General features: G+C 43.8%; 2 protein-coding genes, 2 non-coding genes and 2 pseudogenes across 6 annotated transcripts; 4 read left to right on the forward strand and 2 right to left on the reverse strand.

Moving 5' to 3' along the window:
* Positions 1–7,025: 7,025 nt before the first annotated feature.
* On the reverse strand, positions 7,026–7,196 carry LOC150014431 (U1 spliceosomal RNA). The gene has a single exon (XR_016510393.1). It is a non-coding gene; the product is annotated as a U1 spliceosomal RNA (small nuclear RNA).
* An 11,371-nt stretch (positions 7,197–18,567) lies between these two features.
* On the reverse strand, positions 18,568–27,726 carry LOC150014432 (NADH dehydrogenase [ubiquinone] 1 alpha subcomplex subunit 12-like; annotated as a pseudogene).
* LOC150014433 (U6 spliceosomal RNA) lies at positions 20,476–20,582 on the forward strand. Its single transcript, XR_016510164.1, has one exon. It is a non-coding gene; the product is annotated as a U6 spliceosomal RNA (small nuclear RNA).
* Positions 27,727–29,689: 1,963 nt separating the features above from the next.
* On the forward strand, positions 29,690–92,818 carry WDTC1 (WD and tetratricopeptide repeats 1). Its single transcript, XM_090268878.1, has 16 exons — positions 29,690–30,099; positions 51,938–52,085; positions 53,496–53,579; positions 73,260–73,306; positions 73,734–73,845; positions 76,915–77,102; positions 80,105–80,287; positions 81,031–81,125; positions 81,526–81,641; positions 82,948–83,023; positions 83,648–83,756; positions 84,863–85,036; positions 88,085–88,320; positions 89,741–89,918; positions 90,841–91,033; positions 92,303–92,818. Exons 2-16 carry the CDS (start codon positions 52,038–52,040, stop codon positions 92,498–92,500), a joined length of 2,037 nt encoding a protein of 678 aa, XP_090125004.1. The 5' UTR covers positions 29,690–30,099; positions 51,938–52,037; the 3' UTR covers positions 92,501–92,818.
* On the forward strand, positions 50,174–50,888 carry LOC150014435 (CCR4-NOT transcription complex subunit 7 pseudogene; annotated as a pseudogene).
* Positions 92,819–103,587: 10,769 nt separating the features above from the next.
* TMEM222 (transmembrane protein 222) lies at positions 103,588–112,773 on the forward strand. 3 transcript variants are annotated; one of them, XM_090268881.1, is made up of 8 exons: positions 103,592–103,831; positions 107,318–107,402; positions 108,635–108,666; positions 110,341–110,437; positions 110,523–110,653; positions 110,951–110,956; positions 111,552–111,653; positions 111,767–112,773. In XM_090268881.1, exons 1-8 carry the CDS (start codon positions 103,638–103,640, stop codon positions 111,852–111,854), a joined length of 735 nt encoding a protein of 244 aa, XP_090125007.1. In that variant the 5' UTR covers positions 103,592–103,637; the 3' UTR covers positions 111,855–112,773. The 3 variants fall into 3 exon arrangements, with proteins under 3 accessions (XP_090125006.1, XP_090125005.1, XP_090125007.1); XM_090268880.1 differs by lacking the exons at positions 110,951–110,956; positions 111,552–111,653; positions 111,767–112,773 and adding exons at positions 108,778–108,856; positions 110,165–110,249 and having other exon boundaries at positions 103,588–103,831; positions 110,523–110,645; XM_090268879.1 differs by lacking the exons at positions 110,951–110,956; positions 111,552–111,653; positions 111,767–112,773 and adding an exon at positions 108,778–108,856 and having other exon boundaries at positions 103,589–103,831; positions 110,165–110,437; positions 110,523–110,674.
* The last annotated feature ends 5,036 nt before the right edge of the window (positions 112,774–117,809 follow it).

Consider the following 117,809-nt stretch of genomic DNA (forward strand, 5'->3'; position numbering starts at 1 on the left):
AGAGATCATGGCTGTACACTGGAATCATTAGGAAGTTTTTAAAAACTACCATTGTCTGGCACCCACCTCCAGAGATTTGGATTCAGTTGCTCCAGGGAAGTGCTCAAACATGATGGGCAGTTTTCAAAACTCCCTCAGATAATCCTAATGTACAATTAGGGTTGAGAACTATTGAAATTACTGAAATGCCATCTCTATTTTACAGAAGAGTAAATTAAGGCCAAGAAAGTCAGGATGACTAGCAAAATGATTTCAGAGGATTTCGGTTCAGTTTAGCAAATGTTCACTGGGCCTCTTGACAAGGCTTTGTGCTGGGCTCTGGCAGTACAGAGATAAGACATGGGGAGGAGGGACGTGGAAGTGATTGGGAAGGGGCACAAACTGAGCACCACGATGGCTTCTAGGGTGCTGATAATGTTCTATCTCTTTACTGAGTGGTGGTAACAAAGGTCACACAGATGTAGTTTTGTGATAACTCACCAAACACTCGTGATTTGTGTACTTTTTAAAAGATGTTTTGTCCTTTCATGAAAAGGTATATTAAAATCATAGAGTGATGTGATAATGACCAAAGGTGCCAACATTAAATTGAATTCTCTGTATCTCACATTCTCCTGGCACAGTTCCAGTCACTTGAGATGTGACAGAAGAGCCTGGAGGAACCTTCAGAGAAGGCCAAGGGCTGTGCATCACCTGGGAGCAGGTGACAGGAGAACATCAGTTATACTGGAAATAACCAAAGAGAGGAACAGTATTTATGGCAAGGATCAGAATAATAGCAATAATGCCTCACAATGGTTCAGTCCTTTATAGTTCACAACAAAGTGCCCCAGTTTATCAATGATCCAAGTCCTGGTGCGTAGTAAAGTCTCATGTTCATTTTATGGATTAAAAAAACAGAAGTCAGACTTGAAGTCATTTGGCCAAGGTCACACAGCTATTAGGTAGTATATGTAGAACTTAAGTCAGCTTTCTAATCTCTGAACCAGAATTTTCAAAATAGCACAGGTTCAGTGTTGAAAAAAGAAGAGAAGAAAGGGATGGGGCTCTTAGAAGGACTTTCCACAGATGATCTGGGGCCAGAAGCCAGAGACCTCTGGTCCTTTCCAGTCTTGAGGGCGATGTTCACTGTTGTGCTCCCATCCTCCCTATTCTCTGACACTTCCTCATTTCATCCTCAGTGACTCCCTGAGGGTAGCAGATCTCACAAGGTCCAGCCCTGAGACGCTCCATAGCCTGGAGAACATTATAACATCATGACAGAACCAGGAAAGAGCCCTTGGGACAAACTACCTGGGCCAAGGCTCAGCCCAGACCAGGCAATATAGCATAAAAGTTAAATACAGATACTACCTGATGTGGATAGCCATTTTATCTAGGTTAAAATGCCAGCACTGCCACTCACTAGTTTTAAGACCTTAGATAAATCAATCAGACCCCCTGTTCCACACTTTCTCCCTCCATAATGTGGGGAGCATGCCAATCTCTGGGGCTGTTATGAGAGTATTAGCGAATGCACTTAGAGCAGCCCCCAGCAAGTACCCCATACATTTACCTGATTAACTATCATGAATGTACTGTATGTCAACCTCTATCAATGATGGGACACCTCTATGGTGAGTGTAATGTGTTATTTTGACACTTATAACACCAATGTCTTCACCTCAACTCCCTACCAGTTACTGCCAAAAACTTAAGAGAATTGTCTATAATGTATGCATCATTTCTTTCCTCCCAGTCTTCTAATCTGGTTCAGTTAGGTTTTCACCCCATATACTGTACCTAGTTTGCTCTTGTCAATGTCACTAATTACCTTTGTAGCAGAGGAAGAGTCTCTTCCTCCACCCATCTTAGGTTCTCCATCTGGGGCCCTATAAATTAGAATGGTCAAATATACATCAACAAGAGAAAAACAGATCCTGGCTGTTGTGGCTCAGTGGATTGAGTTGCAGCCTGTGAATTGAAAGTTCCCAGTAGATTCCCAGTCAGGGCACATGCCTGGGTTGTGGGCCAGGTCTCCAGTTGAGGGCAGGTGCGAGAGGCAACCCAGAGGTGGATTTAATGGCGGGCGCACTGGGCATGCACCCTGGGCCCTGACTTCTGAAGGGCCCCGCAAAACCCCAACTTTACACTTTTTTCTAATGACACCAAGTTTGGTTTCATATGTGTAATTTTAATTACGTGCAAGTTTACAATCGGCGATAAAACTTGATAGTATGTTTATATTCGCTTATTTTTTTTATTTCATTACTACTTTGTACTTACAAAGGTTCTCCTGCAGGGCAGACTTATGATATAGGCAAGTACGCAGGGATGTAAATTAGTTTGTGGATAGGTACTTGTTTCATTTATGGTTTTAAAAATAGTTTTCTGTGCGTATAAATAAATATTTTTATTTTCCCTGTCTCTTTCTTTTTTTTAAGGGGCCCAATATTTTCTTCTACACCCACGGCCTCAACCAACCTTAATCAGCCTTTGACAACCTATTGATGTATCTCTCCCACACTGATGTTTCTCTCCCTCTCTCCCACCCTTCCTCTCTCTAAAACTAAAAATAAATAAAATCTTTTTTAAAAAGAGAGAGAAACAGGTTCAGAGATCCAGTCAAAATGGCAGCGTAGGCAGATGTAGCTCGCTCTTCGCACAACCACATCAAAATTGCAACTAAAATATAGAACACCCATCAATCAGAACTGTCAGAAATCGAGTTGAATGGAAGTCCGACAACTACAGAATTAAAGAAACCACATCCATGGAGGCAGGTAGGAGGGGCACAGATCAGAACTGGCTGGTCCCTCACCCATGTGTGGTGGATAAAAATTCAGGAGGGCTAACTCAGGAGCCAGGAGTCCCAGCTCCACACCAGGCCCTCCAGCCCAGGGTTCCAGTGCCAGGAAGGTTAGTCCCCACAGCTTCTGGTTGCAAAAACCAGTGGGAATTGAGTCAGTGGAAGAACCTGCTGGAGTCCCAAGCAGTTCATCTTAAAGAACAAACACACGGACTCACCCACTCAGACTCACTCCCTCGGAGCTCCAGCACCAGGGTAGCAGCTTGGAAGGCACCAGTGACATACGGGGAGAAACTGAAGTGTCTGGCATCAAGGTGAGCAGAGGCCATTGTCTCTTTTCTAAAGCCTCCTCCCCCAGAGCTGGCAAACTGGTGCCACATTTGAGGCTCCATTAACCTGGCTAACACTGTTTGATCTGCCTTGGAGATCTCTGGAAACTCCACCCCACCCTACATACAGGCCTACCCAAGATGCTTTTCCATATAAATGGCTAGTATTGGCTTATGCTTCACAACTTCCTAAATCCTCTCAAACAAGCAACAGCTGGCCTCAGTGAGCTCCAGGCCTGGCACTACCAGCAGACAGCATAGATTCATAGCTTGGCTTCACTTGGGAATCTCCAAGCCCAGCACAAGTAGCAGCCATCTCAGATTGCCTTATAGGTCAGGAAGGGTGCCCCAAGCAAAACACAGGTGGGGGCTGACCTTGGCATGCACCACCTGGGAAACCCCAGGGCTAGCACACCCAGTGGACAGCTACAGACCATGTTGGAGCACCACTGCCCTGCTCCTGCACAGCTTATCCTACTTGGAGTGAAGGGGTTGGTGGTCAGTGGTCACAGCCAGTCCTTGCAGCTGGCTGGCGTGGGTAAATCCCTTCCATTGATCTGTCAATAGCAACCAAGGCTCAACTACAAGAAGAGAGTGTACTCAGCTCTGCAAAGTGTGCACTTCGAGTACCCAGCTTGGGTGATAGGGGAGGCTGTGCCGCTGGACCCTACAGGACACCTACTACATGAGGCCACACTACCAAGACACAGAGTCAAATCAGCTCTCCATAATACACAAAAACAAACACAGGGAGGTTGCCAAATTGAGGAGGCAAAGAAACATGGCCCAAATGAAAGAACACAACAAAACTCCAGAAAAAGAACTAAATGAAATGGAGATAGCCAACTTATCAGATGCAGAGTTCAAAATATTGATGATCAGGATACTCAGAGAAATGATTGAGTACAGCCACAAAATAAAGGAAGAAGTGAACGTTATACAAAGTGAAATAAAGAAAAATATACAGGGAACCAACAGTGATGGGAAGGAAGCTGGGATTCAAATCAACAATTTGGAACAAAAGGAAGAAATAAACATTCACCTGGAACAGGAAGAAGAAATCAGAATTGGAAAAAAACAGAAACAAAAACGAGGAGCAGATTAGGAACCTCTGGAACAACTTTAAACTTACCAACACCCAAACCATAGGGGTGCCAGAAGGAGAAGAGGAAGAGCAAAAAATTGAAAACTTATATGAAAAAATAATGAAAGAAAACCTCCCTAATTTGGTGAAGGTAATAAACATAGAAGTCCAGGAAACACAGAGTCCCAAACAAGTTGGACCCAAAGAGGAACACACCAAACACATCATAATTAAAATGCCAAAGGTTCAAGATAAAGAATCTTAAAAGCAGCAAGAGAAAAGAAGATATTTACCTACAAAGGAATTCCCATAGGACCATCAGCTGACTTCTCAAAAGAAACTTTGCAGGCAAGAAGGGACTGGCAAGAAGTATTCGTAGTGATGAAAAATGAGGACATACAAGCAAGACTACTCTATCCAGCAAAGTTATCATTTAGAATGGAAGGGCAGATAAAGTGCTTCCCAGACAAGGTAAAGCTAAAGGAGCTCATCATCACCAAGCCATTATTATATGAAAGGTTAAAGGGACTTATTTAAGAAAAAAGAGGATCAAAGCTATGAACATTAAAATGACAACAAACTCACAACTATCAACAACTGACTCTAGAATATAAAAACAAAAACAAAAGCAAACTAAGCAAACAACCAGAACAAGAACAGAATCAGAGGTATGGGGATCATTTGGAGGGTTATCAGCTGGGAGAGGAAAGGGAGAGAAATGGGGAAATGATGCGGGGATCAAGAAGCATAACTAGTAGGAACAAAATAGACAGGAGGATGTTAAGGATAGTATTGAAAAGGGTGAAACCAAAGAACTTACATGCATGACCCATGGACATGAACTAAGGGGGGAGAGATTGCTGGAGGAAATGGGGGTACTGGGTGGTGGGGGGCAAAGGGGAAAAAATTGGGACAACTATAACAGCATAATCAATAAAATCTACTTTAAAAAAGAAAAGAAAAAGAAAAACAGAAGTTCATAAACATGTACATCGCGTACCCAGAGATGAGTGACTCAAAGGTTTAATTAGAACTTGGGCTTATATAGCATCTTAGCAAAGCAGCAATAAATTTTTAGAGAAATGACAAGACAAAGGAAAAGTACCTGTACCTAAGGGTGGCAAGTTGTGGGAAACTCGGTGGAAAAAGGCTAGTTAGTAAAGTTTGTTCTATAGACTCCTCTGGTTCTGTCTCTAGGTAAATAAGGGTCTAAAATTATCTCTTGTGATTAACTCGTTTTTCCTGGCAGAGAGGAGAGGAGGGACACCAGGCAATATGTGTCCTGTTTTTATGCAAATAGGAGCGAGACAGAGTTCTCAGATCTTCTTCTCCACTGCCTTCAGCTCAAAATAATCCTTTTGCCAAAGCGGCATGTTTTACAGTGGCATATTCTGCCACCCTACACTTTCATGTTGCTCAATCAAATAGTCCTGTCTAAGTCCTTATCTTTCTTTACCTATCAGCAGCCTCAACACATTTGATCACCTTCTCCTCCTTGAAACACTTTCCTCAGCTAATGAGACCCCACTGACTATTGTTTTGTTTTGTTTTTTCCCTCCCACCACACTGGTTGTTCCTGGGGAGTCTCCTGTTGCTGAAGCCTCCCTTTCTCCTCTTTCTGCTCCTCAGTGACAGCCTCTGAATGTTAGGACCCCAGGGATGAGTTCTCACCTTTTCATATTCTATATCTATATTCATTTCTCTAATGATTTCATCATTTCTTGTGGTTTCAAATAACATCTATATGCAGATATCTGTATGCTCTAATCCTCAGACTACCACATCCAGCTGACCACTCAACATGTCCACCTAGTTGTCCAAAGGAAATCGCAGACTCCACGTGTCCAAAACAGAACTGCAGCCCTTCCCACTCACTCCTCAAACCTGCTTCTCCCACTGTCTTCCCTGCCCAGGAAATAGTCACTTCGTCTTCCATTTACTCATATCAAAAATCTGAGTCATCTTTGACTTTCTTCCTTCCTTCCTTCCTCCCTTCCCCCCCGTCCTTCCCTTCCTTCCTTCCTTTTTTAATATCTTTCAGGTGTATGACATTATAATTTGACATCTGTACACCCTATACAAAGTGATCATCCCCAAAAGTATAGTTACCATCCAATACTATACAATAACCCTCTTTATCCCTTCCACTCATCCCCAACCCTCTTCTCCTCTGGTAACCCCCATCTGTTCCCTCTATGATTTGTTTTGTTTTTATTTTGTCTGTTTGCTTACTGTTTGTTTTAGATTCCACATATGAGTATATGGTATTTGTCTTTCTCCTTCTGACTTATTTCACTTAGCATTATACCCTCAAGTTCCATCCATGTTGTCATAAAATATATAAAATATATATAGTATTTCACTCTTTTTATGGCTGAGTAGTAAGTAGTTCATTGCATATAGGCACCACATGTTCTCTATCCATTTATTTATTGATGGACACTTAGATTGTTTCCATATCTTAACTGTTATAAATAATGCTGCTATGAACACAGGGGTACATATATTTTAGAATTAGTGTTTTTGTATTCTTCGGATAAACGCCCAGAAGTGGATCATATGGTAGTTCTATTCTTAATTTGTTGAGGAATCTCCATACTGTTTTTCATAGTAGATGCACTAATTTACAATCCTTGCAATAGTGTTCAAGAGTTCCTTTTTCTCCACATTCTCTCCAACACTTGTAGTTTCCTAATAATTGGTGACATTGAACATCTTTTCACATGCCTGTGGGCCATCTGTATGTCTTCTTTGGAAAAATGTCTATGCAGATTCCCTGCCCATTTTATTTTTTAAATTTTATTTATTTATTTATTGTTCTTGTCAGGGGAGAGCACGAAATCAGTCCCCCTCTACCACAAATTATGCAGTCGAGTTTCCCAGATGGGGGGCGGGGGGGGATTGCAGGGGTCAACACATCTGGAGTGCAATGGATAAGCCTCAGCCTGTGAAAACCAACTTTGTGATCACAGTATCTCCCCTGCTAGGTAAGTATCTCTGCCCATTTTAAAATCAGGTTGCTTGTTTTTTGTTTTGTTTCGTTTTGTTCGTTTGTTTTGATTTTATTGAGTTGTATGAATTCTTTATATATTTTATGTATTAACCCCTTATTGGATGTATAATTGGCAAATATCTTCTCCCATTCAGTAGGTTGCCTTTCCGTGTTGATGATGGTTTCATGCATTGCACAGAAGTTTTTTAGTTTGATATAATCCAACTTGTCTGCCTTGCCTTTGAGTGACTTCTTTCTTTTTTTTCATGTTAGTTCTCAGCAAATACTGTTAATTCAATATTTGAAATATATCCAGAATCCAACCACTGCTTACCACCTCCACTGCTACCACTCTGCTCCAAGCCACCATTTCTTGCCCAGATTATTACAATATCCTCTGAGCAGTCTCATCTCAACAAAGCAGCCAGAGGCATCTCTAAAGCCTGTCAAATGCTGTCACCCCCTGCTCATACCCCTCCAAGGTCCTTATTATGACTTATAAGGCCCCACCCAATCTAGCCCTCACATTGCTCTGGCCTCATGTTGGACTCTTTTCCCATTATTCCTTCTGCTTTAGCGACTCTGGCTTCCTTGCTATTTATATTTCAGACACTCGGGGTTTAGTGCTTCTTCAGAGCCGTTAATCTTGCTGTTCCCTCTGCCTGGAATGCAGTTACCCCTAAGATATCTGCATGGTTTCCTCCTTCACTTCCTTAGGGTTTCTGCTCAGATATTGTCTCAGTGAGGCCTTCCCTGACCCCCAAGCCCTTCTATTGAATGTGATACCCCTACTCCACATTTCCTTTTTCTTTTCCTTCTTTATGTTTCTCCATAGCTCTTTCACTGCCTGATATACTACATCTTTTTATGGCCTGTCTGGCTCTCACTAGAATGTAAGCTCCACGACAGCAGGTGTTCAAGGCAGAGAGCACAGCAGTTGGTAGGACAGACCTGGGGCCAGGCTGCCTGGATCTGAATGCTGTCTCTGCCACTGCCTAGCCATGTGACCCTAAGCAAGGTTCTTAACTTCACTGCACCTCAGTGTCTTCATCTATAAGATGAGGGTAATAATAGAACCTATGTCCTAAGGTTACTATGAGGATTAAATAAGTTATTGCATATAAAGGGCTTAAAATTACCCCCGCTATTGAGTAAATGTTTCATATGCTTGCTATTATTGTTACGACAGAATGCTGGGCTCATAATAAGTCCTAAACAATTGTTAGCTTTTATTGTTCTGTATCCTGAACATATATCTGCTGTATCCTCCGAACTAAGTATAACACTTGGCACATAATAAGTCATTCAAGATTGATCTGTTAGATCAGTGAACTAGGATATATATAGTATTTTTGAGTATCTTTTAAATTTATATCAATGCCATCATAGCATATGTATCCTTCTTCATCTTTACTTTTTCACCCAGTATTATACTTTTACATCTAGTCATGTTGGTATATACGGTTCTCATTTTTCCTCTGAAATGCTCTATAGTAAATATTCCATCATATTAATATATTTCAATTTTAAAATCTCTTTCCTGCCCTGGCTGTTATGACTCAGTGAATTGAGCACTGGCCTTCAAACCAAAAGATCGCTGGTTCGATTCCCTGTCAGGGCACATGCCTGGGTTGCGGGCCAGGTCCCGAGTTGGGGGCATGCGAGAGGCAACCAGCTGATGTTTCCCTTGCATGTCAATGTTTCTGTCCCTTTATTTCTCTCTTCCCCTCTCTCTGGAAATAAGTAAATAAAATATTTTTTAAAAATAAATAAAATATCTTTCCCTATTGATAGACACTTGAATTGTTTCAATTCTATGTCATTGTAAACAATGCTGTATCAAATGCACTTATACATATGTCTTGGTGCATGTGTGCAAGAATTTCTTTCCCTCTATACTTGAAAATTGAATTTCTGGAGTGTAGGGTTTGTACATTCTCTGCTTTCCTAGACTAAATTGTTTTCCTGAAATACCTTTTGCCCTTCTACCTGCAAGTATGAGGAAACCATTTTACCCATATTCCCCTTAATACTTGTTTGAGCCAGACTTTTTATTCTTGTTAATTTAATGGGTAGAAAATAGTATCTCACCACTTTTTAAAATAAACTTTTTACTTTGGACTCTCTTTAGATCTACAGAAAAGTTACAGTAGTCAAGAGAGTTTCTATATACCCCTCACTCAATTTCTCCTAATGTTAACATTTTACATTACCATGGTAGAGTTGTCAAAACTAAGAAGCCAATGTTGGTTTGTTACTCTTAAGTAAACTCCAGACTATTCAGAATTCACTAATTTCATTTTTCCAAGATACTACACCACACTCAGTCCTCATGTCTCTTTAGTCACTTCTGGTCTGGGACAGCTTCTCAGTATTTCCTTGTTCCTACGACTTTGATAATCTTAAGGAGCATTAGTCGGGAATTTTGCAAGCTGTCCCTCACTTTGAGCTTATCTGATATTTTCCTCATGACTAGACTGGAGTTATGGGTTTAGAGGAAGAACCGCACAGACTTGAAGTGCCCTTCTCGTCACATCCTATTGTGCACTTGGTTCATGTGGTGTTTCCAGGTTTTCTCCACCGTAAAGTTACCATTTTTACTCTTTCCCTACTCTATTCTTTGGAAGTGGTAGCTAATCATTTTAACATGCATTTCCCTGCTGTTAAGAGTTCCTCTTATGAGAACTGACTGTGTCTTTTGCTTAAGTTTCAACCTGTTTGCTTATCTTTAGTTCTCACTGACTTCTAGGTGTTATTTATATATAAATTACAATTACCTTCTCCCAGGGAGTCATTTAGTATTTTGATCTTATTTATAATGACTTTTGCCATATACAAGTTTTTAATTTTAATTTAATCATACTTATATATGATTTCCTTTATTCTTGGTCCATTTTGAACCACCCTTGAGTGCCCAGCCATGACTCAGCAATCCCCTAATAACCATTGGTTCTAGTGACTATTCACATTACCCCTTGGCCTGAATACCTTTCCTCCTTTTCCCTTCCAGGCAAGCGTTTACTTATCTTTAATGCCATAAACCAAATGAAGCCCTCCCTAATTCCACAGGTACAATTAGGTGGTTGCTCTTTTCGTAGTACTCCCACACGTATTGACCCTATCTTTATTACGGCACATATCACATGCTATTATTTTGCCCTTTGCTTAACTGTGTGTGTGTGTGTGTGTGTGTGTGTGTGTGTGTCTTCTGTCCGACTAGATTGTTATTACTTGAGGAGAAGGACACCATGTAATTCATCTCTGTGACCAAACACTGGGCATGATGCTATGATGCTGTCAATGTTGTTTTTGTTTTTTTAAGATTTTATTTATTTATTTTTAGAGAGAGGAGAAGGGAGGGAGGAAGAGAAGGAGAGAAATGTCACTGTGTGGTTGCCTCTCACACAACCCCCACCTGGGGACCTGGCCCGCAACCCGGGCTTGTGCCCTGACTGGGAATCGAACCAGTGACCCTTTGGTTCTCAGGCTGGCACTCAATTCACTGAACCACATCAGCCAGAGCTATGCTGTCAATATTTATCAGATTAATGGGTGAGGCTATAGTCTGCATCAGCAGTCTTCAGACTTTTTGCTCTTGTGCCCCCTTTAAGATTTTATTAAAACTCTGCACCCGTTCTGTATTTGTGAAGATTTCAGCAGGAGACAAATGGCACACTCAAGATAATTCAAGAAAGTTATATATGAAAGGGGTAATTTAGAAGGTGTGGTCAAGGTGTAGGAAAATTACAAGGTATTATGCAGAAAGGAGCCAGGTTGTTACTACACTATTACTTTGCCTTAAGAAATGCACTAACTTTCTTTCCAGGGACGGAGCTAGACTGACTAGAGTTGGGAATCAGGGGAATAGAGATGCTAACCCTAACTTTCTTCCCTCCCTCCGGCTCTGCCAAGATTCCCCATTGGCCAAACCCAAGCCAAAGCCAGAAGACACATCCAAGTCAGCCAATCAGGGGAGAGTCAGAAAGAAGGAAGGCAGAGACTGAATCTGCAGGTCCACATATTGGATATCTGGCATATTTTTATTTTATTTGTATATTTTTTTTAATTTAAAAATATGTATTTTTAAAAATTGTGGTAAAATACATATAACATAAAATTTACCATTTAAACTGTTTAAATATCCAGTGACATTAAGTACATTCATGTCATTGTGCAGCCTATGTGGCATATTTATTTTTGTTTTGTTTCTAAAGACTTTACTTATTTATTTTTAGAGAGAGAGGATGGGAGAGAGAGAGAGAGGGAGAGAAATATTTATGTGTGAAAGCAACAGCAATCAGTTGCCCCTCATATGCCCCCAACTGAAGATCTGGCCCACAACCCAGGCATGTGCCCTGACTGGGAACTTACCTGGACTTTTTTGTTCATGGCCTGGCACTCAACCTGCTAAGCTGCACCAGCTAGGGCTCTATGTGGCTTATTTTTAAATTGACAAATAAAATGTATATCATTACAAAGGCTATACTTCCTAGGATGTTGTAAATACTAATATTTTAAATAAAGCTGTTCCTTCATCAACTGAAGGTAAGTATCACTGTAGTTTGATATTCTCATTAATTTTAAGAAAATACTGGAACATGCTCTACTTTAACTTGAATGTATAGTTACATTTTGCTTCCTCTCACAGAATGTTACCCTAGGATAATATATTTTATTCTTGAAAGTCCGTTATGGATTACCTAATTCATGCTTCAGAAATTTATATATATGTATATAATTGAAATTTAATTTTTTTAAATTTAAAAGCTTTTAAATTTTGATTGACTTTCAAACTCTATGTCTTTAAAATTTCTTCTGTACTGAAGTATCACCAGTATTATTATTATATTAGTACACAGTTGATCAAAGCAGCATAACATATATCTTTTGTTAAATAATTATTAAAGAGTTAAATGATTGGAAATGCATCTCTTGCTGAAATATATATTTTGTAATTAGTATACATATTTATGGATAAGTATTACTGCTGTAATGAGGCTGAATTCAGCATCAATTTTATATCTATTTTTTATTTTTATAAATAGAATCACTGAGAAACCATGTTCACATAAATAAGTAGATGAGAATGGAGGAAGTTTTGTTACAGTAAATAATGTCAATTATTTAAATTCCTTTTGAGTTACAGGCCATAAAATCACAAAGTGACCTAGCATTAAGTTATTTTTAAAGACAACAAAATTAGAATCTTCTTCAACTTTATTGAAAGCAAATAACTAGCAACTGCCAACTTGCAAAATGCTTTATTGTTCAGTCATTAAGGTCCTTCACCTTTGGTTGAACTTGGAGGTTTCTACTGCTGGGGTAATGCTGTGGGTAAAAGCCTGAGTTGGAGAAGCTTTTGTCAAGTGTGAGCAGAGGAGGTAGAAAAGGAGAAGACGGACCTGGACTTCAGCATGTATTCTCCAAAAATGGGGTCTTAGGAAAGAGCACATGTACAGTTTGAAGATCTGGACATCAGTTAAAGAAGTTAGCAAATTGCCAATCTACAGAATGTACTGAAGGATTGGTTGGTGAGTAGTGCTGGAGGCATTCAGAGTTTACTTTCCAGCTGTGTGGGGCCAGGAAAGGCTTCAACAATGAGGAGGCATGTGAGTTGCTCTTCAAGTTCTGTAGAATTTTGACAAAAGAGATAATAAAGAGGTCATTCCAAATAAGAAACCAAAGGGCAAGTTTGAGGAATAATACTGTGGTAGAAGCAGAGTGGAGGTGTGGACAAAGAGAGGGAGAAACGGCTGGAGACAGAATCATAAACTCACAAAGCTAAAATCTACCTTACAGATCACCTAATCCAACCTCCGCTGCTACCATCACCACTCCACCAAAATCCACTCGGTACTCAAATACACCTGGTCATGGGGAGCTAATCTGTATAGAATACCTCTGTCCAATAGAAATACAATGTGAGCCACACATATATAATTTAAAATTTTCTGACCATTACAAAAAAAAAAAAAGAGAGAGAAACAGGTGAAATTAATTTTAATGTTTTAATCAATTCTACACGTTCAAAATACTATCCTTTAGACATGTAATCAATATAAAAACTGTTGAGCCCTGGCTGGTGTGGCTCAGTGGATTGAGCACCGGCTTGTGAACCAAACGGTTGTCGGTTCGATTCCCAGTCAGGGCACATGCCTGGGTTGTGGGCCAGGTCCCCAGCTGGGGACACGCGAGAAACAACCACACGTTGATATTTCTTTCCCTCTCTTTCTCCCTCCCTTCCCCTCTCTCTAAAAATAAAGAAAATCTTAAAACAAAAACTGTTGAGATATTTTACATTATTTTTTGTACCAAATCATTCCACTTCAGACCAGCCGCATTTCATGTGCTCAATGGCTCCAGGGGGCCAGTGAAAGCACAGACCTAGAAGGAACCCATTACATCCTCAGACCACTCTGGCAGTTAGAAAGTTTTCCCTTGGGTGATAGAAATGCTGGCTTAATTCTCATTTAAACGTCTGCATTTTCCAATTTGTTTACCATAGACATATATTAATATAGAATCAGGATAGGAATAAGTACTAGATGCTGTGAGTGCTCATATGAGGAGCACCCAATGCTGGCTTTGCAGGTCAGGGGAAGGTTTTAGGAGGAAGATACAAAGGAATGAACATAATGCTAAAACCAGATTTAATTATGTTCAGTTTATAATTATTCTTTAGACTGTATTTCTATGTTTCATGTACTCTTCTGGATATATTATATGTTTCATGGTTTAAGAAAAACATAGGTTTACTCCCCAGTAGCAATGAGCAATGATCCAACATCCAGATTTTGATTTCTAAAAGCTGTTATCCTATAAAAAGAATCAGAGATCTTTGAAGAACTGGCTGATTCTGAGGCTGGGGAAGAGAAAAGACGAGATGAGCCCAGAGGATCTTGTAGTGCCAGAAAGTAAGGAAGTGCTCAGAAAACAAAAGAGTGGATACATGGCAAAGGGACATAGGAGTCAACCTGAAAGAGCTCCCAATGAGTGGTCAAAACTGGGACAATTTGAGCAACACAATATATAACATAGTATTGGATTGTAATGGGGTGCAGAGCTGGGGTCCCTGAAAATAGCAGAGAACATGCCCCACACACCTGGATTGCAGGAGAGGAGAGCAGATGATACCGCTTAAAATTCTTTGCATAACAAATGGCAAGTTGACAAATGGCAAGTTGATCCTTGTGCTGCTGCCTGGGGCAAAAGGAGTACGTGACTCTGAGAGCATTCAGTGACTTCTGACATAGCCAGGGAGGTGGATGTCTGAGGGTCACTGAGAACTCCTGCCCCGACTAAAGATGGCAGCTGAAAGAGGGTAAAAGATACAGGGCAACTGGCAAAAGTAGCGCATTGTAGAAGGGGTCAGATAGGAGGTCATGTAGGAAGTTCCAGGCCAGCACTGGAAAATAAGGGCGGGCTGAGCAAGAAGGGGATTCAGCCATGAGTTCTGAGAGAGGAAGCAGCAAGCAACTATGCAGTTTGTAGTCAGGAACTGGTCATGAGGGCTGGTTTGTAAAGCAGAAGCCATGCCGTCTGGGAGTCAGGATTCTGCCATGCGGCTGGGTGTAATAAGCAAGAGGCAGCCATGTGGGCCGTAATGTAGAAGCAGCAGCCATGAGGGCTGCGGAAAGGATGGAAGGAGAGGGCCGATGGAGCTGTGCAGGTGTGAGGTACTGATAAAAGTGACACTCAAACTGGTAAGAAATGATTAGCAGCAAAAGAGAATGTGGTAAGCAGGTTAAGAAAACTTTCAAGAGGGACTAAGACACAGATTGTCAGAGCTAAGGAATATTTATCACCTGGGAAATTGTGGCAGGAGACATGAGACTGGAGACATAAACAGTCAGAGTTAACCCAGAGTGTAAGGGGCACCCATCAGGGAATATTTATCACCTGGGAATTATACATGGTCAGAGAGTTAATGAAACTTATTCATGAGCTAATTGCTACCCTTAGTTGATTTAGTCAATCGAGTTAGATTATAACTCCGGAGTATCCAGTAGGGAAAAATGGAGAGGAAGGGGAGGGGGAGGAAAGAGGGGTTAATTGCGTTTAGGATAAAAAGCGGCCTGCTTTAAGCCCTGGCATGGGCGCCCTTTTGTTAGGCTGCACCCAGACTTGCAAATCTGTGAATAAACAACTGCCTCGTTTACTGCTTAAGTCCTGTGTCCCAGTGTTTTATTGTGGACATTTCTCCCAGCAGGGGACCCGGCAAAGCCGATGGAGCTGTGTGGGAGCCTGCCTCGCCACCCGGATTCATGGGAGATGCTTGAACTCAACTGTGATCAGGAATGCTGAGACTGTAGACTTGGGCTTCTCTGAAGCACGCGCATAGAAGTCACTCTCTTGGGACGTGTGCCTCCTTGGACTCCACCATGACCCAGTGTGACACAGCGCATGTTTTTCCCGATTACATGGAGGCTTAGGACAACATACCCCAAATCCTGAATGAGAGAGCTGCTGTGAGAGGATGGGGACTGAAACCCACCAGTGTACCTTCCAAGGGGATGGAGAACTGTTTGTGCAGCTGGCTGAGGAACAGATGAGGCGGTGGGGGACTTCTGGGCATCGTGTTGGCTTATAGGCTGGTGGGGGCAAGGGAAGTGCTGGATCTCATGGAAGAACAGGGCTCCAAGCAGGAGTGCTCTCAGCACCCCCAAATTTGAAATCCTGTAAACAAACACCTCTGTTCAACACTAATTGTTGGGTCATGCATCAAGGCCACATGGATGGGACCCTGTTTTCTCAGTTACAGGATTATAACCCCCCAAATAAAATATATGTATGTATATGAGTCCATATTGATATAAATAAATAAATGGGGGAGAAGAGACAAATCTTTTTTAAATTCAAAATAATTTATGTAGATGCTCTCCCTTCTAGAAGGTGGAGCTTAATCCCACTCCCTACTCCTTGAGTGTGGGATGGGCTTGGTGACTTGTTTTAAGAATAGAGTGTGGAAAGGACAGAGGGGGAGAGGAAGAATGTAGGGAGTGAGAGTGGGTGGAAATAACTTTTCAGTGGAGAAACCTGGCAAATATCACTAAGTGATAGAAATTAACATCACCAGTAATAAGTCATGTGGGTAGCATGTGCCCCTGATAGAATCTGTGCTATTCTTCCCCTTAACCTGTAACTCTAGTCTAGCCAGAGGAAAACATCAGACAAATCCAAATTAGAGACTTTCTGTGAAATACCTGACCAGTGCTCCTCAAGACTATCAAGGTAAAAAAAAAAAAAAAAAAAAAAAGACAATCAAGGTCATAGAAACAAGTGGAGAAACTGTCCCAGACCAGAGTTGACAAAAAGACATGAGGACTAAGTGAAATGTAGTATCCTGGATAGAATCCTGGAACAGAAAAAGAAATCAGTGAAAAACCTAGTGAAATCTGAATTAATCTGGAGTGTAGCTGATGATAACATACCAACATGGGTTTCTTAGTTTTGACAAATGTGAAAGGACAAAGCCAGTGCCATTTGCTATCACGGTGCCATTTGCTCAGCAGGCCTATGACCTTGTTAAACATGACTGCCATTTTCCTCTTCTGAGCTTATTCCCAGGACTGGAAATTACTGGAAACCAAGAACAGAACATGACTAACTGTTCCCTACAGCCATAGGCAGAAGATGACAGTGGAATAAACTGCAGCCTCATGTTACAATGCCCCCAGGGCCTTACAACAGCACCCCCACCTCTTTTATAATCCAATCATACAATAAAGCTCAAAGCCCCCACCCCTCAATGCTGGTGTATCTCTCCACACCATGCCCCTCTCCTTTCTCGGAGAATGAATAAAAACTTTACTCTCTATACTTACTTCTCTTTGTGAATTCCCTCACAGTCCGTATGAGAGAGGCAACCGATTGATATTTCTCTTGCACATGGTTATTTCTCTCCCTCTCTTTCTCCCTCCTTTCCCCTCTCTCTAAAAATGAATAAATACATTGTAAAAAAAAAAAGAGAGAGAGAGAGAAAGAGAGAGACATCATCAATGTGAGAGAGAAACATCAATTGGTTGCCTCCTGTGCCTCAGCTGAGGACTAAACCCACAGCCCAGGCATGTGCCCTGACCAGGAATGCAACCAACAACCTTTCGGTTTGAAGGACATTGCCCAACCCACTGAGCCACACCAGCCAGGACAAAAGCTTGTTTTTTATATATCCTCTGTGTGTGTGTGTGTCTGTGTGTGTATTTTCAACATAAAAAATGTTCAAACTTGTAGAGAATTTTTGTGAGTTTATTTGAGCCAATCTTCCAGGGAGCAAGATTTCAAGTGCTCCAGAGAATAACAGTTTTGCAGCTTCTTCTATGCATTTCAAATGAAGGAATATTGGAGAAAGCATGGTGGGGTTGGATTACTGGATAGTTAATATGATTATATGCCCTCTTGAGGATTAATACCCACTTCAAGGTTTTTTGGGGGGTTTTATTGTTGTTTTTTCACTTCTTTTGTGTTTGAGGGGTATTTCTTCTGGTATTTCAAAGGTATGTTGACCTAGGTGCGCAAGAACAATGGACAGGGCTTATTTAAGACAAGGTAAGCCTTCTACTTAAAGAAGTTGTGTGCCTGGGGCATGACTCACCACCATGACCGGCCAATTAGGAATTTACGATCAGACCACCCTGTGACGTTTCTTCCCATAGAACCCCTTTTTCTTGTCCACAATATATATGAAACCCAGGGGAGAAAGACAGCAAAAAAGAAAGGAGGTCTTGCTAGTCCAAGCTGAGGCCTCTGCTGAGGCTGCGTTGCTGGAAGCTTGAGCAAGGGGTGGAGTAGAGTAGCAGACCCAACTGAAATTGTAAGGTTAGGGCCAGGTTAAGCCTAGGGGACTTTATTCAGTGGCAGTAGCCTTTGAAGGCTATTAAGCAAGGGTGTGGCTGCTTACACAGTGATTCAGCCAAGGTCACACAGTTTAGCTTCCAGAGGCTCCCTACCCCACAGCCCTTTCCTTCCACGAGCTCTTCCTTCTTTGCCTGTAGCAGCTGAGCTCTAGCATGAATCTAAACCACCAGCATACAGATGATCACCTACACTGCCCACCATGCCACCCACGCCCCATCCTATTTCGGTGGTCTTCAGAGGCTCAATATTTAGAATCACAACATGTAACATCTGGTAAGGGCTGCAGCGGCCCACCCAGCACAGATACCCCATAGCAGGGAGTTAAATGGTAGAGCTTATGTGAAAAATCAACCTACTCTAGGCTGAGTCATTTTTTCCACCACACTCCCTCTCCTCGTTCCTTCCTCCCATCATGAAATGTAAGCAGTCCATTGGTGGGGGAAGAGGACTTGGAAGTAGAAGAAGAGGGAGCTTCAAGACTGAACCTAGGATATCATGACTCCAGGAAAATCGTCCATTATCAATCTCTCTTCAGCAGGTCTGCTTGGAACACAAACATGTCCAGGTCGGGAGCTGGGGAAAGGAAAAGAGGAGAAAGAAAAGGAGGTGAAGGAATGTATAGTGCACACTTTTCCTACTAGCAGTCTAGTAATGAGTGCAAATGCTAGAATATATCGGATTCTCACACCTCAATTACGCCCGTTTTCTCCATTCTGTATCTTTCCTCCTTCCATGGGGAAAGGAAAAGGCTAACACTATTGAGCAGTCTCTCAACAGCAACTCTGTATAATATACCCATTTTATAGATGAGAACACTGAGCCTCAGAGAAAGTAAGTGCCATGCCAAAGGTTATGCCGCTGGTAAGTGGCAGAGCTGGGAGAGAACGAGGCCAGTTCAGGCCTTTAGAAGCTTGGACTCAAAAAACAATTTCGGGGGAATTTCACCTTTTAGAGGAAGAGGAAATGGTTGTATGGTAAAATCCAAGTTTTTTACTGGGTATCCAGCTCTCATTTTTTTCTTCTTTTTTTTTTCCAGCTCCCATTTCTGACCTTACCCCCTCATGGCTAGAGTGGCACAGCATGCAGAGAGAACCTCTCACCTTAAAGACTTGCCCCCCCCCTTTTTTTGCCAAAGTGGGGTGTCCCCCCACATTACTCCCTCACTTCATTTGGGTCTCTGCTTACAAATCAGAGAAGCCTTCCCTGATCACCCCATATCCAAACCTACATCCCTTTACTCTGTCTCACTTGTCTTCATAACACCCACCACATCTTGACATATTTATACGTACTTGACCCTTGAACAACACGGGTTTGAACCCCGTGGGTCCACTGATACACAGATTTAAACTGTACTTATTTCTCTGCTTATTGTCTGTCTCCACTTACTAGACCTTAAACTCTAGGAGGACAAGGACCTGGTCTGTTTGGTTCACTGCTGTAATCTTAGCGTCTGACACATAGTATGTCCCTAATGTGTTGAATGAATAAAAAGGGGAAACTCTACTTTCTTCCACAAAGAGTACTTCGCCCCCTAATCCCCATCAGCGGCTAAATCCCTCTCACCCTTAGAAGCCTCACTCCTTTGCTCTCCCTTCAGAGACTGTTTCTCCCTCATCTTCCCCAGCTCAAGGATTGACACAGCCACCCACACAGCTACTCCAGCCAGAAGCCAGAAGTCAACCTCAACTCCTTTCTTTCTGGAAAGAAACAAACCCCCCGTTTCCAATTAATCATCTCTAATCCATTTCTGCCTCTTAAATTGTCTCCCAAATCTGCTGTGTTTCCCAATCTTTGCTGTGTTTCCTCTACCAGGCAGCTCTCCTTTCTTGCCTGGGTTGCAGCGTCAGCATTGTCACCAGTCTTTGCCTCCAGTTTGGCCCCTGCCATTCAGTCTCCACATTGCAATCAGAGTGATTGCTCTAAAGCTCAAATTGTCTGGGTAAACACCCCATTGAGTCTTCAGTGGCCTGACATTAAATCTAAGATCTTAATGTGGCTTACAAGGCCCTTCTCTATCCGGCCACGATCTCACTTTTAACCACACTCTGCTCCTGCCTGATTGAATTGTGCTCATGTCTTCAAATGAACTCATGATATTTCTTTTGCCCGAGAGCTCTGGCCAACCGCTCATCATTCTGGTCTTAAACTAGATACCACCTTCTCCAGGGAGCCCTCTAACCTCATTCATCCCACCAGGCTGGGTTAGGAATGCTTAGTGTATAGAATCAGGACATTCTCCCCACTCAGAGGAATCCCAGTGGCCACCTGGTCTAATTTTCCATCCTTTTTCATTGCGTCCCTGATGGATATCATTGCTTGAAAAGCCTCTGTTGCTTCTCCAATACCTCTCGCCCTTCAAGACCCATCTCAAATCCAGACTCATCCAGAAAACTTTCTGGGGAGTGAAAATAAAAAGGCCACCTCTGTGCTTGCTTCAGCGGCATATATACTGAAATTGGAACAATACAGAGAAGATTAGCATGGCCCTGGTACAAGGATGACATGCAAATCTGTGAAGCGTTCCATATTAAAAAAATAATAATAATAAGGCCACCTCTGTGTCAGGATGCCCCTACCGCAAGTCCCACCTTTGCTACTTCCTAGTGCAACCTTGGGCTTGTCACTTCACCTTTGAGAGCCTCAGTTCCCTCTGTAAAATTGAGATGATAACATTAATGTTCACCTCAGGGTTGTTGTAAGTAAAATTATAGATGTTAATGGACATTGTAAACACTGAAGTGTTATGTAAACGTGAGGATGGTTATTATCTTTCCTGGCACTGTGCTCCTGCAGCACTTACAGGCCATGACCCCCACATTTTGAACTTAATTATAACCTGCCTCCAATTATCTGCTCTTGCTCCGTGTGGTAGCCTGCTGTTTACAGCTGATATTATGTTTTCTACAGCTCTTCTGCATCCTCTAGAGTTTAGAAATCATTCCCGAGCAAATAGAAGGTATATGTTATTACTGGGATTATAACCAACTACCATTTATTAATTACCGATTATATACTAAGTACTTTACATATTATTTCTAATTCTCAAAACTATCCAAAAGATAGGTATTTTTTAAAAAGATTTTATTAATTTATTTTTAGAGAGAGGGGAAGGGAGGAAGAAAGATGTGTGAGAGAAACATTGATCAGTTGCCTCTCTCATGTGCCCCGACCTGGGACCTGTAACCCAGGCATGTGCCCTGACTGGGAATGGAACCAACAACCTTTCAGTTCACAGGCCAGCACTCAATCCACTGGGCCACACCATCCAGGGTGGGACAGGATACTTTTGACATAGAAAGTAAGCACAACTCCACCAAGAGCACCGTCCTAAACCATTGGTCCTATAGATGCAAAAAGGTGAGAGATAATCAGGAAGAACCCTGGGACATCTAGCAGTGTCAGCACTGAACTGCTTCCTACATCTATATGAAGACAGTAGATAGGAGTGGGATCTGATGGCCAAATCACTCACAGTAAGGCAGTGGTCAACTCACAAGAGTTTCCATTCTCCATGGCTAAGAATTTGATCCAGGAGGAGGAGATGTAGGCTTCACAGTTTACCACTAGATGGCACTATACAAGGAGGCACACAAATCACCCACATATGGCTTTTTATTTATTATTTATTATTTTTACTTATTGATTTTGGAGAGAGAGAGAGATTTGTTGTTTCACTTATTTATGCACCCATTGGTTGATTCTTGTATGTGCCCCCTGACCGGGAATCAAACCCACAACCTTGGTGTACCAGGACAATGCTCTAACCAACTAAGTTACCCAGCCAGAGCCTTAACTAAAAGATAAAATTTAATTCTCTGTTACACTAGACACATTTCAAGTGCTCAATACGTAGTTGTGAATAGGACCTATCATATTGGACAGCAGAGATATAGAACATATCCATTATCACAGGTAGTTCTAATAGTCAGTATTGTCTAGTTCTTCTAGATTTAACATTCTACAGATATTCTGTGAGAGCATTGGAAGGTGTAGGATTAAATGCATGAAATTTCCCAGCTCTCAGTCTGAGTTTTTAACCATATACAAGCAGAAGAAAATAAGATGGAAAAAAAGTCCTCCCTGCATGGAGTTGACATTCTAATGGGCCTATGGTGTGAAGGAAGTCCAAAAACCGCAGCTTCTGTAATCAATGTACCTTAGAACAGTGTGTCTTAAACTTTAATGTATATACATACCCAGCTTAAATGCAGTTGCTGATTACATCTGTGGTGAAGCCTATGAAACTACATTTCTAACAAGCTCTTTGCTGATACTAATGTTGCTGGTCCTATAGCTCATTTTAAGTAGCAAGGGTTTGGAGAATTTTGTGAAAAGACAAAATTGGTACATTTGAGTCAACAAAAATAATGTGTTTGTATTGTGGATCTTCCTGGGAGGCCTTGGTTCAAATCTCACTCTTGGGTAACCCTTTCTTCATGCCTCAAAACTAGGTTAGAAAGGCTCTTATGGGCCACTATTATTCCTCATACTTCCCCTAGCCTGGGCTACTCATGCTACTTTGCCTTTCCTTTTAAAATCTTTGCCATAGTCTTCCCCATGGGACCACAGCCTGTGTCAGTCTCATTCACTACTACACCCCCGGCACCTAACACAGTGTCTGGCAATTTGGGTTTTCAGAGTTATTTATACATATCCTTTATATGTTTTCAATAAAAGTGCTTTATCAGATATGTGATTAGCAAATATTTTCTCTATTTGGAACTTGTCTATTCATGTCACAGTACCTTTTAAGAACAGAAGTTCTTAATTTTTATGAAGTCCAATTTATCATGGTTTCATTATGGATCATGCTTTTGTTGCCATATCTAAGAAATCATTGCCTAACTCAAAGCCATAAAACTTTCCTCTTTCATTTTCTCCTAGAAGTTTGTAATTATAGGCATTACATTTAAATTTATGATCCATTTTGGGTTAATTCTTATATACGGTAAAAAGGTGTAGATTACGATTCGTATTTTTGGATATTATATTCAGTTGTTCCAGCTCTATTTGTTGAAAAGACTATCCTTTCTCCATTGAATAGTCTTTACTCCTTTGTAAATGATATTGAAATATAGCCAGCTGACTATATATGTGTGGCTGTTTCTGGGTTCTCTATTCTGTTCCATTGAGCTGTTTGTCTATTTCACCAGTACCACATTGGCTTGATTATTGTAGCTTTAAAGTAAAAGTCTTGAAGTTTCATAGTGTCAGTCCTCTGATTTGTTGGTTTTGGATTTTTAATTTCATAATTTCAATGTGTCCCACATGCATACTGCTGATTTCTACTTATAACTCTTGTCAAGTAGATAGTGGCATATGGTATACTCTATTGACAGAGTTATGAAGAGGCTAAATAACCTGCTCATCTCAACAGGTCACAGAATCTTGGCTTTTCAGTGCCTGAATGCGCTAACCTACTCCCTGGGAAAGGAACTTTGTTCTATTGCCTACAAGGATAACATTACACATTAAAACACTGGGATTCTATTTGATCTGTTTTTTGTGAGCTTGATTAACAGAAGTCATCTCCCTGATTTTGAATGATACTGGGAACTCTGGGACCACTGAGAATCTAACCATATAAAGCTGGGTTTGGCCCCTGGACTCTGAGTTCTCCTAAAAAACTATCTACAGAAGATTACTCCTGCTTGGCTAATCCAATAAATATTCATTGATCTCTTTTCCTTTGCTTCCCTTGGCAATACAGAGGCTGGAAATGCTAAATAATCACTTTTCAGATCTTTCCAGACCTACCTGTAGGTCGTTATAAGACATAGTTCTGGCTGGTGGTATATAAGCAGAAATCTGTTGAGGAGCTTCTCAAAAGCCTTTACTTTCTTGGTAAAAGGCAGCTAGTGCTGTTTCCCCCTCCCTATTCTTTATGCCTTGAACATAGATTTGATGCTTGGTGCTGCAGAAACCATTTTGTTACTACAGAGAAAAACTAAGGGATGCTGGAGCAGAGAAATATAGAAATGAATTATGTTACAACAATCACCCACCTCAGGACTTCTTGTTATGTGAGAAAACTCAACCTCATGTGTTAAAGCCACTACTGGTCAGGTTATATATTACTTGCAACCAAAAATAGTCTCAACTTATCTGCTAACTATTCTAGTGGGGCCATCATTACACAGACATTTTCAAAATGCTTCTTGTGAAAATGCCATAGGATTCCTTGACATAATGTCTTGAATATTCCCGCTAGTGGCAATCTTTGCCCCTCTTCTGGCATGACTGAAAGGAAATGGAGACCTTTCATTTAGGAAAGAGAAGACAGACACAGTGGGGATATAAGAGCTATACTCATTGTCGGAAGTTTTTTAAGGGCAAAAGGGATCATTATGACTACCACTCCTGCTACATCTCACCAAATTGGCTCAGACTTTTATTTTACAGTTCACACAAATACCACCTCATTTAATACACAAATCTATGTTGCCACAGAGAACAGAGTTGAGACAAATAAGTGTAAGATCTTTATTATTCAGAACTGCCTAATGATGAGTAGTGCAAATAAGAAAACGTGTTACCCTGTGAGACAGAGAACTTGTTTTCCTGGGAAGGGCTGAACAGAAAACTGAGGGTGCTGAGCAGGGTGCGGATTAGGGTCCATTTGACTCTAAATTTCAGACCCAGGGTTGAGGAATGTGATTGGCTAATTCTTTCTTAGTCTAGCTAAATCAGGTTTTAGAGAAGGAACAGAAGATCAGTAAGATAAATGGGAATAAGAGAGTGATTCCAAGTGGAGGTAACAGCTGCACACAGGTGCTGTGTGTTTAAAATGAATTTGGATACTCTTGATGGACCAGTTGGACTGGATGGAGAAGTGGGCCCCTAGCAATTTGTGACTTTAGACAAGTCACCAAATTGTTCTAGGCCACAGTTTTCTCCGTGGTAAAACGAAGAGACTAACTGAATTCAGTGGGTCTCAACCTTTTCTAACAGCGACCTGGACCATACTCCCAAAGGCTTTGCAACCACAAATTCTAAAGGAAATAAAAGGAGGAGTTATTTGTTTTTTGTTTGTTTTAACAATGAGATTCTTATATGTTAATATTTACCACAGTACAGGTATGGACCTTTAACTTTTAGATAGGCTTGTGTCAAGATGGATTTTTGTCCCCTTATTTAACCTTTAAGAAATTTAAAACCATTTAACTGTAAACTACTTAAAAAATTCAGGAAAGTACATATAATACTTTTAAATCTCTTTTAAAGATTTTATTTATTTATTTTTAGAGAGAGGTGAAGGGAAGGAGAAACATCGATTTGTTGTTCCACTTATTTATGTATTCATTGGTTGATACCTGTATGTGCCCTGACTGGAGATTGAACCTGCTTCTAAAAGCCAAATCAGAGAATATTGGAATTGTTCACTTAATTAAATATCTACACAATGCAACAATTGCTTCTATAGTGTCATAGACAGATGATTGTACATCCTATGCCTGAATACGACTGAAGACAGAGAGCTCACACCTTCCAAAGTAATCCAGCTCTACTGGTTAAAAGTTCTCTCTTAAGTTGATCTGAAAACACCTATGACTGGAAGGGGTCTCTGATTCTGAACTTAACCTTACTGTGAGTCTCTGTGAGAATAATACCTAACTCATAAGGCAATTGTGAGGATCAAATAAATTACTGTGTGTGAATGTATATGTACAGTGTATGCACACACATATATACATATGTCATATATGCATAATTTATTCATATATGTAGAAAGGAGAAAGAGAGTTTGTGAAAGAGCAAGTGAATTCTGGTAGAAAATAATCAATAAATAGTAGCTGCAGCTATTATTAATATTCTTCCTCTTCCTGTCATCCACTCCCTACCAAAAAAATTCATTCTGACAAGTATTTACTGTGTCTGTTCTATGCCAAAGAGTATGCCAGGAGTCACAGTAACTTCAACCACACTTCTTTGTTGATATATCTAAGATCCTCTGATAATGCCAGCATAGAATGAAGGTTTAAAATGGAGGCTGTGGATTAAAATCTGGGATTTTTATCCCACTGTACCACTTCCTAGCCATGTGATTTGTAAGAATATTACTCAATTCACTGATAAGCACTTACCATCCATTCAATAAATGTTAGCTAGTATTCAGTTTAATTGACCCAGTAACTACAACCAGGGTTTCAGACTGAACCTAGGGAGCTGTGGATAGGTGATCTCAAAGCTTTCTTCTAGTTCCAAAGTTTATTATTTGTTATATTCAGTGGGATATATGTGGGGGAGAGATCAGGAGAAATGACCCACAACACTTTCAGGAAAAAGGCATTTCACAAAGCTAATTTCATAAGGGTAGGTTCTGACTCCTCCAAATAGGGAGAAATTACCTTTTGGGAGCTACAGACCAATTCTTAATCTTCTTTTTAATCAAATAAAATTTTAATTAAGTTAACAGTAAGTAGTAAAAATGCAATTACATGACAAGCCACATGCTTTATGTGTCTAAATTGTTCTTTATTGTCTTTACTGGTAAGATGTTGAAAGGGGACCCACTCCTGAACACTCTTTCTAGTGGTGGGATAAGGTACATATTATTCTGGAATGCCACCCATGTTGAATTTATGGTTTGTCCAGATGAATTTCTGAGCAGTAGGTGGTTTTGTTGTTAGAGGATCATCAGTCATACAGTGAAGCCAACAATACCATTCATTGGGCACCATGCTTCCACCCACATCATAGAATGCGTTTTCGCCATTCATTTCAGTAGTATATATGACCCATCCATGAAGACCCAAAAAACTGCTTGTTGTCTTCATTGTATTTGTTTCCATATTTGTCTTCCTGCGCTAATGTACCAACCCTTACATCATTTGCCCTGAAGAGAATTCACAGATAGCCTCGAAGCCACTGGGGCCCTGACCTGCTGCAGTCCTCGCTTCAGGACCTGCAGAACTCCACCTTGTCCTGTAGGCCTGACTCCTGGCTCTGCTGTTCAGAATTCACTGAGAGGAAGTGAAAACTCAGCTGAAGAGAGACAGAAGAAAAAAAAGCAACTCATGGAATAATAAACGTGGGGCAAACACGGTAAATACTAAATATGTACAGCCATGAGCCACATAACGATGGTTTGGCCAACAATGGATCCTATACACGACGGTGGTCCCATAAGATTTTAATGGAGCTAAAAAATTCCTATTGCCTAGTGAGGTCTTAGCTGGAAGTAACTTTGCAGCACGGTGCATTACTGACGAGTTCCTGGTGGTGCTGATGTAAGCAAACCTACTGCACTTCTGGTAATATAAAACTATAGCACATACAGTTTTATGTATAGTGCATAACACTTGATAATAGTAAACTGTCACATGGTTATGTATTTACTATACTATATTTTTTATTATTATTTAAGAGTGTACTCTTTCTAGTTATAAAATAAGGTTCTCCAGCCCTGGGTGGTGTGGCTCAGTGGATTGAGCGCCGGCCTGTGAACCAAAGGGTCACCAGTTTAATTCCCAGTCAGGGCACAGGCCTGGGTTGCAGGCCAGGTCCCCGGTTGGGGGCACAAGTGAGAGGCAACCACACAGTGATGTTTCTCTCCCTCTCTTTCTCCTTCCCTTCCCCTCTCCCTAAAAATAAATAAATAAAAAAAATTTTTTTTAAGTTATCTGTAAAACCGTATATCATGTTGCTCTGGTAGTAGCAGCCTCATACACCTCATGTTTACCATGTCTCTTGATTGAATTATTTTCTCTTGTGCTTGATTTAATCTTATATTGTTTTGTATAATAACATGCTGTACAGGCTTGTAGCCTAGGAGCAAGAGGCTATACCATATAGCCTAGGTGTGTAGGCTATACCAACTAGGTTTGTGGTGTTTGAACAACGACAAAATCAGCTAATGATACATTTCTCAGTATGTATCTCTATCATTAAGTATCGCTTGACTGTATGTTCAGTTCTTCCTGAGGGTGGGTGCTGCTTAGTTCTCACTTGAGGGACAGGTAGTGTTCAAAAGCTTGGACTCAGGGTTGTGTAGAGTACTAAATGGTAATGGAAAAAAAATAGAATAAAAAAGATTAAAAAAAAAAGAAAAACAGAAGCTAGGACTCTGGAGTCATGCAGATCTGGGTTTGAATGTCTACTCCGTTCCTTATCAGTTATGTGACCCCAGGCATGTGGTTTTTAACATCTTTATGCCTCTGTTTTATCTTCTGCAAAACACAGACAGTAATAGTACCTATCTAAGAAACTGTACTCAATACAGTGCTGACATAGGAAGTGCTCAATAAAAGCGAAGTATTGTTATGATGTGACAAATTGCACCCTATAGGTTAAGTGACAAGTTTCCATTCTCAGAAGATAGCATTGTCTTCCTTTTCTGACTGGAGGCTCTTCATGGGTGGGGCCTGGTCTCTGCCTTCAGAAGTTAAGTCCCCTCTGTCACCTTGGGAACTTACTTAGAAAGGAGGTAAAAAGGCTGGAACTGCTTCTTTTCATCAGAAGTGGGAACACCAGTGCCACCACCAGTCTCAGTGTCTTGTCTCTTCCATCAGCCTGAGGGCTCCCAGAGTGAGAGTGCTGGCTCCCCTCTAGACCTCCTCGACGTCGGCAGCCGTCCGTCTCGAGAGACGATGGTGTAGCTTCTTAAGAGTCTATCTGCACTGCCGAGAATGGCTGTGCAGTCCGACTCGGGAGTGACACGGTATCTGTCTCCTCCCGTGTTGAATCGACATCTTGCGATGACGCTGGAGTGTCCTCTCCAGTGAAGCTGAAGCTACAGAGCCTGGGCAGGGTGATATGGAGGGTCTGCTGTTGCCCAAGCAGCAGACCCCCCCTCTCTTCGCAGCTGAAGGATCCAAGGGAAAGACGGAGTCAATACAGCTTGGCTTCAGGTGCGCCGCAGGAGTTGCCGGTGTTGACTACAACGTCAAACCGCCTTAGGGACTCCGGCTCCGGATTTTCTGTCGGGGTTTACTCCCTTAGCCTTTCCCCTGAAGAGGTATGCCGCAAGGCAGCGGAGGTTTTTTGGAGTCAGAGTTTTCCTTCTCTGATGTGCCCTGACTGGAAGATCGAACCAGCGACACTTAGCTCGCAGGCCGACGCTCAATCCACTGAGCCAAACCAGCCAGGGCTACCCCTCTAGACCACTCCATGTAGAATTGACTCCTTTTAATTCTCTTCCTTCAGGCCCAGGAGACCAGAGTAAGGAATGAACGTGCAAGCCTCCCACAGCAGGAAGGAGTATGCTGAGCCTGGCTCTGGGGAACCCTGGGGCCCTAGCCTGAGGGTCCCGCAATTCTGGGGCTCTGAGGAAGTCATGAGGAGGCTCTTGGGAGATTGGGTCGGACTCTGGGAAGCCAGCGGTGAGTGTTAGGTTCGTCACAGAAGCGACGTGAGGGAGCGTTTTATATGGATGCAGGGTGGGAGGTGCGTCTGGGTAACTAATGGCAACTGGGTGGGGTGGGCCCACTCTCCAAGAACTCGCCCACAGAGAAAAACTACGACTCCCAGAATGCCCCAGGGCTTAGTCTTGCTTTCCCGCCCACTGGCTGCCGGTCCGGCGAGCGGCAAAGTGGATTGGCCGCGGCGGTGCGGGGCTCCCCCACTAGCATGTTAGTGGGCGCCGCCGGCAGCAGACGTTGACCGGGCGCGAGCGGCGGGGTAACCCGGCTCGCCATTCTGGAAACGGCCGGGCGCTCTCTCCGTAGCGTAGGGGCCAGCTGGGAGGTGCGGGGCGGGGGCGGAGACTGCGTGGCGCAAGCGCGGTGCCGGGCTTCTCCTGGGTCCCCAGACAGCTGGAGGAGATAAACAGAGCAGGAGGAGCGAGGGGAGTGCGTGTGTGAGAGCGCGCGAGGGAGTGTGAGTGTGTGTGAGCGCAGGTGTGAGAACGGTGCGCAGGGGCGGACGGAGGCGCTGTCCGGCCCCGACGAGGCGCCGGGCGGAGAGCATGGGAAGGGGCTAGAGCTGCCTGAGACCGCCAGCCCCCTCCCCGGGATCTGCGCCCCCCGCTCCCGGGAGAGGGGCCGGGCCCCCCGACGGACATGGGCTCCTGAAGTTACGCTGCCGGCGGTCCTAGGAAGAGGCCTGACAGGTACGTAGCCTTGGCCCCTTCCCTCCGCGACCGTGGACTCGAGGACTGGCTCCCGGAGCTCCGGCACACGGGCCGCTCCCTCTGGGCCGGCCCCAGCCCTGTCGGCCCGGCGGCCTGAGCTCGCCCACCTCGGGGGCTCTGGGGTGTCCCGAACCGGGTTCAGGCCTCTCTGGGGGCGGAGAGCAGAGTGGGTCGGGGATGGGGTGGTCACGGAGGGCTGGCCGGGACGACCAGGGGAAGGCTCTGGGAGTCCGGAGAGCCTCTGCCGTGGGAGAGGTGGAAGTTGTCCCATCCCGGGACTTTTTTGCGGAGTTTTTGTTTGACACCTGATCTGGCGCGCGTCTCAGGAAAAATGGAGCAGGTGAAGGTGCCGGGAGGGCAACATTTACCTGATCTCTTCTCTTCTCTTCTCTTCTCTTCTCTTCTTTTCTCTTCTCTTCTCTTCTCTTCTCTTCTCTTCTCTTCTCTTCTCTTCTCTTCTTTTCTCTCAGTCTCTCTCTCCCCCACTCTCCCTGCCTTCTTTCTCTCTCTCGCCCCCTTTTCTCTCTGCCTCGTGTCCGTGTCCAGGCTTCTGGCAGCCGCACACGCCTTCCGTAACCCATCCTGGCACCAAACTGAACTCTGCCAAGGTATTTCCACCAGGCAACTGTATCGCCGGTACAAAGGGCCTTTACTTGGGACGGGGCTATTCAGTAGTCACTTAAAAGAGTAAATAGGAAGTGTGTGGAGTAGGAGAGAGTTTGCGAACTTGCAGGATCCAATTCTTGTTGCTGAAAGCTCAGTGGGATGCCCCCCTGTCAACCAGGCTGAATTTGCTTAGCGGCCTTGGCTCTCCCCTGCAGATGTACTAAACAGGGTCTGTAGAGAAGAGAGGTATGGGGACTTATGACCAAATGTCTAACAGCCTCATTTGAATATTTCCCCGAAGTCCTTTTCTTCTGTGACTTTCTTTACCTTCCTGGGGTTGTGGCGAAGCAACTTTAAAGTTTTCCTCTCAAGTTTGTGAGTTTAGATGCCTGGCAGGGCTTCCCAAGGATGGGGTAGATGATCAGGGTAAAGTGACAGTTAAGTTTCCTTTTAACAAAGCCTGAAACAGTTTTGAGAAGAAAACTATTCTGAGGGCACGTCTTGACTAGGAGCATTATGAAAACTCCACCTAGGGTACAGGTGTTCCCAGTGGCCTGCACTAAGCTTTTCTGTACCTTACAGTTCTTCTTGAGTGGTCTGTCTCTGTTCACTAGGTGAAGGAACTACTTAAGGCTATTTCTGGTTTGAGTTCTGGCTGCTTCTTCCTTGTAATTCTCATATATATATGTTTAAAAGGGGTTCTTTGGGGTTTTTTTTTAAGGGTTTTATTTATTTATTTTCAGAGAGAGGGGAAGGACAGGAGAGAAACATCAATGTGAGAGAGCATCATCAATTGGTTGCCTCTCCTACACACCCCAACCGGGACTGATCCTGCAACCCAGGCACGTGCCCTGACCGGGAATCCAGTGACCTTTCGCTTGTGGGAACATGCCCAACCAACTGAACCACACCGGTCAGGGCATAATTCTTATATTTTTAAAGAGATTGAATTGAATCTTGGCTGTTGACACATCCTCTATGACAGACCAAGGAGTAACTATTAGGGCTCCTTTGGGCTGAGTTTGAGACTAACGATGGAATCCTTCATTGCAGATTGTTGTATTTCATTGGCAGGTGGGAAATGACCTTTTTCTGCCATAGTTTGTGATCATGCTGCTTTAATTCTGGAGTCTTGTTGTCCTTCCTTCTTTTGGTCTATTTGGGGGCACTTATGCTCAAGATACATCTCAATTTGGGCCAATGCTGCAGAATAATTGAACAAGTATCCTTATTTCTGCCTGGGACTCCTTCTCTTGGGATTACTGAAGGGAAGGGGATATATGTAGATTATGATGATGGTATTAATGTTTACGATTTTGCCAGTTTGGAGTTTTAGAGTTGTCACATAGCTGACAATTTTTCTAGCTGAAAGGAGCTCAGTACTGATTCATAGGACCTCCTATGTAAGGTATTTTCACCCTTCTGAACTTCAGGATCTTGAAAGATGCAACTGAAGAACCTCAATAAACATCTGTGGATCTTGAGGGGCCAACTATTAGGAAGACCCAGAACTTTAATTATTTTTATTTTTTCTCTCCCTTTTGAATTAGGAAATGTGGCCCACATGTGGAGTTCTGGGTCTCAGAGAAGAAGTAATAGACAGTATGTAATGTGATAATTACCTTTTCTTTTGGGTCACTGGTTTAATGACATGTCCCGTTTTCTTTCTTCTTTCATTCTCAACTTTCCAGATTCTCCACTGCATCGTTGAGTTGCCATTGCAGACGGCCCACATATCTCCTAGGCTGTGCTTCCTTTTCAGACAGCTCTTCAAAAACTCAAGCCCGGGCAATTGCCATCAGAACCCAGTCCCTTGGTGTTATGTTTAATTCTGACTGTTTTACGTTGAGAGATATATACTAATTGGCATACAACCTAAAAAGTGACTGCTGTATCTTCAGCTCTGTCCTAAGTAGTGCTCTTACTTTATCTGATTTAACCCTCATGACTGACCATTGAGGTGAAAATCATTTTTCATATTATACATATGAAGATACAGGTTCAGAGATGTTAAATAACTTGCCTAAGGTCACACAGCTAGTAAGGAAAAGGATCAGATATCAAACCCAGGTCTTTCTCTTCTGGGACTATGATACATGAGGAAGCGCTGAAGGGACCAAAGCTAAAAGCCCCAGGGTAACATGATACCTGCCTTCAAATACTTGAAGAACTGTCATGTGGAAAGGGAACTGGACTGTCTCTGTGTGATTTTGGAAGGCAGCACTAGGATCAAAGGATGGAAATTCCAAGAGGGTAGACAGCTTGATAGGAGAGAATTTGGCTTTCTTAGAACAAAATGGGCTGCCTAGTGAGGGAGAGTAAGTTACCTATTATTGGGTTATTCAGCAGAGCCTTTGCCACTTCTTATCAAGGATGTAGTAGAGGAGTTCGTGTAAGTAATTGGACTAAGTGATCTTTTAGTATTTTTAAATTCTGTTATGTGAAGATTATATCAAAATCCTGTCATTTTGATCTGTAAAAAACTTAACATGCATTTAATACAATACTTACTTTTGGTGCCAGGCACTTGCTAGACACTTTCCCTATAATATCTCATTTAATTCTTATAAGTCCCCTAGGAGGTAGGTAATATCGTTATCCCCATTTCATAAATGAAGAAACAGAGGTTCCAGAAAATTTAAAAATATGTTGGAGGTTACACAGCTAGTAGTAGTAGAGTGATATTTGAGCCTTTGTTTGCACTTTCTTAGCTGTATGACCTAGGGTAAATCACCTATCCTCTCCGAGCTACAGTTTTCTGTGAAATGTGAGTTTTGACAGCATCCACTTTAACAATGGTTTTATGAGGACTAAATGATGCAATGTATGTTTTTCACTAGACCTCACTGGTTGCCCTCAAGAGTCAGGGCTTGAGGGTAAAGGAATACCACTTTGGTTTCTTCAGGGTGAGTTCAGACCTGACTGAAACCCTAAGAGCTCTGGGATTCATTCTTTGTGCTATTAGTAACAGCTGCTGACTCCTCGAAGGGCTTTGGGGCATTACTGACTAATATCTTAAAAACTTGAGACCTGAATAAGAGGAGGACTCAGCCAACAGGTTGTAATATAGGAGGCAGTGCCAGAGGCCTTGCAGAAAGAAAATTCTCACCCTACTGTAGAGTCAGATTCAGGGATTGCTGTTTGCATTTTTATATTTAATGTCTTATTTTAGGATGGACAAGGTCACAATTGCTAGAGCCGTGACAGAGCTAGAGGCCAAGAATAATAACCCTTAATCTTCCCTGTAGGCATCTGGGGAGGTATTAACCCCATTTATTGGGGTTGGGGAAGCAGAACAGGATCAGACCTTGCCTAGTTAGCTTTATAAGGGCTCTCTGAAAGCACTGTATTAAGATCGGGACCTTGGTAGAATTTGGCCTTGTTCATACAAAAAGCATAAAACTATGCTTATCCCAGAGCCTTTTGGAGAGCCTTTCCCAGAATGGGAGTCAGACATTTCTGGTCAGGTAACTTCATCAGCTGAAGCCTGAATATTTGGATGCTGATGACTTCCTGTTCCTTCTTGAGTCAGACATCTGTATGTAACACTGTTGCAAATGAGTTAGAAGGAAGCGCTTCCAAATTGATTGGCTTAGTTTTCTTTGACCTTTTTGCTAGGAGTAAAGTTAAAGGGTGAAACTTCAAAGGCTTCCTTATGAGAGGAAGTGCTTTGAGTCCTTGCGGTATTCGGAAAGATGCAAGCTAAAGGTAAAGTCCAAGACAGCAGATGTTCTTAAATACAGTGAGAGAGGACAGCATTATCAAAATACGCTCCCTCTCTTTTCTCTCTTTTTTTTTCCCCCTTCCACTATCATAAGTTAATTGTGGCCCTAGGAGAAGGCAGGTAAATTAACTACGATCACTGAAAAGCAAACTTCTGAAAACATTAAGGAAATTAATTTCACAAAGCTCTAATGGCAAAACAGAACCTGTTCAGGCAGAGAGGGCATCAAATTTAGTTTTCATTCAGAGTCTCCCACAAAGTAAAGGATTTCTTAGGATGGACTTTCACAGAGAAAGCTTCAGTCAGCCCTATATGGACTCATTTGAGCCTGTAGTCTCAGAGACAGCAAAGAACTTTTCCAAAGATGCTTTGCTGATGGGTCTGTCTTACTAAACACACCTTTTCCAGATGCTGTCCTTGTGCCAGCTTAGTCCATGACACTGAAATGCACTCTTTAAATTTGTGCTTGAGACCAGCAGAGTTAAGGTGATTGTGATTCCTTAGCTTAACCCTAATGAATGGCAAAATTTGTTTTACGCGAGACTGCTCATTACAGATAGTAATAGAAATTTTTATTTTTTTAAAAAGATATTATTTGTGTATTTTTAGAGAGAGAGGAAGGAGGGAGAAAGAGAGGGAGAGAAACATCGATGTGTGAAAGAAACATCAACCAACCAGGTTGTCTCTCCTATGCTCCCAACCAGGGACCTGGCCTACAACCCAGGCATGTACTCTGACTGGGAACTAAACCGGCGACCTTTCAGTTCACAGGCCAGTGCCCCGTCCACTGAGCTACACCAGCCAGGGCCAGTAACTATTTTTTAATGGCCAACAGAATGTGTCCTGCAATTAAACTATCTAGTTTCACTCTCCATTTTGGGCAAATGAACTTCTCTTTGCCTCAGATTCTTCATCTGTAAAATGAGCATAATAATAGTATTTGTCTTATAGGGTTGTTATGAGTAGTTGTAAAATAACACTTGTAAAATGCTTAGAATGTTCTATAAATATTTACTGGGTTCAGTAGCAGATATTTTACATGTATGGCTCTTCCATTCCTCATGACTCTGCAAAGGTAGGCATTATTATCCCTGTTTTACAGATCAGGAAGCCAAGGTTTAGAGATGCTGTCACACAGAAAATAGGTAGCAGAACTGGGATTTGAACCTTAAGTCTGTCAGACTCCACAGCCCAACTCTTTATTTTATTATGCTAGCTCCAATGACCTTTATGCATTGAAAGTCTTTTTTTTTCTTTACCATAGGAATGCTCCAATAGGAAAACCACCACAAATAGAGTGAAAGGAAACTTGCATACATCTTTTGCATAATTCAGAATGTTGAAAAGGGGTCAGTTGTCACTCCTGCTGGGGGCAACTCCCTGCAGTGGGAGGCAGAATGTGTAGGGGAAAGAGATACAGATGACTTGGATTCCACTTCCACTCTACTGCTACGTAGCAGTGTGTCCTTAGAATTATAGGATAGTGGCATTGAAGGGGGTTTTGTAGCTCATCTCAGCATCTATCTCTCGTTTTACAGATGGGGAAATAGGCTACAGAGTGAAATGCCTCAATGAGGGTTGATCATACAACCAGTTGGAGGCAGAGCCTGGCATGGAGCACGAGACTGGAGATCCCAGCCTAATACTTCTTCCTTAGTACCACACAGCATTGTGCTTCAGCTCTCCCTTGTTAAATGGGGGTGATAATAGCTTTCAGACTCCTCACAAGATTGTTGTAAAGTTCAAATTAAAAGCATGAACAAAAGTACTCTGATAGGTATAAAACACGGTATATATGTAAGGTAGTCGTGCTATTATTCATTCAGTGAGTATTTATTGGCACCTGTTAGGCCCACATCACTCCTTGGAAACCTAGGAGGGTCAGTAGATGAATCAGATGAAGAACTGGCCCTCAGGATCCTTTTAGCCTTTTAAGAAAGAGAAGCACATAAATAACTACAGTTCGAGGTAGGAGACAGACAAAGAAAGGAAAGGGTGAGGACTAAATTTTCATAAAGCTATGATTTTGAGGTAGAGAAAAGAAGAAAGGGTTTGGAAACTTCTTTATAATTGACATATAATTCAGATACCATAAAATCTAGCCTTTTACTATGTATAATTCTGCAGTTTTTAATATATTTACAAAGTTGTGTAACCATCACCACTCTCTAATTCCAGAATGTTTTCATCAACTGCCCTGCAAAAAACCCATACCCTTTAGCTATCACCGTCCATCCCAATTACTCACATCTTCTCTCTCAACCCTAGGCAGCTACTCATCTACTTCTGTCTCTATACCTTTCCTATTCTTGACATTTACTATAAAAGGATTCATACAATATATTTCTTTCGTGACAGGTTTCTTTCACTTAACATAATGTTTTCCAGTTTCATCCATGTTGTAACATGAATCAGGACTTCATTCCTTTTTATGGCTGAATAATATTCCACTATATGGATATACCACATTTTATTTATTCATTGATGGACATTTGGGTTTTTCTACTTTTGGGCTATTATAAAAAATCTTGCTATGAACATTCATATGCATATTTACATGTGGACATATGTTTCATTTTTTTCAGGTATATAGGAGTGGAATTTCTGGGTCATGTGGTAACTAAGTCTATGTTTAACTTTCTGAGAAAAGGCTTTCTTAAACAATTCTTTTCTTATTGGAAATAATAGTCACTCACAGTTAGTAAATTATCCAGTTATCCCATGTAATTCTCACAACAGCAGTAAGGTAGGTACTGTTATCTTTATGTAACAGTGAAGAAACAGCCAGTGTTTGTTGAGCACTTACCACATGTCGGTTTGTACTAAGTACTTTACACAATGTATTATTTCATTAATGTTCTCAATAACCCTGTGAGTTAGATATCATTACATACCTACATGTCAGGTTAAAAAACAAACAAACAAAAATACCGGAGATCAAAGCTAAATAGTTTTTCCCAAGATCACACAACCTAGTATGTAGTAGAGCCAGATTCAAACTCAGGCTTTTTTCAGTCCAAAGCTGGTTCCTAATAGCTATTTCTATATTATTATAAAGCAGTAAATGTTTACAATAGAATACTTGGGGACTTCTGGCTAAGATGGAGGTGTAGGTAGACACACTGGAATAAAACTACCTCAAATCTGGAGACAACCAGAAATTCCAGGATATCGAGCTGCATGGAAATCCAACAGACGAAAAAATACTCATCCAGACAGGAGGGTCGAAGCTGGGGTGGAGAAGACATGCAGTGGAGGCAGTGGAAGGGGCAGCAGGGGCAGCAAGAGCAGCTGTGGCCGGCTGGTGGAAAACACAGTCATACATTAAAAAATGTAGGGAGGGACACCTGGCACCACACCGGACCACGCAGCTCACGGTTCCAGCACCGGGTAAAATAAAGCTTCATAGCTTCTGAATGTGAAAACCAGTGCCGGTTGGGACGGAGGAAGAAACTGCCGGTTTCTCAGCAGAGTCTGATTGTTTAGAGGGCCCCCATGATCCTAGAACGTCCACAGACCTACCTACTCTTGGAACGACGGCCAGGGCATCAGCTAGAGAGGCGCCAGTCCCATACGGGAAGTGGGACAAGTGCCTGGAAAAGCGGCAAGTGCTGAGCAAGCAGCATTGTTCCTCCTCAGTCCCCTCCCCCACAATACAGCACCACAAGGTGGTGAAATGGGTCACCCAGCACAGAGGAATACCTAAGGCTCTGCCCCTTACAGCATAACAGGTGCAACAGCTCTACCTAAGACACAGAGGCAAACACAGGAGGCTGTCAAGTTGAGACAAGAGAAGTATGGCCCAAAAGAGGCAATGGATCAAGGTTCCATTGGGAGAACTAAATGACGAGGAGATACCCAACCTCTCGGATGCAGAGTTCAAAACACTGGTAATAAGGATGCTTACAGACTAGACAGATATGCTTGAGTATGGCAAACGCAGAAGGGAAGAAGTAAAGGCTATGCTAAGTGAAATGAAGGAGAATCCACACAAAACCAATAATGAAGGGAAGTAAACAATTTGGAACATAAGGAAGAAATAAACAGTCAACCAATACAGAATGAAGAAACAAGAATTGGAAAAAACAAAGAGAGGTATAGGGACCTCTGGGACAACTTTAAACGTGCCAACATCCGAATCAGAGGGGTTCCAGAAGAAGAAGAGGTAAAGCAAGAAATTGAAAGCTATGTGAAAAAATAATGAAGGAAAACTTCCCAAATTTGGTGAAGGAAATAGACATACAAGTCCAGGAAGCACAAAGAGTCCCAAACAAGCTAGACCCATAGAGGACCACACCAAGACACATTATAATTAAAATGCCAAAGGTTAAAGATAAAAAGAGAATCTTAAAAGCAGCAAGAGAAAAGCAGAGAGTTACCTACAAAGGAGTCCCTGTAAGACTGTCAGCTGATTTCTCAAAAGAAATTTTGCAGGCAAGAAGTATTTAATGCGATGAAAAGCAAGGACCCACAACCAAGATTACTCTATCCAGCAAAACTATCATTTAGAACAGAAGGGCAGATAAAGTGCTTCCCAGACAAGGTAAAGCTAAAGGAGTTCATCATCACCAAACTCTTATTATATGAAATATTAAAGGGACTTATTTAAGAAAAAGAGGATCAAAACTATGAACAATAAAGTGACAACAAACACAACTATCAACAACAGAACCTAAAAAAAAAAAAAAAAAAAAACCTAAGCAAACAACCAGAGTAGAAACAGAATCATAGGTCTGGGGATCATCTGGGAAGGGAAAGAAATGGGGAAATAGTGCAGGGATTAAGAAGCCTAATTGATAGGTACAACATAGACAGGAAGATGTTAATAATATAGGAAAGGGTGAAGCCAAAGAACTTATATGCACAACCCATGGACATGAACTAAGGGGGTGGGGTAGCTGGAGGGGAGCAAGGGGAGAAGAAATTGGGACAACTATAACAGTGTAATCAATAAAACACACACACACACACACGAAACAAAACAACTTGGAAAATACAGAGGAACAGAGAGAAGAAAATTACCTGTTGTCCTACCAGAGTGCTAACAGTTTTTGTGCATCTCTTTTTCATTATAGGTATGTATACATTTTGGTTTGTCTCTTTTTTCCACGAGGGCTGGATTGGCCTTATATATGTCTTGAACCTGATTTTTCAACTATATACAATTAATGGTTGTCAGTTTCATTAATCAGTCTTCCATGCTTTGAATACAATAGGAAAGAAAGATTTTTAAAATGGCTTTATTAGAGAGGTTCCAAATATATACAAAGTAAGCAGAATAGAACAGAAAAATGAACCTCTGTGCACCCATAATCTTATTTCAATAACTGTTAATTAATATTCTGCCATTCTTATTTCCTCTATACCTCCCCTGCTTTCTACCCATCCCTTTCCATTTTTTTAAGTAAAATTCCCAAACATTAAAATGTACTAATCCAGATTGTACAATTTTGATAAATGGATATACCCATGTAACCATACTCTCATCAATATATAGCACCTTTCTGTTATTCTAGGAAGTTCTCAGGTGTCCTTTCCTTATCAAGCTCCATGCCCCCAGGTAATGCTTCTGGTTTATTTTTACTACAGTTTTGCCAGTTCTATAACTTCATAAAATGGAATCATATAGGATGTACTTTTTTATGTCTGGCTTCTGTTGCTCAGCATCTGTGAGATTCATCTATATTTTTGCTTATGTCAGTAGTTCCTTTTTTAATATAATAACTCTATTGGTATAAAATTCACATATCATAGAATTTACCTGTTTAAAGTGTATATTTCAGTGGTTTTTAGTATACTCACAGACATGTGCAACAATTAACAGTCAATTTTAATGTTTTTTTAATCCGTAAGAATGTATTTCATTGATTTTAGAGAGAGGATGAGGCAGGGGGCAGGTGAAGAGAGAGAGACATCAATTGGTTGCCTCCCTTACGCATCCCAATTGACCAGGGATCAAACCTGCAACCTTTTTCTCCTTTTTTTTTCAGTGTATGGGATGATGCTCTAACCAACTGAGCTACCCGGCCAGGGCACCACAGTCAATTTTAGAACATATTTATCACCTCAAAAAGAAACCTCAAACCACAATGAAATACCACTTAATACTCACTAGGATGGCTGTAATTAAAAAAAAAAAAAAGTGCTGGTGAGGATATGGCAAAATTAGAACCCTTGTACATTGCTGGTGAGATTGTAAAATGGTGCAGCTGCTATGAAAGTCAGTTTGGCCATTTCTCAAGAAGTTAAGCATAAAATTGTCATATGACCAGCAATTACACTCCTAAGTATATATCCAAAAGAATTGAAAACAGGTATTCAGACAGATATTTGTACACGAATATTCATAGCAGAACTAGTCACAACAGCCAACACTTCTTGAAACTCCATGAACGTGCTTGTGGATGTTGATGGCGTACTCTCTTGTCACTACCTCGTTGATGGCAGAATGGCCCTTCTTCTCGACACCCTTCTTTGTGGGAGCCATTATACCAGGCCCAAGTTGGAAAGAAAGAGCATGAAGTATTGTGGCAGAGGGAAGGCAGGATCTCAATCTTTTTAAAAAAATCCTTACCCGTGGATATGTTTATTGATTTTAGGTGGAGAGACAGAACAACATTGATGTGAGAAACATCTATCGGTTGTCTCTCATGTGCACCCCACCTGGGATCGAACACACAGTTTGGGTATGGGCCCTGACCTGGGGCCAAACCTGCAGCTTTTTTGGTGCAGGGGACAACTCTCCAACAAACTGAGCCACCAGCCAGGGCTCACTTCAAATTTTTTTTTAAAAAGGAAACATACATTCAATAGCTATAACCCTTCTATCCCTCAGCCCCTCCAGCCCCAAGAAACTGGAGATCTACTTCTATCTTTATAGATTTGCCTATTCTGAATATTTCATATAAATGGAATTATATGATAATGTGGACTTCTTCACTTAGTATAATGTCATCAAGGTTCATCCATGATATAATATATATTTGTACTTCATTCCTTTCTATGGCCGAATAACATTCTGTTGTATGGATATACCATATTTTGTTTATCCATTCATCAGTTGATGGACATTTGGGTTTTTTCCACCTTTAACTATTATGGATATAGTTTATGCATATTTTTGTATGGAGTTCCTTTGTTTTCAACAAAGTCACCTTTTTTCCCTCCTGATCTTGCATGCCAAAGCTAGCAGGGGAATAAAGACATCCTACTATGCCCCACCATCCTACAATGGAATCCCCAATGTCAGCTTTGTTTCTCTGGTAGGGAAGGAAGTAAGGGAGAAATGTTAGAACCATGCTACTGAACATAGATAACAGGAGTTATCTGTCTGTGTCAGCTTTTAGCAGAATTCAGATTTAGCTAACATCTGTTGAGCACCTACTAATGATCCAGCTACTATTTTGTACTTTTATATGTATTTCATCATTTATTCCTCAAAACAACCTGTTGAAGTAGATTAGCATCCCCATTTTACAAATGAGAAAATTGAAACTCAGAAGGGTTAAGTAACTTGTCTGAGAACATACTAATTGGCACGATGAGGGGGCTGGAATTCAGGCTTAAGTATTTTAAGTCTATTTCTCTTTCTGCCATATTATCCAGAGCCCAAAAGAAGGACATGGCACACCTGAAATAGGTGGTTCCTGATGTTTGTTTGGATATTACCATTCAGTCTCTGGTTCCAGATGAGTATTCTTTGCCAAGTGTACTTTTTTCTAAGTCTGGTTGACCTCAGACTATTATATTACTGGTGCCCTTTGCATTATGAAGTAGATTAATTCCTCCAAATTGAGCTGTTAATTGAATTTTGTTTTCTTATTCGTTTCCTTTATGACAGCAGAGATATGTCCATGGAAGAAAGTTTCTCAGTAGCATAAATTAAAAGTTTGTGGAAGGGATGAGGTTAATTGGTGACATGCTAGGCAGTAACAGAATACCTTTTGGGAGGTATAGCATCTGCATTGCAGCTCATATGTTCTTTATAACATTATGTCATATGTTTTCCTTTGTGCCTTAGGTGTTTTTATATTTTTCATATTCCCAGCTCCCAGAAGCTGCCTTCCTTCTTTCTCCTTTTCACTGAGTATCATCTAGAGCTGGCCTGCAATATCCTAAATTATAGCAGATGCCATTCTTAAACCATTGTACTTTAGCTAGAGGCAGTTTTTATTGAGCTTTCATGTTCTGGAAAAAAATTAGCCATCAATGTTATTAGAGCTTTAAGTGTTTAAATAAGGGTATATTCAATTAACTGTGCTATTCTTAGAATGAAGAGTATACATTAAAATTTGCTTGAGGTCTGTTAAAGTCCTCATTTTTCATTATTGATTTCCAGGTTTTCTTACACTACTGTCATATGTTTCGTTTGTTTCCCCCGTGGTCATTTTTTGTGCTTTTTTCTAAGATGTATGAATATAAAGCAGTATAAACAAGATTTATTATTCCATGTTGTTACTTCTGAATTTACTGCTCTGGTTATTAATTTTGGTCATTCAGTTAAGTTAGCCTTTTTCAGTCCCTCTATGGAGCTCTGATTATAATAGCCTTGGTGCCATTGATATTCAATTAATGACAACTGTATTGTGTAGTCTTGAAAAGAAGGGTTTGTGTTTGGCTAATTCTTTGCCATATTTTCAAAGTCTAGTACAGTACCCGGCATAGTAGACATTGAAAAGTTTATTTTTTGGATACTTAAAGTCACATATTTCAGTCTTTTTGCCTCTTCGCAGAACTGAACATTATGTACTTTGCTGCACCAGAGATTGAAATCCCCCTGATGTAGTCCTTTTTAGTGTTTAATCATATATATAAAACTTCCTTTTGTCAATTCCAAATCATTCATTCATATCATTCCATGTCCATGAGTTCTTCACGATGTAGAATTGACTGTTTCAGAGACTTAAAATAATGCTTTTAAAATTGAGCCATGGTTAAATATTCTCATATTCATATAACCATTAGCCCTGGCTGGTTTGGCTCAGTGGATTGAGCGTCGGCCTGCGAGCTAAGTGTCGCTGGTTCGATCTTCCAAACAGGGCACATCAGAGAAGGAAAACTCTGACTCCAAAAAATCTCCGCTGCCTTGCGGCATACCTCTTCAGGGGAAAGGCTAAGGGAGTAAACCCCGACAGAAAATCCGGAGCCGGAGTCCCTAAGGCGGTTTGACGTTGTAGTCAACGCCGGCAACTCCTGCGGCGCACCTGAAGCCAAGCTGTATTGACTCCGTCTTTCCCTTGGACCCTTCAGCTGCGAAGAGAGGGAGGGTCTGCTGCATGGGCAACAGCAGACCCTCCATATCACCCTGCCCAGGCTCTGTAGCTTCAGCTTCACTGGAGAGGACACTCCAGCGTCATCACAAGATGTCGATTCAACACGGGAGGAGACAGATACCGTGTCACTCCCAAGTTGGACTGCACAGCCATTCTCGGCGGTGCAGATAGACTCTTAAGAAGCTACACCATCGTCTCTCGAGACGGACGGCTGCCGCCGCCGCCGCCGCCGACGACATATAACCATTTATTGATATGATTATTTGTTAACCTTTTAAATAATCCCTACTTAGAAGAATTTCCATTTCTGCTTGCCTGCCTATAAAAGTTTGTGGAAAGCCACTGGATTCTTGTTTCTTTGAGTGAGGAGGTGGGCTTTGCCCCAGAATGAGCCATTTCTTCTTAGGATGGGAACAGAAATGTTCACCAAAATGCCAACTGAGTTATTACATTTTATGTTTGTTTTTTAAAAGTATTTTTTAAATTTATTTTTAGGGAGAGGATAAGGGAGGGAGAAAGGGAGAGAAACATTGATATGAGAGAGAAACATCGATCAGTTGCCTCTTGTATGTGCCCTGACAAGGGACTGAACCTGCAATCCAGGCAGGTGCCCTGAGCGGGAATTGATAAGCAATCTTTCGCTTTGCGGGACAACACCCAACCAAAGGAGCCACACTGGTCAGGGCTTGATGTTTGGGTTTTGAAACCTCTGCATATTAGTCTGATATTATTTTTAAAATTCCAGTTTCCATTTTATCATTTACTTATTATAGTGTTTTTTTGTTTGTTTTTTGTTTTGTTTGTTTTGCTTGTCCGGTTTCACTGCTTTTTCCTCCTGTTGTTCCTTTTATATTTTAATCCTCACTGGAGGATATGTTTGTTTGTTTGTTTTAATTGATTTTAGTGAGGAAAGAGGGTTAGAGAAAGAGAAAGAAACAGCTATGTGAGAGAGAAACATCAATTGGTTGCCTATCGTAAGCACCCCAACCAGGGATCGAACCCTCAACCGAGGTATGTGCCCTTAGTGGGAACTGAACCCACAGCCTTTTGGTGTACGGGACAATGATGCTTCAACTAACTGAGCTACCCAGCCAGGGCTCCTCCTGTTGTTCCTTTTAGTATTTTCAAGCCACACACCAATCTTAGCTAGAGCCCCTTGCCTTTGACTCTTTGCTGTCTTAGTTATATGTACTATGTCTTTCATCTCAGTATTCCCGCATGTCTAGCACAGTGCTTGATACTTGGTAAATTCTCAGTTAATGTTTCAAGAAAATTAATGAATGACTAATGACAATTCAGTTGGTTCTTTTGGTGGATTCTCATAGCGATCATTACTCTAGGAAATTACATATCATAGTGGTTAAGAGTGTGCATACAATTCTGGGTTTGAGTTCCTACTCGAGCTCCAGTTTATTAGCTGTGTAACATTGTGAAAATTGTCTCATGTCTATTACTCTATTTCATCATCTGTAAAATGATAGTAATAGTATCTTCCCTACAAGCTTTTTGGGCCAGTCTTCCTCTATGGCCTTAGCACTAGTTCTCTCTACTCGGAAGGGTCCTTTCCTAGTTCTTTGTGTCTTCTTGTCATTCATATTTTAGCTTAAATGTCATATTTTCACAGAGCCTCCTGTATTGGGCAGGATTTCTAGTTGTATGCAAAAGAAACCAACTCTGGCTAATTATTGAAAGGATATTAGGAATACTCACAAAACATCATGGAAGGCTACAAAGCCAAGCTTGAAGAATGGGCTAGAACAAGGGAAACTGGGTAGCAGCCAGGATCCACAGCCAAAATCATTCACAGAAGCAGTCTATGAGGTCACTGCTACCTCTTATATAGCTTATACCACTACCACCAGCTGACTGCACCTTCATGGCCATTATAGACGCCCCTTGGTGCCAGCATATACTCTCTATATCCTCCCACTCTTTGATACCACCTGGGGCTGGTGTGACAGGTTGGTATAGCCAGGGCCATGTTCATACACTATACAAGGGGGAACCTCCCCCCAAAAAACAAGTCATCTTCTGGAGGGTGGGCCCCTTGAATACAGGCTTCCCTGCTCGGTGAGTGTTCTAGGAACCCATTTGTATCAGTGTACCAGCTGGCTTTGTTTTGAGAGGCTGCCTTTGGCTTCAGTGAATGTTTTTTGAAGACTCTTTCAGTGCATTTGCCCATTTCATGATGGGTGATTTATGAGCACACCTGCCCACACCGCACTGAGTGTTCAGCAGTTTTTGACCAAAAATGGCATGACCCCTGTACCCCACTCTGTATTTACCAAATCTTACCCCCGACCGACTTCTCTTTGTTTCCCTGGATAAAAAATGTCCTCAAAGGGAAATGATTTGCCAACATGGGAGAGGTGAAACAAAAAACAGCAGAAGCACTAGAAGGCATCAAAATTGACTAGTTCAAAAACTAGTCAAGATGTAGGCGAAGACAGACAGGCTGCATCTCCCTCCACAACTAAGAAGGACTACAACTACGTACCTCGAAACTAGAGACAACCAGAAGTTCCAGAAAATCAAGCTGCATGCAAGTCCAACAAACAAAGATATAAAGAAGAAATACTCATCCAGACAGGTAAGAGGGCAGAGCTGGAGCGGAGAGGACTCAGTGTGGTAGCGGAAGCAGCGGCAGGCCGGTGGAAAGTGCAGTCACACATTTTGAAAAGTAGGGAGGGACACCTGGGGAGCACTCCCAGTACCACATAAGACCAGACTGCATAGCTTACGGTTCCAACACCAGAGAAGATAAAGCCTCATTGCTTCTGACTGTGCAAACCAATGGTAGTTGGGGCAGAGAAAGAAACCAACAGTCTCTCAGGAGAGTCCTCTTGTTTAAAGGGCCCCCACAGTCCTGGAACATCTGCAGACCCACCCACTCTGGGGAAGACTGCCAGGGTGACAGCTAGAGAGGTGCCAGCCCTATACGGAAGTGAGAGAAGTGCCTAGAAAAGGGGCAAGTGCTGAGCAAGAGCCATGGTTCCCTCTCAGAACCCTCCTCGACATACAGTGCCACAAGGTGGCGAAATGGGTCGTCCAGCACTGATCAATACCTAAGGCTCTGCCCCTTACAATGTAACAGGTGCAACAACTCTACCTAAGACACAGAAGCAAACACAGGAGGCTGTCAAGTTGAGGAGACAGAGGAGTATGGCCCAAAAGAGGGAACAGATTAAGGTTCCAGTGGGAGAACTAAGCAACAAGGAGATAGCCAACCTAAGACGAGGAGATAGCCAATGTAACAGACTTAAGAGTTCAAAACACTGGTGATAAAGATGCTCCCAGACTTGACAGATATGCTTAAGTATGGCAAATCCATAAGGGAAGAAGTAAAGGCTATGCTAAATGAAATGAAGGGAAATCCACACAAAACCAATGGTGAAGGGAAGGAAACCAGGGTTCAGATCCGTGATTTGAGACATAAGAAAGAAAAAAAAACAGTCAACCAGTACAGAATGAGGAAACAAGAATTGAAAAAAAATGAGGAGAGCCTTAGGAACCTCTGGGACAACTTTAAATGTGCCAACATCCGAACCATAGGGGTGCCAGGAGAAGAGAAACAGCAAAATTGAAAGCTTACGTGAAAAAATAATGAAGGAAAACTTCCCAAATTTGGTGAAGGAAATAGACATACAAGTCCAGGAAGCACAAAGAGTCCCAAACAAGCTAGACTCAAAGAAGACCACACCAAGACACATCATAATTAAAATGCCAAAGGTGAAAGATAAAGACAGAATCTTAAAAGCAGCAAGAGAAAAGCAGAGAGTTGCCTACAAAGGGGTGCCTGTTAGACTATCAGCTGATTTCTCAAAAGAAACTTTGCAGGTAAGAAGGGACTGGCAAGAAGTATTCAAGGTGATAAAAAGCAAGGACTTACAACCAAGATTACTCTATCCAGCAAAGCTATTAATTAGGATGGAAGGGCAGATAAAGTGCTTCCCAGACAAGGTAAAGCTAAAGGAGTTCATCATCACCAAGCTATTATGATGTGAAATGTCAAAGGGACTTACTTAAGAAAAAAAAGATCAAAATTATGAACATTAAAATGACAACAAACTCACAACTATCAACAACTGAATCTAAAAAATAAAAACAAAGTCCAACTAAGTAAACCAGAATAGCAATAGAACCATAGGTATGGGGATCATTTGGAGGATTATCAGCTGGGAGGGGGAAGTTAGGAATAATATAGGAAAGGGTGAAGCCAAAGAATTTATACGCACAAAAATTGGGGTAGTTGTAACAAATCAATAAAATATACTTAAACTGTTTTGAGCCATGGGAAAAACATTTTGATAGGTGTATTGCATCAAATGGAGAGTACTTTGAAGGTGACTGAAGTTTAAACATGCAAGGATAAATACACAGGGTGTTTTGGGTTCCCCTTTGTAGTTTCAAAGGGAGCCTCTGAATGAGAATTTTAGTTTCTACCATTTTCCCTTCACAGTGGGAGGATACTCTGCCTCCCACCAGAGTCATTAGATTGGGAATTACCAAATATAGGAAGGGGTTCAAGTGCTGAGCAGCCAGAAAACTCCATAAATGTGCACTGCATCTTCTTTGACCTCAAGTCTAAAAGTAGCACATCAGTCACTCTCATATCAATTTGTCTGTTTTCACCACAGCAATTTTCACTACTGGATACATTCTTATTTTATTTGCATTATTGTTTATTATCTCTCCCTTCCTGATAGAATGTAAGTACCATGAGAGTAAGGCACTTGCCTGTTTTAGTCACTGCTGTATTCACTGGGCCTGGAATAGTAGCTGGATATAACAGAAGCTTCTTGTACTAATTTCTTGAATGAATAAATATAAAGCACTTAGCAAAATTCCTAGTATAGTAAGTGCATAATATTAACTATTGCATTATTTTCCATATGAACAACTGTAAACCTACATTTGCTCACTCTAATTTCCTTTTGAAGGATAACTGTCATCACAAAAAGAGAGGCAAAGGATGGTATATAACTGCTGATGGGATGTAATAGAAAGTACACAGAATCAACTATGAGTATTCTTGCCAAAAAACTGAACCTGCGTCCTGCCATCCCAGTTTACAGGAAATACAGGGGATAGAGAAACATGTTAAAGAAATCCACAGAGATGCTATTGGGTGGATCCAGAATGTGGGAAATTCTCCAGACCAAGTGACATGATTTCTCCAGGAAATAAGAGACAGGAAAAACAAAAATGAAGATGAAGGAAAACTTGTTATGGAGTGCAAGGGATTTAAGAGACAAACAGTGTGTGGACATTATTTGGGTCCTAATTCAAACATAACCACTGTAAAAAGACATTTTTGAGCAAGTGGGGAAATGTGAACATTGATTAACTATTTAATGTTACCAAGGGATTATTGTCAATTATTTAGGTGTGATAATGACATTATGGTTACTTTTTAAAAACTGTCCTTGACTGCATCACAACATGACTGAATACAACAAGGATGCCATCCTGTTAAACCAAGCATGCCATTGTCCAGGGACAGCCAACTGACCTGGAGTCTGCACGATCCTTCCCCATGTGGGAAGGCCACCCTCCCCTCCAGATCCCCACTCTTATTAGGGATTTCTTGACCCAAGGGTAGGTAGGACGACGACCATGTCCAGCTTGAAGCAGCTAGAGGAGCACGAGACCTTCGCCCGTTGTCCTTTATGAGATTATAAAGGGTCTTAAGTCTGAGAGGGGTCCCCCCCCCAAAAAAAATAAATTAATTAATTAATTTTTTAAAAACTGTGCTTATTTTGTAGAGATATACATAGATGCAATGTGCTTGAAAATTGATTTAAAATAATCCTTCTGGGGGATCTGTGGATGGAGTATAGGTAAACATGGTCAGCTAGATGTTTATAATTACCAAAGCTGGTGATGGGCATTTGGCAAGTCGTTATACTTGTTATTCTAGTTTAGTTTGTTTATGCTTGAAATTTTCCATATAAAAAAGTTTATAAGAGAGAGAGATGGCAACAACAACAACAAAAAAGAGATAACGGATAATATTATTTATTGAAAGAGCATCATGTTATATAAACATTTAATGTAATATAAGCATTTTTCTTTTATAGGTAGCACTTCTGATGCAGCATAATATAATATGGCTATACACTATTGAACCCTTAATCAATTAGAAACTTGGAAAATTTTACAAAATATTTGCAAAATGTTTTTTGCTTTTACAAAATCTGTGATGAATATGTTTGGGTATGGAACTTTTTATTTCTTAAATTTTGAGTTTTCTTACGGTGAATTATGAGAAATGAGATTACTAGGTCTTTCTAGCCATCAGAGTTGTAAAACAGGAAAAGGTAGATTCAGGAGGTCATAAGATTGAGCTCAGGCTCCCCTTCCCCCCTTGCTGGGCGAGAGGTGTCTATGGGGCATCCGCTGCAGCCTCTGCTGCTGCCGCTGGGTGCTGTCTCTATGGCGAGGAGGAGGAAGAGAAGCGCGAGCTCAGTGATACAAGTACACAAATAAAGGATAAAGTATTTTATGAAACAGATCTTCAATCAAGTATAACATTTTGATGCTTGGCAGCTAGACTCCTTGTGCCCTCACTATGCCGGCAGCAATGGTAGATCATAGCCAAAGAATTTGTGAAGTTTGGGCTTGCAAACTGGATGAAGAGATGAAGAAAATTCATCAGGTTATTAGAAAATATAATTACGTTGCTATGGACACTGAGTTTCCAGGTGTGGTTGCAAGACCTATTGGAGAATTCAGGAGTAATGCTGACTGTCAGTACCAACTGTTGCAGTGTAATGTAGACTTGTTAAAGATAATTCAGGTAGGACTGACATTTATGAATGAGCAAGGAAAATACCTTCCAGGAACTTCAAACTTCAACTTGGCAGTTTAATTTTAAATTTAATTTGACAGAAGACATGTATGCCCAAGACTGTAGAGCTACTAACAACATCTGGTATCCAGTTTAAAAAACATGAAGAGGAAGGAATTGAGACCCAGTACGTCACAGAACTTCTTATGACATCAGGAGTGGTCCTCTGTGAAGGGGTCAAATGGTTATCATTTCATAGGGTGGTTTACAGGAAGTTGCTGAACAGTTAGAGCTGGAACGGATAGGACCACAGCACCAGGCAGGATCTGATTCATTGCTCACAGGAATGGCCTTTTTCAAAATGAGAGAAGTATGAAGACATCAGTACCTTTTATTTTCTTGGTTATTAGGTTGAGAACATCAAGAAGTTTGGGCGCAATATGTTCTTAGTAAAGAAATTAGAGGTTCTTTGTATAGGTCATATTTACCACACTTGAATGAAAGTATTTAAAAATAAGTCATCTTGAAATGTAGTTCAGAAGGACATGAAAAAATAAGTTCTTTGGAGACTAAAATACTTAAAAATTTAAAGTACCTTAGAAATAAATCATGTATGTCCAACCATATTATTCTTAGGTGAGAAAACTGACTCCAGAGGCTAGTAAGTTTTATCCAAGGTCATGTACATTACTAATGGGAGAACTCCAGAATTCTAGCATAGACCATATTAATGCTACTTCTGTGAATTCATGGAATGTATTCATATGTTAAGTTTCCTCTGGCTGTGTATTACTGTAGGTATTAAACTGCTGGTAAAAATGGGGGGAAAAAAGAGGTCATAAGATTGAAAGCATGCCTATCAGGATATTGAAGAGGGAATTTCTTTATCAGATTGGATCTTGGACATGGTCCCATTACATCTTCTGTCTACTCTTTGATTCTGTGAATCTGTTAGAAGGTTGTGTGTTCTGTCTGTGATACTGATTTGGTTTTCATGAGAGCCAAGCTGAGTGTCAGGGATTTGAAGCATAATTGAAAGTTTTAGACTAGTTGCCACAGATGCATACAAGCAAGTCAAACTTGACTCTTCTCTTGCTGTATACCTCATTCTTTTTTTCAGGTTATGCTTCTATCTACCTTCATACTCATATCCAACCCCCCCCCCCATTTTCTGGTGAAACATATATGACATATTCATTGTTTGTTCCAATACTTTCTGTGGCTGTGAGTCATCGTCTCCCTCCTGCCCTATGCCTTTCACCCTCCACAGATTCTTCAGCACTATGGAGCAGGGCCAGCTCACCATGTCATAAATCATAGGCAATAGTTCACTGGGTAGGTTGGTGCGCTGTTTTACAGGTGAATTCAAGGTGCCAAAGCCGCCTTATTTCATCCCCCATGGTTTGATGATTTTTTTCTCTCCAGGTAATTAAATGTGTGTCTCGTGGACCTGGCCTTTGCTGGAATGTTCAAGGGTCCTGAAGATCTTTATATAGCTTCCTTCTGTTGAATCCATTAAGAGAAGATGGCAAAAGTCAACATAACTAGAGACCTCATCCACAGGCAGATCAAGGTAAGCAACCCAGACCTCTGAACCAGAGCATGAGGTCTTTTCTTCCCCATAGGTTTAGTTTACAGCCAAAGAAACTGAGGTCTAGAGTTGATGACTTGCCTAAAGTCACATGGCTAATTAGTGACAGACTCTGGACTAGAATCAATGTCTTTTGACTCCTATATTCTTTTACTCAAGAACATGAAATTGATGGAGACTCCTCCATCTAAGTGCTTGTACCTGGGCTGCTGAGATTAATGGAGGATGGTAGGAGAGGGGAGCCATAAGTATGTTGTGTACGTGTGCACATTCATGTGTGTGTGTGTGCTTAGGCATGTCTGTGCGTATGTGGGGGGGCGGTTGCAGCAGGAGTAAATGTAGCTTCTTCATGTTGCTCCAGCTGCTAAGTTGAACATGTAACAGAACCTGGAACTCTTCTTCAAGGTTATCCTGTACCAAAGCCTATACCTGTCCTGTGCAGGATGTACATAGAAGACACTCCAGTACGAATTCACTTAGCAAAGTAGCCCAGGCTTCATCAGAGAAACCCTCAGTGAAGGAGCACAGAGGTTTAATGGAAGAGATTCAATCAAGACATCATACGCTTCTCTAGTAAGAACCCTAAACTGGAGTCAGGAGCTCAATCTTACCACTGCCCTAATTATCTACGTGGAAGACTAGTCATTTTACCTCCCTGTGCCTCAGTTTTCTGTCATTAAATGAAAATATCTCTCTACCTGCAGGCTGGCTGATTGTGAGAATGAAACCCAAAAGAACATGAGAATGTTCTTTGAAAAGGTTAACTACTTAAAAAATTTTTAATTAAAAACCTTTTAAAAAATAAGTGGCATATAGCCTAAGCTGTGGTTACCATCCAGAGCAATTGAGTGTATGCCTCTACATGAGCCATGTACTTTGTACACGTTAGTCTGTGTTTCATAATTTTTTTCTCTGCATCCCTGAATATTTTTGGAACTTTGCCCATTTTGAGGGGCAGGGGGTTGTGCTTTCATTAGACTGATGGCCCTCAAGGGCAAGGACTATTTCCTGGAGGCACAGAATCATAGAGTTGAAGGGACCATGCAAGTTATTTTTCCTTCACATATCTCATACAGTACATGTCCTAAGGAGGATGCCCACCCTCTCCAAACTAATATGGAAACATTCCCTATTTGTTGTTCCCAATTTTTTCTTCACACTTTTTCCTTTTTTTCCCTTTTTTTTGTAACCCAGCAAGCACAATTTAGTACTTATATACTCTCTTCTATTCTCTAATCCCTGCCCAGATGTAGTTCAAGCTCCCACAAGTTGATTTCTTACCATCTTTCTTAACTCCTGTGGTGCCCAGCACAGTGCTGGATATATAATAGGCACATAGTAAACCAGGTTGAGTTAAATCAATGAAACTGTGCATTTGCTTCTGACCCCCAGGAGCGGGGTGCCCTGAGCTTTGAGCGGCGCTACCATGTCACTGACCCCTTTATCAGACGACTGGGCCTGGAAGCAGAGTTGCAGGTAAGAGATCCAGTTTTCTTCCCTAGATGCAGATGGCTGGCTTACCTTTCTTTGCCTGCAGAGAATCCTCTTGCCATAAATAAGTTTTTCTCTACAGGTCATATCTAAAGATTATCTCTCCTTCCCAGCAGTTTTATTAGGTAGGTAAATCTGAATCAAGATTAATTATTTACACAGTCACACAGAAATTCTTTGCTTTGTGCTGGGAAAATTTTGTTGAATTGAATAGTACGACTGTTTTTACTGTTGGCTTAGGACAATAATGATTCTTACCTTTATGCAGGAATTTAGCATTTACAAAATATTCTCCTACACACATACACACGTTTTCTCATTTTAGCTTCAAAGAAATACCTTGGGGAGGTAGGTGGGGAATAGGTATTACTAAAACAAAAATGTTTAGAAAGGTCAAGCACCTTGTCTCATGTTGTCCTGTCCAGTCGATGGAGAGCCAGACTTTCAGTCCAGAAGTTCTGCTTTTTTATTGTGTCCAACATATGCATTCCATAATGTTAGTTCCATTCCCTTTTCTTCCTCAAGATCATGTTTTGAATGCCACTTTTAACTGTGCTATACAACTTAGTGTTATTTGCAAGTTGAGTAAGAATTCTCTTTGGTTCCTTTAGGTTAGTGATCATGTTAGTCTTAGAAAAAGTCTAGAAAGAAATTTATTGAATGTTAACAATGTTATCTCAAAGTAGTGAGAATGTAGAGATTGTTATTGCTTTCTTTTCATTATAAATTTTTATCCATTATAAAATATAACTACATTAATAGTAATATGGAAAAGATAAGTAAAAATTACTTCTTAGTCCTTCTCCATAATACAATTACTATTAGCATTTCATATACTTTGTTTTATCTCCTGCATATTTTTACATAATTGTAATCATACTTTACATTGAACTTTCTAAAAGATTTTTTTTTTTTTTTTTTAGGGAGCAGGAGGGAGGGAGATAGGGAGAGAAACATCGATCGGTTGCGTCTCTCTCATCCCCAGCTGGGGACCTGGCCTGCAACTCAGGCACATGCCCTGACTGGGAATTGAACTGGTAACCTTTTGGTTCACAAGCTGGTGCTCAATCCACTGAGCCACACCAGCCAGGGCTACATTGAATTTTTTAAGTTAACATATAATAATTCTTTTCTCCATGTTACCAAGTAGTCTTCAGAACTTTTACTTAACATTTTTTTCTGATTATAGAAGTAATAAATATCATAGTAGAAAATATAGAATAGCCAGAAAGACGTGGAGAAGAAAGCAAAATCACTTTTAACTTTACCAACTAGAGATAAACGTTGTTAACGTTTGGTGTACTACCTTTCTGTGTTATGAAGCAGGATACCATTTAATAGATGGGCATTGGAGCTTCATAAATTTAGTTTCAAGACCTATCTTCTCCACAGTTCTATAGCCATGTGCAAGTTACCCTTAGTTTCCTGATCGGTAAAATAGAGCAATAATTGAGAATTGTTGTGATGATTAAATTAGAAGATTTGTGGGAAGCGCTTAACACAGTGCCTGGATCATAACACAGTAGGCTAATTCAATAAAATAACAATCACAATTTATAAACCTTCCAGTTTTTGTCCATGTATATGTAATTTTTTTCCTACAAAATGGGGCTTGTACAATTTACACAGTTTGATAAGCCCTTTTATACTTTTATATTACGGTAGTTTTCCCATATCTCTATAAAAATTATTTGAAAACATTTTTGATGTATTTTACTTTATATTATTTTATTTACTTTTATTTATTTATTTATTTATTTATTTATTTATTTATTTATTTTTTAGAGAGAAGGGACGGGAGGGAGAAAGAAAGGCAGAGAAACATCAATTCGTTGCCTTTTAGCACAGCCTGGTCCGCAACCCAGGCATGTGCCCTGGTGGGGAATCGAATCAGCAACCTTTTGGTTTACATGCTAGTGCTCAATCCACTGAGCCACACCAGCTGGGGTGCATTTTATTTTATTACTTTTTTAAAGTTTCTCTCCATGTTTCCTTCAGAACATAACTCAAAATACATCCCTGTAGTGCAGTTGGGGGTGCAACATGGAAGATTTTACCTCCAAGGGGACATTTAACAGTGTCCAGAAACAATTTTGGTTGTCAAAACCAGAAGGGTACTGCTGGCATCTAGTGGGTAAAGGCTCAAGATGCTGCTGAACAGCCTACAGTGCACAGGGTAACAAAGTCCCACAAAGAATTATGCAGCCTCAAGTGCCAATAATGCTGAGGATGAGAAACCCTGCTCTGGGGGACACTAAATAGACAGTGACCCCTGGCTGATTGGGCTTCTCCTTTCAGCTGTGTCTCACCCAACCCATTTTATCTTTACCATCTCTTCCTCGTTTGATAACTTTGTCCAGAATAGACTTGGAAACTTCTGTGACTATAAAACAGGATTCCATCTATTGTTTCCCAAGGTTTGCAACACAAAAACGAATATGTTAAGGTGAACTGTTTCACTTTGCACTTGCCTGAAGGCCACCTTGTCCAGGGTCTGTAGGAGCAGTGCATAGTATGAGGGAAAGTACAGAGGTTTAAGTGTAGAAACAAACACACACATACACCCCGCCACCGCCACCGCCACCACCACCACCCCCGCTGCCGCCGCCCACCCCCTTCTTGAAATCTCAGCTTTGCCTCTTATGAGACTTAGAGAAATGAGAGCAGTTGGAAAGAAGACTGGGAAAGAAAAATAGGTTTGGGGGAGTATCAGGGCTTGGACGTGTTAAGTTGGAAGCCTGTTGTTGGATAACTTTGTTGAGATGTCAGGTAGGCAGTACTAAATGGGAGAGAGCTCGACTCTAGGGAGAAATCTGAAGACTTCAAATGTCCATGGAGATTTAGAGAATGGGGTCCAAGGCCTAGCTCTGAGGCATTCCAGCTTTCGGAAGTTCATTACAAGCTAAGGAGATTAAAAAAAAAAACAAAAAAAACTAAGAGTAGTGAGTGAAGTAGAAAGGAAACAAAACCAGGAGTGTGTAAAGGCCAAGTAATGAAAGTATTTTGAGAAAGGAGTGTTCACTTGTACTCGGTGCTTCTGGAGGCTGAGTAAGGTGGGGACACAACAGTGGCTGTGGTCTTGACTGGAGCAGTTTTATTGGAGTGTTGGGACTAACGCTAGACTGGGGCTTGAAGAGTGAATTGGAAGTGAAAAAACAACAAGTGTAGACAATTCTCTTTTCTTTTTCTTGTTTTAGAGAGTAATGGAACTTTGATTATTTATTTATAACAAACCTTTTTCCAAGATGAAAGGAATGATAGGATGTAAGCAGTACAAAGAGTAAGCTTTAAAAGTTATCTTCTCTTGCCACTGTACATCTACTTTTCATTTTTCTTCAGCTCACTACCTGGGCAGCTGACTTGCGCAGATATATCAATATTCTCTCCTGTCCTTTGTCTTCTGGTTGGCTTTAACCAAGGGGGGTCATTTCAGGATATGAGAGGAAGAACAACATCTTTTTTATTCCCCTTGCTTCCACCCTTCAAAGTCATTTTCCCCCCAGCTTTATTGACTTATGTAGACAACTCTTGAACAACTTTGTTTACAAAAGGAAGCAGAGAAATGGAGCAGTAGCTGGAAGAGTCAATGGGATCCCTTAAAGGAGGGACTTGTTAAGAATGAGAAGAAATGCTAGAGCATGTTTGTATGTTGATGAGAGAGGAAGGGATTGGTGATACAGGAAAAGGACAGAATAAGTGAAGGAGCAAAGTCCTGGGGAAGACTGATACAGTTGGGATTCAGAGTTTAAGCAGGGGGCTTGACCTTCGATGCGAGCAAAGATGTCTGTCTTTGTTACAGGGTACAGGAGGTCTGGGATCAGGAGACAGACAATGGCTGGAATAAAAATGGAGGATTGTTGACATATAGATAGTTTATAATAGCAGTTCTTAAAGTATTTGTCTGCAGACCCCTGGGGAATCCCCATGACTCCTCCAAAGGAATCCATGGGCTCAAACTGCCATCATAGTAATACTAAGATATAGCATCAAACTGTCATTGAATTCTTCATGCACATGAAGTAACAAAAACAACAAAAGCAAGTTTTACTTAAAATGTTCTTGATGTGAAGCAGTAAAAGTTACTAATTTTATTAAACTTCAACCCTTAAGTACATATCTCTTTAGTATTCTGTATTATGGGATGGGATGTACCCATAAAGTAATGCTGCTGCATGTTGAACTATGATGGTTGTCTTGAGGAAAAGTGCTTGTGCAATTTTTTGAGTTGCAAGCTCAACTAGCCACCTGAAAGAATGAGTAGTAGATGAAGAAAAGTATGGTTATTCAAATGTGAGTATTTGACAGACATTTTCTTAAGACTGAATGAAATGAGCTGTCACTTCAATAAAAAGCAACTGACTATATTTGTTGCCAAGGATAATATTTGAGCTTTTAAGTGTAAAAAGAAAAGAATATAGGAAAACGTGTATCTGCCACCATAAGCTTCTCAGTATTTAAAAGACTTTCTTGATGAGAGCTGTGGTAATATTAACAAATGTCAACAATATTGTGTAATGCATGTTAGTATTTGGAGTGAGTCATTGTTTTTTTTTGTTTTTCGAATCGTAGGGAAAGTTTATTTAGAAAGTCACAGAGATAAATTAAGTGAGCCAGCTGGGATTCATGGGCTCAGGAAACAAATTACAGAGGCAAAAGATGGGCACTTGAAGCTCAGAAGAAAGAGAGTAAAAGTACGCTCCTGGAAGAAGGGAAAATAGCACGGGTGTACTCCAGAGAGAGCAAGAGTGGGCCATGCATCAGTGTTTCGAAGATAACCAGTGTATGATCTAAAAAAAAGCACACATGCATGAAGGACCCTTACATAATCAAAACAGACCAATGTGTTTTAATGCAGCAAGGTAACAATAGTTCATTTATGTGGTTTCAGAGTCCACATTGTAACTTTAAGAAACTATTACTTGTGGAGTTTTGGTATAGTATTAAAGAAAGATATTTACAACTATCTGAAAAGGGTATTGAAATACTCTTCCCTATTCCAACTACTTACCTGTGTGAGCCTGGCTTTTCTTTGTATACTTCAACAAAAATAACATAATGCAATAGACTGAATACAAAAGTAGATATGAGAACCCAGTTTTCTAACACTAAACTAGACATTGAAGAGTTTTGCAAAATGTACAGCAATTCCAGTCCTTTCATTAAATTCTTTTGTCTTGGAAAATATAGTTACTTTTAATTTAAAATGTGTTACCTTATCATTTTATTAGTGTTTTTAAGTGAAATTAATAGTATGAAATATTTCAGTTTTCATTTCTAATATGGTAAATGTCTATAGCTAGCCATATAAATAAAAGTTTTGGAGGGGATCTTCAGTAATTTTTTTAAGTGGAAAGGGATTTTTAAAAATAAAAAACCCTCACACTAGGATATGCTCACTGATCCCAGAGAGAGAGGAAAGGAGAAAGAGAAAAATATCTATATGAGAAAGAAACATTGATTGGCCACCTCCAGCAAGGATCCCGACTGGGGATTGGACCCATAACCCAAACATGTGCCCTGACCAGGGATCAAAACTGCAACCCTCCAGTGCACGGGACGATGCTCCCAACGGAACTACCTGGCCAGGGCCTCAGTAACTTTTAATAGTGTAAAAGGGTCTTGAGACCAAAAAGTTTGGGAACCACTGGCCTACAGAGCCATGAAATGGAATGACTGGATAATATTACTTGAGGAGAAAGTAGGAAGAGAGAGAAGAGGGTCCAGGACCAAGAACCAAGGTGACTGAACATTTAAAGAGATTACCTATTTTACCTGTTTCTTCTCTTTCTCAGCCCACAGGAGACAGAAAGAATAGGCATAGAGGTGGGAGAACTTGAGGGACACATGGTATGGAAACCAAAGAAGAGGGAAATCTCAACTGTACTGATTTTTACAATCTTAATTCTCAAAAGGCTAATTTATTTCCCTCTCTCCTAGTTTGAGGGTCAAGAGGATACCTTTTTGTGACTCCCTCCAAATAGTAATAAAAATGCCATTTTAAGTCCTTTTAACTTCTATCACCCATTTTCTTATCTCTAAAATTATGTATTATATTTGTATCCTGTTTATCTTTTAGGTTTATGAGGAGGAATAAATAAGTTAATTTATGTAAAGTACTTAGCACAATGCCTAGCATATTGTAAAATTTATGGTATCTAGCACTCAAGTTTTAGCTGCTATTATTCTTGTTATTTATAGAAAGCTTTTGAAGTTTCCTAAGATCGTAGTCCTCCGATGCTGATTTGATGGCATCTAGCATTTTAAAACACTTTATGGCTGTTTTATTCCCTTGTTTTATTTTCCACCCAATGTCATACATGGACCCCATGTTGCTTAAAAACAGTTGTTTTTTGGCATTACGAAGAGGTGATTAACAGAGGCTGGGTATGGGAATAGGAGAGCTAAAGTCAATAATAAAAGCTCCTGCCTTTTTGTAGTTATTGATTATAATTTTTTTTCTTTATTATATGGAGGAAACTTTTTTCCTAGATTTCCTAATTTACTACTATGTATGCTTTTGAAAAATGCTAAAGGAAACTTTAAGAGAACTCATGGGATATAGTACTGAACATTTAGTAGGTGCTCACTAAAAACCTATTAGTTTGACATTTTTAGAGGAATTTTTAAATTTTTTATTTTAAAGATTTTATTTACTTTTTAATTTTTTTTAAGATTTTGTTTACTTAATTTTAGAGAGCGAGGAAGGGAGGGAGAAAGAGAGGGAGAGAAACATCAATGTGTGGTTGCCTCTTGCATACCCCTAACTGGGGACCTGGCCCACAAACCAGGCATGTGCCCCAACTGGGAATAGAACTAGCGACCTTTGGGTTCACAGGCTGACACTTAATCCACTGAGCCACACTAGCCAGGGTTATTTACTTTTTTAGAGAGAAGGAGAGGGAGCAAGAAGGAGAGGGAGAGAAAGGTCAATGTATGAGAGATACAATGATTGGTTGCCTCTTGCACATCCCCAAATGGGGACCTGGCCGCAACCCAGGCATATACCCTAACTGGGAATCAAACCCACGACTTTTCAGTTCACAGTCTTGTGCTCAGTCCATTGTGCCACACCAGCCAGAGCTGATTGGCTTTTTTGACTTCTTATGTGAGAGTTAGCTTTCTTAACCTTATCCCTTTTCAGTACTATTTCTCTACCTTCCATCTTAATAATCTCTCACGATTTTTACTTTTTGACTTTCTGGTATCTATTTTGAGTTACTTTAAAATTCAGAGTTTAGCCAGTCTCTGGTATCTTATTACCTTCTCTGTATATTGGTAGAATTTGTACCCATAGAGCCTACATTTAAATAGGCACAGAGGTGTTTATTTAAAGTGTATCCAAGTTAATTTGGAAAACTTTGTTTTTTTATATATGTTTTCCATTGTATTCATCCTACCAGTTACCTAGGCCTCTGAAAAACTACTTTTCCTGAACTAATGTTCTTTAATTTTCATACTTCTTTCCTTAAAGTTGCTCTCTTCTGGTTTTCTATCTACCAGTTTTCATCTGACCAGTTTCCATTCACCTTTAGGTCTTTAATTATTTGGTTCCTAGCTCCTTCTTCCTAAGGAAGCCTCTGAATCAAGAAGTACATCAGTCCCATGCATTCTTTTTTATATTAGGAAATTGTCCTTGGCATTTTGAAGTCTTGGCAATTTACATATTTAAACTAAATCATGATCTAAAAGTGCTCATTGTACCTGAATCAAGAATACTTTGTATCCTCTCTTCTTTGACCTGGGTGTTTGGATGGATGACATGAGTGATACCTCTTAAACATTTTTTTCTTTAACTTGGTTATTTACTGTTGAGCCCATTCTTTTTTTATTTACTTACTTTTGATTATGTAAACATTCATATGGTTCTAATTTTTTAAATATTTATTTATTTTTGAGAGGGAGAGAAACATCAGTGTGAGAGAGAAACATCTATCAGGGTTGCCTCTCACACACGCTCCAACAGCGGATCAAACCACAACCCAGGCATGTGCCCTGACCAGGAATCTAACTGAGGACCTTTCGCCTTCTGGGACGATGCTCAACCAACTGAGCAACACCAGCGAGGGCTCATATGGTTCTAATTTTTAAAGTTTAAAAGGTCATCTCCTTCCCACTCCCAGCCACCTAACTTCCTTTCCTGTAATCAGTTTTAGTACCCTTCCAGTGAACTTTTATGCATAAAATTCTCACCTTTCCTCACAGATTTGAGCCTAACATATGTATTGCTTTCTACATTATTTTTGAATTTAAAAATATGCTTTCATGATTTTACCATATAAGTTTATAAAGATACTTCTTATATCTAATTCTGTTGTGTGAACACACCATAATTTATTTAAACTGCCCCTGGTGATGGACATGTAGATTACTTACAATATTTTTTATGTACAGCATTATTCCTTGCAACATCATTTGGCACATATGGGTGTATATCTATAAGATAAATATAAGTGGAATTAGTAGGTCAGAGGGCATACGGATCTATGATTTTGGTAAATATTGCCCAAATAGCCTTTCATAGAGTTTGTACCAATTTATACTCCTATCACACTCCTTTACTCTTATATCAAACATAATGTTTAACAAATTTTTATTGTCTCCCCAATCCCAATCTCTTCTCCTCCATGTGTCCATCAAATATCTGAAATTTCACAAATGAATGAAACATGATATGTGGGAGAGATCTTAGCTCAACTTCTGAAGACAGATGTAGTTTATGTGGATACCTGAAAGATGGATGGGAGGAGCTAGCTGGATATGGGCACGGGCATAGAGAAGAAATTGCAGGTTGGGAACGCAGCATCTGAGTGATGCAAGAGAGGATAGCGGTTACTCGGTTTAAAAGAACAGGTGGTCACAGAATACAAGTGGAAGAAGGATGGCAGACGAAGTTAGTGAAGTGAGTATGTGTGGGATGCTCATAATAAAGGATGTTGTAAGCTATGTTTAAGACTACAGACTTTATCCTAAGGGCAGCGGAGAGCCATTGGATGGTTTTTTACCATGGGAGCAATATGCTCAGAGTTAAGCTTTAGAAAAAATAAATAAAAAATAAAATTAAAGCCCTGGCTGCTGTGGCTCAGTGGATTGAGCGTTGGCCTGCGAGCCAAGTGTCGCTGGTTCGATTCCCAGTCAGGGCACATGACTAGATTGCTCGTCAGGTCCCCAGTTGGGGGCGTGAGTGAGAGGCAACCACACAGTGATGTTTCTCTCCCTCTCTTTCTCCTTTCCTCTCTCTCTAAAAATAAGTAAATAAACAAATAAATAAATTATTTTAAAAAAAATTAATCTTGGCTTTAAAATGAAGATTGCCGAAATCTAAACTGGGGCCAACCAGATCAATTAAGAGATGGTGGCAGTGATTCAGGAAGAGATGATGGGTTGCCTGAGCTAAAATAATGGTAATTTGGATGGAGAGAAGTCAGTAAATTTGAAAGACATTTAAGAGGTAGGATTAACAGAATTCTTGGTGACTGAATATAGAAAGTTAGGAAAAGAGTCAAGATGAAGGTCAAGTTTCTGGCTTGAGTGTCAGGGAAAGTGGTAGTATCATTTGCTGAGTTAGGGAGCACTGGAGAAGGAATAGGTGTGAGGGGAAATATTATGAGCTTGATTATGGATGTTTTGGAGCTGTAGGCTGTGTGCTGTCTAGCATTGCCATGACAGGTAGTTGGAATACTTGGGTCTGAGCTTAGGATAGAGATACACATTGAAGATGATGGTTTGAGAAGAGTGAGCAGCATATAGATTGGGACAATGAAAGTGAGTTGTGATTGCTTTTGGGAAGTGTGTCGAGTGCCAAGAAATCCCACAAGTAAAAGAAATAGAATGAATCAAAGTGTGATCAGGACTTTAAGGTAGATTTGAAAGATCCTAGTGATGCAACCAAAAATGAAAGAAAGTATCCCCCCAAAAGCTGAGGACTGCAGGCCCCAAACTGGAACTCGAGGATATTTGGCTCCTGTCCAGTTATAACAATAAAACTCAGTGAGATAGCCCTGGCTCATGTGGCTCAGTGGATTGAGCTCTGGCCTGCAAAGTGAAAGGTTGCTGGTTCAAATCCCAGTCAGGGCACATGCCTCGGTTGTGGGCCAGGTCTCAAGGTGGGGTTGTGCAAGAGGCAACTGATCAACATTTCTCTCGCACATCAATATTTCTCTCCTTCCCTCCACCTCTCTAAAAATAAAAAAAAAAAAATTTTCTTTTAAACTTACTGAGACAAAGCAAGCTAACACATATTACTAAAGGGGGGATGTGGAACTCTCAGCAAAGATGTCCAAGAAATACAGAGAACTAGTTTGGTCTACATACCAGAACATCTTAGAATTAATCCTAATTAATATTAAATTTCAGTCCTCTAATCTTGACTCCCTCTGGCTCTTTTACTCAATTGCTGCCACTATAACAGTTCTTTATATTTTCTTAATGAATATGTTTAACTTTCTACTTTGAAACAATTTCAAACATAAAAGAAATGTGCAAGAATAGTACAAAAGCACCCATATAAACCTTTCCCCAAATTTATTATAGTTAACATTGCCACATTTGCCCCCTCCCTCTCTCCCCTGAAATACACACACAAATGCCCTTTTTTCCTGAACCATTTGAGAATAAGTTACAGACTTGAGGACCCCGTACATACTTAACTACTCCAGTATGTATTTCTAAGAACAAGGTCATGCTTTTATTTTTTTATTTAACCAGAACACTTTTATCAAAATCAGAAAATTTGACACTCATACAATGCTGATTTAATACACCGTCCATATTCAAATTTCATCAACTGTTCCAATAATATCCCTTCAACTTTCTTAATTCAGGATTTAATCCAGGATCACACACTGCATTTAGTTGTCATTTTCTTTTTAGACTCCTTTAATCTGGAACAGTTCTCAGCCCTTTGTTTTTTTATGACATTGACATTTTTGAAGACTGTATTCGCTGTTGTGGAGAAATGTCTCTCAGTTTAGATTTGTCTGATTATTTCCTCATGTTTAGTTTCAGGTAATGCATTTTGACAGAAATACTGCCTAAGTGATCTTGTGTCTTCCTCAGTGCACAGTATCAGGTGGCATATGATGTCTGTTTGTCTTGATTAAGGTGATATCTACCAGATATATCCACTATAATGCTGTTATTTTTCCCTTTTTCTGTGAGGAAATACTTCTACATTGTGCAATTATCCTGTCCATCAAATTTCCACCCATGGTTTAACTCACTCATTGATTATTCATTTTTTAAATATTTTATTTATTTATTCTTAGAGAGAGGGGATGGGAGGGAGAAAGGGAGAGAGAGAAACATCGCTTGGTTGCTTTCGTATGCTCCTCATCCAGGGACCAAACCCACAACCCAAGCATGTGCCCTGACTGGGAATTGAACCTGCAACCTTTCACTTTGCAGGATGACACCCAACCAACTGAGAACTGAGCCACACTGGTCAGGGCACTCATTCTTGTCTGTATCAATTACTGGTATGATGTGGTATAATGGTTATAATAAAGTGGTGATTTTCCAACTCTATCATTTCTTCATTTAGTGATTAGCAGTCTACTAGAATGAAGTGCTTTTCTCCCCACCTCCACCCCAAGGCAATCTCTGATATTTTTCCTTTAGTGGATTTTAATTTGTTATCATCCTAATGCCTTTTAAGCTGACTCCTGTGTCCTTATGATATGTTCATATCTTTTTATTTTGTATATTTCTGTTTATCTTATGCACAAGATGTAGGCTAGTTTGTGTTTTGTTTTTTTAAAGATTTTATTTATTTATTTAGAGAGAAAGAAAGGGAGAGAGAAAAAGAGGGAGAGAAAATTGATGTGTGAGAGAAACAGCAATTGGTTGCCTCTTGCACGCCCCCAACCGGGAAGCTGGCCTGCAGCCTAGGCATGTGCCCTGCCCTGGAATTGAGCTGGTGATCTTTGGGTTCACAGGCCGGTGCTCAATCCACTGAGCCACACAAGCCAGGGCCCTCTTCCATATTTTAATTTTCCTTCTTCTACATTGATATATCTATTATATCAATATTATAAATATTATATTTATTATATGTTAACATTGATATATTTATCCCAACAACACTGATACAGTTACTCATTTGCTCAATTTTACAAATACACACAATAGTTACAGAATTGCTGGAACAATATCACTACTAATGACAGATCTACTAACTAGAGTTCAATCAAGATTTCCTTAAAGTTTATTTTGTCTTTAAAATATACATGGTTGAAGAATATATACATATAGTCAAAATACTGTGTTTAAAACTTATGTGGGTTAGTTAGCATCCCCTCCCCACCTTTGTTGATTTAATTTTACTTTTTGCATGTGCAAAACCTCAACTTTGTTCTGAAAGTAAAAGCTCTACAAAAAGGTTCAGAGAATGATTACTCCCCTTTCTCTACCCTTCACTCTATGCCCTCCACCCCATAGAGGTAACCAACTTCATTAGTTTCTACTTATCCTTTTTGTGCTTATGTTTGTAAAAATATGCAGGTACATATATAAATTCTTATTTTCCCTCCTTTGTTACACCAGAATTGACAAAAATTATATTAAAATAGCCTGTAAACATATGGAAAAAATACTCAATTTCACTCATAAGAGAACTGTAACTGAAAACTATGTTGAGATGCCATTTTTCATTCATCAGAATGATTAAAAAATTCAAAAGCTTAATTACCCACTCTGTTGGTGAGTTGTGGAGAAACAGACACTCTCTTATATTGCTACTGGGAAGGCAAAATGGTGTAACCCCCATGGACGGAAATTTGGCAATATCTAACAAAACCACGTATGCATTTACTCTTTGGCCAGCACTCCTACTTCTAGGTTTTACCCTGAAGATACATCTTCACCAATAATAAAACACATGTGCACTAAGTTATTCATTCTGGTATTGCTATAGTCACAGACTATTAGAAACAAATCTTAAGAATCCATACATGGGAAATTCATTGAATAAATCTTGGTTCATCTACCCAATAAAGTGCTATGCAGCTGTGAAAAAGAGCTCTATGAACTGATATGAGTGATTTCCAAGATATATTGGTAAGTGAATAAAGATGGCCCTGGCTGGTGTGGCTCAGTGGATTGAGTGCCAGCCTGTGAACCAAAAGGTCACTAGTTCGATTCCCAGTTGGGTTGTGGGCCAGGTCCCCAGTTGGGAACGTGCAAGAGGCAACCAATCGATGTTTCTCCCCCTCTCTTTCTCCCTCCCTTCTCCTCTTTCTGAAAATAAATAAATAAAATATTTTTTAAAAGAAATGTTAAAGAGTACATATATATATAAAATGTCTCAATGATTCTTTGTCCTCAACAAATCCTCCAACCTAGTCATCCCCTCTATTCTCTCCTTACATGCTACCTCATGTCTTTACTACCTTTCCTGTCTGCCTAAGACTCCATGATTCATTACCAGTCATTGTCTTGCAACATTCAGCTGACAAAACCCCAACCCCAGATGATCTTTCAGCTTTCCTGTATCTTTAACTTTCCCTTTCTCTCCTGATTCTTTCCCCTTAGGATTAAACATGCTCAAGCCTCTCTAATCTAAGAATGTCCTTCCTTGATGCCAAATCCACATCCAGCTACAGCCTTCCATTTCTCTACCCCTTCATAGCCATACTGAAAGAGTAGTCTGTACTCAGTATTTTCACTTCCTCACTTCCCAGTACAGTCATGCACAGCCTCACAACAAGGATACATTCTGAGAAATGCATCATTAGGTGGTTTTGTCATTAGAGTGTGCTTAATCAAACCTAGATGGTACAGCCTGCTACACACCTATGCTGTATGGTATATCGCTGTTGTATATGTGGTTCATCATTGACAGAAACATCACTATGTGGCATATGGCTGGAATTCCTCAACCCACTTTTTTATCTACACCTCACACCACAAAAATGGCTCTAGCCCTAAATCAGTGGACACTTCTTAGTCCTTATCTTGCTTGACCCAACAATATTTGGTAGTACTGGGCACTTCCTCAATGAAACTTCTTCATCTGAGTTCAGAGGCATCACCCTGTTTCCTTCCTACTCCTCTTGTTAATTTCTTTTTTTTTTAAGTATATTTTATTGATTATGTTGTTACAGTAGTTCCAATTGTTTTTCCCCTTTGCTCCCCTCTGCCCAGTACCCCCACTTTCTCCAGCAATCCCACCCCCCCTTAGTTCATGTCCATGGGTTGTGCATGTAAGTTCTTTGGATTCACCCTTTCCTATGTTATTCTTAACTTCCCCCTGTCTATTTTGTACCAACTGATTATGCTTCTTAGTCCCTGCACCATTTCCCCATTTCTCCCCTTCCCTCTCCCAGCTGATAACCCTCCAAATGATCTCCATACTTATGATTCTGTTCTTATTCTGGTTTACTTAGTTGGATTTTGTTTTTATTTTTTAGATTCAGTTGTTGATAGTTGTGAATTTGTTGTCATCTTAGTGTTCATAGTTCTGATCTTCTTTTTCTTAAGTAAGTCCCTTTAACCTTTCATATAATAATGGCTTGGTGATGATGAACTCCTTTAGCTTTACCTTGTCTGGAAAGCACTTCATCTGCCCTTCCATTCCAAATGATAGCTTTGCTGGATAGAGTAATCTTGGTTGTACGTCCTTGCTTTTCATCACATTGAATACTTGTTGCCAGTCCCTTCTTGTCTGCAAAGTTTCTTTCGAGAAATCAGCTGACAGTCTTATAGGCACCCCTTTGTCTGTCTCCATAGATTAATTTTATCTGTTATGCTTTGTATAAATAGAATTCTGTAGTATATATTTTTATGTGTTTGACTTTTGCTTAGCATATTTTTTAAGTTTCCTCCATGTTGTTGCATGTATCTCTAGTTTGTTCCTTTGTATTGATGAGTAGTGATATGCTGTATGGATGTACTACATTTTGTTTATCCAGTCTCCTGTTAATGACCATTTGAGTTACTTCCAGTTTGGGCCTTTTTAAAATAAGGCATCTAAGGGTATTCTTAAACCGGTTTTTATGTGGGCAAATGTTCATTTTCCTCTAGTACTGTTCTCTAAGGTGATGGTAGCAGTGAGATCTCTCTTTAATACAGGTGGGAGTAGGGTGACATTTGATGTAGTCCAACATAGCCAAAGACTTTGGGGCCATATTGACCTGGGTTCCCATCTGGGCTCTGATATTTACCATATATGTGACCTTGGACAGGTTATTTATTATCTGAGACTTGGTTTTACTTGTAAAAAGGGAGCAATAATGAGATCGTATATATTAATATCTAGTATTCTACGTAGCAGTGGAATATTAAGGTGGGGACAGTGCCGACTATACTGCGGAACATAGTCTGTAAAGAGTTTAAAAGTAGTAATAAAACCACCTCAAAGTCCATTTGTTTTTTATCATTATTATGCACCTGCAATGATAAAATGCTTCTCTTTGCCTCATTCTTCCCTCATACACCATGCTACTAGCAGAGTATAGGAACTTATAATACATAGTAATTATAATGAACATTTAATAAAGTTAAGCAGGACCTAAGAGTTCATTTGGAATTTGGAACTTAAATGAGATTTGGAGCTTTTATTGCAGGATCTTTCTCTGTGCACTTGTTTCATCCAGGTCCCTGATGTGTAAGGCTCACTCTAAGTGCAAACATTTCTGGGGTCCCAGGGAGGCACACAGAAGTCTATTCCTTTCTAGGAGCCATCTCTGAACATTCCCTCCTCTCAAGTCCTTAAAAATTTCAAGTTTTATCCCCTTCTTTTTACCCACTTATTAATTCTGATATGTCACAGGCATATTTTTTTCCATTGTATCCTTGAACATAATTATAAATTGTGTACTTACATTTTACCCAGCCTACTTATCAAGGCCAAAGTAACTTCTCTTAAACACCGTTTCTTGTAAAGTAGCTTCCCAAACACGTGTTCTAACTTATAAAGCCCTTTATTAATATTTTTGTCAATACAGTTGACCCTTGAACAACACAAGGGGTTAAGGGCGCCAACCCCTCACACAGTTGAAAATCCATGTTTAACTTTTGACTCTCCAAAAATTTTACTATCGGTGTCTGCAAGGGATTTGTTTCAGGACCCCCACAGGTACAGAAATGCATAGATGCTCGGGTCCCCTATATAAAATGGCGTAGATCAGTGCCATACAGCCCACCCTCCGCATCCACAGACTTCCAACCACAGATCAAAACCAGCACAGGTACTTACTGATTTTCCTAGTAAGTTACCATTTTATTATAAAAGGATATAATTCAAGAACAGCCACATAGAAGAGATGCGCAGGGCAAGGTGTGTGAGAAGGAGCACAGAGCTTCCATGCCCTCTCTGAGCATGCCAGTCTCCCCAAATTTCCGTGGGTTTATCAACTCAGAAGCTCTCTAAACCCTGTCCTTTTGGGTTTTTATAGAGGATTCATTACATAGACACGATTGATTAAATCAGTGGCTATTGGTGATCTGTTCAACCACCCTGGAGGTCAAGGGGATAGAGCTGAAAGCTCCAACCCTCCAATTGTGTGGTTGGTTCCCTTAGCACCCACATTCCCATCCTTTGGTGCTTTCCAAAAATCAATTTATTAGTAAACTCGGGTGTGGTTGAAAGGAGTTTGTTATGAACATCAAAAAACTTTTATTACTCTTATTACTTAGGAAATTCCAAGGGTTTTAGGAGCTTTGTGCCAGTAATGGGGATGGAAAACCCAATATATATTTCTTATTATAAATCAGAATATCACAGCAGGTTACCTAACCTCTCTGAACATTGTTTTTCTTATCCATGAAATGAGTAATGGTAGCTGTTTCTTAAACAAGATAATGGATGTAGAGTGCAATATTAGTTTCCTATTGTTGCCATAACGAATTACTACAAACATAATGGCTTGAAATCAACACAGATTTATTATCTTATAGTTCTATAGATCAGAAGTCTAACAGAGGTCTCACCAAGCTGAAAGCAAGGTCCTGACAGGGCTATGTTGCAGTTCCCAGATTCTAGAGGCTGCTGCATTTCTAGGCTCATGACCCCCTTTCCCATCTTCAAAACCAGCAGGTCATGTCCCTTTCACACCTACATCTCTATTCTCTACAGCCAAGAAAACTCTGATTTTAAGGACCTATATAATTATTTGGGGCCCACTTGAATAATCTGGGACAGTCAATCTCAAGGACCTTAACCTTAATCATATCTGCAAAGTCCCTTTTGGCCACCTAACATAGCATATTTGTAGGTTCCAGAGGATCAGGACATGGCTATCTGTAGGGGCCATTGTTCTGCCTACCACAACTGCCTGACCCTGTGCCAAGCGCTTTGTAAGCCCTCATTTAGCAGCAATCTCTCAAGGCCCTCAGTACGCTGGGAAATTGCAAACCGAAGGTTTGACCCCCAGGCTCAAGTAGTTTACAGCCTTGTCAAAAAATGAGAGGGTTGAGGACAGAAATGATTCTGACCCAGAAAGAGTGACCAATGCCATGGGTGGGGTTTCAACCAAGTGCCATGGAAAAGTGAGAGGCCTCATGTCAGCGAGTGCTCTGACAAGTCCGAACAGAGTAAGTGTGTCTGTAATGTATGTTAAATGCGGAATCTGGAAAGAAATGAGGTTTAACCCAGATGAACAAAGGGTAAGAGAGAAGGAGGAGGCAGAGGAAAGGCCTTTTCCGACTGATAATTAGATATGTTTGTATCTCTTCATTATTTCCATTAGTCCCCCTGGACTCATTTGTTCATTTATGCAACAGATATGTGCCAGGGACTGTACCTGGTCTTGGATGTGCAGTGAACCCCGCACATAAAAGCCTGCTCTCTCAGGGCTCGGTCCGATGAAGCAACCACCACATCAGCACAGTGTGGCAGTGGGAGCCCGCAGGAAGGCTGTGCGTCCCTCCCAAATTGACACAACAGGAAAAGGATCTTGAAGGAACTCCCTGTAAACTGAAACCTGAAGAATGAGTTGGAGTTTTTCAGTTAGGACGCTTTGGGCCACAAGTAATAACCCAACTCAAAAGGCCTTAAACAGTAATGACTGATTGGCTTACTTAAGTGGAGGTCCGAGAGTAGAGTAGGCATCTGGGTTGGTGACTGTGGTCACTCGGACTCCATTTTTCTATGATTTCCTGGGCTGGGCTTTCCTCTCTGTCACTTTTACTCTCAGGCTGGCTTCCCTCGTGGTTGCAGTTCCAGGTGTCACATCAGTACTCGAACGTCCAGATGAAAAAAGGCATCTCTTTCATAGCCTCTCTCCTGAGAATGAGAAAACTCCCTTCCCAAAAGCTCCCAACAGCTGTCCCCTTGCATCCGATTGGGGTCACAGGCTCCTTTCTGGACCAATTCCTGTGCCCAAGTGAATGCCATGTCCAATTTGGCGTAGGCCTAAGTTTCTGAACCTGTCATTGTGGAAAGAACAATGGATTTACCCTTCCTGGAACACATAGTCTGATTTGGGCAGGGAGATAATTAAATGAAAATCAAGATACCGTAAGGAAAGAGAAAGGATAAGGGAACAGAAAGAACAGTAGATAGGAATGCCTAGTGACTTGTTTTCTCCTTCTCTCATGTAACACTTGTTTCTGCCACTTCATACCTTCTGCTCTTCATGGATTCTGTTCCCTCGTAATTCTGGCTTTGCCATGATTTCTCTCTCTGCATGCTTTCAACTTTGGCATCTGTTAACTGCCTCACTCTCTCCGTGTTTCTTAATTCAAATCCCCAAGCTCAAGACACCGGCCTAATGTACCTTACTATATACAAGGCTCCACCTACTGGAAGCAAGCTCCAAAAGATCAGAGACTTTTGATTTGTACACTGCTGTACCCCCAGCATCTGAACAGTACCTGGCACTTAGTGAGTGCTCAGTAAATGAAGTATATGCCGAATGAATGAAAGATCAGCCTTCTAGGTAACTGACTTCCCTTGGATCAGATGCTTTTCCAGGCAAATTTTCTGTGGTCCTGTCCCTTGAAGGGACTGCTGACATGTCCCTTCTAGTGACAGGAGCAGAAATTTGTTTGGATCTCACTTCTATTACTTACTATTATCTGAACTTCGTTTTACTTCTCTGCAAAATGGTATCAATGAAACCTGCCCTTTATGACTCAGGGGTGTTCAGTATCAAATACAATCATGAAAATAAAAGTACAGTATTCCCTCACTTATCGCAGTATTATGTTCTAGACACCCCCACGATAGGTGAAAATCAGCGAAGTAGGAACTTTACATTTATTTTAGTATTTATATATATTTTAGGGCTTTATAAACCCTTCCCACACACGTATAAACCTTTCCCAGTCCCTTATTAACCTTTTCCACACTTTTATAAACACTACTTATGTTCTTAAACATATTCTACACTCTTAAACCTACGTACTTTAACAACATATGTATACAGTACCACAAAATCCTGCGATACAGCGAAAAATCTGTGATAAATAATTAAATATAATATTTTTAAAAATCCCGCGATACAGTGAGGCCGCGATAAATGAACCGCAATATAGAGAGGGACTACTGTACTTTATATATTGTAAGATGAAGGTAGTTTAACTCATTTCTGGTCACTCACATGCACCTGGAAAACATAGATGGCGGAAAGGTTAGTTTACCTGTTGAATTCCACTTCTTGGTAATGAGTTCCCCATGAGAACCTCTAACTGGCTCTCTTCTTGTCCCTTTTCCATTTGCTCCCCCAGGGTCACTCAGGATGTGTCAACTGTCTGGAGTGGAATGAAAAAGGAGAGTAAGTATGAGCTAGAGCACGTAGTGGGTGCTAGAGAAAGGGAGTGGGGAGGCTGGGAGATTCTCTTCCTAAATCTAAGGGAAAGGATGGCCCCCAGTGAACAGAGACTGCTGCTCTCTGCCGCCTACTGTGATTTAGTGCATCATTGTCAACACACGGTTCAACAGTGAAGCCCAGATAGGTGGAAGGTTTGATGGCCATCCAAATCCTGGTTTTTTGATAAGCTAGTGCACAGTTTAAGGAATAACAACAAATTCTCAGGACAAATAGAAGAGAATCAACCAATGTTTACGAGATAGCCTTAAATTCTATGACGTACTGTTATTTAAGTTCTGTGTGGTTAACTCCTTATTATCTGGGAATGTGGCATAGGGAGGAATTGCCCCCAAACTTGCGGAGAGGTCAGAACCCCTCATTCTGCTTACAGCTTACTGGCCTCTGGCTCCGATGACCAGCACACGATTGTGTGGGACCCGCTGCACCACAAAAAGCTGCTCTCCATGCACACGGGACACACTGCAAATATATTCTCTGTCAAGGTGAGGAGGATAAGCCACAGAGCAAGTGAACGGGGTGACTGGGCTGTGCACATGGTTGCGTTTGCATGTGTGTGTGTCCCAGGTACCCCTTGGGGTCACATATACCTTTGTGATCTGAACACCTGATGGTAATTCCTGAAATCCTATCTCTTTTCCATATTCTGCTTCCTCTCTTTGAGCCAAGAGGCAAGCTCCAGATCAGTGGATTCTCAACCTTCCTAGTGCAGCGACCCTTTAATACGTTCCTAATGTTGTGGTGACCCCCAACCATAGAATTATTTTCGTTGCTACTTCATAACTGTAATTTTGCTACTGTTATGAATCATAATGTAAATATCTGATATGCAGGATGTATTTTCATTGTTACAAATTGAACATAATTAAAGCATAGTGATTAATCACAAAAACAATATGTAATTATATATGTGTTTTCCGATGGTCTTAGGCGACCCCTGTGAAAGGGTTGTTCGACCCCCAAAGGTGTCGCGACCCACAGGTTGAGAACGGCTGCTCTAGATGAATTTATGTGAGGGGTAATGGTGGGAGGTATCGTTCTGAGCATGTTCTCTGCTTCCTGGAGGCTGTTTGAACTAGGCAAATCACCTAACTACTCTGGGCCTGTTTGCTCATCTGTAAAAAGCTAGCAGCTAAGCAAAACCCCTCAGATTTGTAAATAAATGAGTGAATAAATCATTTAATTTTTAATGTTACCTGGCACGGGTGCTTTTAGCTGTTCTCCCTTTCATAGAAAATGGGTCTGCTGATTGTTGGTGGAGGGGAGTTGAGCTGAGGAGAGTGGGAAAGAGATTTGTAAGTGTCTTCAGACCTCTGAATACCTATTATGTGGAAATGACATGAAACTTGTCCCTTTTGATCCCAGAGAACAAACCTAGGACACATGGCTTTAAGTCCGCAGAAGCAAATGCAGGCCTGATGAAGGAAAGAATTGTCTAATGTTTAGGGCAATTTGAAAAAGTAGAATGAGCCCTCCGAGGATGTAGCAAATGTACTTAGCACTGAGGTATTCTGCTTGCTGGGAACTTCATTTGCCAGGTGTAAGGTTGGAGGAAATGACCTTTAAGGATCTTTCCAGCTCTGAAATTCTATAATGGATATATGTGAGAATGAGGCTGTCCTTTGGAAAGCCTCACTAATCCAAGAAGTATTTTCCTGATTAATATCCAGAGGAATTACAAGATACCTGAAGAAGGCAGATTCAAGAGCTCAAAACCTACTTATTTCCCTAAACCCTATCTCTTTCCCAAGTTGTGATTCTCAGCTTCTGTCCCAGGAGCCAATCCTAGATGAACTTCTGCTATTTTAGAGACAGAACTATGCTCATTCACCTCTTGCATAGCAAACAGATTGCTTTCTGCCACCTGTAAAGTGTTACATCCAGTTTGAGTCTGCGGGGCCAGATCTTTGGAAGAGACCTAAGCCATCATTTTGGATTCATAGAGCATAAAACGTTGAGTTCAGACGCCAGAATTTAACAATGGCCTTGATGCTCACTAATAGTAAGACCTTGAACAAGGCGAATTATATTCACAAACCTTCAGTCTCCTCTTCTGTTTAAAAAAAAAAGCGTGGAAAAGGATTTTTCTCTCTCTTCTGGTGGGAAAAAATAGGTTTACAGAGTTCATATGGAAAATAATACAATAGTTAATAAATAATAATACAAGAATAAACTTTCACATACAACTGTAAACCTACGTTGGCCCACCCTGTGTTTAATCCACGAGCTCCCCCTGGTGGCAGCTCCAATGTGTAACAAGTGTGGCAGCCCGTCAAGTTCTTCCCAAGGGCTCTGTTTTTTCAGTACATGGAATATATGCCGTTTCCAGACAGGATTAGAGACCATTAGTTGTCCCTAAAAGTAACTAAATTCCATCTAGTTCATCTAGTCCTTGTCCTAGTGAGCCATTAGAAAAGTATACATAGGAAAAGTGAATTGTTGCTTTTGTGTGAACATTTAAGTCAGGTGGGACTTTAGTTATTTAAAATGCCGAGTAATGCCCTCCCCCCAGCACCCATTCAGCCTTGTTGTGGGTTGCAAGAAACTATTCAATTTAGAAAAAAAGATAATGTAATCTTTTGAACTCAAGAGAGAAGAGAAGAACTCAATTAATACCATACCCGTATATTTTTCTTCCTCAAAACTAGGTGGTAGAACAGCATACTTTTTAAAAATTATTATTCAGATTATGTTTGCAGCTGTTTTGTCACCTGGCGTATTTTGTTCTCGACCTCATCAGAATGGTGGGGTTCTCATGCTTTTTCATGGCTGCTTGGTGCTCAGCCCTTCCCCAGGGTCTGACGTTTGAGCTGTTTCCAGCATTTGTCATTATAACAAGTGCTACTCCAAGCATTTCTGTACAGGTCGTTTTTTTGTTTTAGAATTATTTCTCAGAAGTAGAAAGATGTTTTGGGTCAAAAGATAGAAATAGTTTTTACCTTTGCTACCTGTTGCCAGACTGTTCTCCAGAAATACTTGCACTGATTTAGAACAAACAGTGACTCCCTTAAAACACTGAAAGTCCTTTTCATTCCAAGACTAATTTATTACTAAGCCCCCAGGCTCTTCAACAGCGGTCATGAAGCAGTACAGCATACAGGAATCAGAGAGACTTGAGTTTGAACACATTCCTGCTGAATGTCAGTGCTGGGCCTCCGTTTTTAATGGGGTTATTTTAACAGTCAATGAGCTAAATTACCTGCCCTGTTGTCTAACACATGGTAAACGCTTAGTAAATGCTAACAGCTATGATTATCATTCACTCAGCTCTTACCTGGGGAAGAATCAGAGGAAGGTGTTTCCTTAGGCAGTCCAACTTAGCCTAGGTCAGGACTATTCTGGCAAAGTAAAGGTATATGCCCCGATGTTGACTTTTAGGTGTGAGGGCTACTGTTCAATGTCCAAAGTTTTCTTGGTGGGTTGTCCTGGATGGGCTCATTTTCTTACCGGAAATGGCAAGGGAAAGAGGGAACTCACATCCAGGCTGGTCTCTTTCTGTGGCTAACCCTTACCTCCACAACCTGCCAATCTCTTCCTCAATCTTTCCGGAGCAGTTCCTGCCTCACGCTGGGGACCGCATCTTGATCACGGGGGCAGCCGACTCCAAGGTGCATGTCCACGACCTGACAGTAAAGGAAACGATCCACATGTTCGGAGATCACACAAATCGGGTGAAACGCATTGCCACGGCTCCCATGTGGCCCAACACATTCTGGAGTGCTGCTGAGGATGGGCTTATCCGGTAAGGGCCTGAGGCATTGCTGGGGCCTGCACCTCCCACTGCGTGTGGGTTGCCCCCTCCCACCTGCCCATACCGCTTTCCTCCACAGACCTAACTCCTTCCCTCCAGCAGAGTCCCAGCCTCATTAGACTGCCCGGAGCAGTTGTCTGTGGACAGCTCAGCTGGGAACATTCTCTTCCCCTCCTCTCACGTCCCCCACACTTTTCCCTCTCCTGTGCTACATGCAGGCCTTCTGGCCTCCCACCACCTCAGAGGCAGAGCCTGCCTCTTCGGGGCTTTCACACTGTTGTTCCTTCTACCAGTTCTTTTGGTGTGTGGCTCTTTCTTACTTTAAGGAGTCTGTTTAAGAGCCACCTCCTCAGAAGCACCTTCTCTGACCATCCTAAAGTAGACTCCTTCCCTGTTATTCTTTGTCTCAGTGCCCTGTTGTATCCTCTGTAACCCTAGTCATCGTCTGTAGTTATTTTCTTTACTTGTTCATTCCTTTTTCCTGTATCCCTCAATGAATAGTAAACTCTCTCTGAATAGCTCCATGTCTGTCTTGTCCTTGGGTTGTGTCCCTAGAGCCCAGCACAGTGCCTGAAACATAGAGGCACTTGATACATTTCTCTGGAACAGTTGGCTGGTGGGCATATGCCTGTAAGGGAGAGAATCATCCAGAAATGGTAAAGTGGACTGTCCCCTTTCCCAGTGGCCGGTATTGTCACACCTTTGCCTCTGCTTCCCTTCATCCTAAAATGGTCTCATTGCCCTTTTTTAACTCCTGTCCTCAGATATGACATTAGAACTTTTTCCTTATCTCCCCAACCTACCTTAACTGCCTCCCTTAAAATCCTATAGGAAAGGGATTTAAGTCATGTATAAACTATAACATAGCAATTAGAAGCAGGGCACTGAAGTCAGAGAGACGTGGGGTTAAGTCTTACCTCTGTCACTCAGTGTTTGACTGAGGCAGGTTATTTCACCCCTGAACCTCCATTTCCTCATCTCTGAAATGTGAATTACCATAGTATCTCCCTTGTTGGCCTGAGCATTGAAATTGAGATAGGGCCAGTAAAACCTTGGCACAGCATAGTGAGTCCTCACTTAACGTCATCAGTAGGTTCTATGACTATAAGTGAAACAATATATAACAAAACCAATTTTACCATTGGCTAATTGATAGAAACGAATTATCACACATCTCATTAACGTTATAATGAAGCAATATTGAATGATGGAAAGATGTTTTCCGAGGACTTGCTGTACTCAGAAGACAGAAAGCACTTGGTTAATGGCAAGTCTAACCATGTTGCGCTTGTTGACTTTGACCAGACTGTGTCAGGGCAGCAGGTAGAAGCTGGGCATCAAGGGCCTTGGGCAGAAGCCTAAGCACTTAGGGGCAGGCACAGTCACGGAAGGTGTTCTAGTAGAAGGTAAACATAAACTGGCCTTCCAGAATAGACAGGATTTGGATGGGCAAGGTAAAACCGAGTGGACTCCCTGCTTGAGCAGAGTTTGTGAAGGAGGGGTAAATGTGGCATGTACAGGACAAAGAGTTCTGTAGTTGTAATTGACCCACGTTTAGAAAACTGAGGAACAAGGTTGGAGAGGGATGTGAAATCAGGTCTTGAAAACCAGACTATGGAGTTCCGTAAAAGTAAACTAAAAGTACAGTCATGCTAAAAATACTAAGGGATTGCTGCAATTTGAGCTGGAAAGTGAGCTTAAAAAGATTCAGCGAGCCCTGACCGGTGTGGCTCAGTTAGGTGTTGTGCTGCAAAGAGAAAGGTTGCAGGTTCGATTCCCGGTCAGGGCACATGCCTGGGTTGCTGGTTTGGTCCCAGTCAAGGCGTGGCAACTGATCAATATTTCTCTCCCTCTCTTTCTCCCTTCCCCTCTTAAAAAAGAAAAAGAAAGAAAGATAAAGCAAACAGTGAAGAGATCATTACAAAACTCCAGGCAACAGGTAGATGAGCACTGGGTGATGTCCCTCCCACTCTCTGCATGGGCCTGTGTATCGGCAGCAAAAACGCCTCCCAGGCTGCAGCAAAGGGCATGTGGCATGACCTCTGCCACCTGGAAGGGACTCTTGGGCTTCTCTTGGCACTTGGTGTTTCTAGGTAGCTCTTAGATGATCTCCAGATTCTCTTTTTTGTCACCTCTATACTTCCTTTGTTTCCTACAGGAAACTAGATTTATAATAAGAATTAGAATTAAGGAGCAGAATAAAACTCAAAAAGATATATTAAAAAAAAAAAACTAGGTTAGGAAGGCTTTTCTGGGCCACTATCAATAAATAAATACATTAAATGATAAAATAAAGAATTAAGGAGCCAGGCAGTCTTAGGAAGCTATCCCAGCTCTGTACTTACTAGCAGTGTTGTCCCAGGATGGTGCGAGGGCTTAATTAGATAATATGTGTGCAACACATAGGGACAATCCTGGACACAATGCCATTTCCAACCAAGTGTTAGTAATCAGTAGTAATAGTACTTAGTAGCAGTAATATTAACATCTGTTGTGTTTTTTTTTAAAAGATACAGTGGTATTTACCCTAAGGAGTTATGTTAGAATAAAACACCGTGTGAAAAGCCTGCTACAGGGGCCTGGCACAGTGGACACTCAAGAAATGAGAGTGGTTTTAACTTTTTTTTTTAAGATTTTATTTATTTTTTTCTAGAGAGACGGAAAGGGAGGGAGAAGGGGAGAGAGAGAGAGAGAGAGAGAGAGAGATACTGATGTGTGAGAGATGCAGCGATTGGTTGCCTCTTTCATGGCCCCAACTGGATGCCTAACCCACAACCCAGGCATGTGTCCTGACTGGGAATCAAACTGGCGACCCTTTGGTTCACAGCCCGGTGCTCCATTTACTGAGCAAGACCAGCCAGGGCTTGACATTCTTATTTACAAACAGGTTCAGAGCCTCCCCCGATCACCTTGTATAACAAGGTCTTGGCTTCTTTTCTGCCTTCCACACAGGGACCCAGCCCCCAGTTCCCTAACTCTGTCCTCTCTCACAGCCAGTATGACCTTCGGGAAAACAGCAAACACTCAGAAGTGCTGATTGACCTGACAGAGTACTGTGGCCAGCTGGTGGAGGCCAAGTGCCTCACTGTCAACCCCCAGGACAACAACTGTCTGGCGGTAGGGGCCAGTGGGCCCTTCGTGAGGCTCTATGACATTCGCATGATCCATAACCACAGGTATGAACAGCTCAGCCTCCTGCAGGCAAGTCCCTGGGAATCTGCTGCCCCTTTCCCTCATTGGCATGCCCTCTTTGTTTTGAGGTGGTTTTTAAAATTTTGGTGATTTTTGAAAAACTTTAATTTATGCATGTTTTGGAAATATGAAAAGTATAATTTAAAAGTTACCCATAATCCATTGCCTGAAAGAAATCACTGTGTATAATGTTTTTGGTTTGTTCTTTTACTATGAGTGTTTGTACAGAATCACAGTAATCTTGTACATAAATTTCTTTTTGTACATGTAATTTTATTTTGTTCTTTTTTACAAAAACAAAAATAGGATATATTAGAACCTCCACAGAGGTCCCAGACGTGAGTGGCTCTAGGTTTTAATGGACTCTTGGGACAGGTGTATGAATGTCTGGCCTGCTTACTTTCATTCATGGGTTTGGGCGACCACTGTTGCTCCTCACACACTACATGACTTGGGTTAGGCCTTGCGCCTTAGCTTCCTCAACTGTAAAATGAGGTTAATGGGGTGGTCATGAGGACCCAGACAGTTGGCAAGACCTACTTGTTAAGTAGCGTATGTGTCTGCAGCTATCTAGTTGGTGGGCCTTTGGGGTTGCTGAGGTAAAGAAGAAAGGTACCTTCTGTATCTCTCAGGGAAACAAACTTCGATTTTCCTCTAGGGAATGTGGGATGTTCTAGCCAGGGGGAGTGCTGGGCGTTGTAACCTATATGGTTTGCCTTTCCACCAGAAAGAGCATGAAGCAGAGCCCTTCAGCAGGTGTGCACACCTTCTGTGATCGGCAGAAGCCCCTCCCGGATGGTGCAGCCCAATATTACGTAGCAGGTAGGGCTCAGCCCAGCTCTGGCACCAAACTCTTGGCTGGGTGCTGACGTTGTCCGGGGCAGTGCAGGGAGGCGGTGTGGCACAGTCGTCACGAGCAAGGGTTTTAGAGTCAGACATACCGGGGCTTCAATCCTGACTGCCATTAACCAGCCATCATGTGACCTTTGGCAAATTACTAACCCTTGATGAGTCTTATTTTTTTTTCTATAAAATGGGGTAGTAATAACTAAATGAAATAAAGCATGTAAAGCATTTGGCCCAGCACATACTGTAAGGGTTCAACGCTTGTAGCTGTATTATGGTGAACATGATCGCAATCATCATTGATATGGCTGACTTCCTGCCCTTTTGGGGGCGTCCTGGGAGCCTCATACTAGGATTACTGGGCTGTTCCCTGCAGGTCATCTGCCAGTGAAGCTGCCTGACTACAACAACCGTCTGAGAGTGCTGGTTGCCACCTATGTGACCTTCAGCCCCAATGGCACAGAGCTGCTTGTCAACATGGGAGGGGAGCAGGTAAGTATGATTGACCAAGTGGGCTCTTCCCCAGCACCACCCCGAATCTAGCAGCCAGGGCTGTGTACCTCATGTCCACTGCCATGATGCAGATGAGAAGCCTTCTTTTAAGTGACATTACAGTGAAATGTGGGAGTGACGTGGCATCACTGGAACCCCCAGAGAGGTGCCCTGGCCTGGTCTTTTTCTTGAGCATAACTTTTAGAACTGACAGACCTATCTTCAAATGCCAACCTTCTGTTTACTAGCTGTGTACTGTGACTTTGAACAAGACTGTTCATTTTTCTGAACCTTGGTTTCCTCATCCGCTTTTTCCTAGGAGGAGACCCTGGGGTTCAGGCATGGAGCCAGGCTCTGGTTTAGGGCCAGCTTTGGGAAGTGTTCTCTGATAATGGCAGGTTGCTAAACCTTCTGTTTGCATGTTCTCAGTCAGGATATTTATTTAGCTTTGCGTACATTCATTTATTCTACAAATACTCACTGAGCATGTACTCTGGGACTAGTGTTATAAACGTAGGGGAGACAGATGTGAAATATAATTCATCCTAGGCTAACAGGGGGGACACAGCAAATGAAACAGCTGATGACATTACAAGGTAAGGTGTGAGTTTGCACAGAAGAAGTAGGATGGGAACTAGGTGAGCACCTGAGTTGAGAAAAGGGCTCTGGCTTCAGATTGCTGAGCCATCGCCTAGCTTAGAGGCAGATAAGGGTGAGCGGAGAGAAAGTCTGGCAGAGCGGTTCAGAGCGAGACAGGCTTGGTGTAGGGTCCTGGCTGTGTCACATGCTGCTTTTATGGCCCTGGATAAGTTAAGCTCTGAGCCTGCCTTCACTTGTAAAGGAGATGATGAAAATACAACAGTGCCTCTTCATGGGATGATTTGTAGGACGAAATGAGATAAGTCATATAAAACACTAAACAGAGTACCTGGAGCAAAGTTGGAATGCAATAAATGTTAAGTAATAATAGATAATATTTACTGAGGGAAGTAACTGGCAGTGTTATTTTAGGTAAATTGCTTCTCTTCTTTGAGGCTTCAGTTTTCCCATCTGTAAAATGAGGCATTTTACTTTGTGGCCTCTGAGGACTGTTTCAGCTTAAGCATGTGATTCTAATTAATGTTAGTATCTCCAGCAGGAACTGGAAAGATTTTCCTGCCTGAGGTTTGCTCCATAGAAACCCCTCCAGGCCTCATTTGATGGTTCCCTTCTCAGCACTCACTGTGTTCCTGAGAGCCACACAGGCACTTGCTCAGCCCCATGCTTACCTCCCATCCTCCATCTCTTCTCGATCCCTTCACTCTAGGTCTACCTGTTTGACCTGACATACAAGCAGCGGCCGTACACCTTCCTCTTGCCTAGAAAATGCCACTCCTCGGGAGGTAAGTTCTCCCTTAAGGTATCCTTTAGGGTGTCTCTACTGGGCATCTTGAGTGAGTGCCACCTTTGCTGAGAAGCCTGCCCCTTACCTTGGACTGTGGCTGTGATCCTCCAAAAGGAGTCGATCCTCTGAAATATGCTATCTGTACAATAAAAAAAGAAGGTAACTATAGGTCACAGAGATCTGTCAAAGGGGTTTGCGCCACAGTCCTTTTCACTTCCCTCGGAAAAAGCAGTTTATTTCCATAGGTTGGCTCTTGAGGACCTGCAGTAGTTGCCCTTCCTTTATTGTCCTTGATCATTCTCCTCATTGACTTCTTACTGGGGCCTAAAGTTCATTTAGACACCATCTCATTTCCCCACTCCCCCCCACCCCCACCCCCAACCCCCAACTCAGCTAAGAGTAATGCCGAGTGAAGCTATGTCCGTCTCAGCCAGCAGAGGGTGCACAGGCTTTTCCTTATGCCCTTGCCTGCCCTGTCAGCCAGAACTTGCTTTCTGTGAGGCCTGGGAGGATGGCCTCACAATGGGACATCAGACCCTGTGGTGGAAGCTGGAGGGCTGCGAGGAGGTATGAGGACCTCTTCCTGAGTTGTTACTGTTCCTTTCTCCCCATCCCTTGCCAGAAGTTCAGAATGGCAAGATGTCTACCAATGGCGTGTCCAATGGCGTGTCCAATGGCCTGCACCTTCACAGCAATGGCTTCCGGCTGCCAGAGAGTAGGGGACATGTCAGGTGAGGCCAGCCTCATGTGTTCAACCCTACCAGCCCCAATTATATCATATGGACTAGAGAGAGGGGCATGTCTTATAAACCTTCCTCCTGACCCCTCACCCAGACATATGCACCAGAGTCAGAGGACTGGGGCAAAGAGTTTTCTGGAAAGCGATTAGTGGTCCCAATGCCACACCTACCTGGTAGGACTCCAGTCATGCTCAGAGTGAAGCTCTGATCCCTCAGACCAAAAGCTGTGGTCAGAACCCAAAGGCTAAGTGCCTCTTATCACTGAGCTCCCTCCTAAATGAGTTCCAGCTCTGGCTGGTGTGGCTCAGTTAGTTGGAGCGTTGTCCGGTACACCAAAAGGTCTCAGGTTTGATTGCCCAGTCAGGGCCCGTGCCTAGGTTGTGGGTTTGATCCCTGATTGGGGCGCATGCGAGAGGCAGGCAATCAATGTTTTTCTCTCACATCAATGTTTCTCTCTCTCTCTCTCTCTCTCTCTCTCTCTCTCTCTCTCTCTCTCTCTCTCTCTCTCTCTCTCTCTCTCTTTCTCTCTCTCTTTCTCTCTCTCTCTCCCCCTCCCTTTCCTTCTCAAAAGTCAATGGACATATCCTTGGGTTAGGATTTTTTTTTTAAATTAAAGGAGGCTCACGCAGATGGGCCTCTCCCACTATATTTTTTTTCATCCCACAGCATCTTTTGGCCTCTGTTCTCTGCCAGGCCCTGTGCTGGGCTTTGAATACAAAGGTATTCAAATCCTCTCACCCTTGAGAGAAACAGAATTCTCTCTAGAGAGATCCATGGGAGGAACTTGGGTGGTCACAAGGTTCAGCTCAGCATGGAGGCAGGTGGTGTCAGCTACTGCCATGCCCAGGAGTTTGGTTAAGAATTGCTTTAACCCTGTCTAGGCCAACTTCATTCATTTCTGCCTCTCTTTGGTTTTTTACTGGCTCAGAGTATCTGAATTGAATCCATTACCTATCGTGGTAACTTAGGCCAAGGATAGGAGTGGTCCCCTCTTCTAGATGACAGTGCAGATTTTGACCCTCAAACAAGGCTACAGACTTCCTGGGGTTGCTCTAACCTTCTTTGGCTGGCCTGACTTGGCTCTGCTTCCCCCATAGTCCCCAGGTAGAGCTGCCCCCATACCTGGAGCATGTGAAACAACAAGCCAATGAGGCTTTTGCCTGCCAGCAGTGGACCCAGGCCATTCAGCTTTACAGCAAGGCTGTGCAGAGGGCCCCTCACAATGCCATGCTCTACGGGAACCGAGCTGCTGCCTACATGAAGCGCAAGTGGTGAGTGGGTTTGGGCCAGGGCGAGAGATGAAAGCAATGGGCATGATGGAGCCATGTTGCTGAAGTATCCAGAGAAGGTGACAGTAACATCCTGCAGCCTCTTAGGGCTTCTTAGGCCAGGCCTCCCCTCCCCACCTCTAGGCTGGTGGCGGGCAGGCACCTGATCCATTAGTCAGGAAGTCTCAGGCACCAGGGAAGCTCACAGTGAAGTGGAATGTATGCACGAGTAGCTTCAACGTGGTGCTTTGTTATAACTGCTGTGGCCACTGGAGAAGTAGGAATTGAGAGAATGGTTAATCACAACTATTGGAGAGTTGGGCCTTGAATTGGACTTTGAGGGAGCAGTGGAATTTTGCTAGATGAAAATGAGGCATTTGGTGAATTCAGTTAGTATTTGTTTGAAATGATTCTGCGGCTTCTTGACCTTGGAGAGTGCTTTCCTGTGCTCTTAGACCCTTTGGACCAAGCACAAACAAGATCCCACATAATCTGAATTTGACTGAGGGTTGTGCTGGGTTGTAGTGACTAGTGGTAAAGGAGGAGGTCCATATCCTGAAGAACTCCTTATCTTTGGGGAACCCAGGGCCCCCAGCCCTTCTGCCGTTAGCACCAGCAGGCAAGCAGACAGGCAGACCCCCCCATCCCCCAGCCAGGACCAGGACTAGAGATGGATAGAGCTGGGCCCACAGCCATTTCTGCTCCGTCTGGCATCCGTCGGCTCTGCCCAGACAGACAGGCCAGCTGGTGTGCCATCGTCTGGTTGCAAGTAGGCAGGCCAGAGAGGGAAGCTTAAGAAACCCACCCAAGTCAGCAGGGTGGTAGATGGGGGTTTGGAAAGATGCTACCCCCACAGGCCTTAGCTCAGGCATCAGGAGTTTGCCAAAGGCTCAGATGGCATCCAAACCCAGGAGATGGTGATTTGAGGGTTGTCCTGAGGTGTTTCACCTCTGTCCCAGCAGCTAGGTGTCCTCATCCAGCCTCTAGCTTGAGAGCTGTTTTACTCCTCCAGTCTTGTTAAAAGGTGCTAATAAATTCCCAACCCATGAATTCCCCCAGCATATTCTCTGATATCCTACTATGTGCTAGGCACTAGGGACACAAAATTCTGTCACACTCTGAGTTCTTGTGCTCCAGAGTTCCCAGCCTCTGGACAGGGGACAAAGACATGGATATGATCCATCATCAAAGAGGCAGGAAGCGTAGGTCTTTTTGAATGGTCAGGTGAAGTGCTGACCATTCAAAGAAAAGTTGGGTTGCTTTAGCTTGGGATCAGTCAGGACAGCATCAGGAAGATGTGCTAAATAGGCTTTAGGTGTGGGCAGGCTTAGACAAGGAGATGAAAAGGAGGAGGGGACTGTGGGGGAAGGACATTCCCAGGGAGATGAAATGGTATGAACAAAGGCATGGGGGTGGGGGACTGACTGAAGAGCTTGTTTGCAGAACAACAAATCCATTTGGCTGGAGCAGAGGGTTCGGGAAGGGACTGGCAGGAGATGAGTCTGTGAGGTAGCCTGGGGCCGGCCTGGGAAGGACTTGGAATGCAGAGCGGTGGCGGAGGTTTGGCCTTGATTCAGTGGATGATGGGCAGCTACTGAAGAGTTTTGAGCAGGAGAGGGATGTGCTGAGGGCTGTCCTTTCAGGGAGATTGATCTGGCAGTAAGTCTGGATGGGTGAGCCCTGGGGCCAGTCTGCTCTCTCCTCATTCCCACATGCCTGCCAGTGACCCCTAGAATGTCACATTCTGTCCCAAGTCAGTCTCCCCAGGGCTGCCATCTGCTCCTGGATGCAGTGGGAGTTGTCACCCTCTGGCTCCTGGCTGGTCTCTGATCTGGCTCTCCCCGGGAGCTCCGAGGGGCACCTTGCAGGAGGTAATTGGGTTTCCAAACAGCGCCTGCTCCCTCGTCACAGCCACTCGTTCTGGCACTGACCATGCCGTGAAAGCGCTGTCTCCTGCCTGCCCCCACACTGGCTAAGCTGCTTGTTCTTGGTCTGAGCATGGCTGCTGCACAGGCCAGATGCTCCATCTGAGTGCTGTAGGAGAGCTGGGTCAGGAGGACGTGTCTGGCCTCCTTTAGCCCAGTGCAGGAGGGTTGTGAGCTGTGCCTTGGTGGAGAGGGCACCAACCTGGCATAGTCGGGTCTTAGGCCCAAAAGGGGGAAAAAAACAGCTCCCAAAGGAGAAGTGGCTCCTGTGACCGCTCTGACTCTCCCAATGAGAAATGGGAACTAGTATATGGGTGCTGGGGGAGTGTGCATCTTATATTCTGGGGAGGTAGGGGCTTCTCCTCTGACCCCTCCCCACGTACTTCCCCACAAAGAACATTCCGCTTCTCTTCCTCTATGCTTCAGGAGGCTGCAGGAGTGAGTGGGGAAGATTTAGAGCTCCTGGTGTGCGTGCTGCCCCCGCCCCCCTCGCCATCAGCTTCCAGAGAGCTGACTCTGCCAGTCTGTCAGGCCCCATCCTCTAGCCCCAGGAGGTAGAGGCCACAGCTGCTGTGGGTCCGTCAGCCAGGACGGGGGGAGCTGGCTGAGGGCTTGCTGCCTGTGGGTCAGACCCTGAGTCACCAGCCTGGCACCTCTGGCTTCCCCGGACCACAGAACCGTCCTGAGGGCCCCCTACCTCAGACGTGGCTTTGAAGGCTAGTCAGGGGGATTTGAGGAGGTGAATGGAGGAAGAGAGAAGGAGGGCTTGGGGAGCCCGAGACGGGCAAGATGCCAGGCCTTCTGCTGCAGAGCTGCGGGTGCCTGGGGTGAGCGGGCATGCAGTTGCACGCTATGTCCAGCAGAGGGAAGCCTAGCACTGGGTTCTGCCACCCACTCACCTCCCACGCCCTCCCCAGGACCTCGGGGCTCCCGGCTTACCTCCTTTAACATAGTCTATCTCTTGGGAAGCAAAACCTGGCTAAGCCACCACTCTCTTCATCCCCAAAGACCCTTGCTCTGAAGTCTGTCAGAGGTGGGCTGGGTTGGCCACAGAAAGTAGGGACTGAGTGGGGATGACTGTATGTCATGTGACCCCACCTCCAAGCCACACGCTTACCTTATCCAGGGATGGTGACCACTACGATGCCCTGAGGGACTGCCTCAAGGCCATCTCCCTAAATCCATGCCATCTGAAGGCACACTTCCGCCTGGCCCGCTGCCTCTTCGAGCTCAAGTACGTGGCTGAGGCCCTGGAGTGCCTGGACGACTTCAAAGGGAAGTTCCCGGAGCAGGCCCACAGCAGCGCTTGTGATGCATTGGGCCGTGACATCACGGCCGCCCTCTTCTCCAAAAATGATAGTGGTGAGTGGGCACTGAAGAGGGGCTGCTGTTACTTTCTGTTTGAGGTGCTATGTGACATTCAGGAGAAGACATGGTTCTGGGATTAGAGAGGCCTGGGTTCAGATGCTGAGTCAGAAGCCATCTGAACTTGAGACAGTCACTTGGTTTCTCTGAGACTCAGTTTCCTGATCTGAAAAGGAGGAAGGATAGCACCTCCCATTCAATTTCTATGGAGGATTAGCAAATAGCCTGTTTAGAGCACCTGGTATAGTGCCCGGGACTCAGGATAAGAGTTAGCTGAGCCCAGGCAGGCCAGGTGGCTTACAGGGCACTTCTCACGCCCTCACAGACAGGGCCTCGGGCACCTGAGAGGCGGCGGCAGCCGGCGGTTGTGCTTGTCCCCATGGCACCCTGGCACCAGAAGGAGCAACAGCGGGCACTAGGAGTGCCTCGGGTGCAGGGTGTGGAGCCTCAGGTGCCAGTCTCAGCTCTGCCATGTGGTGACCTTGAGCAAAGTACAGCCTCTGTGAACCTGCTGCCTCACCTGCACAGAGAGCATGCCAGTGATCCGTTTGTTTGAAGTTATCAAGCATCTACTGCGGACCAGGCATTGTGCTGGGCCCTGGGACTACCGCTAGAACGAGTCAGAAAGGACTTCTGTATTCATGGAGTTTACAGCCTAGCGAAGGAACCAAGTGATGAAGGAGAAACAGAGTGTGATGAGTGTCATGGGGACATGATATATTACAGTACAGGTGTGATGAGTGTCATGGGGACATGATATATTACAGTACAGGTATATGGGGCAGGGCTTGACGGCAGTCTGGGGTTCTCAAGGGAGACGTTTAAGCTGAGGTCTCAAGGATGAGGAGGAAGAGGAGTTACAAAGTGTAGCTGTAGGAGGTGAATAGTTCCTGACAGAGGCACCAGCACATGCAAAGGCCCTGAAGCAGGCAGAAACAAGGCACTTCTAAGGCACTGGAAAAACTGGTGTGATTTTACCCAAGGCCCTTAACCTTACATCGGTGTCTCAGTTGGGATCCTTGATAGCTTGTCTTCTGAAGAGGAAGGGCTTGGACCTCACTGCCTTCAGAGATGTGGGTCTGTTTAGAAAAATCACCCCCTCAAGCTTTGTTGGTAGTGCTTCATCCACCCTTCCCTGCCTCTCATTTCCACAGAAACAGACCTTGGGTCTGTGCATCCTGGGGCTTCCAGACATTATTCAGGGACCTGAGCCAAGGCCCTCCTGGTATCAGAGATCTCTTCTTAAACATCCTCAGATGCTTCTCTTCCACAGTCATCCCTAGTTCCCCAGGGAAGGGGTGGAGGCAGGTAGCCTACATTGCTAGTACTTGCGCTGAGCACAGGACTAAGGGTGGGGGAAGGTCAGGGAGGGAAGAGAGGGACTGGACTCTCAGCTTCCCTTGCTCTCTGCCCCCAGAGGAGAAGAAGGGAGCTGGTGGTGGCGGCGGCCCAGTCCGCCTCCGCAGCACAAGCCGCAAGGACTCCATCTCAGAGGACGAGATGGTGCTGCGGGAGCGAAGCTACGACTATCAGTTCCGCTACTGTGGCCACTGCAACACCACCACGGATATCAAGGAGGCCAATTTCTTCGGCAGGTCCGCGCCCTTGAAGAGGAGTAGGGCACAGTCTGGTTGGGCAGCAGGAGGTTGTGGGGCGAGAACATAATTTTCCTAGAAAACTCTCACATTGCAGCTCTGCCTCGGCACCCTTGGGCAAATGGCTTCACCTCTGTGGGCGTCACTTTTTTCATCCATAAAATGAAACCAGCCACCCCCACTCATGGAGCCATAATAAGGACTAATGAGGTCATTCATAAGAGCACCCAGTGCGGTACCTGGACTGTTCCTCCATCCCCTACTTTCTCCTCTCTCTGTCTCCATGAGCAGAGTTTGGTTTCTTTATCTGGGTGCTTAGAGCCTCCCTCCGCTGGGGGTATGGGGCGAGGGCCCTCAGAGGCAGGCACTCTTGGCACAACTGTCGTGCGCAGAACAGTGCCCCAAGCAGTGAGGGACAGAGCCCGCATCCCAGACACCATGACCCCCAGCCCTCCTTTATAGATGTTGCACTTTCTTTAGTAGGCAAGACACATGAACATGGATGGAGAATCTCTACCTGTTCCCCCCTTAATGTCCACGGTGTGTGAGGGCAGATGCACTGTAGGATTTGGGGGTCTCAATCCAGGAAGACTAGGACTACTAAAGGAAGGCTTAGACAAGGGTGTTCCCAGAGACTCAAGATCCGACCCCGGCACCCTAGGAGCTTAGGACGTACTTCAGGGGTAGTATCTTGGAGGGGCTGAGGCAGTCCCTGGCCCTGAGTGTAAGAGAATAGTTCAACAGTGAGTAGAGGTCTGCAGTGTAGAGAGGACGACCATGTGCAGTCAAGTGAAGACTTTGGAGTTTGGGGGGCTGAGCAGTTATAGAATTCCCTACTCCCCATTGCCCTAAACCACACAGCCTCTATTTGAGGCTGTAGGGCAGTACCCCAGCTGACTCCCTGCCCTTTGCCCCCTGCCAGCAATGCTCAGTACATCGTCAGTGGCTCTGACGATGGCTCCTTCTTCATCTGGGAAAAGGAGACCACCAACCTAGTCCGCGTGCTCCAGGGGGACGAGTCCATCGTCAACTGCCTGCAGCCACACCCCAGCTACTGCTTCCTGGCCACTAGCGGCATTGACCCTGTGGTACGGCTCTGGAATCCACGGCCTGAGGTGAGGCCATAGGCAACATGGCTGAAGCCAGATGGGGAGGGGAGGGGTGGGCCCTGTGCAGGGCCTCCAGCTGAGCCTTTGAGGGTTGGGAAGGGAAATGAGTCACATGGAGGGTAAAAGCTGCCAGGGCAAGTGAGCTCTCACTCGGGGCCCAAGGCTCTGTGAAGGTGGGAGCCCTCAAGTTCTTACAGTTCCAGATGTAGCGGGCGGTTCAGGACAAGAGTTGGCTCCTGCCTTGGAGAACCATATCTTTGAGCAAACTATGAAGATATGTCTCACATACAGGACACAGTAACCAAGGGCAGGGCAGGGAGGGAACCAGATCATCACGCGTCATGAGAACAGGACCTCGCTCAGTTCCATGGAAATAGTCAGGCTCAGGAGGGCTTAAGGTTGGATCCTGGTCCCTTCACTCACTGCCTGAGGGGCTTCACCACCTCTGACCAGGTTTTATCATTTCCACACTGGAAGGAATGACAGCATCACCTCAAAAAGTTGCTTTAAGGATTAAAGGAGTGACACCTGTGAAGTGTCACTTAGAACAATGTGGTCCCTTCCACTCCCAGGGTGGGTAGCCAGGTGGGCTAGCCCGAAGCTTCCATTGCCCTCTGCTCCACCTGCTTCCTCTTCCCAGCTGGCGAAAGAGAAGACACGTGGTGTATCTAACTCCAAAGTCAGTTTGCTGCAGATTTTAAAGAGGGAGCCTACAGGGTCCTCCCTTGAGGGGAGAGGAAAAGGATAAAGGAAGGGGCTGTTGGGAGTGGCAACATCCAAGAGTTGGGTGAGGGGAGTTGTGTCTGCACCCCCAACCCCGGTTACTTAGGTGGGCTCAACATATGCTGGTATGTGTGCTCCCTCAGATGGGCCCATGTATGGGTCCCTGTGTACAGGCCCTGGTGTGCTGTGTCCCCATAATTTTGTGTGTATGTTCCCTCCAATATCTATCCCAGCATGTGCATCCCCCACATATATCCCAGTGCATTGTGTTCCCTCCCACATGAGTCCCCCCCATATATACAACCCCTGTGGTATGTGGTGTCCTTACATACATCCTGGTATATGTGTGGGGGCAGGGGGACGACCTGTGCATATCCCAGCGTGTATGTTTCCTCTACCCATGAACACATATGGACAACCAGTATGAACCTAGAGACATTTGGTGTGCACATCTCCCTCCCTGTGCAGAGCAGTTTGGGCGTGCGTCACCCACACGTGTATCCCAGGTGTACACGCGCCGCCCCCATCTACCCTGGTGTCCCCTCCCCCCAGAGTGAAGACCTCACGGGCAGAGTCGTGGAAGACATGGAGGGCGCTTCCCAGGCCAACCAGCGGCGCATGAACGCAGACCCCTTGGAAGTGATGCTGCTCAACATGGGCTACCGGATCACAGGCCTGAGCAGTGGGGGTGCTGGGGCGTCGGATGACGAGGACAGCTCTGAGGGCCAGGTGCAGTGCCGGCCCAGCTAGACCCTCCTAGCCCTGGTCCCGAGCCCCTGCTACCAGCTGGACCCTCTGCCCTGGGCAGGAAGTCAGGGGGTTCTGTTTTGGTTTGTCTTCCCCCCACCCCATTTTTTTACTTCCCCCATTTTGTTTGTTAGTTTGGCATTGGGGGTGGGGGTTGCTACAACTTGCTGGCTTTCAGACTTTTGGGCAGATTGCCCTTGACTGACCCCAGCCCTGAGAAAAAGAGCAGGAGGGGAAGCCCCTCCATGTGCCCCCCACCTCCCCGCTTCCAGGTCCCTGGAGGCCCTGGCCTGCCTCAGGTGTGGAGGGAGGCTGAAGCTGTTGTCCAGGACTGCCCTGCCCTTCAGTTGGAGCAGGAAAGGGGGTGGGGTTCCCCGTCTATAAGGGCTAGCCTTGACCTGTAGCCACTTCCGCTCCCTGACTGGCAAGGCTAGCTCCCCGGTGGTCTTCAGGGAAGGTTCTGAAAAAAGATGAGAGCCCTGGAATGGGCAAAGCCAGGCCACTGCGCCTGCTCTCACTGTCCACCTCTGGGGGCTCAGCCTTCCCTGAGGACCCTGACAAGGGTGGGACACTGTCCCCTGCCCACCCATGCCAGGCCTTCCACACTACGGCCACTCTCCTTTCTCAGGCGCTCCTGGCCTCACTGTGACCTTTCTGCCAGAGCTCCCCGCCAGGCCTACTCTCGCTGAGGTGGGCTCCCCGCTAAGGGCCCTTCGTGCCCTTTCTGCCCTCCCTCCCACCCCACATGCAGAGCCGCCACAAAGACCAAAGAAGTGATGGCTTTTCTTTGTCCCCTGCTGCTGTGGGGGAAGGAGGGTGAGTCTCCTGAGCCACTCAGATGGGAAAGCCCCTAACTCAGCCCCCTCCCTCCTCAGCAGCCCCGAGCTTTACACTGGATGCAGCGGTCACCCCACCACTCACCAGGCTTCCCTCTCTCTGCCTCCTTGGCTCTCAGCTCAGGAGCTGCTCCTGGTAGTTGGTTCATCCTCCCTCCCCTCTCCCTCCTCCCTCCCCTCAGTGCTTACTTGGCTCCAGCCCTCCAGCTGCAGCCTCTGGGGAGAAGCAGCTGCCCTTCTTCTTTCTCTGCCTTCCTCCTTCTGCCCCTGTCTCTGCCAGGTGCCTCCCCTCAGTCAGGCCTCAGAGCAGCCCTGGAGACGGGAGGGCCACGTTAAAAGCTTTTTCACAGGTTTAAGAAGACACGAGGGGAGGGGGGCGAGGATGGGGGGGGGGTCTGGCACCATCTCATCATTGCTTTAATCCCAGCAACACAGGTGGCAGCTTCTCTCCCTTCCTCTCCACCCCAGGCCCTCTTCCCACCCCTCTCCTAGCTCGGTAATGAAGTATATTTATTGGCGAAGGAAACAGCTGCTGCTGCTTCTCCTGCTGCTGGGACTTACTCCCCTGTTTCTTCTCCATGACCTTTCTCTAGCCAGGGAGGGGAGAGTCGGGAGTATTGGGGCTGGGCCCTGGGGCCCATGGACCAGCAGGGCCCCTTTGCTTTCCTGTGTTCCAACTGCCCACCACTTCCTGTCTCCCTGCTTCCCATTCTCCCTCCCTGTGCCCTGCCTGTCAGCCCTGGCCCTGCAGTGTGGAGAGACACATAAGCCTTACTGTCCTCTGGGGGCAGGAGCCGAGCCTTTTGTTGCTCTGCTCCCAGGAGAGTGAGGGTGACACAATTGATTAAAACCGTTTTGTTCTACGTGTGGCTGGTGGCATTTGTGGGGTACAAATGGGTCTTGAGACCAAAGTGAGGATACCTGATCCCTCACTTCTGTAGCTCTGTGACTTTGAGTAATCACACCTCTACCAGGCAGGTGAGGCCTGCCTTGGGAGGGCCCCTGTGAGCGGTGGCCGCCCATCCCAGCAGAGCTGAGTCCAGAGCCTGGCACTGGTGGCTGTGACTTGCAATCAGCTCTCACCCTCTGGGATGTTTCCTCATCTGTAAAATAAGGAGGCTGGGGTCTTAATAGTTTTTAAAAGTTTTTTCAAGTATTTTATTTTCAGAGAGAGGGGAAGGGAGGGGGAAAGAGGGAGAGAAACATCATCTGGTTGCCTCTTGTACGCCCCCAGCCAGGGGCCTGGCCTGAACCCAGACATTTGCCTTGACTGGGAATCAAACCAGACACCTTTTGGTTTGTGGGACGACCCACTGAGTGTCCAACCCACCGAGCCACACCAATCAGGGCCAGACTTTTAAATTAGAACCCAAACAAGAAATAGACATTTTACGTTGTGACCCAAGATATTTATGCTTATTTGTACATATATAATGAACATAACTTTTACACAATAATAGCCTTGCTACAGGCAATGAGCTCTATTTGCCATTCTATTTTATTAAGGATAAAAATGCTGGTTTTAACCCACTAAATTGATTTCACAGCCTGAAGGGTTTGTTTGTTTGTTTTTTAATTTATTTTTTAGAGGGGGAAGGGAGGGAGAAAGAGAAATATTGTGTGCGAGAGATACATGGATCAGTGGCCTCTGATACACCCCCAACTGAGGACCTGGCCCGCAACACAGGCACGTGCCCTGACTGGGAATCAAACTGGCAACCTTTTGGTTCGCAGGCCAGTGCTCAATCCTCTGAGCCACACCAGGCATGGCATGTAGGGTTTTTGTTTGTTTCTTAGACAAGAGGGGTTCCCCGACTTTCTCAGCTCACAACACTCACCCCCACCATTAGTGTCTCAGTACTTATATTCGTAGAGCCCCTAACCCAAAAGAAATCTCACAGTTTGATTTATTAATTAATCTCAGTAAGAATACATGTGTTACCATGTCAGTCATCATTTTAAAAATAATACGTATAAATGAGAAGAAACAATATCATTTGTTTCTTAAATAACTATAGTAACTAGTGGGATCAGTGTACTTGTTGGGCACTGAAAAACATGTCAAACTTTGTAAATCAGATTGGAAACCACCACCCTCGTTTCCTGTTGCACATTGACTTTTATTTGCTTTTTAACACAGCAACCAGTAAAAACCCAACTTTTCAAAAGATGACAGTCAAAGGCACATAGCACAGCCAACGGGTGTTGAGTATCTCAAATGTAAAAACCCTGTTGTGCCCCCTGTGCATTTGATGTGGCACCCTGAGGTGCCTTGATGCACAGTTTGGGAACTGTGGTTCAGTGCTGTGGGAACACTAGTTTCACTGCCGAAATCTTGTTATTCTTCTGTTTGCACATTTGAGAAGAACCAGGCTGGGGCCAGCAGGGTATGCTCAGCTCAGTGCAGGGGACTGACAGGAAAGCGGGCCTGCCAGAAGCACAGTAGGTGGTGCTAGGAAGCAGGTGCTGTGGGCCGGTGTCACTCCTCTGTGTTCCCAAACCGGCATCTGTAGAAGCTTTTTTTTTTTTTTTTTTTTTTTTTTAGGTTTTATTTATTTATTTTCAGAGACGGGGAAGGAAGGGAGAAAGAGAAGGAGAGAAACATCGATGTGTGGTGGCTGCTCGCACGCCCCCCAACTGGGGACCTGGCCCGAAACCCAGGCATGTACCCTGACTGGGAATCAAACCAGTGACTTTGGTTCGCAGGCCAGCTCTCAATCCACTGAGCCCCACCAGTCAGGGCTATAGAAGCTTTTTCAAAATATTTGCAGACTAGGTAAGGGGGAAGACAATGTTCCAGGCCAAGAGACTATAGTGCAAAGTCCCAGAATCCCTCCCAGAACCTGAGTGATTCAGTTCAGCTGCATAGCAGAGGGTGGGGTAGGCCATGGACTGAAGGGGCAGTCAAATTGTGGAGGATGCCCTGTCCTTGGTGAGAGACTGTAGGCTTAATCCTGTAAGTAAGGAGGAGCCATTGGAAGACTTCACTGGGGGCGCCCTTTCATTTGGAGTTGGCACTCCTTTTTCTTTTTTAATAGAATTTACTTTTTAGAGCAGTTTTAGGCATACAGAAAACTGAGCAGATAGTACAGACAGTCCCAGATACCTCCTTTCTCCCTGGCTCAGTTTCCCCTATTAACATCTTACATTAGTATGGTACATTTATTACAGTTAATGAACCAATATTGATACATTATTATTAACTAAAGTCTATAATTTACAATAGGATTGGCCCTTTGTATTGTACAGTTCTGTGGGGTTTGACAAGTACATGATGTCAGGTATCCACCATTACATTGTCATACAGAATCATTCACTGCTCCACCTATACAGCCCTCATCGGCACCACCACCCCCATTTAAAAAAAGTACTTAGGAATAAATCTGACAAAATATGCACAAGATCTAATATAAGGAAAACTACAAAACTGATGAAAGAGATCAAGAAAAGGAAATAAATGAATAGATATATTCCATGCTCATACATAGGAAGGCTTAATATTATTAAGATACCATTCTTCCCAACTTGGTCTATGGCTTCAGTGAAATCCCAACCCAAATTCCACCAAGTTATTTTGTGAATATTGACAAAATGATTTTTAAGTTTATAGGGAGAGGCAAAAGACCCAGAATAGCCAACACAAAGAACAAAGTTGGAGGATTGATGTTACCCAACCTCAAGACTTGGAAGCTACATTAATCAAGATAGTGTGGTGGTCCTGGCAAAGGAATAAACAAGTAAATCACTGGAATGAATAGAGATCCCAGCAATAGATTCACGCAAATATAGTCAACTGATCTTTAACAAAGGAGAAAGTTTAATGTAGAAAGGGTAGACTTTTCAACAAGTAGTGCTGGAACAACTTAGTATCTACATGCAAAAGAAAAGGATCTAAACCCTGACTTCATACCATTCACAAAAATTTACTCAAAATGGATCATAGACCTAAATGTAAAAAAAGTATAAAACTTATAGAAGATAAAGAGAAAATCTAGGTGGCCTTGGGTTTGGCACTGAGTTTCTAGATACAACAAAAAAAGCACAATCCATGAAAGAAAAAAATTGTTACATTGGACTTTAAAAACAGCTCTAGGAAATCACTGTTAAGAGAATGCAAAAGACAAGGGCAGAAAATATTTACAAAATCCTTCGGATAAAGGACTTGTATCCAAAACATACAAAGAACTCAATTATATGAAAACAACCACTTTTAAAAATGGGCAAAAGATCTGAACGGAAACCATCACAGAGGATATACAGGTGATTAATAAGCACATGAAGAGAGATTCAGCATTACGTCATTAGAGAATTACCAATTAAATCAATGAAATACTGCTGCATACCTTTAGGATAGCTAGAGTCCAAAAAACTGACACCACCAAATGCTAGCAAGGATGTAGAGCAACAGGAACTCTGATTCATTGCTGGTGTTGAAGGAAAATGACACAGCTACTTTGGAAGACAGTTTGACAGTTTCTTACAAAGAAATATAGCTTTACACACGATCCAGTAATCACTCTCCTTAGTATTTACCCAAGTGAGCTGAAGACTTAGGTCCACACAAAAACCTACATGAATGTTTACAGCAGCTTTATTTGTAATTGCTGAAACGTGGAAGCAACTAGTAAGTCCAAAAGGTAAATGGATAAACTGGGACAGCCATACAAGGGGATATTATTCAATGATAAGAAGAAATGAGCTCTCAAGCCACAGAGATATAGAGAAACCTTAAGTGCACATTGCTCAGTGAAAGAAGCAGTCTGAAAGCCACAATGCAGGATTCCAGCTATATGACATTCTGGAAAAGGCAGAACTAGAGACAGTAAGTAAAAAGATCTGTGGTGCTCCATTTTTAATGTGCTTCCACGTGTGTGACTCATCCAAAGCTCTCACCAGCCCTGCTGATAGCCTGGGGCTCAGATAAGCCCACACAGTGAGTGTATAGCAAAACAAAAACATTCGAGTTGGGACCCCTGTGTTTGTGGTGGGCAGGTGTAGCCCCAGAGGCCTGCTGCCAGTCTTTGTGCTTAGGAGCATTCTGAAATGTAGTTGCAGAACTTAAAGGGCAGTAACAGATCATCTAGCTCAGAGGATCTTAGCTCTGACTATACATTAGAATCACTGGGGATACGTTAAAAACTACCAATGCCCCCACCCAAAATTCTGTTTTAATTGGTCTGAGGTGGGGCTCAGGCATCCATCCCTAATTTTAAGAACCTAATTACCACCAGAGCTGAAAAACACTGATCTAGCCCAATCCCCACCATTATGCAAATTGGGACAATGAGTTTCAAGAGGGGCAGGAATAAGGAATGGGCTGCCTAAGGACCCCAGTGATTAGAAGCAAACTCGGGTCTGAATCCCTAATCTCTTGATTCCTGGTCCATTCTTTAAAATTCATTTTCTTAATGTCATGATAATTTTTGAGCTCCTCCTATGTGCCTGGCATTGGCTTAATGAAAATGCACACAACAAACTAGTTCTTGCCCTCCTGGAGCCTCCACAGTATCTGGAAGATGAAGAATAGCAAATATGGGGGTTGTGTAAGATCCCAGCATGTTGCATCCCACTGGAAACTGAGTCCTTCCCCAACATCTGCCATCTGCCGTGTGCCAGGCTCTCTGTCTGGCAGGGGAGGCAGGCAGGAGGAAGACATTTCAATGGACACGATGGCACTTTTAGTCTCGTTCTGCTTCCTGTTCCCAAGACATTTCATTTTTGGTATAGAAAACAGGTCCTGGTCTGGGGGAGGGAAGTATAAGGGGACTAAATGGTAATGGAAAATAATACAATAAAGATTAAATTTTTTTAAAAAGAAAAGAAAATAGGCCCTGGCCAGGTGGCTAAGTTGGTTGGAACATCACCTCATACACCAAAGGGTCATGGGTTTGATTCCTGGTCAGGGCACATGCCTAAGTTGCAGGTTCAATCCCCAACGGGGCACATACAGGGGTCAGCCAATCAGTGTTTCTCCCTTTCTCTCTCTCAGATCAATAAACGAACATGTCCTCAGGTGAGGATTAAAAATAAAGTAGGTTCTGGTCTTCAGCCATAGTTTGCACCTATGCTATGGTGATTTACAAAATCTCAGGTTGGCCTCATCCATTCATTAATGGCCCTAAAAGAAGTCACCAGCAAAGACAGCCCTGATTTGAGGTTCAGAACCCCACCTCTGTCTAATGTATGTTTGGACCTCAGGAAAGTTCCTGAACCTCTCTGAATTCATTTTCTTCCTCAGTAAAATGGGTGTTATGATACTGCTCTAATTGTTCCACCACATTGTAAGGAGGCTCCAAATCATAGTGAGATTATGCACATTGAAGTTCTTTTTAAGTGGTTAAGAGCCCTACAGTGACGATGTGTGGTTTTAACTGCTATAATAGCTAACACTGAGTGTTTGTTTTGGGCCAGGAACTGCTCAGATGTAGCCTATGAAACCTTACAAGAACCCTACACGATGTGAACTATCATTTCCCATTTTAGAGATGAGCCTTGATAGGTTCGGTTACTTTCCTAAGGTGTGATGACCACCGACAGAGGTTCCAACGCTGGGCTTGCTGGCTGACTCGCGAGTTCACTTGCTTCCGGTCCTACCTATGCTTTCCATAATCGTGGGTAAGTCGGTCCACTTATAAAATGGAATGGAAAAGACAGTTGTAAACTCTGACGTCTAAAGGGTCAGAAGGTCTGTTCTCAAATGGTCCTCTTCTCCCCACGGAAAGGTTTGGAGACATCCTGGAAGACAGTCTTGGGCTCCGTGGGGAGAATCCCAGTCTCCAGGAACCAGGGAAGGTAATGAATGGAACAGAAGCAGAAAGGCTGCAGAAGAGGACACTGCCCTCCCACACACAGCACACACACTGCATGATGCCTAGCAGCTCCTCCGACCTGCAGCCGCAATCGCCCCTGGCTCAGCCCTGCTTCTCTGGGTTATTGATTGAGGTGATTCTTCCCCAGAGCCTATTGTCAACAAATAGCTCCAGTGACATTCCCTGAGCACTTCCTATCTGCTGGTTGCTGTGCTGAATACAGGAATAAATAGATCCAGTCAGTCCCCTTCTCAAGGAGTTCACAGTCTCTTGGGGGAGACAGACATGTAAACAGCTAATGCTAATGCAAGCATACATGAATATTCAATAGGTAGAAACAGCCTCCGTGCTCTGGGAGCAAAGAGGGAACATTTGCCAGAAACCTTGAAAGTGGTGTGGTAGACTAGGGGAAGGGCATTCTGCTGAAGGAACAGTGTGAGCAAAGACATGAGGTATGCCGTGCAGGTCTCTGTTCCCCGGCGGGCAGACATCCCAGTGAGGTTAACTCCAAGCAAGGTCCAAGGAAGACAGAGATGAGACTAGAAAAGAAGGTTGGGGGTTTGGCGCCAGACCATGAATGCCAGGGTGAGGAGTGCAATGGCCTGATGGAGGTAGTATGTGAGCCCTGGGGACTCAAACGTGGGGCCAATTGAGGGCTGTCCTGACTTCCACCAAGAGAGGACGTGCCCTGAGTTCACCCTTCAGACGAGCAACATCTTACCCTTCAAGCTTTCCCAGCTCCACAGTTCCAGTTCTGCCCTCCTTCCCTCCCCCAGCCTGCCCTATAAGTGGATCCAGATGGTCATTCCTATTTTAGGTTGGGGTATGTGTTGGGGGGATGGGTAGCTAAGAGCCCTATCAATCCTTTCCTGAGCTCTCTGCTAGAGGAGCTTCTTTCGGGACCCTGCTGCTATCCTGAGCCTGGAAGGAAGTGTTCGTCTTTGATGGAGATTTCCCATCTGTCTGTGGGTGATAGGGGTGGCAGCAGCAGGAGAGGCAAAGGCATAAGCCAGGGAGGTTTTTACAGTGGGTGAGAGAAACAAGGTGATGTGTATGTGTGAGAGGGGGCCTTGTTGGGTGGGCTGTGGTGAGGAACAAGCCTGGGGTCAGGGCAGGAAAGGAGTCAAAGGAGGAGCTGGCTTCTTCCTCTAGGTACCTGGCCTTCCTGGTGCCCGCTTCTGCAGCTACCTATGCCAAGGGTAGGATGGTGCAGGCCTTGGGGAAGGGAGCTAGTGCTTTCTGATCAGACCCTATACCTGAGCATTGTGCCTAACAACCTCCATGGGCCTCTTTAGAAAGCTTGGGGCACCGGGAGGTTGCAGGTGACAAGCTAGGTTCGTGTCCGTAGACTGTCTGTAGCTGGCACGTGACACCAAGCTTATAAGTATTTGCCACTCATTCAATTTAGCAAATATTTATGAAGCAAATGCTATGTGCTACACACTACTAGGCACTGGGTTTACAGAAGTGAACAGGGAGTCTCTGCCCCTGAGGAGTTTCCAGCTTAGTGGGGGAGTCCAACAGTACACAGCTACAAATGTGCTGTGAGGAAAAAGAACAGGTTGTTCCAAGGGAGATTGCCAGGGCCTTTCTAATTTAGATTGGGTGACCAGGGAAGGGCTCTCTGAGAAAGTGACATTTAATATGAGATGAATGGAAGTTAGCCAGTTTAAGTGTTGGGGGTCAGGGGGGATTTCAGTCAGAGGAGAACAGTGTGTGCCAAGTTCCTGGGTATGAAAGAGCATGGCACACGAGAGGAGCTGAAAAAGGCCAGGGTAGCTATAGTACAGTGAACAAATAAGGGCACAGTCCAGGCACAGGGCCTTGTAAACCATGGTAAGGTATTTGTGTTTATCAGAAGTGCAGCAGGAAGCCACTGAAGGCTGTCAGATTAAATGTAGTACTTGTGTTAGTACTTCCCAATTTGTGGCAGGTCCTAAGACTTAGGTTGTTTATTCATCCATACATACAATAAGTGTGTAAAGGGTACCCACAAGCCCTGTGCTAGAAATATGTATTAACAGTGATGGTAAAGGAATGTCTAAGGCATAGATCTTCCTCAGAGCCTGTGATTCAGAAGAGATTAGGTAGCTATAGTGATTGAATTGAGAAATAATGTAATTTATTCATTCAACAAACACATGCTGCACATCTAATCTATTCCAAACCCTGTGCTAGATGCTGGTTGCTGCCATTCAAGGATCACACACTACACATGGGTCACAGGAGAGGCACAAACATAGAATTTTGAGTGGGTTAGAATCATTTTCAGTTGTCATATCTATGAGGCTTTTATAAAACGCCCAATCATTCAATAAACCAATAAACATCTAGTGGGCATCCACTCTGCACTAGGAACTATGCTACCTAGTAAAATCAAGGACCTTTAAGTTCCATAAGAAACAGACATACCCCTCAAAATGCATTAAAATATTAGGTGTTAGGACAGCAGCTTTTGTGTAGATCAGCGTTGAAGGATGGTGATTCAATGCAAAAAAGACCTTCCCCAAAAGGCATAACTCCCACCGTCCTTAGTAGACTTGTCCATACCTCCCTCTGGCCTGGTTTTTAGTTGTTGTCTTCTTCCTTGTTCCCCCATTGCCCTTTGCCACCCAAACAGATTCTATTTTGTATAGCTTGGTATCCTTAAAAAGCCCCCCCCCCAAAAAAATCCAAGAGTTAAGCCTGGCTTTACATGCTTGTGTGTGATCTCCAACAATTACATTAACTTCCTAAGCCTCAGTTTTCCCATTTGTCCAATGGAGGGATCGGATCGCATCTACAGCTCATGATTTACTCCAGCCAAGGTGATATTCACACTTCTGCACACTGCCCTGCAAGTCCTTTCTTGCACGGCTGCACGGCTGCATGCATCCCTCCACCCCCACCCTCCTGCCACCTGGCAAACATCAAGACTCAGCTCAAAGATCTTCAGGCAAGTCTCCCCTACTTCTACACACACACGCACACCACACACAATATTTTAGTTTGTCCTTTGTGCTACCACTGCCTCGTGATCTCTCACAGAATGAAAAGTACAAGGGAGACAGACTTGGGTTTAAGTCGTGGGCACTTACCACCCCTTGAGCCTCAATTGCTCACTTGTAACCTGGGGGAAATACGTAAATTCGCATGTCTAACCAATTTATGGAGATTAAAAACAATGTCTGTCAAGTGCTTGGTACCTAAGAAGTGCTCAGCAAATAGCGACTGTATCACAGCGTTAGTGAGCAAGCCCTCAGCTTACTGAATTCGAGTTCCCGGTCGGTCTTCCGCGCTAGACTGCGCGTTGCCTGAGGGCACCACTTCCGCAGCCGCAAGCCCGTGGGGCTGGCGGGCGCCGAGGGCGGGGAAAGGGGGGCAGGCAGCCCGGGCCCAGAGGAACGCGACTCCAATTCCCGGGAGGAAAGCCAAGCCGGGCGGACCCCACCTCCGGGAAGTGACGCCACGGGAAGAGCGGCGCCGGAGAAAAGGCCGAAGAGGGACGCGCGCTGCATGGCGGAAGCGGAAGGGATTTCGCCGCTCCTGCTGCCGCCGCTGTCGCCCCCGCCCGGAATGGCGGAAGTGGAGGCGCCGACGGCGGCCGAGACGGACAAGAAGCAGTTTAGCGGCTCTGGCGGCGGCGCCATGGACGTGGAGCGGAGCCGCTTCCCCTACTGCGTGGTGTGGACGCCCATCCCTGTGCTTACGTGAGTTTCCTCTGGTATCCGCCCCGGGACGCGGAGAGCTTGGGCCCGCGCGGCCTCCTCCGGCTCCCCCGGACCAGCCCCCGGCCCCCGATGCAGGTTCGGCTCGCAGGTCTTGCCCCGCGCAATGCCGGTTTCTGCTGACGGTGGGACATGCTCCCCGCCCTCATTGCACCTGTCAAGTCAGGGAGATGGTTGTAGACCGGCGGGAAAGGGTCTGTGGGTGGGAAGCACGTACAGAAGAGGGGCCCCTAACACGGTCTGAGAAGACATCTTCATTCACTGTTTTTGTTTTGTTTTTTTCATTTATTGAGCAAATACTTGCTGATCACTTCCTATACGCAAGGTATATCCTGCTGGGTCTGGAAGAGCGTGCTTAGGTACATACGGGTTCCTGGGATGTTAACATTGTTAGGGTTCCCAGAGATCTGGGAGTCCAACCCGTTGTCTTACAAATGAGACTGGAGAGTACACACCCCTATGTGCCTAGAATAGTTCTAGGTGATAAGAATATATAGTGGTGAATAAAGCAGATATGGTTCTTGCTGTCATAGAGTTTAAATCATGGTAGAGGAGATAGTAAACAAACTAATAAAGAGAACTTCTGATAGTGATTAGTGCTATGAAGAAAATAAAATGTTAATGGAAGAATGAATAACTGGGAAGGATAGTCAGGGAATATATTGTTCTTGCTAAAACCTGCCTTGTATCCTAAGATCTCTTTGGTTTTCCTCTGTTCACAAAACGCATTTGTGGAGTCCTCTGCTATTTAGAGAGCTAGTAGCAACATGAGGTGGAGGCATCGTAATCGACAATCGTCTGGGCCAGAAACAGTTCACACCCCATTTCTATTTAGATCTGTGTGCAGTGTTCATAAGACCAAGACCCCTCAAAGGGCTTATGTGTCCATAAAAAGACTCACCCTCCAGCAGTAGGGGGAGAGAAGGATGGGTGAACTATCATCCTCGCACACTGTGATGGTTGCTGACCTAGAGCACAGAACTAGGAATAGATGTGGCACCAGGAACTGTCATCTGTCTTAGGATGGGGGATTGGAGAAGAGGAAGCTGAATCTAAAGATCTGTCCACCCCCTCAGAGATGTTGATAATACTGCATGAACAGCCAGGTAATAGCTATTACTAATTAAAACAGCTAACATTGGCACTGGCAGGTGTGGATCAGTGGATTGAGTGCCAGCCTGCGAACCAAAGGGTCGCTAGTTTGCTTTCCAGTCAGGGCACATGCCTGGATTGTGGGCCAGGTCTCCACTTGGGGGCACATGAGAGGCAACCACACATTGATGTTTTTCTCCCTTTTTTTCCCTACGTTCCCCTCTCAATAAATAAATAAGTAAGTAAATTTTTAAAATAAAAATAAAAACAGCTAACATTGGATACTTACTCTGTTCTGGGCCAAACATTTTATATTCACTATCTCATTCAGTCCTTACATCCACTTAATGAAAATAGATATTATCACCCCCAATTTATAGATGAGGAAATAAAGGCTTAGTAGCCAGCTTTTTCCACTGAAATATTCTGCCTTCCCAGATAGAAGCTCCAGGGTTAGTAACACATTCATTCAGTGTAGTTATTGAGGACCTATATGTACTAGGTCTCTGTAGAAAGCAGCTGTGGAGCTTGCCTTCATGAAGCTTCCAGACTGACAAATACTTTGAGAGTTTGTTCTTTGGGGCTTCCCTGTGCACAGGGGTTTGCTGTTGTTTCCAGGCTTTACTCTTTTTTTATTTTTTAAAGATTTTATTTATTTATTTTTAGAGAGAGGGAGAGGAAAAAAGAAAGGGAGAGAAAACATAGATGTGTTGCCTCTCGCACACCCCTAACTGGGGACCCGGTCACAACCCAGGCATGTGCCCTGACTGGGAATCGAACCAATGACCTTTCAGTTCACAGGCCAGCGCTCAATCCACTGAGCCACAGGAGCCAGGGCTCCAGCCTTTACTCTTTAATTTCCATCACTAGATGCCCACACAGCTGTAGTATGTGGAATACTGGTCCCAGATCTTTTCTCCAACTAGATGAAAGGAATTGAGGGTCAGGAAGGGTCCTGAGGTTAGAGCCTGAGAAACCAGAGGAACTATTAATACTTTCCCATAATTCTGAATGTCCATCCTGTGGCCACTATTGGTCTTAAGCAACTTACTCTATGCCAGTCCAGCCAATCAGATAGCATGTATTTATTGAACATGTCATGATCACAGCATTGAGCAAGTGCAAGGAAGTGTGCTAAGCAATGTTGCATATTTTCTTAATACATGCTGATATGACAGCTATCACGATACAATTTAACAAAATTGTTTTGAATGAAGTTAAAGACAACTAAATGCTACTGGAGCCATCTTATGGAAATAAAAAAGCGAGCTTTTTGGCCAATCTAATATACCTTTGTGTCAGGTTTCTTTCACTCTGCCTAACATCTGTGAGACTGTGTTGTGTGTAGCAGAAGTTTGTTCTTCATTGTTACCTATTATTTCATTACATGGCTGTAACCCAATTTACTTACTCATTTTACTATTGTTAGACATTTGGATTATTTCATTATTTTTTAAATTAACTTGATTGAGCTATAATTGACAAATAATAAAGTGCATTTTTTTTTTTAAGTGTAAAGTTCAAGGAGTTTTTGACAAATGATGTTTCTGCTATTTTACATAATGGTGCTATGAACCTTTTTTTTTTAAAGATTTTATTTATTTTTAGAGAGAGGGGAAGGGAGGGAGAAAGAGGGGGAGAAAAATATCAATGTGTGGTTGCCTCTCGTGTGCCTCCAACTGGGGACCTGGCCTGCAACCCAGGCATGTGCCCTAACTAGGAAACGAACCAGCGACCCCCTTGTTCACAGGCTGGTGCTCAATCCACTGAGCCACATCAGCCGGGGCACTGTGAACATTCTTGTACAGGCTTTTGGTGGACACAAGCATTTGTTTCTGTTGGGTGTAGACTCAGAAGTGGAATTGCTGAGACATACAGCAGTGTACTTGCCAGTTTTCAAAAGTAATAGAAACAGCTAATACTCTATCAGTGATTGAGAGTTACAGTTTTGTTTTTGTTTTAAGATTTTATTTATTTATTTTTCCTTTTTTTACCTCTCCCCCACCCGATTTTATTTATTTTTTAGAGAGAAGGGAAGGGAGGGAGATGGGGAGAGAAGCATTGATCTCATGCATCCCACATTGGGGACCTGGCCATCAGTCCAGGCATGTGCCCTGACTGGAAATCGAACCTGTGATCTTTCCATCGAAGGCCAGTGCTCAACCCACTGAGCCACAGCAACCAGGGCCTCACCCACTTGATGTTATTGTCCTTTTAGTTATAGCCATTCTGTGTGGGTGGGTGGTTGCCCCTCTTCTTGGCCTCTCCAGTCCCTGTAGCCACCCTGTTAGCACTCATCACACAATGTTAGTCACATGCTCTCACACTGGATGGAGGGTCCCTAGTCTCAGCTCCTTCCTTGTCTTTTTCTCGCAGGTGGTTTTTCCCGATCATTGGCCACATGGGCATCTGCACATCGACAGGAGTCATTCGGGACTTTGCTGGCCCCTACTTTGTCTCGGTGAGTCCCCTTTCCTCCCTTCTCTGGAGAGTTCCAAGGCTTAAGTGGAGGGTTGGCCTGTCTTGCCTGCAGGCAGCCTTCTGTCTCCCCAAGACCCAAAAGAATGCAGATAGCACACAGCCCTGGCCCTGGCCCTCTGCTCCTCACCAGTGTTTGACCCCTTTACCCCTTCTCTTGCCTCCAGGACAGGCCAGGAGGGCAGTGTGGCCAGAAGGTTTCTTAAGTAACTGACCCAGCCCTTTGCCCACCCCTTGGGTACCAAGACATGGGTAGGGGTTAGAGGCAAGAGTGGAGAGTCAGACCATCAGGAACCACATCTCCGGACCTTCAGAAGGTGGGAGTCACAAGGTGGGGGCACAGGGGAGGCTGACATGGTTCCCTGGGGGTGGCCATGGAGAAGAGGGGGTGGGCCTTCTACAATGAATCAGCTGTGTTCTCAGGTCTCTTTTGGGGAGCTGTGCCCAAGATGGGTGCAGTGGGCTTGTTCCAGATGTGCAGGCAGCATCCTGCCTATTTTGAGGTTGCAGTTTCATCAGAAGCCAAAATAAAAGGGTGTGGTGGCACCAACCTGTTTATATTGATAGTTGTCGTGATCATCTTCATATCCATTGTTTTCACTGTCATATACTTTATGATCATTCATCTTTAACCGGCTCTCAGCAGATCGTGAACCCAGAATCTGTCCCTGCATAACTCCACACATCTTGTGTGGCAGGTCCAGGACTTGGCTGAAATGCCTCCCTCGTGGAAGGCCTCTCAAGCCTCAGCCCCCTTCATTGTCCTGCTCTGATGTAGTCAGACTGGCACATGCAGAGAAGGGCTCTCTCTCTGCGGACACCGCTGTCGGGTCGAGAGGTCAGAGTGTGTCCTCCATCATGCCACAGGGGAAACTGCCTCCCTGTGATCAAAGATGGGGGATTGACCAGAGAACACAGAGAAAATGAGGCCCAGAGAGGGTGAGCGAATTAACTGGGCGCCACACCAAGGGGCAGTCATCTCTGGCACCCTAAGTCTTTGGCGGGGGCATGCAGCGCACTCCGGCCATGCTGCCTTCTTCCCGTAGGCCAGCTGCTGGCATTTCTTATACCAGGCCGGCCCCAGAGCACAGTCCGGGCGCCACTTCTGCCTGCCGCCATGCCACCTCCCAAGTCACTGCGCTCCCACCACAGCCAGGTCTGTCTTCTGGGCTGCATGCGGGTTCCTCACTGACCTCTCCTCTTGTCCCTCAACAGGAAGACAACATGGCCTTTGGGAAGCCTGCCAAGTAAGTGATGAATGCCCATGTGACTGGCCCTCGGGCCAGGTTCCTCCTGGCGGGGTCCTTTATCCACAGACAGCGAGGCCTTGCCTCAACTCAGCAAGGTCGCGTTTTCAGCTCCATTGAAAGGGTGAGGAAAGGGAAGAGATTTGGTCAAGATCCCACAGGAAGTGGCAGAGCTGGGACTCACATCCAGGTCTGTCTCATTCCAAAACCTGGACTCTTTCTCCTCCCCTCAGGGAGCAAACACACCATTTAAGGTGTTAGAGGGGCATTGTTTGAAACTCCTCTGGAAAGTTGAGGATGGAGAGAATAAAAGCAGTTCAAGCCTTACAGGAGCTATTGCCAGTTTGCTTGGGGTTTTTTTACTTATTTTTTTTCTCTCTTAGAGGGCCCACCTCAAATGGGGCTCTGAACACAATGCCTCCATCATCCGTAAGCTTGGAACAGCATCAGGTGCTTGGTTGCAGAGGCCGCCTTCAGGAGGAGCTGGTGTCCCGCCCAGCGGAGGCAGCCTCTGGCTTTCTCGGTTTGAGGGCAGTCCCTACCCAGGCCGTGTTGATTTCTCATTAGTCTCCTGACTCTAGGCCAGCCATTTTCATCTCATGGCACACATAAACTGAAATTCTACGGCACGCCAAAAAATATATTTTTTACCAATCTAATAAAAAAATAGATATATTTTTTATTCACCCACACTGGACGGCTGTTGTGTTGGCTGCTGTCATTTTTTTATTTGACATTCTAAGGGGAAAAAGGTCAGTACCCCTGACTAAGTAGTCAAGTGTTCCATGTTTTAAAAATTCTCGCAGCTGGCCCTGGCCGGTGTGGCTGAGTTGGTTGGAGTGTTGTCTCACAACCAAAAGGTTGCAGGTTCAATTCCTGGTCAAGGCACATACCTAGGCTGTGGATTCAATCGCTGGTCCTGGAGAGTGCAATCCCTGGTCCAGGTGCATACAGGAGGCAGCCGATCGATGTTTCTGTCTCTCCCCTCCTTTCTCTAAAAGCAATGAGAAAAGTGTCCTCCGGTGAAGATAAAAATAGAAAATTCTTGCGGCTGGTGTGCCTGTGGCAGGACATCAATTAAAAATCAAATTCTTTGGGCTCCTATACCAAGCACTCCCTTTGAGGTCTCATCCAGCTTGACATTTATGAGCCTTAGCTTCACCAGCTACTCTCCCACTCCCCCTAGGATCCCATGTGGGGAGACACAGGAGAATGGTTTTTGATGGATAACCTCCTCAGGTTGACATTCAGGGCCCCTACAACATGGCTCCACCTGTATCTCCAGCCTTACCTTCTGGCATCCCATCACCTTGTTCCACCCTCGATTTCTGGTACACACTGCAGTTTTGTGCCTCCTCTTCTGTTCAGACTGTTCGCTCTGCCTAGAGTGCGCATTCCCTGTTCTTTGCCTGGCTCCCCTTCTTGCTTCAAACTGGACTCTGTGTCACCCCAGAAAGCTTCTCACACCCTCAACTGAGTTAGTTCATGTCCTCCCCAGGATCCACATGGCACCAGGCGTCTCACACTGTTACATGGACCTGGACATGGCGTTTCCTTTCCTGGACCTGGCTCACCCCTGCAGTGTCAGCAACCAGCTCAGGGCCCTGCACAGAGCGGGCATCGGGGAACATTGGTGGAGCTGAGCTGGTGCCCAGAACCCCCCTCTCCCCTCAGGTACTGGAAGTTGGACCCTGCTCGGGTATACGCTAGCGGGCCCAATGCATGGGACACAGCTGTGCATGACGCCTCTGAGGAGTACAAACACCGCATGGTAGGTGAGCCGCTCCTGAGCACGGGAACCAGGGTGGGAGGTTCCCCCACAGCCCGGCCTGCCACCATCCTTCCTGCATCTCCAGCACAACCTCTGCTGTGACAACTGCCACTCACACGTGGCCTTGGCCCTGAACCTGATGCGCTACAATAACAGCACCAACTGGAACATGGTGACCCTCTGCTTCTTCTGCCTGCTCTATGGGAAGTATGTCAGGTGAGCTGCACCCCCGCCGCCCTCCCCAGGACCCCAGCAGGGCCATTTCTGGAATCCTTCAGCCAACAGGGACAAAGCAGATGCTGGTTGGAGCTGTGAAGGTTCTAGAACAACTAGCTGAATTTTTGGTGGAAAGGGAGGTGGCTGTGCTGAAGTTCAGCTTCACCTGGTCCCAGGTCTAGCTCTGTCACTTGCTCACTGTGAGATCTTAGGTGACTGCCTTAGCCTCTCAGCTGCAACTGTTCTTGGTAAAACAGGGATAATGATCTGGCTCCTTGGGGAGGCTTTAGTGCACAGAGCCCTGTGCTTAGGTCAAGTGAACAGGTAGACAGACCCCCACAGGAGAGTGGATGACTGTCCCACAGGGTCCCTTCCCAGCACCCACCATCTGAGGCAGGGTGCTGGGCAGATAGGTCCCAGTGGTGGGCCAGGAGGACCCTGGAAGCCATGACCTCATGACCTGTGGGATCAGTCATTAGTCCCAATTCACAGATAAAGGCAGCTTGGAGAGGTTGGGTGACCCGCCCACTTGGGAGCCAGCATGCACCCGGGCAGCCGGGCCACCTCTCCAGGCTTTCCTCTAGCTGTCCTCATCATAAAGAGCTTCTGTGAAGGAGACTCTCAGGGGTCTTTTTATGGTCAAAGGCTTTTCGAGGTCCCCTGAGAAGACTGTAACTGAGGCAGAGCTGGCGCTGCACCCTGAGCCCAGCCGCAACACCATGCTAACTTGCTGACTCCTCCCTCTCGTGGGGCCCCATTACGAGGGCTGTGGGCAGACGGTGCTCCTGGCCTCCATGCCCAGATGAGTTCCTGAGACCTCTCCCCAGAGACTGGGTGATTGTGGATGGAGCCAATGAGGCCTAGAGAAGGTGGGCGCATCTGTAACCTACCCAGAGAGGTGTCGCATCTCCACCAAGCCTGGACTGGCTCCTGCCCAGGACCATGTTTGGCAGTCCTCCATAATGGGTGCCAGGCCCAGCCCAGCCCCTTGGTTTACCAAGTTAGGGGGTGAGAGTGTGGTTCCAGGAGCTTCCTCGGGGGCAGCAACCCCTTCTGGCTTTGGATGCACTCACCAGGCCCTTCTCACCCATGCTCCTCTCTCCTCTCTGTCAGCGTCGGGGCCTTCGTGAAGACCTGGCTGCCCTTCGTCCTCCTGCTGGGCGTCATCTTAACCACCAGCCTGGTCTTTAACCTGCGGTGATGGCTGCCTCATGGCCCTGGACCCGCCATTCCTTTTGGTTCCTGATTCTTTCTCCTCACCCCAAAAGGCAGGGATGGGCCTGCTGCCAGTTGTGACCCAGGAGTCTGGGCTTGGTAGGATGGAATAGGGCTGAGGAGGAGCAGGGGGTGGGGGGATGTCTTTGCATGTTGTGTCTCACCAGTCACTCGGAAGTTCCCTGTCCCCTCCTTCCCGGGCTTGTGACCCCCGTGCTTGAGGGCCTTCTTTGTTGGAAAGGCCTTCGCCTCCCTCTGTAGAGCTGCTCCTGCACTGCCTGCTGGGCTCCCTCTGCCTCCACTCAGTGCCTGGTGGGGAAGGGGAGGACATTTGAACCCAACAGATGGGCTAGAACTGTATTTGGAGCCTGTCCTCCTGTCAGGGCTACGGTCCTGGCATGGGTGGGGTACACTCGGAAGTCTCCATAGCTAAGCTGCCCTGGGGCCCTCATGGCTGGCCTCTAGAATTGTCCAGTCGGGCTGGATGGGCCCCCTTTGCCAGAAGCTGCACTAGGGATAGTTTGTGCCCCATCCCCTGGGGTCCTCCAGACCAGGCAGCCCCCTCTTCCCTCTCTCCAGGGCATTTGAGTACTTGGACCCTCTCCCTGTGCCATTTGGGGCCTGGGCTCCCCCAGCCAGGCTGGAGAGATGAGTGACAGTGTCCAGAGTGACATCCCATAAATCGGAGAGTAGTAGAAACAAACCTGGCCCCAGCCCTAGGTATGGGCCTCACACTGATGATGGCACCTTTTGGGTCCAAGATGTGGGGGCCATTAGAACAGCCAGTGCCATTCAAGGAGCTGAAGGGGAGCTGTCCCTCCCACCTGCCACGGCTCCCCCTTCTCTTCATGTTGTGGGATGGCCTGTGCTGCCCCCTCACGGGACAATAAAGAGTTTTAACTCCAGACAGGGCCTTGTCCTTGTTTTCTCTCTTCAGTGGTCCTTTCATCTCTTCAAGTCTTATTTCCTTGGTGTCCTTGGGTACCTCTGCCCCTGGAAAGGGGTCTGGTTGAGTCCTCATCCAGTGCCTGGCTTACAGGGAGGTAGCATCCCTCAGGTATATCCTGACCTAGGCCCAGGCTCTGGAAGTGGCCGCCGTTACTCACCCACCAAAGCTTTCTCTTCAAGGCACATGAATATTGAAATCCCTCCCATGCTCCTTGTTGGGAAGAACTTGGCAGGAGTATTAGGAGTTGGGGCTGAGCAAACCATAGCCCAAGGGTCTACAGTTTGGGATGGCCAGGAGAGCCCTAGCCCCTGGCTCCTGCCATGTTTATCTATTACACTGCCAAGTTCTTTATACGGACCCCCAGTGATCCCGTCACTGTCCTGCTCCACCATGCGCCCACTTCTCTGTGCCTTCAGGGCCCCGCTTTCTCCACTCTCCACACACTCTGCTCTGCAGCACGTCCCACTTCTGGGCCGGTGCTTTCCACCTCTTAAAATCATGGCCTTTCTTCCGAAAGCCCAGATTAAAAGGCACTTCCTTGGTGGAGTCTTTCTTATTCTTGCCCTGTGCCATGTGCCACTTAGACTAGCAAAGGATTTGGTCTCTGAATCTTGAGGGCCCCTTGTGTTCATCCTGAGGCTGGACCTGAAGACATCGCTAGTTGCCGGCCCTCTGGGGCCTGGATCCACTCGTCCCAGATCCTGTAGTGCTGTGGTTACCAAGCCTAAAGTTTCTCCAGGGCAAGTTTCTCCTCCTTGCTTCATAAAAACTAATTTTTCAAAAATCTTTTTTGCATATTGGGATCCATCTGAGAGTTGGTTGGTGGGAGGCAGGCATGGGTTACAGTACAAAGGACAACCACAGCAATATTTTTTAAAATGGGGCTTTTTTGTTTGGGCTTTTTAAAAATACATATACTTTTTAATCCTTGCCCGAGGATACATTTATTGATTTTAGAGAGAGAAACATCAATCAGTTGCCTCTTGTACATGCCCCAACTGGGGACCGAACACACAACCAAGGTATATGCCCTGACCAGGAATCGATCCTGTGACCTTTCAGTGCATGGGATGACATTCCAACCAACCAAGCCACACTGAAAAAAGTTTACTTTTTTAAAGATTTTATTTATCTATTTTTAGAAAGAGAGGAAGGGAGGGAGAGAAAGAAACATCAATGTGAGGTTGCCTCTCGCACGCCCCCAACTAGGGACCTGGCCCACAACCCAGGCATGTGCCCTGACTGGAAATTGAACTCATGACCCTTTGGTTCCCAGGCCAGCACCCAATCCACTGAGCCACACCAGCCAAGGCTGAAAAAAGTTTTAAGGCCTGCTTCTACCTAGCAGGATTTTCAGTAAGCCTTGCAGAGATAGGACATAAACAAGTACCATGAAAATCACCGAATACTTCCAGCCAAGATGGAGGCATAGGTAGACATGCTGTGTCTCTCTCCACAACTAAGAAAGAATACAGCTACCTCAAAACTGGAGACAACCAGAAGTTCCAGAAAACTGAGCTGCATGGAAGTCCAGCAAACAAAGATATAAAGAAGAAATACTCATCCAGACAGGTAGGAGGGGCGGAGAGGACGCAGTGTGGTGGCAGCAGTGGCAGAGACAGCGTCTGTGGCTGGCCAGCAGGAAGCTCTGTCACACATTTTTAAAAATTGGGAGGGACATCTGGGGAGGGTTCCCAGCACCAGACCAGACCACAGTTCCAGCGCCAGGGAAAATCAAGCCTCATTGCTTCTGACTGTGAAAAACAGTGGGGGTTGGGTCAGAAGAAGAAACTGCTAGTCTCTCAACAGAATCTTATTGTTTAGTGGTCCCCATGGTCCTAGAATGTCTGCAGAGCCACCCACTCTGGGAACCATGGCCAGGGCAACAACTCATAAGGCACCATATGGGAAGTGGGAGAAGTGCCTGGAAAAGGGGCGAGTGCTGAGCAAGTGGCATTGTTTCCTCTCAGACTCCTCCCCCACATACAGCACCACAGTGTGGTGAAATGAGTCATCCCATACAAATACCCAAGGCTCTGCCCCTTACAACATAACAGATGTGATAGCTCTCCCTAGGATACAGAGGCAAACACACGAGCCTGTCAAGTTGAGGAGACAGAGAAGTATGGCTCAAAAAAGGGAATGGATTAAGGTTCCAGTGGGAGAACTAAGCAATGAGGAGATAGCCAACCTAACAGACACAGGGTTCAAAACACTAGTGATAAAGATGCTCACAGACTTGACATATGCTTGAGTACAGCAAACGCATAAGGGAAGAACGGATGGGTAAACTAAGTGAAATGAAGGAAAATCTACTCGAAACCAATGGTGAAGGGAAGGAAACTGAGGTTCAAATCAATGATTTGGAACATAAAGAAGAAATAAGTGGTCAACCAGTAAAGAATGAGGAAACAAGAATTGAAAAAAAAATAGGAGAAGCTTAAGAACCTCTGTGACCACTTTAAACATGCCAACATCTGAATCATAGGAGTTCCAGAAGAAGAAGAGGAAGAGCAAGAATTTGAAAGCTTATCTGAAAAAATAATGAAGGAAAACTTTTCTAATTTGGCGAAGAAAGAGACAAGTCCAGGAAGCACAGAATTCTGTACAAGCTAGACCCAAAGAGGACCACACCAAGACACATCATTATTAAAATACCAAAGGTGAAAGATTAAGAGAGAATCTTAAAAGCAGCAAGAGAAAAGCGGAGTCTTACCTACGAAGGGGTTCCTATACAACTATCAGCTGATTTCTCAGAAGAAACTTTGCAGACAAGAAGGGACCGGCAAGAAATATTCAAAGTGATGAAAAGCAAGGACCTACAACCTAGATTATTCTATCCAGCAAAGCTATCATTTAGAATGTAAGGGCAGATAAAGTGTTTCCCAGACAAGGTAAAACTAAAGAAGTTCATCATCACCAAGCCCTTATATGAAATGTTAAAGGAACTTATTTAAGGAAAAGATGATCAAAACTATGGTAAAATGACAACAAACTCACAACTATCAACAACAGAACCTGGAAAGAAAAAAAAACTAAGCAAACAACCAGAATAGGAACAGAATCATAGGTATGGTGATCATTTGGAGGGTTATCAGCTGGGAGGGGGAAGGGGGAGAAATGGGGAAATGGTGCAGGGATTAAGAAGCATAATCGGTTGGTACAGAATAGACAGGGGGATGTTAAGAATAATATAAGAAAGGGGGAAGCCAAAGAACTTATATGCATGACCCATGAACATGAACTAAGGGGGGTTGGGATTGCTGGAGGGAAGGGGGGGGTACTGGGAGGAGGGAAGCAAAGGGAAAAGAAATTGGGACAACTGTAATAGAATAATCAATAAAATATACTTAAGGAAGAAAGAAAATCGCCCAACTGTTTTTGAGTGCCTACTATGTGCCAGGCCTTGTCAAAGTGTCGTACCATTTATCCTCACCACAGCCCGATGAGGTAAGTGTATCATCCCCATTTTACCAATGAAATAAGCACAGAGAAGTAAACTGGCTTACTTAAGGTCACAGAGGTAGTACAAGTAGAACCAGGTCACAGAGGTAGACGCAGCTCAGCTCTGGAGCCCCCACTCAGAACCATCTGCAAGATGACCTCACTGGAGCACAAGGGGGGGAAGGAAGGAGGAGCTGTCTCTCCAAAGGACTGGGGCACTGTGACCAAGAGAGAATGGATGTTTGAGACCAGAAAAAGGGAACACTCCTGATAGTCCTATGAAATGGCTGCTACTGTTGTCCCTGTTCTAAGGGAAAGAGTGAGGCTGCCAGAGATTGTCATTGATCCAAGGCCATGAAGGGCCATGTAGCCCTCCAGGGAATTTTAACCCAGATTTGGGGCTTCTTGACCATTTAAAGCTGCCTAGACACGTCACAGTGCAGAGGCATTGAGCCTTCCTCCGTCCCCCAGAGGGTGGCAGCAGGTGGGGAAGCATCCTGCAGTGGAGGATTAGGGAGCACAGATGGCCAGGGTTGCTGAAGGGACAGAGCAGAGTGCAGTAAGGCTCTAAGGACAGTCGGAGACAGGTGGGGTCCTGAGCTGGGCTGACGGGTTGAGCAGCCCAAAAGGAGGGTGGACTGTCAGGAGATAAGACTTCTGTCAATGAAAGTGTCTAAGAGAGGCTGGGCTGATTTGGAGCAGATCTGTTAAAGGGTCACCCTGGTTGTCAGCTGGCACCTTCCAAAGCTGAGGTATGACTAAGTGGGGTGTTGCCAGGGCCCTCTAATAGCTGTGAAATTAAGGGCCAGGGGGGCTGGGTGTGGAAGCCAGGATCGGGGGAGGGAGTTTCCAGAAGAGGCTGGGCAGGGACTAAGAGAGAGGCAGCGGGACGGGGAGGGAGATGGGGAATGGATAGGAAAGCACCAGCCTGGAGGGAAGTCTGGTGACTGGCAGGAAGCTGCAGGAGACTTGAGGACCAGGACATGGGAGCTGTTCACAGAAGTGAAAATAAGATTTCATTTGGGGAGGGGAGCAGAGTCCAGGTTGAGTTGGCTGGAGAGTTGGATAGAAATACTAGAGTGAAGGAAAGTCAGCCATCGACAGGACATCAGAGAGAGGAAGGAAATTCAGAAGCTGGAAGAGTAAAGAACGAAGTTTGGTGCCTTCCAGGGGCAAGAGCTGCTGAGAGGTGGGAAGGTGGGGGCCAGAGAAACATCCTTGGCTGGAGCCAGGTCCAGGATGGGAGCAGGTGAGGATGCTGTTGGCCACCCTCCTTCCATTTTGGGAGACTTGATGGAGGAAGCAGGCATCACAGTAACCCCTCCCATGGTGGACACTCAAAGGTTACTTATACAAATGCATGTGTATATTTATGAAGGACCAGCAGGGGTCTCATTGAATTGTAGTGAAAACCATCTGAGAAGGGATTATTACCTACATTTAACAGATGAGTAAAAAGAGACTCAGAAAATAAGATTGACTTGCAAAAAAATAAACGGGGAAGGCTGGACCTTGATCTGGGGTAGAGGAGGGACCCTCAGGTGCTCA

Source organism: Furipterus horrens, unplaced genomic scaffold (genome assembly GCF_987537825.1).
Source record: "Furipterus horrens unplaced genomic scaffold, mFurHor1.1.pri manual_scaffold_3, whole genome shotgun sequence".
Classification (NCBI taxonomy): domain Eukaryota; kingdom Metazoa; phylum Chordata; class Mammalia; order Chiroptera; family Furipteridae; genus Furipterus; species Furipterus horrens.

Coding starts and splice junctions, on each gene's coding strand:
- WDTC1 (XM_090268878.1), top strand. CDS start 52,038: ATGGCAAAAGTCAACATAACTAGAGACCTCATCCACAGGCAGATCAAG. Junction 52,086..53,495: donor TCATCCACAGGCAGATCAAG/GTAAGCAACCCA, acceptor TCTGACCCCCAG/GAGCGGGGTGCCCTGAGCTT. Junction 88,321..89,740: donor CTTCTCCAAAAATGATAGTG/GTGAGTGGGCAC, acceptor CTCTGCCCCCAG/AGGAGAAGAAGGGAGCTGGT.
- TMEM222 (XM_090268879.1), top strand. CDS start 103,638: ATGGCGGAAGCGGAAGGGATTTCGCCGCTCCTGCTGCCGCCGCTGTCG. Junction 108,667..108,777: donor GCCTTTGGGAAGCCTGCCAA/GTAAGTGATGAA, acceptor TCGCGTTTTCAG/CTCCATTGAAAGGGTGAGGA. Junction 108,857..110,164: donor GAGCTGGGACTCACATCCAG/GTCTGTCTCATT, acceptor TGTCCTCCCCAG/GATCCACATGGCACCAGGCG.